The 134,239-nt window shown below is 48.7% G+C and overlaps 2 protein-coding genes and 1 long non-coding RNA gene across 8 annotated transcripts; 2 read left to right on the forward strand and 1 right to left on the reverse strand.

Moving 5' to 3' along the window:
- The first annotated feature begins 1,007 nt into the window (after positions 1-1,007).
- On the forward strand, positions 1,008-24,826 carry RPRD1A (regulation of nuclear pre-mRNA domain containing 1A). 4 transcript variants are annotated; one of them, XM_077303033.1, is made up of 7 exons: positions 1,018-1,295; positions 7,722-7,851; positions 9,172-9,278; positions 9,373-9,467; positions 10,015-10,141; positions 10,236-10,411; positions 11,465-11,566. In XM_077303033.1, exons 1-7 carry the CDS (start codon positions 1,145-1,147, stop codon positions 11,543-11,545), a joined length of 867 nt encoding a protein of 288 aa, XP_077159148.1. In that variant the 5' UTR covers positions 1,018-1,144; the 3' UTR covers positions 11,546-11,566. The 4 variants fall into 4 exon arrangements, with proteins under 4 accessions (XP_077159145.1, XP_077159148.1, XP_077159149.1 ...); XM_077303034.1 differs by having other exon boundaries at positions 1,021-1,295; positions 11,477-11,566; XM_077303031.1 differs by lacking the exon at positions 11,465-11,566 and adding an exon at positions 21,372-24,826 and having other exon boundaries at positions 1,026-1,295.
- A 407-nt stretch (positions 24,827-25,233) lies between these two features.
- On the reverse strand, positions 25,234-30,163 carry RMP24 (ribonuclease MRP subunit p24). 3 transcript variants are annotated; one of them, XM_077303621.1, is made up of 5 exons: positions 30,009-30,163; positions 28,803-28,825; positions 27,852-27,922; positions 26,897-27,063; positions 25,234-25,455 (listed from the first exon to the last, which is right to left on the reverse strand). In XM_077303621.1, exons 1-5 carry the CDS (start codon positions 30,083-30,085, stop codon positions 25,302-25,304), a joined length of 492 nt encoding a protein of 163 aa, XP_077159736.1. In that variant the 5' UTR covers positions 30,086-30,163; the 3' UTR covers positions 25,234-25,301. The 3 variants fall into 3 exon arrangements, with proteins under 3 accessions (XP_077159736.1, XP_077159734.1, XP_077159735.1); XM_077303619.1 differs by having other exon boundaries at positions 27,720-27,922; positions 30,009-30,159; XM_077303620.1 differs by lacking the exon at positions 30,009-30,163 and adding an exon at positions 28,935-28,983 and having other exon boundaries at positions 27,720-27,875.
- A 2,504-nt stretch (positions 30,164-32,667) lies between these two features.
- On the forward strand, positions 32,668-70,148 carry LOC143820683 (uncharacterized). Its single transcript, XR_013225461.1, has 4 exons — positions 32,668-32,868; positions 64,357-64,560; positions 65,912-66,036; positions 68,530-70,148. It is a non-coding gene; the product is annotated as an uncharacterized LOC143820683 (long non-coding RNA).
- The last annotated feature ends 64,091 nt before the right edge of the window (positions 70,149-134,239 follow it).

Here is a 134,239-nt window from a genome sequence, read left to right on the forward strand (position 1 = left end):
ATGGTTAGATGGACAGGGAACTGGCTAGAAAAACCACACCCAAAGAGGAGGGATGTGAGCAGTGGCTCAGTTCTGGGTTTGGTACTTTTCAACATTTTTATCAATGGATGGGGTGGAGGAGGGACTCGTTCAATGTGCAGATGACTCCAGACTGGGAGTAGCGGACCCCTCGGAAGGCAGAGTTCAGTGAGACCTGAACACGCAGGGCCAGTGGGCACAGGGCGCAACTCAAGAGGCCAAGGGCAGAGCTGGGCCTCCCGCCCGAGAGGCAGGCCTACGGGGCAGCGACCCCTTTCTGGGGGGCGGCGAGTGTGACGGGGGCCTTGGGGCGCTTGTGCCCCGTGTGAGGCGGCGGGAAGGAAGGCGGAGGCCCTCTTGGGCTGCCTCGGGGTCGCGCGAGGTCCCAGTCCCGCTGGGCTGGAGTCCGGGGCGCAGTTCTGCAGGCCTCCCTTGCAAAAGGACGAGGCCCAAACGGAGGGGCCGCCGAGGAGAGCGACTATTATTCTTTCCTTCCCTTTTATGCTCACAACCCCCCTGCGAGGTGGGCTCGGGGCGGGGTTTGGTGCCTCCGACTGGAGAGATGAGGCCCAGCGGCAAATCCCGTCCCCCCGGCTCCGGACACCGCCTCCAGGCCTTCAAGGGCGGGACAGGTGCATTCTCCAATCAGAGGCTGGAGGGAGGCCGCGTTCGTAAGCCGCTGCAGTCTAATTGGCCAAACGCGCGCGCGGGTCCTGGAGTGACAGGGAAACTCTCCAATAGGAGGCCGTCAGGTCCGTCGGCCGCTGCAGATCGATCGACCAAAAGGCTGAGCCTGCGCGGGATTGACATTCTCCTTGTCCAACCGAGGGCCACCGGGAGGTCGCGCGCCAAGGCCGCCGCGAGCCAATTGGACCAACAGACGTCGGCGTGACACTGAAGCTCTCCAATCGGAGGCCGGCAGCCGAGTCGACGCCTCAGCCGCACTGGTCCCCTCGAACCGGCGCGCGGCCTGCGGCGGAGTGGCACATCCCTTCTCCAATCGGCGGCGCCCGCGCCGTGACGCCCCCGCGCGAACCGGGGGGCGCGTCCGCGCAGGTGCGGCGCGTGAGTCCCCGCCCTCGGGCGCCGCCATTTTGTGCGGGCGGAGGCGGCCCTGCGTGGGGCCATGTCGGCCTTCTCGGAGGCGGCGCTGGAGCGGAAGCTGTCGGAGCTGAGCAACTCGCAGCAGAGCGTGCAGACCCTCAGCCTGTGGCTCATCCACCACCGCAAGCACTCGCCCCTCATCGTCGCCGTCTGGGAGCGCGAGCTGCGCAAAGGTCAGCCCCGCCCCCCCCCCTCCCGCGGGGCCACCCGGCCACGGCCCCGCCGAGAGCGCGGCCCAGAGGGCCCAAGGGCCCGCCCGGCCTCCCTGCACCGCCATCCCCGCGCACGGGGGCGCTCCAGAGGGCCATGGACCACGATTCCCATGAGCCCCTGCGGGGCCCCCTTTGGGCTAGTAACAGTCCTGATAGCTCAGTTCTCCCAGAGCTCTCTCCGCCCCCCTCCCCTCTGTCGCAGGGTGCCTATGGAGGGGAGGGCGATGGAGGTTCCTTTTCGCAGGCAGTGAACGGTGGGGCATGAAAATGGACTCTTTTCCTTTGCTGCAACGTGTGCCTCCTGGGACCTGGTGGGCCAGATGTTGTGAAACTGGGGACAACGTCCCTGACCCCCGACTTAATGCTGGGCGGTAGGAGGGGATCTGTGGCCTTGGATGGACGGCCTTGCTAATGGCAGCAGGGAAGCCGGCGGCGTTCGTCTCTTTCCTGAGACCGTTTGTGGGGAGGTGGGTGAAGCAGCAGCCTCGATCCCCCAAGCCCCCAAGGCAGAGGTCAGGCAGAACTGAGTGCAGGTTGCAGCTTACTCCTGAGCAATCGCACAAGGTTTCTGGCACAGTTTTCACGCTGCCTTGCAGGGACGTTCCAGCGGTAGTTGGAGCAGTCAGGGTTGGCCGGGCTGGGGTAGCTGTGGGTGGGAGATGGGATTGGATGGGAGGGCCTCTGGCTTCTGATAGAAGTTGCAGGTGGGTGAGCAAAACGAAAATCTCAAAAGCCAGCAGACCTTTTAGCAATACAAACATTATCACAAAATGTAGCAGTTAGACATATTGCATTAAGTGTTATTTCAAAATCCAAGGTACGATCTATGAGGCTACATTGAAAAAGCTGCTTGTTCAGTAAATATATATGCTCCATAGGGAGAAAAAGGGTAACTTTTCTACTTAAAATTGAAATTCACAGCTTGCTGCTCTTCCCTCCAAAACTTGTCGTGTTAGATATCATCTTGTTAGGTAGGTCAGAGGAATAAGCATCATTGCAGTTGCAATGAAAAACTCCTTTCTCGCCCTGTTAACAAGTCAGCATTGTGACCCACGCCCTGACCCCGATCGCCCATGCTAGCCCAGGGTCAGTGTGCAAAAGCAGTCAATGGCAAACAGCCTCTGAGCTGCCTGGATGGCCCAGGCCAGCAGGACCTCGTCCAGTCCCAGAAACTAAGCAGGGTCAGCCCTAGTTAGAACTCGGACCGGAGACCATCGAGGCATTCCAGGGTCTCGATACAGAAGCAAGCAGTGGCAAACCACCTGTGTTTGTCTCTTATCTTGAAAATGCCCTGAGTCAGCTGGGACCTGACAGCACCTTACACACATGTTATTACCCCTATGTTGCTGATGGGGCTGCAGCTGCTTGAGGACATGAGATCTGAGCAGAGGCCCCCTGCCACATGCCTCTGGCTAACCTCCTTTTCTCTTTTTGCCATAAGATGGGATGCAAACATGTTTTTTTCATTCTTGACCATGCTATGATATCCCACTGAAGCACATCTGTTTTAAACAGCTAAAAGGCACCTTGTATGGACCCAGATATTACGATGATGCACACTATATAACTCAGATCTGAGTTTAAAATAGGAAGAAATCCTGTTGTACTAAAGCTGGCCACTTGTATGTGGGTGGATAAGTGTGAGCATTTTGAAACTGAGCATCCAGCTCCTTTTTAGGCATCTGCTTGTACTTCCTTAAAGAGGGAAAAGCTAGGAATTAGATGAATGCTACTCAGGCCAAAGCTGGTGGGACATCTAGCTGTGTGGTAGGTAGAAATGTCAGAGGCTGTCCCACACATGAAGTAATAAGGTAAAGGTATCCCCTATATGCAAGCACCGGGTCATGTCTGACCCTTGAGGTGACACCCTCCAGCGTTTTCATGGCAGACTCGATATGGGGTGGTTTGCCAGTGCCTTCCCCAGTCATTATCGTTTTACCCCCCAGCAAGCAAGCTGGGTACTCATTTTACCGACCTCGGAAGGATGGAAGGCTGAGTCAACCTTGAGCCGACTGCTGGAATTGAACTCCCAGCCTCATGGGCAGAGCTTTCAGACTGCATGTCTGCTGCTTTACCACTCTGTGCCACAAGAGGCTCAGTATGAAGTAATAACACCTAACAGTATTTCTGAAGGAGGCTGATGCTGATTTGAAGTAAGGGTTGACAGATCACTGTTTGAATGCAGAAGAGGAAGCAGGTGGATTCCTAGTCTCTCCACAGGTAGAATCATAGAGTTGGAAGGTCTCAAAAAGCCATCTAGTCCAGGCCCCTACTTAATGCAAGATCAGGAAGGTCCTGTCCTGTTGCCTGGCACTGCTATCTCTACAGCATCCCTGAAGGGTGGTTGTGTCTCTCCAGCTAACTGAAGGATGGCATCCTGGACCCTTCACACCCAAATGAACTGGCGGGGGAGCAGAGGGAACTTGGAGGTTAAAGCAGGGCAATGGACAGCCAAAGTTAGTCTTAGCAAATCTTTGTTCTTTTCAATAAAGAGATTGTCCTACAAATGGAGTTTTCTTATTGAAAGCCGTCAGCTGGAATTCCATACATGATAGGAAGTATAAAAACATGAAAATGGTAAAACATCATCATGATTTGCCTGATGGTCTTAATTTAAGATATGAATATTAAGTTAAAGAGTTAAAGAGAAACTGATGAAGCACACCTGTCAGTGAAAGAGGATTGTGTGTTTATTTTTTAAACTGTGGCATGTGCATTAATGTAGATAGATTCAGGCTGGTGGCCGTGTTGGTCTGAAGCAGCAGAACAAATTTAGAGTCCAGAGGCACCTTGAAGACCTACAATGTTTTGGTCAAGGTACCTTGAATAAAACTTAATTGGTCTTAAGGTGCCCCTGGACTCTAAATTTGTATTAATGTAGATACTTAGGATGTTCAGGCAAGTTTCCTTTTACCTCTTCTGGGAAAAGATATAACAGTTTTCCGTTTTTCTTGACAGTATAATAAAGTTGCTTTTATTCATATCCATCTTGATTAATTACGTTTCCTGATTCCTGCTTTCATTCCATCATTTTTTGTGTAGCTTAATACAGGTTATAAAAACTGTTTCTGAGACTTGTGCTCTCATTCAATCTGAGGATGCTTCACCTTGGCTTGGGGTTGCGGAAGCAAGCTGGACCTTTTTTGCACATTTTAAAAATTGCATTGGGGGGGGAGGTTCATGAATCCCCACACATTGTTTTAAGCTGTTATCAAGATAAAATTGTAAGATTTCAGTGTGTTTACATGAGACATGCCTACATTGAACTTTTTCAATATATGCTTTGTGAACACCGTAAAAACAAACATGGTGTACAGTTGTTTTTACGAATGGCTTCAACCTGGAGACTGTGCGTGTTGAGCCTTATTGCATCTTCCCTGCTGTTTTCTGCATTTTGGAATGGGAATATTGGCTTCAGGGCTTGTTATCTCAAGTTGGTCTTTTGGGGGCTGAGAACTGGCAAGGCAAGCTGGTGAAAGAATTGCTCCAGCCCTCTATAGCAGGGGTAGTCATGGGAATTGTAGTCCATGAACATCTGGAGGACCACAGGTTGACTACCCCTGCTCTATAGAGCCCTACATCACTCCCTCAATTTTGCTGCAGGAGTGAATTAATAGCTATCTGTCCATGTTGTGAGGGGAAATGTGGATATCTTTTAAAGGCTTTCTAATTAAGGGAAAGTTTCTGGTAGGACACACACCAGGGGAGTGAACATTTGTGCTGTTCATGCTGGTTAAAAATATATGGTCAAATGTTACTATACTCATATTAATGTTACCTAGCTGCCTGGGATAAAGTTGAAAAGTTTCTTAATACATTTATAGAGGATAGCAAAGACATTTTATAAAATCTTTCGGCCTTTTAATTTGCTACATACCCAAGTGAAATAGGAGATTCCAGGTGAGCATTTAGTCAGGTGGCTTTCTTTGAGCCGTGAGTAATTGTTCCGTCACTGAAGACTTTCATCTTTTTAATCCTTAGTTTGATTTCCAAGTTGTCATTGTTATTGGCCCTCCAGAGGAGCTGGTTGGCCTGCGTGTAAGACTGGATACTGGGCTAAGTAGACCAGTGGTCTGATCCATCAGGGGTCTTCCTTTTGTGCAAATAACCCACTTCTAATTTATCTCCAGAGTAGTTTTCACGTGGGCAGCCGTTGGTCCGAAGCAAAATTGGAAACCAGTGACCCCTTTAAGACTACAAAAGTTTAATTCTGGGTATAAGCCTTTGTGTGCATGCACATGGAATGAGAGCTTGTACCCAGAATTAAACTGTGTCGGTCTAAAAGATGCCACTGCGCCCAAGCATTGCTGTTTTCAAAGTGTTCAGCTTAATATCGACTACGTACTTTGTTAATTGGATTGACAAGAAGGGAGGTCACAGTAGCAGTTGAATTAAATGTTGAAGCTGAAGTTTCTGAGGGGTGAGAAATCAGGCTAGTGGTCTAGGAGTGCCTTAATTTTATGATTTGTTTAAAAAATGCCTTTAAAATCAAGTACCTCTCTTTGATTTTTTTTAATTCACCGTTTTGAGAATATCTTAAAACGGAATGAGCAAAACCATATTTGGGGGGCAAAACTTAAGTGACTTATATCACAAATTTATATAAAAATGTTGTCCAGCTGTTTTGTTGAGGCTTGTATTAACATTTTGAGCTTCTCATCTTAAGGTAGCATTTTAGCTTTCATGATTTCAGTGAGGCGAGTAAAATGATGGCTAAATGCAGGGTGTTGGCGTCTTTTGATTTTACCTATTCTGAAAGTTGTGCTACTCGGTGTTAAACATTTCTGACGCTTTAAATTTGTTTTCAGTTACCTGATCACAATATTCTCAGCTGCATTGTAAATTTTCTAATTACCTTTCACTAACGTGGTACATATTTATCAGCTAAGCAGGACCTTTTCCTTAAGCTCAAAAGGCATAGTATGTTTTAATTTTGTTGTGACCATGCTTTGTCGAATGTGTTTAGTGCTCATTCATGTATTTTCCCTAAAAGTGTCTTTAAATTTTTGAGTTTTAGAGTTTCTACACGGTAGAAGGTTTTCCTTCTTACCTTGAGTTCCTTTTGTGACCTGTCATTCTTCTGACAAGATGCCTTAATAGGTTAATTTAACCTGATTTCCAGAATTATACTACTTTATAGAACAAGCTTTAAGGCATAGAACCTGCAGCTGATCTTTTGTCAGCCAGATCTAGATGAGTAGCTGCGTTAGTCTCCCTTTAGCAGCCGAATATAGCAAGAGCCCAGTAGTGACTTAAAGACTAACAAAAGTTGTGGTTGGCAGGGGCTCATGGTAATTGTAGTACATGGATGCCTTGGCTGCTGAGGGGCCTTGCTGCTATGGCCGACAGCACACTCCTCATGGGCTAGTGGCCCAGGGGCATCATGGAACACTCATTTTCCTGAGGACTTGTACATTGCTCACCTAAGGTTTCCTATCTCCCCCTCCAAATACCCAAAACAATAACAACAGCAATTCCAGACCAGGATGAAAACAATGTTAAAAATTCTGAGTTTGGGGAAGGATTCAGGGGGTATGGTCATGTAATTTTCATTGCACCTATATTTTTATTTTTAATGTCAGCAGCCTTGTGGACCCTGATCAGCTGTCCAAGCAGCATAAAAATGTTTTAAATAAAATTAATTATATGCTTTTATCAGGATACTATAATTATTCTTATTGGACCCTCAACAGTAGCATTGTGTATTTGGAAGTTGCTACACTGGGATAATCATAGACACATTTAAAACCATGGAATTAGAGTTACCTGACCCAGTGGGGGGGGGCTTGCTTATTGCTAAATATGCCTAGTTAAAGTGATGAAACTAAACTAAATGTGTTAAAACATTAATCAAATTATGACTCCAGCCTGTGTTTTTTCATGTTAAAAGTGCTGGTATTGTCCTAGCAGAAAGGGGGCTCAATTTCAGTGTGGTTTTAAGCATTGAGAAGGGGAAAAGAGCAAACAGGAGAGCACGAAGGAATGGTGGGGAGGTGCAATTACATCAAGAAAAAAATGGCTTGTAGTGCTGGTGTTGGAGTTCCTAATGCTTTGTGTTCAAATCCTGTAAAACTCCTGATTTCTTTGATGGTTGGTGCTGGGTGACAACTCTGTTTTCCCCATTACCAGGTATGGAATTGTAGAATTTAGCTTCTGCTCGTATCCTTGCCCTGCCATCCAGAGTTTTTGGGGGAATGTGGTTTACAGATTGGGGCGTAATTGAAGCTTAGTATGAAATCTTCCCTTTGCTTAATTCTTGTATGTCAGAGTAAAGCTCATACCTCAACTTAGTGGTGACGTTAATTGGGTAGCCTTAAAGTATTGGAAAAAGAAGAAAACAAAATTCAGCACCTCAAAGACTAAGTTTAACCACTTCTTCTCCTTTAGCAAAACCGAACAGAAAACTAACATTCTTGTACCTGGCCAATGATGTCATTCAGAACAGCAAAAGGAAAGGACCAGAATTTACAAAAGACTTTGCCCCGGTCATAGTGGAAGCTTTTAAGCACGTTTCCAGGTACAGTATGCTCTCTTCAGTATGTTGACATGCCTGCACTCACTAATTAAAATGTTGAAGTGCTGTGGAGATGGTGTGCAGATTGGAGCAGCAGTTGTGACAGTGAGCTGGATTTAGTTGTCTGGAGGCACAGCATCTGTGAAAAGTTACCAGCCTGTAATGAGCCATGTAGAAGAAAGATGCTGCCTCCAAATCAAAAGGATAATCTCATGTATTTAATATTAACATTGGAAACACCAAGCTATTCAGTTTTGTATTGCTGTGCATATCGCATATTAATTGGGGACAAAATGGATCACATTGAATTAATTTATTTATATGCTGCCGCTCTCAGACCAGCTGGCCCACAGTGGCAGTACAACGTATTATATGTATCTAATGCTGATGATGATTTTAAATAAATATTTTCATACTACATGTTTTGAGCAAGTAACACCTTCTTTAAAAAGATTTGATTCCAAAATAGATTTTCTTGCCCTGCGGTACTGGAAAAATGGGCAGGCATCTGAGTGTGAGTAGCAGGGACAGATGGACACAAGGGACTCATTTATTTAGATCAGGGGTAGTCAACCTGTGGTCCTCCAGATGTTCGTGGACTACAATTCCCATGAGCCCCTACCAGCAAACGCTGGCAGGAGCTCATGGGAATTGTGGTCCATGGACCATCTGGAGGACCACAGGTTGACTACCCCTGTTTTAGCTGTTTCCTTCTCCTGAAGACCTTTGTATCTCTGGAGGCCTAACTTTTAAAAGGATACGAATAAAACTGAGAGGATGCAGAGGAGAGTGACAAGAATGATCCGGGGCCAGGGGACCTAAACCTAGGGGGAAAGGCGGAGGGACTTGAGAATGTTCAGCTTGGACAAGAGAAGGTTGAGAGGGGATATTATTTCTCCCTTTATGTATTGGAAAGGTTGACACTTAGAGGAGGGCAGGGAAAACTTCCTGTGGGCAGCAGAGGAGCCGCAGTAGTGGGCTTAAATTATGTGTAGAACGATAGCAGCGAGGTATTTTATTGTGTTTTAACTATTTATGTTGTAAACCGCCCTGAGACCTATTGGGAGAAGGGCGGTCTAAAAATTAAATAATAATAATAATAATAATAGTATCAGGAAAAAGATTTCACAGTCCAAGTAGTTCAGCAGTAGAATCAGCTGCCTAAGGAGGAGAACTTTCTTTCTGAACTTTTAGGGAAGAGCCGTGGCTCGGTGGTAAAGCATCTGCTCAACATGCCGAAGCTTAAATCCAAAAAGCTCAGGTAGTAGAGGATGTGGAGGGTCTCTAGCTAAGAAGGTGAACTGGTTTTTGTTGCCCTCACAGTGAAACTGACGAAAGCTGCAAGAAGCACCTGGGCCGGGTGCTCTCCATCTGGGAAGAGAGATCCGTTTATGAAAACGATGTCCTGGAACAGCTCCGGCATGCTTTGTGTAAGGCAGTTTCCAATTTCTTCTGCAAACCATTTTTCATTGTTGTGGTTCACTCCTCTTTGACTGACGTTGAGCCCTCTGAACCCTCCTCTAGATGGTGAAAAAGCTCCAAGGAAACGCACATACGAACAGATAAAAGTAGAAGACAACAACTGCTCTGCTCAGGGTTCTCCGTGTGATCCTCCACAGGTAGAAATTGTCTGGAAAAGACCAATCAGAGCTGAAGTCTTGCTTTCAAGTGTGTTTGGGAAGAGTAATTTTGAAGAGTTCCTTTTCTACAAGGGCCGAGTTGTTGTTGTTTGGTGGGAAGTCGTGTCCGACCCATCGCGACCCCATGAGTACATGCACTTAATTAAAAGCCTGATCGGAGGGAAAGTACCCAACAGTAATTTTTTTGCTCTAGCATTGGCAGTAACAATAAGTGATAACAAAGTGACAATGTAGTTAGCCATCCTGACTAGCTTTCTCCTGAGCTGCCAGATGTATCACCTATATGTATGCTGTGTAGTTGGCAGCTCTTTAGGCCACAAGAGATTATTATGGAATATGTAGGCTTCTTAGGGAACAGAGGACTGCAGTCCTTCTGGGAATTGGCGAAAGTCTACTGCAGCGATATTTTATGTTGTTGGATGGAAAGTAGAGAAAAAAAGGTAACAAGTTGTGTGTTCTTGGCCATAGAACCCACTGCATCATATCTTGGTCGCTGATTGTTTTCTAAAGTAATATTCTTTTTTAGACCACAGATCTCATTAGAGCATTGCAAGAACTGGAAAATGCGGCCTCTGGGGATGCAGCCGTTCATCAGAGAATAGCTTCATTACCTGTAGAGGTCCAAGACGTGTCCTTGCTTGATAGAATAACAGGTAAGGGAAGTGGCAGGAATTCAAACCGCCGTAGTAGGATTGGACAAGATTATACTCGATTGGAATACATGAATGTTCGGTTGTTACTTTCCAGATAAGGAATCAGGAGAGCAGCTTTCAAAGATGGTGGACGACGCGTGCATGTTGCTGGCGGATTACAATGGCCGGCTGGCAGCTGAAATAGACGATAGGAGGCAGCTGACGCGGATGCTCTCCGATTTCCTCCGATGCCAAAAAGAAGTTCTCACTGAGAAAGAGCAAACCTTGGAAGTGCGTAACTTTATGGTAGTCCTGATCTCTGACTTTTCCTTACTAAAATGCTTTATGCTTACTTTCTATAGAAAGCATAGTAGATTTTCTTCCCTTCCCGTCTTTTCTCTTTTCACTAATAGTTCCCCCCCCCCCCGATTTTTAACTAGTGCGTGCCACCTACTGCTTAAGAACTTAACTTGCCCACACTTCTATAGAATACCAGTTATGGAGTTTCATTCTACCAAGTATGCTAGGCACATGTGCATTTAGCATCCTTTGACCATCCCACTTCAGTTTTTCTTTGAGCAGATTGACTGGATGAATTTTTATGCACCTGGTAGACAGCATGGGCTCAGTAGTTAAGTTGCATATCGTAGTAAAACAAGCATATTAAATTAGAGTTATTTCTTTTTCTTCCCCAGTAAGGGCATGATGATTTCAGTGAGCATTTCAGCACTCTTGAATGAAAGCTCCAAGCTTGGTTGAACATTTTGGGTGTGGCTATATAATGGAATTGCTTTCTGTGAAGAGCCTGGAATCCTGGGTAATCTGCATATAGAAATGCCCATAGCTTTCTTTGCTGCTTGACCCGTATCATTTTCAAGATCGGGGGAGGGGGGGGGGCTTGTGCTCATTCTGTCTCCAAGGGAGCAGAGTTAAAGAACTTTAGCCCTCTGGTGTTCTTGGTTGGGCCCCCGCTATTACCTACTGTCCAAATATCATGGTGTGACAAAACACTGAATTCAAGCATTTGAAAATTTTATCTGTTTAAAACTAGTATTGTGACCTGTTTGTCAACTAGGAACAACAATTTTGATTGAAACAGGAGAGAAATGTATAAGGGTTAAAAATAAGCTGATCCCTTTTCCCTTGATTTAATAGTTTAAAAGCAAATAAGGAGGTATATATTGTGCTGTTTTTTATCTTATACCTTAAGTTTATGGAGCTAATTTTATGTGGTAGGTCAACAACAACAAAATCATTGTTTTTCTTAAGGTTCCTCCCGGCTTCTCTGTGGGTGAGTAGCATCTTCATAGCTTTTGTAGTAGAATCTCTTTAACATCTATCTAGCTTTTATTTCAGGTGAGAAGCGTGGAGGATGGTTGTCGCCCAAGAAGGACAGTGCCTTCTCTTAGTCACGCATCCTGCTAAAAATAAAATTCGCAATCAAAATCTCGTTTTGTCTCGTGTTCTTGAGCACTGAAGAACTGCTCCATGATACTTCCTATGTCCATCAACCACCAGCCCCCCACAAACTGGATCTTCAAAGCTAACTACACATTTAGTTTTGAGTCACTTTGAAAAACCTCTGGCCACTTGAAGACTGATTTTTTAAATTCTGTTTAAACAACCCGTTTTCAGGCATCCTTAAGTATATTAACTGTGCAAAGTTTAAGTTATGCATTTCGAGATAATTAAGAGTCAGAATTTGAGTTCCCCTTGCTGGCTTGATGGTCTTTTTTCACCTGGTCAGTTGTGCTGATAACTGTGGGAAAAAAAACTATCAAGAAATGAGGGCTTATCTCTATGATCCAAAGGACAGGCTAACCAGAGAACATTCATTTTATTATCGATGGCTTGATTGAATTATATGACTGCCCAGAACCATGTAGCATTTTATATTACATGACTAGTGGCAAAGCCCGTTGTCTCCAATAATACAACAGGCGCTAGAGCTTGGCAGTGGGAAGAGGAAGGGGAGGAGTTGTCCAGTCTGTAAGGGCATGGGGTTGTCATGTGTGTGTGGTGGGAGGTTGTGGTGGCATGGTGGCAAATGAGGCCATGGGTGTGGAGATACGGGTGTCAAGAACCTGTGGTGTGGACTGTTCGTTGAGTGTGGGAGAGGACTGACCTTTGGGAATTTTGGCATAGTGGTTACAGATGAGCTTTCCAGAGCCATGTCCTCAGATATGTGAAGGGAAAATTAGACTGGAGACTCTTCTTAGGGGAAGATTACATAGCAACCAATTCCCCCCAGTTCTGCATCATTTCCCTTCTTGTGTGAATTAGGCCATATTCACTGAAATGCCCCTCTGCCCTAATACACATGGGGTAGTCACAGTACACAGGTGTCCACCCTGTTCCTTCTGTCTCCCATATTTACTGTTGGTAAAATATGTGCCCACATGCTTCTTTCATGGTTGCTCCTTAGAAGAACAGATTTTGTCTTGACCTTAGTAAGGTTTTTTATACTGTTAAGGTTATTTGCCAGGCCAAGGTTATTTGCCAGGCCAATAAGTCATTACAGTTACTATGTGTCTGCAGACATTTACTTGTTGTCTATTTACAGTTTCAGGCTGTAAATATTTATTTAGATCTTCCTGCACTTTCCAGACTCACAGGACTGATGCTGGTCTGCCTGTCTGCTCCCCAGAATACAAACAGTTGCTGATAAGGGCTGGCCATAGCCCATAGCCCAGGAGGGACACTCCTGCACCACTCCCTACCAACTGCAGGCAAAAATGGCTCCTTTGAAGGCTGGACTCTGAGGCATTGTACGATTTTGAAGTCCCACCTCCAAACCTCCAGGAATATTTCCAACCCAGGGGTAGCCAACCTACAGGTGTGGCCTGGAGAGCTCCTGGAATTACAGCTTACCTGCAGAGTATAAAGATCAGCTCCCCAGGCAAAAAGGGCTACTTTGGACAGGGTTGTGGTAGAGAAGAATCATTTAAGGCCTCCCACACAGGTTGTTGTTGAATTGAAAGACTTGAGGCCTACTGCACAGGGTTGTTGTGCAGATGAAACAGGAGACAAAAGAGCCAGTTTCCTCTGCAGAATAACGCTGTGCAGTGGCCTCAAATCTGCAGAGAGTTGCAAAGAAGAAAGACACATTGCTTGGCTGTGTCTAACCTCCGGGCAGAGCAGTGAGAAGGGGCTTTTCTGTGGCCTCCCTGTCAGGCAACTGTTTGGCAGAAGGGAAAATTCCCCCCCCCCTCAAAAAGAAGGCCCTCAGGCTCCCCTACATTATTCTTTGGAAACGCCTCCCTCTCCTCAGTCAGGGGCTGTCAGAGGCTCCTTCGCAGCAGGCCTGAAGGGAGGGGGGAGGGAGGGAGCGCACTCTCCAGCCTGTCAGGGTTCTGAGGCAATTTGCAGTTGGACATGACAGTTAGGACAGCCTTGGGGTGAAAAGGGCTGGTGCGGCCTGTCCAAGCCTCTGTTCTCATCCCCCTTGGCAGCCCTACTGACCTCCTCTCCCTGTGGTGGTCAAGAGCAGACTGGCAGCCAGACTGGGCTGGGTGAATGGAATTTCGGTCTGTCCTGGTGAGGGGCCAATAGGAAGGCACTTTGCGCACCTCCCCATTGGCTGCTTGGCCCTGGATGGACATTCGGAGGGCCCAATCAGGAGCTGCTTTGCGGCTCCTGATTGGGCCCTCTTGAGTTTTTATCCTGGACAGGGCCCGCCCTAACTCCTCCCCAGGTGGCCTTACCCTTTTATTTAATAGGAACGGTTAAAGATAGGAGCGGTTAAAGATGATGATAGATTTTAAAACCCGTTAAAGCACGATTAAAACAGTTAAAAGTTTAATAATCATTCCAGTCACAGTACCGATTACTACATAACTTGCCTTCTGCTTCACTTTTCCCGTTTTAGGGGGAGGGGGGCAGGGAAGTTCCTATAGACAGGGGCTCTTTCCTGATGTTATTTTGGTTGTTACCCAACTGGGGTAACAAGCTTGTAGGCAACACACAAGTGAGTTCTCAGAGGTTGTAACCTATCCTTTTGACCCTGCCCTATCAAAAGAAGTAACTTTTCTTTTACAGCATTGTGGTTGCAAATGGTTTATTTCATTTCATGGCACTTCTAAGGATATGCCTGGGTGTATCATGAGGAGGGGGAGGGGAAGACTTTGGTATGTGCTGTAGAGCAGGAGTAGTCAACCTGTGGTCCTCCAGATGTTCATGGACTACAATTCCCATGAGCCCCGGCCAGCATTTGCTGTAGAGGTCAACCCCACCCCCTTCAACTTTTGTCTGATAACTCATTTTCTTAGAACTCAGGGGGACCCTGTGAGAACTAAGCAAGCCCCCCCCCCGGGCTTAGTGTATCCTGTATCCACTTTCATTGCTTGTCACAAGTTTGGTGCAACTGAACTTGACAGGTGTGATGGACAGTTACAGCTCTCTGCTTGATCATACCCACTGAAAACGGAGCCAGTCTCTACCTGTGTAGTATCATGCTGGACTTTGGCACGACAGCTCCAAATTAATAGGGTATATTGCCATTCATCTGTAGGCATTAATTTAACATTGTCTGGAAACAAGTGTATTAATGTGAAATCTCATCAAAACCCAGTTTCTGTATGGTGGATAGGTCATGTACTTGCATATACTTGCATTCAAAAGTATTTTGTCTTGCAATGAATTTGGCCTGGAAGACGCTTCACTCAGTTTATTGTTTAATAGCCACAGAGCTGATAGATTAATGCATCATTAGATGTGGCACCTTTATTTTTGTCGAACATCAGGACCATTTCCACAAAAAAATATTTCCGGGATTTATAAGGGGCAACTTTAGGCATGACAAATCCCCCACCTTCTTGTCCACAGTATAGCAAGGTACTTGAGTTTGTTGCTGGAAGTCATAGCGTGGGATGAAATCAGGGAAGCGACCTTCACAGTGGGGACTGGGGACTGTCTCCTCAGCTGCAGACATGCATCTTCTAGGGAAAGGGCAGGACACTGGAATCAGTTTTGCAGATATCTGGGATCCTGTACTAGTCAACTTTTTCACCGTTTGATTTGAGTCCAGTAGCACCTTTGAGATTAACAAGATTTTCTGGGTGTAAATTTTTAAGAGAGTCAAAGCTCCCTTCCTCAGACTCCGATCTTAACAGTTGTACAGCTGCCCACTGAAACCATTTCCTTGGTAGATCCAGAGAGAAATTGGCTGCCCTTCCAGGCCGTAAGTTACAATGCTCAAGCGGAGCCTTTAGGAGGTCCTTGCTTCTGATTTTAATTTCCGGACCTCACTGCCCCTACAAGAGCAAGCTTGGTGTAATGGTTAGGAGTGTGGACTTCTAAAGTGGCGAGCAGGATTTGAGTCTCGGTTCCCCCACATGCAGCCAGCTGGGTGACCTTATGCTCGCCACAGCACTGAGAAAACTGCTCTGAACAGTAATATCAGGACTCTCAGCCTCACCCACCTCACAAGGTGTCGGTTGTGGGGAGAGCAAAGGGAAGGCGACTGGAAGCTGCTTTGAGACTCCTTCGGGTAGAGAAAAGCGGCATCTAAGAACCAACTCTTCTTCTTCAGTAATCTCAGGGCTCTCTCAGCCTCACCCACCCCACAGGGTGTCTGTTGTGGGGAGAGGAGAGGGAAGGCGACTGTAAGCCGCTTGGAGACTCCTTTGGGTGGATAAAAGTGGTGTCTAAGAGCGAACTCTTCCTTTTTTTCTCTTGGCTTTGCTACCTTGGCCATAGCCAGTGATCCAAATTCTCTTCATATTGTGGCTCCAAACAACTGACTGCTCTTTCCCCCTTTGGCAACTTGATTCTGAAGTTGGAGTAATACACACACTCTCTCAAATTAGAGCACGTTTCTTTAGAACTTGAGATGAGCTAAATTTTCCCACGTGGCTTGTTTATCTAAATATGCATTCTGTTTTTTATGCTGAACTTTTCAATGGCAGCTTCCCCCCCCCCCCCCCCGGCATTTCTGTGCAGGCAGCCCAGAGTCTGTTGCATGAACAGCTGGGTTCTACCAACAGTTCTACCAATTTATGCAAAATGGCTTTAAACTTCTTTTTAAATGGTTGTCAAGGAGAGCTGCAGAAGGGCCCCCACCGTACAGCCAACTTAGCTGGTCCTCTGTAGTTGTGAGACTCCAGTGAGTGTTGCCCAACCTCATGCAAGTTTGACTTCACAGCTGAATGGCCCAAGAGGTTATGTTTTTTGTTTTTTCTTTTGTAAAAACAGCTGCAATCCTTTTGTGTTTCTCTGGAGTTGCAGTTTACACAGCTTCACCTGTATGCCTAGCTTTACCTGTGCCACTATTTCCTTGGCCATTATGGCTTATCGTCCATCAGAGGTTTATCCAGTTGCCTTTCGTCATTCATTGCACAAGAAACAAGTTATACCTTCTCAAACTTTTTTGAGCCTATTACCTGTTCCCATCAACTCCTTCACGACCACCCATGAATTACTGCTAGCAGCAAACTACAAAAACATTGCTACATTAAGTTTCTCCAACATACCTGTATCACAGGTAGTCCCGTATTTTATGCCATTTATATACAGCTGCACTGCAACTTGCTGGACAGCAGTAATTCAACGTAGCCTTCAGCTGCCTTTTCCCAAAGACATAATTCATTGTCACTTGGGGCTCCCTTATTCCGACTATCAGCAGCGTCAGGGTCGCATAATGGATCTGGTGTTAGCACCTGCAGACAATCTTGTGGGCACAGTCACATGATGGCTCCCACGAAGCAGCTGCCGCAGGAGGTGGGGCCACCCCAAAAATGGCTTCTGAGCCACACCATGAGGATCCTTGGCCTGTGGTGGCAGGCTCCTCCTAAAGTCATCTTTTGAAAAGATCTGCACATTTTTAAAAATCAGAAGTCTTCCTGGGCAAAAGCCCCACAGCGGCCCAGCCTGCTTTCTAAAACTATTTGGCAGGGTTTTGTGATGTGTAGACTCTCAAATCAAAGGCTGATGTGTTGTTACGTCCATTCTTGAAAATCTCAGGCATTTTCGTAGAGGACAAAGGCTCATCATTTTGGATTAGTTCTGGTTTGAGTTTAAAAGGGGCAGAAGTGGCTGATATGAATCAAGGCCCGACCATCTCAGGCTTTAGAGGCTCAATGTGGACGTGTCTGGCCATAATATAAAAGTAGTATAAAATAGGTAGAAATAACATTCAGTATTCCTGATGCCCAACCATAGTTAACTCATGCCGTTTCTAGTAGATTGTATCAACTGCTGGAGCTCTTGACTTTTTGCTCCATGGCCCTTTTGAGGAAAAGTAAGCCACAACAGACCTTGACCCCTTCTCCACACATAGGGTTAGGGTTCCTCACCTGGCCATGGAGCTTCCAGGGAGGGAGGGAGGAGGAGACAATAGTGTTCTAATGTTATTTTTTCATCCTCCCCTGCCTTTTCTCAGTGTCTTGGTGTTTTGCTCTGCATTGAGGTCATGAACCAAGCAGAGGCCCCGACTTGGCTAGCTTGATCTCAGAAGCTAAGCGGAGTCAGCCCTGGTCCCCCCCTGCCTGATTCTTGTTTGTAGGGAGGCAGGAGTCCCTGATGCAGAATTGGTCTCAAAGCACGGCTTGTTCTTCAAGGCCCTGATCTAGATGCCCAGGCTGGCCCAGACTTGTCAGCCCTTGAAAGCTAAGCCAGGTTGGGCCTGGCCAGTATTTGGATGGAAGACTCCCAAGGAATACTGAGGTTGCTATGCAGAGGCAGGCAATGGGAAACCACCTCTGAAATATACCTTGGATGGGGTGCCATAAGTTAGCTACGACTTGATGGCCAAAAATTTAAAAACAAGGTTCTGCATGGGCCCTGTGGCTTAACAGGCCTGACTCTGCCATCTTGCTGGGCTTTCAAAGCATTTGTGTCACGTCCAGAGAGTCAGGTTACTGGGAGGGTTGCCAGTCTCCATGTGGTAGCTGGAGATCCCCTGGAATTAACTGCTCAGGTTAGAGAGGTCAGTTCTCCCAGAGAGAGTGTCTGCTTTAGAAGGGGACCCTAAAGCTGGGTTTCTCAACCCAGGTGTCGTGAAACTCTGGGGTTTCTTGTTGGCCCTGGAAGGGTTTCCTTAATGGGGGGAGTGAATTAATTTTGTTATATCTATTGAATGTATTAAATATTTATTGGGTGATATGATCATATATAGTCACATTAACCCCCCCCAAAAAAAAAACCCCTCTCAGAATGGCCCAGATTGGGCCTGGAGGGAGTGGGCAGGAGAGGGGCCCTGAGTGGGCGTGTCCATTGCTGCACTTCCCAGCCAGATTCTACACAGAGGTGACACTTCTGGGGTTTCTCAAGGCTTGAAGAATGTTTTAGGGGTTTCTCAATGGTAAAAAAGTTGAGGAAGGCTGCCGTAAAGCATTATAACCCCCTGAGGTCTTCCCCAAGCTCCGCCCTCCCCAGTCTGTGTTAAAAGTCATTAAAAGTCTCCAGGAATTCTTCAAACAAAACCTGGCAATCATCACTATGCGGACAGGCTAAGACTCCAGTCTTGGGGAGGCCGGATGTTGCAGGATAGGAGATTGTCCCTAAGGCCTTCAGCTGTGCCTCTGAAATGGAATTTGCCACCTTCGACTACCTCTAGGGGAAGGCACTGGCAAACCACCCCGTATTGAGTCTGCCATGAAAACGCTGGAGGGCGTCACCCCAAGGGTCAGACATGACCCGGTGCTTGCAAAGGGGATACCTTTACCTTTACTACCTCTAGGCCAGCCTTTCTCAACTTCTTAACTGTTGAGTAACCCCTGAAACATTCTCCAGGCTTTGAGAACCCCCAGAAGTGGTACAGTCGTGCAGAACGGGTTGGGAAGCAGAGCTGCGTTCACGCCCACCCAGGGATACCCCCTCCCCGCATCCAGGCTCAACCATTGGCCATTGGGCGGGGGGGGGTCAGGTCTACATGACTGTATATGGTCATGTCACCCAATAAATGATTACCAAATTTAAAATATATAGTCACCCAATAAATGATTACCAAATTTAAAAAATTAATTAACTCCCTCCCATTTGGGAAACCCATCCCAGGGTTTCGCAAAAGCCTGCTGTAGGCCCTGTTGACACCTGTGAGAACAGACCCCTGGCATCTCAGGCACGAGAACTCAGAGTGGGGAGGTCCTCTCGCCCTCACTGACATGTTTTCCCTTTCAAGCTTATTTGCCGCTATTTTAAGGCCATTTCCGTTGACCTTCCCTAGGATCTCACTCCTTTAGGGACCTCATGAGAATGCGATTTCATCATGTTACCCGTCCGATTATTTGACGATGTCACTTAGGACCAGCAAAGTCCACTGGAAGTGGGGTCTAGATCCTGCCAACCTGGTGGACTCCCGGGATCCTCTTTTTATAGCAACTGTGCGAATGAAATATGAATTCGCATCTGGTAGCAGAATTCCGTAGGAGACGACTTCCCCGGTGCTCCTCGGATCTAGGGAACGCAGGGGCTTCTGGTTTCTCTCCCGCTCCCAGGGTAGTGGAGGGGCTAAAACTGGTAGATTCTAATGTGGTGGACAGGGTTTGATTCCTTGGGCTGGTCCGTTTTCGTAAGAGCTGTTTTTGCAGAGCCGTTCTGTTGGAGCTGTCTCTGCCCCAAGCTGTAGGTTGTGGGGAGAGGAAGACAAAAAGGGTTTGTAAACTGCTTTGGGTAGGGGAAAACAGGATATAACCCCCCCCCCCCCCGTGCAAGGGGTGAAGAGCCATGCAGTTTTGGCAGGCTGCATTCAGGATAGGAAAGGGTGAGATCTCCTCTATCAGTGGAAGACTGTTTGCCGAAGAGGGTAGTGTGGTGACCTCCCCTTCTTCACTCCAGCTACCTGGCTCTGCAGCCCATGGGAGAGGCTAGGATTAAGTCACTTCTTCAAGAAGCTGCAGCTACATGAATAGAGGGCATTTTCTGGGCTACAAAGAGCATGGGGATGTGCTCTAGGTCCTGTGAGAGGAAGGCCTCGCCCCCTCCCCCTGCATTCTGCCTCTGCAGTCCTGGCAGTCACCCAACTGGACGATTGCGTGTCTGGGGTAGGAATGGTGACTCAGCGGAGACTGCCAAGGCAGTCTGGATCCAACCCATTTATCATTACATTTATAAGCCCCCCAAGATGACTGGCTCAAGGCGGGGTGGCTTATAAATGTAATGATAAGATAAATTTTAAAGTATTGTCCAAATTAGGGATTTGTCCACCACTGTCCACGTTGGGTTACATCCAGGTTAGATTACTGCAGACTATTCAACAGTGCTGGTACAGAAGACTGTATTCAAAAGTGTTCACCAGTTAAACGTGCGAGAACTAAACAGCTAACAGGTGTAAGTAGCTCATTTGTGTGTTCCCCTGGAGCTCGGTCCTCCTCGGGAGAAGTGCCCGCACCCTGGAGTTCCCTTATGTAGGCTTCTCTTGGCATCCAGCTGGTAGACTTTGGGGCATCAGGCAAAAGAACTTTACTTTTTCTCAAGTTTAGTAGCCCCCCCCCCCCCAGTTGGCTTAAATGTCCCCGTTGTGTTTTAATGATTCTAGCCTGGGAAATGTAAAGCATTCACTTGAGGGTACTTTCTAAGAGCAGCTATGTTGGCCTACAGTAGAACAGCCGGACTTGAGTCCTGGAATCATAGAGTCAGAACGGACCATACAGACCAGGGGTAGTCAAACTGCGGCCCTCCAGATGTCTATGGACTACAATTCCCAGGAGCCCCCTGCCAGCGAATGCTGGCAGGGGGCTCCTGGGATTTGTAGTCCATGGACATCTGGAGGGCCGCAGTTTGACTACCCCTGATACAGACCATCAGAGTCTAGCAGCACCTTCAAAACCAACCTCAGGTTTTGGGTCTAAGCTTTGGAGAGTCAGACTTACCAAGAGTCAAAGCTTGCTTGATCAGGGACCTGACAAGCCAGTGGCTATCCTTGACAGAATGAAAATAGAAACTGAACAGCCAAAGTATCTGAGGAGCTTCAGTGGGTCTCCAACATGTATGTGTGTTTGGGGACAGGGAAATCAGAACTGAGAGATGCCAAATAGGAAATAGGAAACTGGGCTGTAGGTGCTTCACTCCCCTTTTGGGGAAAAGGTAGAAACATACCCGGGGCAGGCAGAAAGGTGCTCCTGAATACCTGTTCACGTTTTGCAAACAGCTTATCAGGTGTGTGACTGCTGAGGCCACAATGAACCAGTTTGGTGCTTTCTCGCTTGTCTTGATGTCCATCTATCTTGAGGAAGGACCATTTCGCAGAACCAAGAAAAAACAGAGTGGTTGTGGCTGGACAGCAATAAAGGTGTCATTTCCGTTGGCCTTTCAGGAATACAAGCGCAAGCTCGCCAGAGTCTCTCAGGTACGGAAGGAACTCAAATCGCGCCTCCAGAGCCTTCCAGACCTCTCAAGGCTGCCCAACGTCACAGGAAGCCAAGTGCACCTTCCATTTGCCGGGGACGTATACAGCGACGATTGACGTTCAGACGTTCTGCTGGGAAGAAGAAGGGGTCAGGTTAACTGATGGATTGATATTATTTTTGTATGTTTGTTCAGAGTAGCCCTACGTGTTCTAATTTATATGACTTGTTAAATGTTGGTTGGTTGAAAATTTTACTGACAAGTGGTGAAACAGGTACCATGTTTATAAGAGGCAGCATCAGTGTATTATGTTAATGAAAAAGAAATTATTGTAATTATCTTTTGTACTCACTTGGCTTAGATGCCTCCCGTTAGGACGTGGATTCTTCTTTCCCTTTGCCTATGTCCTCCTTCTCAGACGCAGTTCCGGTGATATAATCGAAGTGTGCATGTTAAGAATTTGCAGTCCAGCTGCAAGAAAACAAAAATACGGACATGGATATTTCGCTTAGAAAAGATAACTCATGAAACGATGTCTGAAGCGTGGGTCATAGGCTTCCTTCCCTGGAAAAAAAATAGTTTACATCAAATGCTGTCATTAAAAATCTTTGAACATAAATATAAAATTGTATTAAAGACATTGAATGACCAAAAATGTCCATATTTAATTTTTAAAACATTGTGTTTTAGTGTTTTAATCTGATAATTATCTGTTTTCTACTCGAGAGGTGGGTTTTATATACTGAAAGGCCATCCCTCCCCTTGGCTTCTTTTCTGAAACAAGATTCTTAGCAGGGCAGCCTAATCTTGGAGGACCACCAGGCCTTTACACACAGCTGCCAGTAAAGGTATTTGAGGATGACAATTATGTAGGACATCTTGATTTGTTTTTAATTAACCACACTTAATCTGCAAATTTACAATGAAGTAAGTCCTATGGACCTCGGCATAATTTCTGAGCATACATGTTTAGGATTACACTGAGAAAACTTGCAAGTGCTTAAATTAGGGGGGCCCCACATGAAGAAGAAGAGTTGGTTCTTATACCCCCCTTTTCTCTACCCAAAGGAGTCTCAAAGCAGCTTCCAATTGCCTTCCCTTTCCTCTCCCCAAAACAGACACTCTGTGAGGGAAGTGAGGCTGAGAGAGCCCTAAGATTACTGAAGAAGAAGAAGAGTTGGTTCTTATATGCCGCATTTCTCTATCTGAAGAAGTCTCAAAGCGGCTTACAATCTCCTCTCCCCACAACATCACCCTGTGAGGGAAGTGAGACTGAGAGAGCCCCAATATTACTGAAGAAGAGTTGGTTCTTATATGCCGCTTTTCTCTACATGAAGGAGTCTCAAAGCAGTTCAAAGAGAGAGCCCTGATATTCCTGTTTGGTCAGAACAGCTTTATCAGTGCCGTGGTGAGCCCTAGGTCACCCAGCTGGCTGCATGTGGGGGAGCAGGGAATCAAACCCTGCTCGCCAGATTAGAAGTTGTGTTCCTAACCGTTATACCAAGCTGGCTCTACTATAGTCCCCAACTGATTTAGAAAGGGGGTGGGACCCCCTTCAACTTCCTTCTCCCCAAATTAGGGCAGAGACGTATTTTATCCGAAAAACAATCTTTTTACCACACTAAGCTTGCTGATTTGTAGTACAGTTGCTGTTTATGGATAAAGCAACAGTAGCTCCAAAACTTGGCTTCCTTTAGTTGCCGCTTCTTTGTAGCACCCACAATGGTTTATCCCTCTGAATAGCAACCCTGACCTTCCTAGGAGGTCTCTCATGCCAATGCCAGCCCAGGGGGAGACCCTGCTTAACTTCTGACAAAATCAGGCTCGCCTGGGCCAACCAGGTCAGGGTAGCTCAGTTAGCCTTGGATTCTAGCCACTATTATAGCTGCTTCCATTACTTCCTGTGTGCACTTTGCAATGTTCAGGAATGATCTTGCAGAGTTCATTGTTGCAAATCCAGTGAATTTCAGTGAGGTTATGTGCTTAAATTTCATCCAGTGAAAATCAATGATAGGTAAAGTTGCTTTACTTGCGTAAAAGTAAGACACTATCTAGAACAAGTTGTTTACTAATTGAAAATTCTACAAAAACATTATAGAATCATAGAATCAGAGTTGGAAGGGACTCATGGGTCATCTAGTCCAACCCCCCTGCACTACAACCCTATTGCTCATCTACTGTAACCTGCCATCCCTTGGAACCTTGACAGAATCAGCCTCTCCGTCAGATGGCTCTCCAGCCTGTTTGAAAATTTCAAAAGATGGAGAATCCACCACCTCCCGAGGAAGCCTGTTCCACTGAGAAACCACTCTGTCAGGAACTTCTTCCGGAGTTCCGGAATTTCTTTTGAATTAATTTCATCCCATTGGTTCTGATCCGTTGCTCCGGAGCAAGAGAGAACAACTCTGCTCCATCCTCTATATGGCACCCTTTTAAATACTTAAAGATGGTTATGAGATCCCCTCTCAGTCGTCTCCTCACCAGGCTAAACAGACCAAGCTCCCCCAACCTTTCCTTATACATCTTGGGTCTCTAGACTGGTCTCCAGACTCTTGCAACAGCCTGGATCCATGCAGTGCAGGTTACTATACTGCTTGGGGGTGGGAACTACAATTTTTTTGTCTGTGCTGACAAAGTGAAGACAAAACAAGGTATTCAATACCAAAACCTTGTTGCATATTTGGAAACTTTACAGCTCCATGGAAGCCGCTGTCCAGACTCTACAGTTCAACTCTCAGTGCCTCCCTTCAGAATACAGGTCCAAACAGAATGCTTTGGCATATTGCCCCCCCCCTAAAATTAGGACACAGTATTCTGTTATAAATGGGAAATGTACTTAAGCAACAGAGTAGCCACTCTGCTGCTGCAGAATTCATGCCCAATCTGAAATGTTGAGCAATTCAGATTCGGAGTACCTTTATTGCCATAAAGAAATCTCAAGTACATATTAGAATGCTTAGTAATCCCATTACTGAGTACTCCCAACTATTTTAATCAGCTCTTAATTAGTCAGTCTTATCTGGCTTACTGATAGGAAGTCTTGGGCTGGAGATCCTAGCTGGGATACAGAGATTACCTTTAGGTTCAAGCAGAGGTCTGCAATAGCCGAGTGGTGAATTTTGAAATTTCCTTTAATTTCAAAAGCTCTCTGATGGGGGGGAGGGGGGGAGATGGCACTGCTGCCTGAGATAAACTGCCAAAGGCCCTCAAGCTGCTTTTATAGTTACCTGACTACCAGCCCGTTTTCCTGTCATTCAATATGAATGCTCCTTGTAGCATGTGGTTGTGAAAACATCTTAGTCTTCTAACTTGTGCAGCAATTCTGCTGTTTTATGTAGAGCTATTTCATTACCAGAACTTGTAATTTCCATCCTCGTAAGAGCACGTTTTCATGCTGAAAATAATAAATGTTCAAAAAATTTACTGTTCTGTTTTGTCCCATCACACTTACTCCTCTCCCCCCCCCCCCCCACACCAATGTAACTTTGACCATTCTAGAGAGATTCCGTTAAAAATGCTGTCAATATTTTGAAGTGGCAGACTCCACTCTTGAAAAAACACAGTATGAACTCAAAGTCACTCTTCCTTGTGCCTATCAGCAATGGTTTCCTCGGCTCAGCTTGCACATACTAATTTGTCTTCACACAAACATGATTTTCACCTAGTCATGACTTCACTACCACAGAACTACAGACCCGCAGTGTTGCACACCAGGGCTCATGTTGCTGCTATTTGGCGTTCTTGAGATTTCCCCAGATAGTTACATGGCTATGACAGTAGTCCCACTGTGTGCATTTCTACCAATCCAGAATCCCACAAATATGGCGCCATTTCTGGGAACAAATTCAATCCCTTTATTTATTTATTTTTACAGCCTCAATGATGGTATGTGAAGATTTTAAAGTGAAGATAAGAAATTCTTGAGGTCCCCTTTATCATTCTTTTTATTCTCTTCAAGGCTAAGCAGTTTCTTCAGTCGAGTGAAGTTAGATTTGGCATTTCTGGGACTCATGGAGGAGAAATAAGAAGTTGATTGTCCAGGTGTAGAAGTTCTGAAATGGAAGATTATACACAATTTTAAGAACTGGAAATAACACTTCTAAATCTCTAATTAAGTGTGAAACAAATGCTTGCGTAGACAAATAGCCACATTAATTAAAAGGATCATATATTTCACAAGAAACGTTCATAAATACATACATGCATGCAAACGCGCATGCACACGCAAATTCCCGGGAACAGACAGCCTGGATGTGAAGCGGCCCTAAGGCTTTATTTGGACAGGACTTAGGCCTTCAGGAGCTCATTCTGTGTGTCCTTTAAGCCAGTGGTCCCCAACCTTTTTATCACTGGGGACCGGTCAACGCTTGACAATTTTACTGAGGCCCGGGGGGGGGGGGAGTCTTTTGCCAAGGGACGTCGCTGCTGCCTGAGCCCCTGCTCCATTTGCTTTCCTGCTTGTGCCCGACTTCCCGCCGCCCACTGGGGGGTGCTGCCAGCAGCAGCTGCTCAGTGCCACGTCAAGGGAGAGCCCCAGCCATGGCAGCTGCTGGAGAGCACCAAAGGTGGGCCAGCGGCAGAGTGGCAGGGCAGCCCCCGAGGCAGCAGCTGGAGAGGAGGACGAGGAGGCTCTGCGGCCCGGTACCGACTGATCCGCAGACCGGGGGTTGGGGACCACTGCTTTAAGAAGTCTTCCTTGGGGGAAAATGCGCCCACATCCACTATCAACCAATGGATGCATCATTGCGGCCTACAAGGCAAGGGGCGAGAAACCGTCCCAGGGGGTGATGGGTCATTCATTGAGGGGGTGGCGATCTCTGCTGCCTACAAAGCCTTTCCCTTTGGAGGTCATATGCAAGATAGCCATGTGGAAGTCGGTCCACTCTTTCATTAGGCATTATAGCAGGGGTAGTCAAACTGCGGCCCTCCAGATGTCCATGGACTACAATTCCCAGGAGCCCCCTGCCAGCGAACGCTGGCAGGGGGCTCCTGGGAATTGTAGTCCATGGACATCTGGAGGGCCGCAGTTTGACTACCCCTGCATTATAGGATAAAAAAGTTGGTTTCTGCCAGGGGAGGGGGGGGCGGAGCTTTGTAACACAGGCTCTACAGGGGGCTGCCCAGGTCTATCATTTAGAATCCCATGCCCATCCGGACACACTGCTTGTTTATGTCCCAGCCGTAAGACTGCCCTGCCAGGGGGCCACTGGAGAACAGAAAGATTATTTCACTTACAGGGAATCTTTCTTCCCAGTGGTCTGAAGGCAGGGCAGTCTAATTGTTCCCGCCCCTGGGGTCAGCGCTAGACAGAGGATGTGGCACAAGCCTAGAGTGTGGGAAGCCAATATTTTTTGCTTATGTCATTAAATTGAAAGGATCTCAAGTGCAGTAACTGGCCGGTTATTTATCTCTTTGTTGCATCTAATGTGGCAGTATTTTTTTTTAAGTTGGAGACCCCAAGCTATGCTGTCTCGATGAACAGGAAATATATACCTGGAACCTAGTGACAGTTTCTTTTTTTGAGATCCTAAATGACTGTCGCTGAAAGGCGTGGTTTTCTTCAAAAGCGTTGGAGTCTCAAAGGCTGAAGTTTTCATGCTCCAAGACCTACTTTTCCCATAGTGCCTGCTTGTCTTCTTGCACATTTTGCAAGTGATTAGCTACAGGGAGAAGGCAAAATAGCAGAGATTAAACTGGCCACTTTTTAAAATGTGTGGCTGCCACAATTCTGAGAAAGCACAATTCAAAAATGGCCCCTTCAAAAAATGCCTTTAGAAGAGACAGCAGATGAAGTCTCTTCGTCACATCAGTCATTGCACTGCTCCAGAAGGGGGGGGGGGAGCCAGGTTTATAAACACTACTAAAAAAACAAGCTGAATCCCACAGTTAGGAATAAATGACATAATAAACAACACTTGCATGGCCTTGCCCTCTGAACCCATTCAGTAGTTTCAAATTTTAACAGAGACTATAAATTACTGTTACATCTGAGCAAGCGAACAAGACTTCCCCTGAAAACGAAAACTGGAAACCATGGTTTCTTCATGGCTTAAGATCCTGAACTAACCTGGAGGTAATTTCCTCTGTTAGGAAGGAGGAAAAGTCACAGCATACGGGCTCATTCATATAATCAAAAATTCTGATTTGGTACTGCATCTAAACCACAATTATAAGCTTGGAGGAATAACACTAACTTTGCATGCTATGCATAATTTCCTTATTTTCTCATTAAAGTTTTGTGATACATGGTCCATTTCCAGCTTACAGCCCAGGTGCAAAGATGATCCAAGAAAGAGGAGGTACATATAATTCTTACCAGAATGTTTTTTGATTCTTTGTACCTCTTCAGCTGCTTAACTTGCTTGAAATTGAGTTTATATTTCTTAGTTTCTCGATGAAGTAATTTCTGTATCTGTGGCATTATTCTCATTTTGGGCTTTAGACGTACTCTGTGGTTATCAGGAAGAAGCAACTGGAAACAGAAAGGGCACACTTGGCCCTCATTGTTGACATTTTTGCCTGCAAATAATAAAAGTAACATTAGGAAGAAGCTCCTTTTCCCAATATATTTTACTGGTGAGCCCAGAGTTTCTCATCCTGAGGCTGGGAATTCATGAGGTTCTATCAACTTTTTCTTTCCTCTTGACTGCCAGATGTAGTAATTTGTTAGGAAACTTCCAATAACAGAACTTCACAAATCCAGTAAGAACCCAAGAATTTCACATCTAGAAGATGGACCCCACTGGTGATAAATCAAGATGGGTAGACATGTTAGTCTATCTGTAGCAGTACAAAACAGCAAGAATCCATAGCATCTTAAAGACTAACAAAGATTTCGGAGGGTACAAGCTTCTGTGAGCTACTGCTTACTTCTTGAAATACCAATGATCAAGATACCTTAAAGACTAACCAAATTTGTAGCAGGGCATGAGATCCCTGCCACAAATTTTGTTAGATTCAAATGGGTCGCCGTGTTGGTCTGAAGTAGCACAATAAAATCAGAGTCCAGTGGCACCTTTAAGACCAACAAAGATTTATTCAGGGCGTGAGCTATCGAGTGCAAGCACTCTCCCTCAGACTAAGAACTCCCTGTATGGAAGAGGAGGACAGTGTAGAGCAAGCAAAGCAGTGGCGACGACTCCATGGCCAGGTGAGCAACCGTTGGCGGCCAGCAAGACACCAACAGCTCCCAAGTAACACATTTTGTTAGACTTTATGGTACTCCAGGACTCTTTTACTGCTATAGATCCCTGTTCTGAGAACTTGCTGGCATCTGCTGCCAATCCAGGCAGTCCAGGATATCAGCGACCATAGAAAGGTAAGGATGAAAGAACCGGCATTTTAGCACTGAAGTGCAAGGCATGCAGCCCCTTTGCTAGAGGCTTCTTATATGACCCACCTTCTGTGTTGCTAAGTGTCCATCTGTAAGAAAGGGAAAGATAAAAGGGAGTATTACTTATACATGATTACCAGTTCCACTGGGCCTATGTTTTCAGTTTCACAGTCACATATCATCATCATTCTGTACTACCTTTTGAGTAATCCAAGCAAATTTTCTCAGGCATCATGAGAACATGAGGGCAATCCTGCTGGATCAGACCAACAATCCATCCCCTCTTAAGGCTACATGAGCTAACACCGTTTCTCTCATATTAATTTTGCATGATGGGGAATGGTCCCCGTATAGGCATGCAAAACAGGAGGCACAAGAATGGGAGTGCTGTTCGCAGTTTAATGAACATGCCATTCACTCTGCCAATGAAGCATAAACATTGACAGGATATTGCTGGAGAACACGCAAAGCAGATCTGGGTCTCGTCAATGCATTGATGGAAACTTCACGGTAACTGTAAGCTATAAACCAGGGGTAGTCAACCTGTGGTCCTCCAGATGTCCATGGACTACAATTCCCATGAGCCCCTGCCAGCGAATGCTGGCAGGGGCTCATGGGAATTGAAGTCCATGGACATCTGGAGGACCACAGGTTGACTACCCCTGCTATAAACTACTTTCCACGAAGGAAGAATAACCTGATATGGGCAATCTAATAATCCATGACACGTCTTCGGTCAACTGTCTCCACTGTCTCCCTTTTCTTCTTTCTCCCATGATTATTTTCTAGTCCAAAACTGCAAAGTCCTCTGATTAGCCTGTGTCCAAATCTCCCCCACTGATTAGTAGGACTGCCCGATCTGGGACTTTGGGGGTGGAACCGGGCAGGGGTGGGTCTCAGTGGAGCCTTTTGCTACGTTGTCCCCCTCCCAAGCAGCCATTTTCTCCAGGGGAGCGGATCTCTTTGGTCTGGAGATGGGCTATTGATCCCAGGGGGTCTCCAGGCCGCCCCTGGGGATTGGCACCCCTACTTCATTCGCCAGAATGGGCAGTCCGGGGTCTGGCAAAGGGGTGTCCGAAGCTACTTCTCACGGGAAGGGAGAACCGCTTGAGGGTGGGGAGCGGCAGAGGGGCACCAGTAAAGAACGCATCAACAAGGGGATTGTGCGGCATGGAGACCAGCCGGGAGATCTCCAGACCGCGCCGGGAGGCTGGCAACGGGATCGGCGGCCTCTCGCTCCTCCCCCCCCCAAGGAAAAGCGCGTGGCCTCACAGCAGCATCCGCGCCTGCGCAGGACAAGCGCCCGCCATCCGCCGCGCGGCCTCCTCCAGAAACCGCCGCCGACCCATCGCGCTCCCCGAGGGACAGGAAGCGGAAACACAGGCCGGGAGAACCTTTCCGGGTGGGGACAGCGGCCTCTGCGAGAAGGTTCCGCGGCCGGAGGGGCTGGGCCAATCGGCGCTGCTGGAGCCCTGCGGGGGCGGGCCTTTCGTCGACCACGGCCATTCATTGGTCCTAAGGCCCGCCGGGTTCCCTGGATCAAGATCGTTATTAGCCTCTTAATTATTATCGCGGCTGTTATTATTGAAGGGGGGAGGGAAACACCCACCAATGGCCGCGCTTCTGCTCTGTCGCTCCCCTCTTTGCAGAGCAGGAAGCAAATGGGTGGGGGAGAGGCGCCGCCTGAGTTTCTGGGGTGGCCAAGCTATGGCGCTCCGGAGGGCCATGGACTACAAGTCCCATGAGCCCCTGCCAGCTCGCCTCATGCTGGCAAGGGCTCATGGTACTTGTAGTCCATGGACCAGAGGTCCACAGCTTGGCCACCTCTGTGCAGAGCCTGTGGTCCGGCTGAGAAGAGCACAGAACAAACCTCGCGCTTCCCGAGCGGCCGTCCATCTGCAGCCAGCTGGGGGCCTGGGGCTACTCGCAGTCCCAGTAGAGCTGTCCTCACAACGCAGTTCTTCTAGAGCTCTCTCAGGCTCGCCTGCCTCCCGTGGTGCCTGTTGTGGGGAGGGGAAAGAGAAGGCGAGGGGAAGCCACTTGGAAACTCTTTTGGGTAGAGAAAAGCGGCATATGAGAACCAACTCTTCTTCTTCTTCTTCTTCTTCTTCTTCTTCTTCAGTAATCTCAGGGCTCTCTCAGCCTCCCCTCCCTCACAGGGTGACTGTTGTGGGGAGAGGAAAGGGAAGGCGATCATAAGCTGCTTTGAGACTGCTTTGCGTAGAGAAAAGCGGCATATGAGAACCAACTCTTCTTCTTCTTCACTAATCTCAGGGCTCTTTCAGCCTCACCTCCCTCACAGAGTGTCTGTTGGGGGGAGAGGAAAGGGAAGGTAAATGTAAGCCACTTGGAGACTCTTGGGTAGAGAAAAGCAGCATCTAAGTACCAACTTCCTCTTCTTCTGACTAACCAAAGAACAAGGAATCAGTTCTTGCATAGTGTTTCATGCCAAATGAACTGACTATGGATAACTGAATAGATGACATTTTCATAAGTTACCTACTACAAGCACTGCACCCCTGCACTGGCTCAAGAACTATGCATGACCTGACTAGCTGGGGGTCCCGACAGGAGACTTTGGGGGCTGAACGGGAGGTGAGCATGCAATTGGCCATGTGATCGGATTGCCATCAGAAGCATGCATGCGTTGCTTTAGAAAGCCCATGTGCTCTCTGCCTTTTGGCATCACTGCTTCTCCTACAGGGAGCTTATTCCTCAGCTAATGAATCAAAACATACTTTGGCTTCTTACCCTGGGTGTTGTCTTTAATTGGTGTGTTGGGGACACCAAGCTGACGAACCTGTTTGACTAAAACTTCAGTCAACATCACTATTAGTATCCTCCTCATAATGATTGTTCTTATTATCATTTTGATTCTTCTTCTCATAATTATTCTTATTGTGTTTTATCACACCCCTCATTCCTAGTATCACGATGCAGGCCCACAGCATCATCTTAGCCTGAGGTTAGGCCCATGGAAATGGACTGCGCTAGGACCAAGGCTGCTAGGGCCAGGGCTGCCGCTAATTATAGATGTGGCTTTCATGGTTTTAAAATCCTATTAATTTTTAACTTGTACCGCTGTGTTGTTTCAGGGTGTGCGCTGCCCTGAGCCAGCTTCCCGGAAGGACAGTATGGAAATCAAATTAATAATAAAGTTCTTATCCTCACCATTTTAACTATTATCGCTATTATTCTCCTCATCGTTGTCATTATTTTCCAGGCCATGCACACATTGGGCTGATTTCTTGATTGCTGTCTTCCTAGTTCCCTTCCTCCGCTCAACAGGTTGTGGGGGGTGATCAGGAGTGTTCCACGTCTTCTGACCTTTCAAGCTAGAGATGCTGCAGACTGAGCTGCTGGACTGTCCATGATCTGCTGGGCAAGACTCTACGGCAGGGGTAGTCAAACTGCGGCCCTCCAGATCTCCATGGACTACAATTCCCAGGAGCCCCCTGCCAGCAAATGCTGGCAGGGGCTCCTGGGAATTGTAGTCCATGGACATCTGGAGGGCCGCAGTTTGACTACCCCTACTCTATGGCATTAATCCCTCTCCTCCCCAAACTCTTCCCCCCCTCAGGTTCCACCATTCAATCTCCAGGAATTTCCACACCCAGAGTTGGCAAACTAAGGTCAATTTGATTAGCAAACTTCTCCTGCCACCTTCTTCCATTAAGCATTTTGCGCTTACTGTGGTTTGGCAGCAAGTTATATTCTCGAAATAAATCTAATGCAGGGGGAAAGCAGCAGTGGTGTCTGGGTGTGCTTAACCGGGACAGCAAGAGGAGAATAAGGTAGGCTAGACCTGCTGTTTAACATCTGCTGCCTGGGTGTGTGATCTAAGTGGCCAGTAGAGGGCAGTCAAGATGTGCTCCTTGCATGCATCTTAAGAATTTTGCCCTGATCATCTGTTTACCGAGAGAGAGAGAAATGAAAAAGAGGAGATGGGGGCATCGCTCCTTCAGTTTACTACTGGGGATCTATCTGTAAGGACTGCTAAGAAGAACAAAACCACCCGAGAAGAAAGGGCCCTTCTCTCTCCCAGCGGTGTCTGGTCACTTCATTAGGACTTACAGCGGGATGAGAGGATGGACCACGGGACGGAGCTGGCAGCCGGCGGCAGGTGACCCAGGTGAGAAGATCCGAGCCTCTCCTTGGAAGGGAGGAGGCCGGCAGGGCAGGGTGGAGGAAGTCCCATCTGTGGGTAACAGAATCAAAGAAGTGCTGACATTTTAGCAGCCCTGGCTGAAACGGTGCTCAGGCACTAAGGAACTTGCCAAGGGAGTAGACGGGTTGGCACCAGTTAGTCCCCAAGACAGCTCTTTGAAAAATGCTGAGATGCATCCATGTGCTCCCTTGGTTGTTGGAACAAGAAAGCAGAGATCAAGAGCCTGGTTTCATTTTCCAGCTCTTGTCAGGGTCGTCCCCCACCCCTTTCCCAAACTTTGCAATAAATGCATTGCCCTGGACCAAGGGAGAGATCCGCTCCTCCACTCTGAGACCGCTGAAGGTTAACTCTTTCTGTGCCAGGCGAGGAGGATGGGGGGGCATTCTGCTGGGGCAGGGGGGGAGACATCTCTTGTCCCCAGTGGGCATAGGCAGCCCCACTTGTGCATCATGGTTGGGGGCATTGTTACAGCCCTCCTGTGCCCCCACATGTCTAGTTTTATACACATTCAAACCCCAGATAGACAGTTCCAAACCCCAGACATCCACAGGGAAAAGCAGAGTTGTTAAGCTTTTATAGGTTTCCTTGCCCCCTAGTGTGACTTAATTTATCTCCCTTGGGAAATATCTGGAGATTTTGGGGGCAGAGCCTGCAGAGGGAGGGGTTTGGGGCAGGGAGGGGCCTCAGCAGAGTCCAAGGCCAGAGCATCCACCCTCCAAAGGAGCCATTTTCTCCAGGGGAACTGATCTCTGCCTTCTGGAGGCGGCTGAAATCCTGGGCAATCTCCAGCCACCACCTGCAGACTGGCAACCCCACATGTGTCTGAAGGACTGAAGGCCATTTCTGCTTCTTGCATGGGAATCAGCCGCTGATCTTGACTATTTTATCGAGCATTTGCATGATCCTTGTTTCAATGTCATAAGCATGTCTCGAACTCTTCACTTGCAGACTTTGTACAGCATGCAGTCTTTGCAGGAGAAAAGTTGCTGATCCTGCGAACACTGCCTGCTCCCCCAGCTCTGCTTTCAGGCAGCTCCTTGGTGGGACCTGTGGTTCACCCATTGCAGAGCGGGGGAGAGTCTTCTGGGCAGGGGCTTGTGTGGATGAGATCTGGCACTCGAGCAACCTGGGAGTCTTAGGGTGCATCAGCTGATGAATGGCATCTAGGGCCTGAGAGGTGATTGCACCACAAGGACTTTTCAGGTTAGGAAAAAGACAACTGAGGGGGCAGCATGTGAGAGGTTTTCCAAGTGATGCCTGGGGTGGAGAGAGCTGGCAGCAGGAAGCTTTTCTCCCTCGCCCCAAATACTAGAACTTGGGGGCATTCAAGGAAAGCGAGGGTTCAGGAGGGATGAAAGGAAATGTGTCTTGACACAGGAAGGAATCAAAATGTGGAATTTGCTGCCAGAGGATGTAGTGATGGCCACAGGAATAAACAGCTTGAAAAAGGAATTGGGAAGATTCCTGGAGAATAAATCTATTAATGGCTGCTGGCCGTGCTGATTGAGGGAGATGTTCAGAGGCATCAATTCTCTCAATCCCAGAGGCAGGAGGCAACATCAGGGGAAGGCCTTGGCCTCTCTGCCCCATTGTTGGTCCTCCAGGGCAGGGGTAATCAACCTGTGGTCCTCCAGATGTCCATGGACTACAATTCCCATGAGCCCCTGCCAGTGTTTGCTGGCAGGGGCTCATGGGAATTGTAGTCCATGAACCTCTGGAGGACCACAGGTTGACTACCCCTGCCCCAGGGGAACTGGCTGTGAGACAGGATGCTGGACTGGATGGCCGCTGCTCTGATTCTGCACTGGTCAGACCTAGTTTGGAGTGCTGTGCTCTTTTCTAGGAAACTTTAGAGCAGGTACAGAGGAGAGCAGTAAGGATGATGAGAGGTCGCAGGAATTGAGAGTGTCCAGCCTGGCGAAGAGGAGGCTGGGGGTGGGGAGGGTGTTGTGCCCTCTGGGGGCAAGGAAACATCTTACCTGGCATCTATAGGGTCTTGGGTTCACGAGGCCACTCACTGCTTCCTGCCCTGTTTCTGGGGAGCTTGCCACAGGATATAATAGTTGAGAGCCAGCTTGGTGCTCTGATTCAGAGCGGTGGCCTCTAATCTGGAGATCCAGGTTGAATTCCCAGCTCCTCCTCCACATGCAACCAGCTGGGTGACCTTGGGCCAGTAGCAGCTCTCTCAGAGCTCTCTCAGCCTCACTTCCCTCACAGGGTGTCATTATAAGCCGCTTTGTGGAGTACAAAAATCAACTCTCCTCTTCCTTCTCATCCTCCTTCTGGAGAGGTCAGCACAGTATGAGGAGAAACTTTGCACAATAAGGTCAGTTCAGTGGTGGGATTGGGTCCTCGTGGGATATTGTGGGTTCTCCATTCCTGGAGGTTTCTGAGCATAGGTGAGATGATTCTTTGCCCGGGGGTGCTTGTGGCCATCCTGCCTGGTGCTGAGGGTGGATTGGATGATCTTCCACCCTTTAAATTCTATGATTTGGTTCTCTGAAGAGGCCAAAAGTCGCAACAGTCGCATCGGCAAGTATATTCTCTATAAAACCTTTCAGGGAACCTCCCATCCAGAGGTGGGAAGGAAAGGAAGAGGCTGCCTGATTCCGCTGGGCAGCTGGAGGGGGGGGCTTGCGGAGGGTTCATTGCATGTTCCAGCAACCTGCCATGCGACTTCCAGCGTGGCAAAGAAGTGATGGAGGCAGATCAGGGGGCTTTGTGGTGATGCTCTGGGTTTGGGGCAAAATTCTCTGGTAGAATTTACATCTACCATACAGTTCTTGCTCAAAACCCAGAGTGCTGCCCCAACTTTCCCCTGCTGAAGTCCCAGGAGCCCATGTCTGGAATGCCGCAATTCCCCCCTTGCTTGGGGTGGGGGTAGACCCCCTCCTGTCAGCCAGCTGACTGGTGGTAGAAAGGGGAATTTTGGCATCTGCTGCGCCTATATACATGCCACATTGTTATGCGTCCCTTGCCAGTTATCAGTTGTTCCTGTTGCTGTTAAGAAAGAGTTGTCGGACAAGCATGGCTCTGTTTCAATATACTGTACAAGGACTAGCCGGGGCCAGCCCTACTTAGACGCCAGGATCTGAAGGGCAAGCTGTAGAATACTTCATTTCAAACTTTCAGGAAACTCTCTCCACTGCATCTTCAGACTGACTACAGAGTTCCTTTGCAATGCAGAGTGAGCAGGGGAGGCGGCGTGGCTCAGCAGTAGAGCCTCTGCTTGGCATGCAGAAGGTCCCAGGTTCAGTCCCCAGCATCCCCAGTTAAATGGATGCAGCAGCAGGTGATGGGAAAGACCTTTCCCTGAGACCCAGGAGGGGACAATACAGACTTTGATGGAACCACAGAAAAGAGCAAGGGTCCAGGAGCACCGTAAAGTCAAGCAAAATTTGCAGTAGAGCAGGGGTAGTCAACCTGTGGTTCTCCAGATGTTCATGGACTACAGTTCCCAAATGCTGGCAGGGGCTCATGGGAATTGTAGTCCATGAACATCTGGAGGACCACAGGTTGACTACCTCTGCAGTAAAGGATGAACATCCACTGCTCGCAAAGGCTCATTTCCTGCCGTTAAGTCTTGAAGGTGCTCCCGGGGTCTTGCTGTCTCCTCCTGCTACAGATAGGTTAACACAGTGACCCATCTTGATCGATCATGATGCTCCATGGGTCTGGTTCAGGAGAAGGGGTGGGAGGAGTCCATGTTGCACCTCGAAGCACACTCTGCACTCCACAAGGGCCGCCCCAGCAGCTCAATAGCATTTCTGGAACTTTCTCAACATGACTGACTTCCTCACGGAGAAATCTCCGACCAATTTTAGAAGAACCCCAAGGCGCTCTGGAGCATGGCATGAACACGTCACCACTGTGGGCAAGCCCCAGGTCAGAATGATAGGTTAGGCAGTGGAAGGCAACTCCTAGTCCCCCCTGTGTTCCCTTTTCCCTTGGGATAAGCTCCCGATGGAGTTCTGGGGAAGGAGGACTGTCCTGTGACCAGAAATGGAAGGGCAAACTCTTGTGCCATTCATTTTTCATGATTATTATTTCCTGAATCCATAATTTAAATCTCTGCTGTTGTTGTTTTTGGTTCAGTGCTGCTGACATTACTCTGCCGAAAGCATTGATGACTTTCAATGTCTGCTTTTCTTTTCCACGCACGCGATAGTTTATGCTTTTCGAAAACGAGAAACCCAGAATAAAACATTGCTCCTTTACAAAAGAAGCATAATGTCGCTCGGGCAGTTTCATCGCAAAAGCAATTTTGATCATCCTGGGAAACATTCCTCTCACCAGCCTGGGTGGGGTATGTAGCTCAAGCAGCAAAACCAGCTGCAAACAGCAAGGAAGAATGAGGGCAGGTTGCCAGCCTCCAGGAAAGGACTGCAGGTCTCCTGGCATTACACCTGATCTGCAGGTGACAGTTTCCCAGGAGGAGGAAATGCCTGCCCGGGGGGGGGGGTGGAGTATTGTCTGCAGCATTATTCTTGGGTTATTAGATATGTTGAACATGAGTCAGCAGTGTGACTCAATGGCTAAAAAGGCAAATGGGATTTTGAGCTGTATCAAACGGAGTATCGTGTCCAGATCACGGGAGGTGATGGTCCCGCTTTACTCTGCTCTGGTTCGGCCTCACTTGGAGTCCTGTGTTCAGTTTTGGGCACCCCGGTTGAAGAGGGATGTTGACAAACTGGAACGTGTCCAGAGAAGGGCAACAAAGATGGTGAGGGGTTTGGAGACCAAGACGTATGAAGAAAGGTAGAGGGAGCTTGGTCTGTTTAGCCTGGAGAGGAGACGACTGAGAGGGGATCTGATAACCATCTTCAAGTATTTAAAAGGGTGCCATATGGAGGATGGAGCAGAATTGTTCTCTCTTGCCCCAGAGGGACAGACCTGAACCCATGGGATGAAATTAATTCAAAAGAAATTCCTTCTATACATCCGGAAGAAGTTCCTGACAGTCAGAGCAGTTTCTCAGTGGAACAGGCTTCCTCGGGAGGTGGTGGGTTCTCCATCTTTAAAATTTTTTAAACAGAGGCTAGATAGCCATCTGATGGAGAGGCTGATTCTGTGAAGGCGGGGGGGGGGGCAGGTTACAGTAGATGAGCAATTGGGATGCGAGTGTCATGCATAGTGCAGGGGGTTGGACTAGATGACCCATGAGGTACCTTCCAACTCTATGATTTTATGATTTTATGTCCTCTCTTTTGGGTGTCCTTTTAAACTGATAAAGTATCTTCTTTTGGGTCCTGGAGGTTAGGAATATTCTTGGTTAGTAGCAATTCTCACAGATTAAATAGTCGGGGCTCTTTTAAATGAGATTTGTCATAGTGATGACTTGTTTGGAGTAGTCAGTTGGGAAATATATCCCTTTTTCTCTGCTTTTCCTTTCTTTCTTTTCTACCTTTTTTTGCTTTGCTTTTCAAAACAGGGTCACCCTACATTCTGCCCTCCGGAGGCCCCTCTCTTCCCCACCCTGGCTGCCCCCCAAAATCTTCAAGAATCTCCCACCCTAGAGCTGGTAGCCCTGAAAGCCCAGATAGGGGGGGGGGGGTTCTCCAGTGGGCGTTTGGGGCTTGATTGGAGGGGATACCGGGGAAGTTGCCACAGTGGATGATGGGTAACGGTTGCCTCCAAGGGAGGAAGGCAAGGAAAAGATCCCTGTGAAAATATTGCAAACTACTAAAAACCTTGATGCTGGATTCTTGCCTCCGGATCTGCTAAGCATCACATCAAGGATGAATTTGGATAGAATGTCATGGTTCTTAAAGCTCCTGTGGGAGGAGACTTGAAGATACTCGTACAATGAACCATTGACAGCCCTCTGAGGTCCTCAGGAGGCAGGGGCTCAAGTCAGGTGGGCCATGTCTTTCAGCCCAGGAGAGGCCAGGTCAGTGGCGAGGAGTCATGATGGACATCTGCTCCCTCCGGGGCCAGAGGCAGTGGGCCTCTTTGGACCTGTTGCTGGGGGCACAGTGGGCGGGAGGAGGATGCTGCAGTCCTCCTGATTGGAGGCTTCCTAGAGGCAGCTGGTTGGCTGTTGTGCGCCCAGAATGCTGGACTTGATGAGCCTTTGGCCTGATCCAGCAAGCCTCTTCTTATGTTCTTAAGGTATTCTGTTTCCCCAAGCAAAGCAAGCTCCAATGGCATGGGCCCAGGTATGAGGTGCCAGACGCCTTCTTCTGTCATGGAGGGCTAGAACAGGGGTAGTCAAACTGCGGCCCTCCAGATGTCCATGGACTACAATTCCCAGGAGCCCCTGCCAGCGAATGCTGGCAGGGGCTCCTGGGAATTGTAGTCCATGGACATCTGGAGGGCCGTAGTTTGACTACCCCTGGGCTAGAAGCAAACTGTGCCCCTGTGGGTCACTGGTCCCCTCGTCCTTATAGTGCCCCAAGAAGATGCTGGCGGGGCGTTATCCGAGAACTGATCCTGGTCCAGGGCAAGGGGGTGGGTTGCTCCATACACAACAGTTTGCGAGCAAAGGGCTGATGAAACTGCATTGTCTGAACCTGCACATCCCCTGGGCTGATTGGCCATTGGAGAGGTTGGGTTTGGCCCACTGTGTGATTAGGAAAGAAGGAGAGAAGCTGGAGCAGCTGGCTGAGAAGGACCCTCTGAAACGCTGTTCCATGAGAGGAGACATTAAGGGATTGCTAGTGAGCTGTCTCCCTGCACCTGGATGGCCAGCCTGATCTCCTCAGCTCTCAGAAGCTATGCAGGCTCAGCCCTGGTCAGTGCTTGGATGGGAGACCACCAAGGTTGCAAGGCAGAGGCAGGGCAGGCAAACCGCCTCTGAGCATCTCTTGCCTTGAAACCCCCATAAGTCATCTGCAACTGGACAGCACTTTCTATCACTGCATCTTAATAAGACGGTTGAGAAGTGTTGGGAAAGGCAATGTCCGGTCTACAAAGAAGAGAAGAAGGCCCTGCAGGGGGCAGCAAGGAGGCAACTAGACAGGAAAGCGCTTTCTCTCCTGTTGAGTGTTATTTCTTCTCTGCTTCCAGATTGCTCCTCTCTGAGCAAAGTTCCCCCTTCTTCTGGGAAGTGCCACACTCAGTTTCAACAATTCTCACAGCTAGAGATGTAGTTAGGAACATCTCTCTCTCTCCTCTTTCCTCTCAAGTATATTAGTTCCTAAAAAAACCTTTATCTATTCTTCAATCAGGTTATGCACCTTTGCTTTTTAATTACTCTACCAACAAAAATCTGGGCCCATTTCAGAACTGTAAGCTCCAGAATATCCTAGAGTTGTGGAGTCTCCTTCTTTTCCACCCCACTCCTGTTGCCCTGGCAATGTTGTTCTCCAGCATGCTAATGCAGGCAAGTGCTTACAGTCCCAATCTGATTGGAGGGAGGCTTCCAGGCATCTAATTAGCTGCAGACATCTGCCCACCTGGAAACAAAATAGAGTAGTGGGGGGAGGGGGGACACAAGTACAACAAAAGTAGAGCCCAAGTGTTTAAAATGCAAATTAGGAATTAAGGGGGAAAGCAGCTGGAGTCCCCGTTAATCTTCCATCTCCAGCGTTGTCAATTTGTCACTCTTTGCGAGCTCAACCCAAAAAGTGCCTCCCCAATAGCATAGATTCCAATCCTCCTGCAAAGGTCTCCATCAACACACCAAATGAAATTTGAGAGAAAGGGGGCTTTGCTGTCAGCCCTAACCTGGGTGGCCCAGGGCAGCCCAATCTCGGCAGGTCAGTTCTTGGACGCGAGACTCCCAGGGTTGCTATGGCGAGCCGCCTCTGTCCATCTCTTGGCTTGAAAATCCGATGCAGGGTTCCCAGTGGTGCTTTCAAGCAGTCAGTTTTATCTCCCCAGGAGTGAAACAGCTTAGCAGCTGCCTGGAGCCAGCTTGGAAGATGGTTAGAGTCAAGAACACCCTTCCGGAAAGATGCTAGGCAGCATCCGGCTGCTTCCTTGAAATGTATCTCAAATAATGCTCAGGTAGAGCTTTTAAAAATGCTTGCTCAAACTATGGAAATACACTATGCTAGAAAACAACAGAACAAAGTCTCAGTCCAATGGCACCTTAAGACCCACAAAGTTTTGTTCGGTATAAGATTTTGGGTGCATGCACATTTCTTCTGCACACAAAAGCTCACACCTTGAATAAAACTTCATTGGTCTTACAGGTGTCGCTGGATTCAAACTTGGTTCTGCTGCTTCAGACCATCTGCACCAGGCCTGGTGTGGAAAAGGTCTTGGTTTATAATAGTTTTCTCACTCAGAGGCTGTCAACTCTACCTCTCCAGGAGCCATCACAGACCACCACCCCGGCCAAGACTCCTTCTCCCCCCATGCAGCCCAAACACTGCATTAAAGAAGCCATCTGTTTTGCCCAGCTCCCTGAGGCCTCAGGACAGCCCAGAGCCCTGGAATTTTCTCCCCTTGTTCCCCCTTCTCAGTGGCCATGTGTCCAGGAGCTGTGTCAACAAACGTTTGTGTTCTGGGCCTATTGGTTGGTTCACGGTATTCTTTAATTTCTAGTTTTTATTATTCTGCAGTGCAAATTATTGTCACTGGCTACTTTAGACTGTCTTTGATTTTTCTTCTCTTCTGTATTATGTTGTCTTATTTGCATCCTTGTGGTGGCCATGGGGGTTCTTTTTTAGCTTTCCGGTGTATGCTGCTCCTTAGATTCGTAGATTCTTTTTCAGCTGTTGTTTTAGACTGGTATCCAGGTGGGTGTTTTTAGGTATTCTGAGTTTTAGGAAATGCATTTAAAGAAAAGGCAGTCAAGATCAAAGATGGTTAAATAAATAACTGCATACCATCCCTATCTGTTCTGTTCAGGGTACTGAGCTCAAACATTGATTTAATATGACATCTCAAAACAGGAACTGCACAGTCAGCCCTGTCAGCTTCTTGAAAAGTGATATCTTAAATATATTTTTGTGTGTGTATGATTTGCTGGTCTATGATCTGTACAATTAAATTCTATTATATTTTGTGTGTGTGCGTGTGGAATCTATCTAGTAGCTGTTATTGCAAACAAAGGCCTTTTATTTATTCCTTGGTGTTTTCCTTTGCTTTCATTGTACATTCACATTAGGTTTTCTTTTTTGTTCTGCTTTTCACCTTACTTTCATTGTGCACGTACGTCGGTCTTTCTTTTCTAATCTGCATGGATTTTCCTGGTCTGCAGTGCTCAGTTCACTTTCCGTTAATTGTTTCCCTGTGTTTTCTGAGAGTGATTTTCTGCTGGTTTTCCCTTTGCTTTACTCCCAGGGCAAAGGAAATTCCAAACCATAGTGAGCCCCTCAGATTGTTCCCTCCGCCCTTTTCCCAGCCCTCAGGGGCTATTTCTCCATTGCTCATACTGTGCCGTGTGTATTTCCGTACTGCAAGAAGAGATTCTTCAAGCTAGATTTGCTATATTTAGTGCAGGGGTAGTCAAACGGCGGCCCTCCAGATGTCCATGGACTACAATTCCCAGAAGCCCCTGCCAGCGAATGCTGGCAGGGGCTTCTGGGAATTGTAGTCCATGGACATCTGGAGGGCCGCCGTTTGACTACCCCTGGTTTTAACTATGGGTTTTATTGCAATTTTATCTTGTAAACCACTGTGAGCCTAAGGGAATGGCAGTATAAATAAATAAATAAACAAATAAACAAACAAATAAATAAATAAATAAATAAATAAATAAATAAATAAATAAATAAATATTTAAAAGAGGGTTGCCAGCTCTGGGTGAGGAAATATTTGGAGATTGGTAGGGAGGAGCCTGGGGAGGATGGGGTCTGGGGGAGGGAGGGGCCTCAGCATGGATGTGATGTCCTCAAGTCTACCTTCCAAAGGAGGCATTTTCTCCTTGAGGTCGCCATTGCCTGGAGATCAGCTGCAGTAGACGGGGGACACCTGGCCCCACCTGGTATTGGATATTTGTTGTGCTGGGTGCCGGGGAGGGGAGTGATGTTGTATTTGAAACTCCTTTAGAAATATCTTAGTTGTGGCACTAAACTCAAAGGTCCAGGCTCTCGAAGACAGTCACTTCCAAACTGCTCCATAGGGTGCCACACAAGAAAAGATTGCCCGTTGAATCTCTGCACGAGTCATTGTTCTGGATTCACTTCCTTGCAATTAGGAAGCTTGCCCAGGTGAGTGACTCATGCAGAAACCCAGAGGGTGGGGACTCAGTTTCCCTTTCTAGCAACAAAGAGTGAAATTGGCCTCCTGTTTTTGTCGGAAGCCATAGCAGCAGTTCCTGTGAAGCTGCTGAAAGAGGTCAGGGCCCTGCAGTTGGTCTCGTTAGAAAGCAGAAACACTACAACTGCCAGCAAAGGCCGATCCATTAAGAAGCAGGGACATTTCACCCCCCTGCTATGAGGTGTTGTCTCCCCCTCCCACCCCCAGATGCTGACACAACAGCCTGGCTTAAGGAACAGCTGGGAGGAGTGGACAGCAAGCCTGACTCTCTGTCTCTCTCGTGTGCGCCAAACTAGGAGCACGAAATACGCCGTTCCCTCAGAGGCTGTGCACAACCTCTGTGGAGCGGAGGCTTTGGGGTGAAGGCCTAGGGCAGCCAGGTCTCATTGGCTCTCCGAAGCCAAACAGGCTGCTTGTCCTGGGTAGAACTGGGGGGGGGGAGATCCCCCGGAAGCCCAGGGCTGTGGCACAGTGGTCGTTGGCCTAGGCTAGTCCAGTGGGGTCAGATCTCAGAGATTAAGCTGGGTCAGCAGGTGGGGAATAGGGTCGCCAACCTCCAGGTGTCACCTGGAAATCTCCCGCCATTACAACCGATCTCCAGATGACCAAGAAGATTATATCCACTGGGAGGCCCTCCCCCGGGCTTCACCTGCCCAAATCTCCAGGTATTTCCCACCCCAGAGCCATGAAGGAAGGGCAGAGTTGCTGGGCAGAGGCAGACCATGGGAAATCACCTCTGATCATCCCTGGCCTGAGGATCCTACAGGGCGGCTGTGAGGCAGCCTCAGTGGGACCAGCACTGCCCACCACAGCCTGGCCCGTTCCTTCAGGCAGGCTCCTTGCATCCCTCTCTCCAGCCTTCTGGTTTCCAACACACAAAAACCAGCCGAAATGATATTACTCTGCATATTAGTGTCTCGGAAGGGCTGAAGAATCAGGAGATTGCACACTGCCTGAAGAATGCCGCATTACAATCGTATCAAAAGCTCTCATCAAGAGCCAAGTCGAATAAATCTCACCGTTCAACGGCTGCAGAGCATTTTTGTGGAAAGTGAGAAACAATCATTCAGTTCCTGGCTCGTAAAATAGGTTGGAGGCGCTCAGCGCGGTGATGGGCTGTGGTGTGGGCTTTAAAAGATGGCCGTTCAACAACAGCGACCTCATTGAACACTGAACAGAGAAGGCGTGGAAGGGAGGGGGGCAACTGTGTGCAGTTCTGGAGGCCTCACTTCAAGAAGGACGTAGGTAAAATTGAAAGGGTACAGAGGAGAGCGACGAGGATGATCTGGGGCCAAGGGACCAAGCCCTATGGAGATAGGTTGAGGGACTTGGGAATGTTCAGCCTGGAGAAAGGGAGGTTGAGAGGGGACATGATAGCCCTCTTTAAGTATTTGAAAGGTTGTCACTTGGAGGAGGGCAGGATGCTGTTTCCATTGGCTGCAGAGGAGAGGACACGCAGTAATGGGTTTAAACTTCAAGTACAACGATATAGGCTAGATATCAGGAAAAAACATATTCACAGTCAGAGTAGTTCAGCAGTGGAATAGGCTGCCTAAGGAGGTGGTGAGCTCCCCCTCACTGGCAGTCTTCAAGCAAAGGTTGGATACACACCTTTCTTGGATGCTTTAGGATGCTTAGGGCTGATCCTGCGTTGAGCAGGGGGTTGGACTAGATGGCCTGTATGGCCCCTTCCAACTCTATGGGGCTTTTCGCACGCCTTCAAAATCGCACAATGGTTGCCAATTGAAAACGCTATTGATTTGCCATTATGCACAACGTCGTTGACAATCTGCCACACACCTGAAACCGATCCGCAAAAAGCGCTTCTACAAAGTCCCTCCCCCTGGCTCTCTCCTCTGATCTTCCGGCGAAGCGATCGCCATTTTTTTTTTCTCCGAGCGAGCGGGGATAAACGCACCAGCGAGCCTCTGTTTAGAGGCTTCCCCGGCTTCAGTCCCTCCCCAGAGTCACTAAGCACAAAAAACAGAGAAGCCCGTTTGCTGATGTATTTTCCCTTTATTTTTTACACTGTTTTCGGCCGAAAATCGGGCCCGTGAGGGGGGGGGGGTTTCACTCGGAGGGAGCGTGGCAACGATTCCAGCAAGTGGAAGCTGGCTAATCCATCCCAGAGTGGAATCTTGCGCATTTTACCAAGCCATTTTTCAACAGCAGAACTCGGTTTGAAAAGGAATAGGTCAGAAAATGCAATGGATGGGAACGTGTCCCTTGGAAATGACTAAATGCTTGACCGTCCAACAGAATGCCCACATAGCGCACAAGGCAGTACTTACATTTCAAAAGGTCATGAGAGCTATAAACTCATTCTACCAGAAAATAAATCTAAACCTCTCCCCAGGAAGCCTAAATAGTATGGGCACCATTCAATATGCAATCATTAATCCTCTAATCTCAGACTTCCCGCTCTTGGATTTAAAACAACGGAAATGAATGAAAGCAAAAAGTGCAGAATGAAAAAAGAGGGTGAGAAAAACTACAAGGTGACTCCCACAAAGAATAGCATATTTAACAACTGAGCACCAGAGAACATGAGCTCAATTTTTGTACCCTGCTTTTTTCTATCCAAAGGAGTCTCAAAGCAGCTTGTAATCGCCTCTCCAGACCCCCACAACAGACCCCCTGTGAAGTAGGTGAGGCTGAGAGAACTCTGAGAGAACTGAGACTGGCCAAGGTCATCCCAGCTGGCTGCAGGTGGAGGAACAGTGGAGGGTCCAACCCAGTTCTCCAGATTAGTCTGCTGCTTTTAACCACTACAACAAACTAGCTCTTGGAGGAGAAGTGAACTAAAATTACTCAAAGGGAGCATGTTATCCCAAAACTGAGCCACAAAATAAGAAACGGGACTGCACAGCCACTACTAGAAACCAGAGTCACTCCTGGCCTAAGAGAGGAATTTCTACACTGCAGGACATCTGGAGGGCCGCAGTTTGACTACCCCTGCTTTAAGCCCTTCACCATGCTGGATCACAAGACTGAGCGGGGAGCAGAGGGAGGAGGGTCAGCTTCCCGGAAGGACTCAGTGCAGGCGTGCATCCTAGCTCCCGTTGTATTCTTGGGTGCAGCAGCCTTGTCCCTAGTAAAACAAAACATGACAAAAATGAGGAAAGGTATCCCCAGAATAATATTTAGTGATGAATCACCTGCTTTGATATGTATTGCTGTTTTTTTTTCCTCTTCTCTTCCTCTTACCCACAAATTTCTGTGTGTCTTTGCACCAAGTTCATAAATGCTCATCTCTTTCTTTGGGTATGTTGTGTCAAAAAAAACAGAATTTGTTTCCCCAGTTTTGTTGGCAGCTCCAATTCTCTTCTGCAGAGACAGTCGCCTACTTTAATTTCGCCTGAAGTTACAGTAATTTAGCGAGAAGGAAATGTATTACGAAAGCTATTTCATCCCACTCTTACACGAGACATCCAAATGGATGGCATGTTATTATATTACCGCAGGTTTCTGTCAGTTATTCTGAGAACACAATTTCCCTCCCCCCCCTCCAACATGGAAGCAATATTCTGTGTTTTATACCAGAGGTGGGGGGAATTACAATGGAGCAACCATGTCGAGGGCTGCAGATTTAGCATCCTGCAGGTAAATATCAAACTAGAGGCAAAGCACGTTGCACCCAGGAATACAACAGGTGCTAGGATGCACCCCTGCTCTGTCCCTTTCCTGGGTGCTGGCCCTCCTCTGTCTGCTCCCTGCTCCAACTTGAGATCCAACATGGTGAAACAGTTAAAGAATACCAGAATTTAATTTTATCCCCCACTCCTCCTCCAGGTGCAGGAAGCTGGGTTGCCAACATCCCAGTAAGGTTCTTGGAACTCCACTGTGAACACCAGCAGCTGCCTTCTTCTGGATCTGACCCCCCACCCCACCCCACCCCACCCCCATCCCTTAGGGCCAGCACTGTGAGCTCAAGCTAGCTGTGGGTCTCCGACTGGGTTTATTCACATCATGGTCTGCTTGATCGGTTTAATTGGAGATGCTGGGGGTTGAACCTGGGACCTTCTCCATGCTGAGCAGAAGCCCCCTTTCCCAAGAAAGAAGGAACATGTCAGCAGAATAAAGGGATCTTAATTGATTATTTGTATGATTTCCAGACAAGCGTCTCGTTTGATTCCCTTGATTGGATCAGGTTGATGGTAACCTGAGAGGGCTGCCTGCTGCCCCCTGGCTGCTGACTGGGGAAGGGGAGGTATTCCAGGTCCACTAAATGTCCACTAGAAATGTCCAGTACTCTGGGAACAATAGGTGTCAGGCCTTCTTGGGTGTGGGGCATTTTTTGACCCTGCTCACAACAGCATCCTGGTTATAAGGGAGATTTCATGTGCGATGCACCCCACGGACACTCAGATGCCCTGGAAAAGTCATGTCACCGGTTTCCTTGCTGGCTTATGCATGCAGGTTCAAAAACTCAGTTTATATTCTGAGCTGAAAACACTCTTCTTAGTGAACGCGGACTTCAACTGTAGTGAGGGTGGCCAACCTCCAGCTGGAACCTGGAGACCTCCAGCTGTTACAATCGATCTCGAGATGGCCAAGCCCAGTTCCCCCGGCGGAAGTGCCCCCTTTGGAAGATGCACTCTCTGGCATTACTCCCCATTTTATTTTATTATTATTATTATTATTATTATTATTATTATTATTAGATTAGATTTATTTCCCGCCGCTCCCGAGCTGTCTCATAAAACCCCCGCCTTCTTCAGGCACCGCCCACAGAATTCCCAGGGGCTTCCCGGGCCAGAGCAGAAGGTCTCCAGGGTGGGCAGCAGCCATCCCGGAAAGTGTTTTGTAATCAAGAAGCCACAAACCTTCAGGGTGTGAGTCGTTTACGCAGCAGTGAAACACACTAATGTCTCCTTTGAAAATGGGGGAAGGCCTCCTTCACTGGCCAAGCTTCCTGTTCAGGATTGCACTCCCATTGGTGCTGAAGTAATTAAGCAGAGGAGAATTGATTAAGGGGCTTTTGCATTTCAAAACTGTTTGCGGGGAAATCAGCTGAATGTGAGCAAAAGATAAATGAGTAATCCTGCAACTCTGTTAATGTGCTAATATGCAGTTAGAACAGTTGTCAGGTTAAATACCAAATTAATTCAGAATGATTAAACAGTTTGTAGAACATACTCACGCTTGCTGATCTAGAAAACTATTAATATACTCAGAGAGGCCGGCATCACTATTCCAGAAACGTTACCAAGTTATATCCTCAGAAGGCTGAAGGTGCACGCCTGGGTCAGCATGTCCAGATGCCCCCAAGTGGACTCCAAAAACACCCTCCAATGGCTGTGTGGAATCAGCCTGTGGGCTGTCTCTGGACAGGGGCCATACCTGCCTCAGGGAACCCCCTCAGATCTGAGCAGCGACCGAGGTGAGTCAGAATTGGTGAGGAGCTTCCCCCAGGCTTTAGGTGGAACGCAAGGATCTGGATGAGAGTCGAGAACCCCAAAAAGGAGCTCATTGTGTAGAACTATAAAAAATATTTGAGGGTGTGGAATTAAGAAATCTCAGGCAGTCATAATGTTAAGTGCCCAGTACTCTACAACAGCAGTCCCCAACCCCTGGTCCAGGGACTGGTAGCGGTCCGTGGATCAGTACTGGGCCACTGCTCCTCTTCATCCTCTTTCCCGGCTGCTGCCTCGGGGGCTGCCCTGCCACTCTGCCGCCAGCTCACCTTTGGTGCTCTCCAGGGGCCGCTATGACTGGGGCTCCTCCTCGGCATGACCCTGTGCAGCTGCTGCTGGCAGCGCCCCCCAATGGGCAGCGAGAAGTCAGGGGCACCGGCGGGAAAGCAAGTGGAGCAGGGGCTCAGGCGGTGGCGGCGACATCCCTCGGCAAAAGACTACCTCCCCCCCGGGCCTCAGGAAAATTGTCAAGCATTGACCGGTCCCCGGTGATAAAAAGGTTGGGGACCACTGCTCTACAACCGGGTGCTCACCCAGTGGGCATAGCCCGGTGGGGCTCTTGTCCAGCAGGACTCTGATCGACCATTGGAGAAGGAAGGGCGAATTTTGTGTGTGGGTTTGCCTCTCACGGTTGCCCTGTTGTGGTTGCCCCCACCATTCTATACCAAAATGCCATAGATACCCACAGGCTCAAAAAGACTGGGGACAACACTAAAGAGCAAGTTATTCCAAGCACCTGCATGCTAAGCAAGGTATCGCGCTTAGTGAGAGAAGCCATCGTGAAGGAAGGTCAAGCCCAATGTGAGATGAGAGATCCTGATCCTGAAATGAGCCCAGCCCTGATCAGGTAGCAAGACGCTAACTAGTGCCAAAGGGGAAAAGCAGAGACATGAATCCTTACGGGCAGCAGGTGGCTTTACAGCTATGCCAAGATGTACTAGACTAGCAATCCCCAACCTGTGGGCCGTGGACCATGTGTGGTCCTTCGACTAATTGGAGGTGGGCTCCGAAGGACGCCTTCTCCCCCCCCCACACACACACTTTACTTCATCCCCCCCAGCCCTTTACAACACACTTCGGGTGTCATTGTCTCCCATCACTCCCAGATGGGACTATCTTGTTGCAGAGAAACAAGCTCAGGGTTCCCATTGATTTGTCATTGTCATGAGTTAAAATTTCCATGAAAATAAAATGTTCCTTATGTTCATTGTTGTGGCGTGTCTGTATCTTATTTTGAAGGGATGTTTAAACATGACCATAGCGATCAGAGAGCGTTAGGGCAGTGGTTGAGAGTAGAGGAGTAAACTACCCCCCCCCCCACCGGGCCTCAGTAAAGGCATTGAGTGGTCCCCGGTGAGTGGTCCCCAGCGTTGAGTGGTCCCCAGACTGTGTGTGTTAGATGTATGGGGACCCTGTGGCTTTATGAACTCCATGCTCAGGCCTATGCTCAGGCCTAGCCAGGGGAAGGCTCTGGCCTCCTTGACGGAGACTGCCTCTCTCCTGTCGGGCCTTTCTTTCCCCTTCCCCGGTGTGATTCCCTCCACTTCTCACAGTGTCACCAAACTAAAACAGTTGAGCCACTTCATCTCCTCGGGCACGGTCAGCCTGGCTTTGATCCGGAAATCAGGTATTTCTCGTTTTAGCAGATTATCTGTCCTACTCTCCTCCAGCCCTACGTTTCAAATGAATCCGCTTGCTCCCTTTGGATTCAGTTTGGATCCGGTCAACACATTGAGGAAGGGCTCTGTAGAAGTTATAGGGCAGACAGCAAAGCCTAAAGACAGACAAAGATGAGCCTCAAGTACACATCCCAATTGGCCAAGAAGGAGAAGGGCCCCCCAAACGATTCCAGAATAAGGTTCTAGGAGGGGTTTGGGCAGAGCAAAGAGATGAGGTGCACATTGCAAATGGAATGAGGTGCACATTGCACATGAGCCCCTGGTGGAAAGTGAAAGGGAGGCTTACCCGAATGTAAGAATAACCATGCTTAGATAGCACAAATATTCATCGTGACGGGTTCTGTTAAGAGCTGAGTCATTGCTAATTAATTACTGGAGGCCCTTGATTATCGCTCCAACGGCTAATGGTTGGGTGAGGACAAGGTCTATTCAGGATAGGATGATTAAACCAAGGGGTCTTACTTCCTCTGCTGGCTGTCTAGATTTTGTTACTGATGATCACAGATGGGTTGACTTGCTCAAATACAAATATTGTTGCCAGCCTTCAGGTGGGGGGTCTGAGGAGCTCCTGGAATGACAAATTAACTTCAGAATGCAGAGATCGGCTCCACTGGAGGAGATAGATGCTTCAGAAGGCGAACTGTGTGGCATTACATCCCCCGATGTCCATCCCCTCCCCAAGCACCAGTGTCCCCACGCTGTGCCCACAAATCTCCAGCAGTTTGCCAACCCAGCCTTGGTGACTGTAGGTGCGAAAGTATAGTGAGAAGCTGGTCCCACCACAAAGAAGGAGACATGGACACAATGGAGGGCAGCCTTGCACCTAAGGTTTCTGATTCTTGGAAGACACAAATTTGGCAAGAGATGGGGGGTGAGGCAGTGGGGTCAAATGGGTAGACACCCTGTGCCACGGGGAAGTCCTGGGAGGTAAAACTTCAGAGCCAATAGGAAACAGGCTACTCCTCCAGAGCACACAGATGTCCTGTGTGATTTCAACCAAGGCAGATAAGAGCTGCCACAGTCCACATGCGGACACGTTTTGTGATGGTACTAAGTTATTTCATCTTATGTATTTACTACCATTTCTGGAAAACAAGACATGTAGATGTTGAGACTGCAGCTCCCTCGCTCGACTGGTGCTTGATGACTTTGCAGAGGTGGGCTTTCCAGCCTCCAGTTGTGGCCCAAAGGTCTGCCAGAGTTACAGCTGATCTCCGGATGAGAGATCAGAAAAGGGCTGCTTTGCAAGGCAGACTTTATGGTGTTATGCAGCCCCTCCCCAAACCCTCAACCCCCCCCCCACCCATTCCACTTCCAAAATCTCTAGGAATTTCACAGCCGAGAGTTAGCAACTGTCTCTCGCATGGGAGTGAGTCCCAAATAAGTGAGATCTTCTGACTGCATGGCAGAGTATTCAAAAGTCAGTCAGAGCTGCAGCTGTCTCAAGAAAAGGAACCACAATTCAGAGCACTGAACTCAGACAGGCATTCATGTCCCTGCTTCCCCCCATGCAGGGGAAACCCTGCCCATCCCGCAGGGAAAATGGGGTGCCGGGCTGCAGTTCCGTTTGATTAAAAAATGAAATGACCCAACTGGATAGAATAATGCCTGCGGTTTGCTCTAAGTTTCCGAGCACGGTGGTGTCTTTTGCCAAACAGCATGGGCGCTATTGTTCAACCAAAGTTATCACCAAAGTCACTTTGGCAGGTGACCTTCGCCACATGGCCATGTACGAACTCTTTGTTTCTCTGTCTGTTTGCAGAGGAGAGGAGAAGGCACCAGCCAAGGGACTGTGATGAATAATATGTCAGCACCAGGGGCAAAAAAGCCATAGATCTGCCACAAATGCCTCCAAGGGCAAGAGCTGTAAGCTCACCTCCCACATCAGTCTTTCAAACTGCAGATCTTTACTGGAATACATTTAGAAAGGAAGTTTGTGTCTTTTGCTGTGCTTTAAACTAGTACTTGGGTAGAGACTGACTCAGAGACCCACAAGGTTACACAAGGAGGCCACTGTGGGATCTGAATGGGGCAGTCCGGGCCCATGAGCCTCTTGAGCTGGGCAAGTGATGGGGAAGCTGATCTGCTGGGAAGCTCGGGCGGGATCAAGCCGTGCTTCAGGAATGGGACTCTCTCTGGAGCAATTCTGTGCTTCTTCACCGAGTTCTGTCCCCAGCGGGTTTTTAAAAAGTGAAGGCTGAGAGGGGAACATTTCTCCCGGGGCTCCCCAAGGGCATCATGCCCACCGGCACCCTTTCTGGGGCCCGCCGAGTGTTTTGGGTGGGTGGGGCTGAGAAGGGCTTTTGCTCAGCATGGGGTTTTGAAGGGCTCTTGAAAATTCGATTGGTTGTACAGATTTGTTCAAAGGTTACTTTGGAAGCAGCGAAAGAATCTTTGCTGTGTGACTGGAGTCAGGTTATTGTTTAGTGGCTGGCTCTGCCCCTGGGCAGCCATTTTACGGCCGCTGTGCCCACGCTGCTGTGCCAGGATGCCGAAGGTGCCAGCAGGCTCAGAAAGGTTGGGGGCCTCTGATCTATCCAGACAGGGTGACCAGTGGGACCTGAGGATGCCCCATTTTACAGCTCATCCACAGATGGCAGAGGACAGTCCCCCCAGAGAACATGGATACTTTGGATGGTGCGGTCTGTGACGTTACGCCTCGCTGAGATCCTTCGCCTCCTCCTCACACCTTCCCCTCCTCAAAGTCCCAAATCTGCTACAGGATTCAGGGGGGGGAGGAGAGGAGACTGCAGTTAAGGTATTTTAGGTGGGTATCCATGTTCGTCTTCAGCTGAAGAGCAAGATTTGAGTCCAGCATCCAGCAAGATCTCATGGACGCCCATCTTACTCGTTGTTAAGCTGAGATTCTTAGCCAGAAGTCTCTGCAAAGACACAGCTCTCATTCGTGGCTTCTAAAAACTGTCCAAACCTGTTGGAGATAGGCTTCCCCCCTCCCATTTCCCACTGGAAGTCGATTGGACCCTTTCCATGTTCATGGTGACCGACTGCACAAAATCCAACACACAGGCTCCTTATCAGCGCAGTGGGACACCTTGGGCACACCTTGGCACAGACAGACCTCTCCGAACTCTTGTGATACCTCCGGCTACAACACAGGACATGGGAGCTTTTCCTAACCCTCGTGTCTTGTGTTGCAGCCAGAGGGGCACATCTTTTCAGCGGATGGAGGGGGAAACTTGGTACTGAGGGAGCCAAAAAGCCGAGCAGCTGTGATCAGAGTCAAGGATCCAGCAACAACTGCATTTCTTCTGGATCCAGAAGAATCCAGCTGTGATCAGAGTCAAGGATCCAGCAACAACTGCATTTCTTCTGGATCCAGAAGGGAGCCGGAGGAACCTCCAACAAAACAAGGAACCCAGCTGAGAAGTGGTACGGAGAAGATCAGGTAGCAAACATATTCGTTTCTGATCATGTTTTCTTTTATTGAGGAATAGATTTCTCCCCCCCCCCATGCAGGGGACTGGGCTTTTGGGAGATTCATTAGCTGATGACAATAAATACGACAGGGCTGCAAGTCCTTCTTTTACTGTTTAGCGTATACTTATGTTGTTTATCTTCATAATAAAAAAAAATAGAAAGGTAATATTGGGGAATGCAGCTTCCCTATTTGCTGTATCCATAAAGCTGCTCGTGCTGTTTGAAATGGAGTGGTGTGCACATATACTCTGCTGGACTCAAGCCCAAAACAAGACTGTGGGGGTTAGAAAGGAATCAAAGCTCCCTTCTTGAAATCTCTGACCCCCAAATCCTGTAGTGCGACTGAATCCAAGCTGAAGGGTTCCACTTCAAGATGGGTCATTGTGCCCAGTGGCACCTTTAACAAAAATTGTTGGGGGGAAAGAGCTTTCGGGAGCTTACCTCTTCAGATGCAATTGGGATGCGACAACACAGCTATCTTCGGAAACGTTTTGCAAGGGAAGGCTCCTGGTTCCTCCCTGTAAATAAAGCAGCTATAGAGACTGAGCATGTCCAGCCATGTGGAGATTTCACAGTGTGGGACTTTCCCACTTTCCCATCCTGCTGCCCCCCACCCCACCCCCAATCTTGTTTCTGGGTGGTCAGCAAACTCTTGGGAACAGCCCTGGGAGGCAAAGTGGGCTGCAGTGAGAAGGGGGAATCAGTGGAAATCTCTATCCCCTCTTCTGAAGGCTTTGGGATTGCTTGTTTGGCTAGGTAAGAACCTCAGAAGAGCCCTGCTGTGATCCATCTAGCCCTGCATCCTCTTTCACACAGGGGCCAACCAGCTCCTCTGGAGGGCATGTAACAGGAGAGGCCGAGGCCTTCCCCTGAGAAGACCCTCAGAAGAGCCCTTCTGGGTCAGACCATGGAAGGTCCATCCAGTCCAGCCTCCCGTCTCACACAGTCTCAGCTGGTTCCTCTGGAGGGCCAATAACAGGACAGAGAGGCTGAGACCTTCCCCTGAGAAGAACATCAAAGAGTCCTCCAGTGAAGGTCCATCTAGTCCAGTATCCAACCTCCACAGTGACAACCAGTTCCTCTGCAGGGCCAGCAGCAGAGCCCCACTTTCTTAGGGCCGCGCCAGTGCAGCCCAGACACCTCCCTTCCCACCCCAGCACTTGGATGCTGCAATCCTAACATCCATGCCATAAAAAAGTTGAGGGAAAGGAGGGGAGGAGAAAGGCTACAGCTCTGGTCCATGGGGGGAGGCTCCATGCGGGGCTACATGGATGAACCAGCCCTGGTGTTAAGGAGTGTGTCCCCAGGAATATATCACTTCCCCAATCAGGGCAGGAGTCCCCAACCTGTTTGAGCCTGTGGCCACCTCTACAATTCTGACACGGGGAGATGGCCGGAACCACAAAACGGTCATGAACGGCCAGAACCACACAACGGAAGCCCAAGTTCAGGAGACAAGAGGAATAAGTTTTAAAAATACCCTCGGAAAGAGGAGTGGGAGAGAGAATAAAGCCAATCCTGTGGAGTTAGCTGCCACCAAAACAGGGCTATTTAAATTGGCACAGCCAATATTTATGTATTTTTGGTGGGATTTATATTCCGCCGTATCTTTGGGAAATGGAGGCCTAGAGTCTCAGCTCAGTGGGGGTTGGGCAGAAAAGGATAGATGCTCCTTCTAGCCTCGACCATAAGCCTGGCAGAACAGCTCAGCCTTGCAAGCCCTTCAGAGCTGTGGAAGGTCCCGCAGGGCTCTGATGCCATCTGGCAGAGCATTCCACCAGGCCGGGGCCAGGGCTGAAAAGGCCCTGGCCCCGGTTGAGGCCGGTTTCATCCCCCTAGGGCGGGGACCCTTAACAGATCCCACTGGCCACACCCCTTTGCTAAACACATTTGATGGGCCCCAGGATGGGTGTCATGGTGTCTGGTTTGCAGAAAGGCACCACCTGGTTCAGGGAATGCTCCTCCCCATGTCCCCCTTCTTGTATTCCAGCGAAAAAACGCAGCTGCTGCCTCCACATCCCGCCGCAGTCTGCCTGGCCATGTGCTTCTCCCCGCTTGCTCGGCCTCTGTCGGCACAGCTCTAGAAGACCGGAACCTTGCTTTGCGCCGCACATCTGACTTGCCTTTATTAACAAGATCCCTCGTCTTTGAAGCAGCCGATTGCAGGGCAAAGAAACAGCACGCTGCGCTGAAGACGGCTTACTGTGTGGGAGGCTGAGATAAAATTAGATTTCTTCAGGCTTTGTTGGACAGTGTGCGAGGAAGCCGGGATCGAGGGTTTCATGTCGCGACTGCTCCAAATGGCCTCGTCTTATTATTCGGGCCGGGGTATTTTGCGCTTAAACGCCTCCCTCTCCTGGCCTTCGGTGATCCCCGTAAACAAGGTGGCCGGCTCCTCTATGGCAGGGGTAGTCAACCTGTGGTCCTCCAGATGTCCATGGACTACAATTCCCATGAGCCCCTGCCAGTGAACGCTGGCAGGGGCTCATAGGAATTGTAGTCCATGGACATCTGGAGGACCACAGGTTGACTACCTCTGCTCTCTGGTTTGTTTTCTCAAATAACGGGGAGTTTCCTTTCAAAGGGTGCTGGCAGGCGTCATCCAGGGCAGCTCCGGAGAGAGTCAGTGAGGGATCGGGAGAGATTATAGCCAGCTCAATTTCGTTCAGCGCTCAGCCAACCTTTCCGGAGATTTGCCTCCTGTCTTCTTTTCCTTCTTATTCCTGACTTGTGCTTCTCAGTCTGCGTGGACAAGCATGATAAATGCATCTCTATCCATGAAAGTTGTCAACCTGCAGGCAGTAGCCAAAATAAAGAAAGAGGGGTAGGACCCAGTGAAGGACCGGATGCAGGGCAAGGACAGACGCACGGGGATACCAATATGGCAAGTCAAATGTTCCAAAATGACTTTTAGGGAGTCTTCAAACTTCCATGCTTCTTTATTCTTTTATATGAATCCCAACGCGTTTCGCTCCTTGGCTTTATCAGGGGACTTCAATTTTCATATTTTGAAAAACAACTTCAGTATAGAGAAGCTAAACGCCCTTAGCTACGAATAGCAATTGTTGAAACTATCTTACTCTCTGTTAGGAGATTACTTTGCCATAGTGGTATCCCCGTGCCTCTGTCCTTGCCCTGAATCGGCAGGCAGTGGCTGGAGATCTCCAGGCAATGGAGATTAGTTCTCCGTGACGGAAGGGGCCTCTTTGGGTGGTGGGCATTAGGGCATTGGCCCCCATGGAAGTCCTTCCCTCCACAATGCCCACCCTCCTCAGCCTCGGCCTCCCAGATCTCCAGACCTGGCAGCCCTATTTTCTAGAGTTTGCACATAGGGAAAAAATATCATTTACCAAGCATCTACTGCTATGGGGCTTTGCAGGGCTTCTCTATGGGGCTTTGCAGGCCTCTCCCACAAGAGGCCTCGGTGTTGGAGAGGGGAAGCAGAGAGTCTGGCCTTCTTAGCAGGAAGCTCCATCGTATCTTGGCCAGTGGTGGTGGCAGAAACCCTAGCGAGAATGAGACAAGCTATCGATTAGAATTATTTTCTGGAAATTATTCCTTTCTTCAGGAATATTTATTTGCACCTGAAGATTGGAATTAGAGTCAATGCCTCTCCTCCCTTTAGGTGGAGGAGAAGCATTGCCTCTAAACAGCTCTGGTTGATCGCTATTTGAGCATCATTTTGAAAGGATTCATTTATCAGCTCAGTCGGCCCACCCACTCTGCCTCGGTCAGGCCGGGTGGAAAGATCATTTCTGGAACCCCCCCCCCCTCCAGGAAACCCTGCCTGTGGCCAATCTAGCCTCCTGCCTTTCCCAATTTCTGGGACCTGCTAAGAAGAGGTACTTTACCACCACCCCATCCCTCCCGTTTGTCAGCCAGGGGAATTAGGATTTAAATGAAGAGGAGCCAGGGCTTTCCCCCTCCCCTTCTTGTAGAGCAGGGTGTGTGTGTGTGTGTGTGTGTGTGTTTGTGTGTGTGTGTGAGTGGCTAAAGTGGTATTTCTGAAATCTGCCCAGCAAAGGGGAGAATTTCATTCCAGTCCATTTCCTTGCCTTGATGCAAAAAGTCATCCTCTCCTCTCAGCAGGGTCTCTTCTTTTGGTCACCGTCTCTCATGGCAGCAAAACTGGAAACAGGCACAGGGTCTGTGCTGCACAAGTGGCCCTGGGGTTGGGGTGAATGGCGGGTGTCAGCATCCCATCAACTTTGTCTTTAACTAATCTCAGGGTGATGACCCCCCCCCCTCTTTTCTTTTTCATATAAAAAAGTAAAAATCCAAGCGTCATCTTGTTCCGATGCTGGAACAATTCTGGAGCTGAGCAGCCAACCAGACTTTGCTGGTTCTGGAATAAAAGCCTCATTCCAGCACACCTGGTTTTCAGTACTATGAAATCAGAGCCCAATAGCATCTTTAAGACCAACACATTATTCAAGGTGGGAGCTTTCTTAAATCTTTGTTGGTCTTGAATAAATCTTTGTTGGTCTTAAAGCTGCTCCTGATTTTGTTGTGCTGCTTCAGACCAACACATACCGGTTTCCAGCACTGTTATAGTTGCTGGAACAAATCAGGAGCATTGTGGCTGCATTGCCTCTTCAGCTCCTTCTGTTAAGGGCAGCAGAGTTTACATGGCAACTCCGCTTGTTGAGTGTCCCCTAGTGCTAGGATGGTATATCCTACTGCGTGTCCATAAATAGAAATGATGTACCTAGATAGAGCTGTATGCCTATGGCTATGTGTGCTGCAGCCTGAAACACCTGCATGTGTCCTCTGCCACTCTATCATTTGCCACCTTAAGGTGCCCAGTGGGCCAGCCGTGGGGTGTGTTTTTGTCATGGAGGGTTCCCCTCGGTTCTGCCCTATTTTTATTCTGCAGTTTCTGTTCTGGCTTCGATTCTGCTTGGTTGGCCTCTGGGGGGAAAGAGCTCATAACGGATTTCATGCGAGCAAAAAGGAGACCTGCAATATCATCGTTTTCCCTAAGAGGGGGGGAGAGATATTTTATTTCTTTTTGATGGCTAGCCTATATCGTTGTACTTGAAGTTTAAATCCACTACTGTGTGTCCTCTCCTCTGCAGCCAACAGAAACAGCATCCTGCCCTCCTCCAAGTGACAACCTTTCAAATACTTAAAGAGGGCTCATAGCTCAGCTCCTCCCCAGATGGGAAGGGAAACTAGCCACCAACAGCTTAGGCCAGGGGTTGACAAACTGTGGCCCTCCAGATGTCCATGGGCTACAATTCGAATGCTGGCAGGGGCACATGGGAATTGTAGTCCATGGACATCTGGAGGGCCACAGTTTGTTCACCCCTGGCTTAGGAGTTCCCCGCTCTAGGGATGCCATGTGGAAGCTCTCTTGTCATCTGAAGCACTTTAAATTCTTCACACAGAGGTCCATCCTTTCAGACGTCGCTCCCTTGACAGATTGAGGTTGTTTCCTTTTTATGACTCATTAGCTTGAGGCCGGGAGGATCATCGGCAGCCCTGACTCCTTCACGGCTTTCTTTTATTGAGCGGAGTGACAGCAGGCGACCAGGTGGATGTTCATCGCCAGCATCCGACTGGCAAACTCCGACAGGCCCGGCTGGAGATATTTATATGGAAGAGAGGACAATAATTTTTAGATAGTGCTGCTGTCTGAGGAGAGTTATCTTCACCTTGGAAGAACATGAAGCGGCGGGAGATGGAGGGTTCCCTGCCTTTCCCCCCTCCTGAGTGCTTCAGAAGGAGCCGTGTCGGGGAGAGTGGGAGCTGCCTCCGCAGTAAGCAGCAGGCAAGCCGCAATAAATCCAACATCGACACTTGGAGGGAATCCAGGCAGTAGAAAATTGGGTGTTGGTCTCCGGATGGCAAAAACAAGTTAACATCAGCTTTCGAGAGGGGGAAACAGATGAATGCAGTTCAAGGCTATGTTTGCTGTGAACGGAGTGCCTCAGGCACTCCGAGGGGAATTGAGTCCGCAGGGGGAGGTTGTGTGGACAGAGTCAACCCCAGGTCAGTTAGAACAGGTTGATTTCACAGAGCCCATTTTGGCAAGCCGTGTGTGTGTGTGTGTGTGTGTGTGTGTGTGTGTGTGTGTGTGTGTGTGTGCGTGTGTGTGTGTATGCATTGATGGGAAATCATATTCTGATTTTGCTTAAGGAGAACGTACTGGCCTTTCAACATCACCTGACTTTGCTAAAGCCTCTAGATCTGCAAGAAGATGGAGCTCTTCCACCAGGCGTTTGGTCGAGGCTAGGGCTGGAATATTTTGGGGTGTGTGTCCCCCTCTCCTGATGTCTGCTTACTCAGACACTTTATCCTCCTTGTTGTACGGAGCCTGTGATGGGGAGACTGCAGAGCCAGAGTCTGCCACTAGAGGGTAGCACTGCTGCTATCTTGTAATTAGGGGGTGTTACCATTTTTATGGTTCTTGACTCTGGAATGAACTATATTTCTGATATTGACTGTAACCTGCCACAAGCCAGCTTGCCTAGGAGTGGCAGGAAATAAATCTAAAGACAAATGAATAATAAACAAGAAGTAGGAAGAGGGCCTGCCATTCTGCTGGCAGCTCTGCCAGTGAATGCAGACTGATGTTCCAGGTTCATACCGGCTATTCCACGGCCTATTTGTTTGTTCATTTGTTTGTTTGTTTTTGCAAATGGAGCTAACATTGGATAAGAAAGAACCCATGTTTTGCAGAATCCTTTAGTGAAATTTGACTTGTGAGCAATATTAATTAAAGCTCTAATATTTGAGGGGTTGTTCTTCATTTGTTACACTTAATTCCCTTTTAGTTTATCTTCTTAAGTAATTCAGATAAGGGCCCCATTGTTCTTGAAAGGCCTCTTCTGTTTTTCCATTAACTATCAGTGTCAGTTTGGCCATCTTTGCAAAGTCCGCTAGTTTGTTCAACCAGCCTTCTATCGAAGGTAATTCTTGCATTTTCCATTTCTTGGCCAGAACTAGTCTTGCTGCCGTCGTCACGTAGAAGAATAAACTTTGAGTTTGGGCTGGGAGGCACTGCGGAGGTATCCTTAGTAACATAGATTCAGCTTTCATGGGAAATCTAAGACCTCACATTTTCTGCACAATGGTGTGAATTTTTGCCCAAAACTTATAAACTTTTTCACATTTCCACCACATATGAAAAAAAGAACATAGTCACCACATTTCCAGCATTTGTTATCACAGTTTTTAGCAGTTTTAGCAATCATTTCTTAGTTCCTCTTGAAGTTCTCTGTTCATCCAAATAGGCTTCTTAGAGCTCCTGCAGTGTTTTCGTCTTTCTGGGATAGTCATTGATTGAGCATGCAATAGCTCTTGTTTGAGTAGCGCCCACCCTTCAGGTCTTCTGTCTGCTTCAGAAGAACATGCTGCTAAGGCACAATCAACTTGTGGAAACCCCTCCCATGGGGCACTCTACTCAAGGGACAAGCAGAGGTGGTTTGTCAACACTTCCCTCTATGTAGCACCCCCAGATTTCTGTGGTGGTCGCCATCCAGTTGTCAGAATCACAGAGACCACCAAAGGCCATCCAATCCAGCCCCCACCTTCTTGAGGACTTCAATATCGCACACTCCTGACAGGTGTTCATCCAATCTCCTCCAGAAAACTTCCAATGAAGGAGTTTCTACTGTCCTCTGAGGCAACATAGGATCATAGAGTTGGAAGAGACATCCAGGGTCATCATCCAGCCCCCTGACAGCCCTTCAGGGACTTGAAGACGGCTATCACTGTCACCTCTCCAGGCTAAACAGACCAAGTTCCTCCAACCTTTCTTCGTATGTCTTGGTCTCCAAACCCCTCACCATCTTTGTTGCCCTCCTCTGGACATGCTCCAGTTTTTCTACATCCCTCTTCAACTGGGGTGCCTGAAACTGAACACAATACTCCAAGTGAGGCTGAACCAGAGCAGAGTAAAGCGGTACCATCAACTCCTGTGATCTGGACACGATACTCCGTTTGCCCCAAATCCATTTTGCCTTTTTAGCCACTGAGTCACACTGCTGACTCATGTTCAATGTATGGTCTACAAAGACCCCTAGATTCTTTTCGCACATGCTACTGTCAAGACAAGTCTCCCCTGTCCTATAAGGATGCATTTGATCTTTCCTACCTAAAAGCAGAACTTTACATTTCTCACTATTGAAGTTCCTTTTATCCATTTGAACCCAGTTTTCCAGCCTGTCCAGATCATCCTGTATCCTGATTCTGTATCCATATCCCATCTACAAGTAGCTCTCCCTGCCAGAAAATGCTTTCTCATATTTAAGTGGATCCTCCTTTCCCCTAATTTGACTCCGTTGCTAACTAGATACTAACTAGGGCTAATCCGGCTTCACAAGATCTGGTGAGACTGGAATGACCGCGGCCACTCAGGTCATACAGTTACTTGAATATGGCTTTGGTCTGATCTCTCCTTCTCTATCAAGAAATGTCGTTTGTTATCTATAACTTTTCACCTACAACGAAATGGTTTACAGAGTACCTTTCAGACGTGCTGAGAAATTATGTGTTGACTAAGATTCTAGGTCACAGTGACTTCACATCCTTGATGGAACAATTCCTAAGACAAGTAGTTATCAGGCGTGGAGAGATTATGTTTTGTTTCTATAAGTGTAAAGTGAGACGTGACCCTGTGCCATGTCGGGGGCTCTAGGGCTGGCCTGGAGACTGGCGTGGCTTTATGGCATCCAACCAGGCAGCTGAGCCAGCCCGATAAGGCAGAGCTGAGGCAGATGCATTAAACCCTCTGTAGCCCTCCGTGCTTTTCACAGGCACGCTGGACACTTAGCCCCCCTGTGACATTTTCCTTTTGATGCAGCTAAAATAAAAACTCCCAGATCGTTTTTCTAGTCTGGCAGATCATTGGGTGATGTCGCGGTCGGCAGAGGGATGCAATTAAGCCGCGGGGCCATCCGCACAACTAATCCACAGACCGGGGCATTGCCAGTAAGTAGCAGCTGTCTTCCGGCAGCCCCCATAGGGTTTCAAGGCACAGGATATTCTGCGGTGGTTGACCATTGCTGGCCTCTGCAAGGCAACTCTGGACATTCTTGGGGGTCTCCAGTCTAAGGACTGCCTTGGTCATCCCTGCTTAGCTTCTATGTTCTGGTGACCTCAGGCTAAGATAGACTATTCATGCAATTGATGTCAATATAAAGGTATCCGCTGTGCCAGCACCAGGTCATGTCTGACCCTTGGGGTGACGCCCTCCAGCGTTTTCATGGCAGACTCAATACGGGGTGGTTTGCCAGTGCCTTCCCCAGTCATTACCGTTTACCCCCCCCCCCCCCCAGCAAGCTGGGTACTCATTTTACCGACCTCGGAAGGATGGAAGGCTGAGTCAACCTTGAGCCAGATGCTGGGATCGAACTCCCAGCCTCATGGGCAAAGCTTTCAGACAGCTGCCTTACCACTCTGCGCCACAAGAGGCTCTTGATGTCAATATAACCCCATACAAATATCACTCCCAATTATCTGCTTATGCAAGCAATCTGGATGCTTCCAGATCATTCACAAGAATACGACCACAGGGGATATGGAAGGGATTTTTATTTTAAAGTACATTTTTCTAACAAGAACAGTGGCATTCAGATGACAATGCATAAAGTTCTCTCGCTTCCTGTGCTTGCGATGAAATCGGCATTTCCCAAGTAAGGGAGGATTGTTTCGGAGGGCTCCAGTTGTGGATCTCATTATAAGCCAGATCTTGAGGTTTTATCCACTCCTGGGGTATATCATTAAAGCCATTCTTACAGTTGTGGGATTCCAGATGTTATAGCTATTTAGCGGCTGAGTAGTCAAATTGTCATCCTTCCCCTAGACTAGGGAGTAGTTCTAATCCATTGTGGAGGTGCCTCTTGAGAGCAGCGCTCCTCTTCCTGAGCCCGGTGGGCCTGGTGTGCAGCGAGATCAATGGATGGTGCGCCTTTGCTCATTACGGAGGAAACCCAGGGGATGGCAAACAAAGGGCCTCTGCAAGGGATTGGTGGCGGCATCAGGTTCCTTTGCAGCAGCACATTTCTGTTTCTGTAGGGATTTGCATTTATTCCACCTTCACTTCGTCCTGCGTGATTTTTAGCCTCAAGAACCTCCAGGTGAGCCTAACATTGTTGTTGTCGAATTACAAATGCTCCCCGGACCATAGAGATCAGTTCCCCTGGAAAAACTGGCTGGGGGCTGGACTATAGGACATAAGAGAAGCCATGCTGGATCAGGCCAATGGCCCATCCATTCCAACACTCTGTACCACACAGTGGCCAAAACCCAGGCGACATCAGGGGGTCGACCAGCAGGGCTAGAAATCCAGAAGCCCTCCCATGGTGGCCCCCCAAGTAACAGAACATCACCATACCTATCTGAGGCCCCTCCCCTCCACAACACCTTCTGTCCCCAGGGTCCACGCTCTAAACTCAAGGAATTTCCCAAGCCACAGCTGGCCTTAGGAACCAAAGAACCTCAGTAGCTGGGCCTGAGTCTTAGTGTGGTAAGCAGGGTTGCACAGTGGGAGCTCAGGCCTCTGAGGGGTGGTCCCTCCAACTGGCACGCACTACAAAACCCCTTGGCTAGCCCTGGCCGGTTACAAGCACTAGCCCAACTCATGAAGGACTTATCAAAAGGCATCCTATGAAACGGAGCATTTGTCCGAAATGGGGAAGAGTCCGTATTACAGTTCTGCACAACGTTGATTGCTGATGTTCTGCAGTTTTTAAATTTTACAATATTTTAGTTATCAACGATTTTTTTATGTACCTTTTATGTACCTTGATGTTCTGCAGTTAGCTCCATGCCCTGCAGCAACCATTTTGTAACTAGCTCCACGGCAGCAGCCATTCTGTGGTCAGAAATCCGGATGTGCTCGCAGGATCAGAAGGGCTGGGCATCCTGCAAGAGGCAGTGACGGGGATCGTGGCTCCCCGGTAGAGGAAGATCGCTACCAGCTTGTGCCAGACCTATTCACAGATGAACTCTGTAGATGAATGGTATGGCAATTAATCTGATTTGTTTCATGTCCTTTTGTCTGACTGCCAAGGAACCTATCTAGGAATTTAAAAAAAACAAATGACACATTTTTCAGTTGGGCAAAAGAGCCGTCTGAAGAGGAGGGATCTTAATGATGTTGCCTTATTTCATAGCGGCCTTTTTGAACAGGCAGAATCCGATGCATTTCTCACCTCTTGCCTGGTCCTTTTAACGGGAGAGGCCAGGGACTAACGTGAGACTGTTTGCTCTGCCGCTGGGCCATGGGCCCTTGCTCAGTCATCCAAATGGAGCCAAATATATTGGTCTTGCCCTGATTGGAAAAGAGAAGAAGAAGAGTTGGTTCTTATATGCCGCTTTTCCCTACCCGAAGGAGTCTCAAAGCGGCTTACAGTCGCCTTCCCATTCCTCTCCCCACAACAGACACCCTGTGGGGTGGGTGAGGCTGAGAGAGCCCTGATATCACTGCCCGGTCAGAAGAGCTTTCTCAGTGCCATGGGGAGCCCAAGATCACCCAGCTGGCTGCATGTGGGGGAGCGCAGAATCGAACCCGGCTCGCCAGATTAGAAGTCCGGACTCCTAACCACTACACCAAACTGAAAAGTGCAGAGTGTGTTACTACTCACACACACACACACACACACACACACTCACACACTCACAAAACACAGGAAGCCTGCCTGATTTACCAGAGTGCCGGATTCCTTATGAAATATAAAGCAGATAAAATGGAGAGAGAAGTCACAAAGGGAGAAAATGAATTAATTCTTCACAATGTACCTCGAAAGATAAAACGGATTGAATGACCAGTGAAAACCTGCACTATTTAATCTGGCAGACGAGTTCCCTGCAGTGTTTTGGGGTATATTTTTTAAAGTTCAGACTAATTGAAGCAACTGCTTAACATTCGCTGCTCAAATTAAATTAGATCTAATCTGCATTCCATGTGTGTGATGAAGGCAAGCAGGCAAAAACTGCGGGGAGAAAGAAGCACACCACCCAACACCCGACAAATGCTGCTAATGCTGCTAAGAGGGGAGATAATTTGTTTTTCATGCGCAATTTTCCCTCAATAAAGCTTTAATCAAACTGAAGCCTTGCATAGTGAAAAGAAATCGCATAATGTTTTATCTCGAAAGGACTCGATAAAACTGAAAACAAATTAACATTAAAAAAAAAAAAACCTTCATGTGTTTATTCCTTGGCAATAAGGAGACCTGGCTTTTCAAAGACGAATAAGTTTTGGTAAATGAAAGTTTGCGTGTGCTTGTTTGTGGTAGGGGAGGTTAAGGCACTTTTGATTCATGGCAGCTCTGTCCATTAATTACCCCTGAAACATCATATCTGTAACAGCCTTGCTCAGGTCTTGCAGACGGAAAGCGGAAGATTCCTCGACTGAATCAGTCCATCTCCCAGGTTCTCCCTCCTCATGCCAAGTAGGATCCAAGGCAAGAGAGGCTTTGCTGACGTGGAACAAGGTTAGCTGGATCTCATCAGACCTCAGATGCTAAGCAGGGTCACACCTTGATTAGGGCTTGGAGGGGAGACTGCCAGGGAAGTCCCCTTGGCATGACACAGAGTCCTCTGAACAGTCCTTGTCTAGCACCCCTGCAGCTGCCTTTTCCAACCTTTTGACCATGGAAGAGTCCCGGGAATCATTTTTCAGGCTTCGAAGAGCCCTGGAAGTGATGTCAACTGGCCACGCCCCCGGAAGTGATGTTGCCACCTGTGTGAACAGGCAGGATCGAGGAGGTCTGAGAGAGGGAGAGACAGGAGGCGATTTGAGGTGGGGGTAGGCATGCTTTTCTACCCAAAATAATTTTCTTCTCCCACCCCAAGTTTTTCTTTCCTGAGCTTTAAGGTAGAATCATAGAATCATAGAATCATAGAGTTGGAAGGGGCCATACAGGCCATCTAGTCCAACCCCCTGCTCAACGCAGGATTAGCCCTAAGCATCCTAAAGCATCCAAGAAAAGTGTGTATCCAACCTTTGCTTGAAGACTGCCAGTGAGGGGGGGCTCACCACCTCCTTAGGCAGCCTATTCCACTGCTGAACTACTCTGACTGTGAAATTTTTTTTTCCTGATATCTAGCCTATATCGTTGTACTTGAAGTTTAAACCCATTACTGCGTGTCCTCTCCCATGATTGTGTTTCCCCCCTGCCACCAAAGCAGAGTTCATTAGGCTTTCTCTGTGGTTTCATCCATGACACTTTGACTCCCAGAACATTCACATTTCCGATGGAGTCAGATGGGTGGGTAGCTGGGTTGGTCTGAAGCAGTCGAACCAAGTTTGAGTCCAGGAGCATCTTTAAGGCCCACAAAGCTTAACTCTGGGGATCAGCTTTCCTTTCCTGTGCATGCACCCTGAAGATGAGACCCAGAATTAGCCTTTGTTGGTCCTTCCGGGTGCCGCTGGACTCAAACTTCGTTCGATTGCTTCGGACCAACCCAGCCACCCACCTGAAACTCAGTGTTTGCAACCCAGTGTGCAGTGAGGACTCACAGGTAGGCCTTCTCAGCCAAGGTTTCCTGAAACTCTGGGGTTGCTTGACAGCACTGAAGGGGCTTTCTGAATGGGTGGGAGTTCATTTTTAAATGTATTTTTAAAATTTGTTAAACATTTATTGAGTGAAACAACCATATATGATCATGTCAACCCAACCACCACCCCCCGAAAATGGCCACTGATGGGCCTGGAGGGGGTGGGTGGGGAGGGGTCCCAGGTGGGCACGCACACAGCTCTACTTCCCAACCGGATTCTGCCTGATCAGGCCACTTTGGGGGTTTCTAAAAGTCTAAGGCAGGGGTAGTCAAACTGCGGCCCTCCAGATGTCCATGGACTACAATTCCCAGCTGGCAGGGGCTCCTGGGAATTGTAGTCCATGGACATCTGGAGGGCCGCAGTTTGACTACCCCTGGTCTAAGGAATGTGCCAGAGATTCCTCAATGGCCAAAACGTTGAGAAAGGCTACTCTAGACCAGTCCTCAGGAACGACAGTCTTCAGCTCTCCAAGACACTTTCTCTGCAAAGCTGAAGGACTTGGGGAGCGTGGCTTCTCCATCTTCCCTCATCCGTGTGCATTAATATCTTTAAAAATCTTCATCAGGAAAGACGTGTTGACGCATCCACGAGTGCTCTGTTGTGGTTGCTTTGCCAAGTGTCCAGTTCACAATCGCTGAATGGCTGCACAGTTGGAAGGTTCATTTGCCACACAGAAAAGACTTCTCCGCGAGCCAAATGAACGGGCTCTCAACGTTTAATTCAAGAGGGAGAATCTCCTTTATTGTGCTTAAATGCCACCATGGCCACTTCCTGCATATTGCAATGCAAAGTGAACGGCGGCATTTAGCTAAAAGTGGCAGGCTGCACTTAGCTTGGCCGCGTCTTCACTAAAGCACTGTGGGGGGGGGGGGGACACTTCAGAATGGGAAAGTAATCAAACAGGAGAGAGTCGACTCGTCCCCCGGTTCCCAAGAGGGCTCTCCTGCAGAGAACTGCTTTGTAGAGCTGCATGCCACCCAGTGGCTGCATTTCCAACTCCTTTTTGAAAAGATAATTTTATTGACCGTCCCTTTTTAAAAAAAAGAAGACAAATTAAAGAAAAACTTTTCAAAAGGAAAGGAAAAAAGGGGGGAGACAAAGGTGCCTCTTCACCTCCTGTAGGACCTCCTGTGAAGTATCCTGTCAATGCTGCTTATGTTGCCAATCTCCAGGTTGGGCCTGAAGTTTTCCTGGGACTACGAATGCTCTCCAGACAACCGAGGGCCACTTCCCCCGGGGGACGTGGCAGCTTTGGAGGGTGGGCTCAATGACATTGTGTGACTGCTGACTTCCCCCCTCAAGGCTTCATTTCCAAAACTCCAGGAATTTTCCCAGCCTGGAGCAGGCAACGCTCACATTGCTGCTTATCGAGGGGGTGCTCTGGCAAGATCTAGCTGTGTTTGAGATTTGTGTCTGTTTTCCACAGGTCATCCTTTGGGCAACCAGCACCATCTCAACCCTGCTAGGCTGTGCCCTTGAAGGAGACTGAGGAGGGCCTGGAAGGGACTGAGCATCACCAATTCCCTGCCAGCAGTGGACATGACGCCGTATGTTCTAGTCACAAGCTGCCAGCTTGTGGGAAGCTTTCTGTGGGGTTTTCAAGGCAAGAGACGAATAAAGGTGGTTGGCCATTGCTTGCCTCAGCAGAGCCCCCTTGGTCTTTGTTACGGCCTCCTATCCAAGTAGTAACTGGGGCTGACCTAGTTCAGCTTGTGGGATGTGATGAGATCAGGCTAGCCTCGGCTACCTAGCCGACTCTGTCCAGCCAGTTCTTCAGGACCTAGGAGAGCTCCCGCAGACAGCAGTCATCTTTCCCCTAATAAAAGCCAGTTTGCGGGCCGGAAGACGCACTCCTTAAAACTGGAGGCAACTGGCCCTGAGTGGGGGACTGTCCCACCAATAGGAAAAAGGCAGGCCAAGGGATCTGCCCACCAACTGCTGACCAATCCAGACTGCCTTTTTCCTGTGAATGGCTGTGCCACTCTCCCTGGGTGATCTGCCTTTGCAGGGCTGCCCAGGTGAGGCTGCATACCAGCCCCTGAAGTCAGCCTTGCAGGTAGCCCCCTTGCTGGACCATGGGCAGCCTGGTCCCTCAGCAGAACTCCTACCATGCCGCGGCCACACCTCCTCCAGCAGGGACAACAGCACAGGGACCCACCTTGTTCTCCACCACCCTCAGACAGGCCAATCACAGCTTTTGTCACTTTCTTTTGCCATCAGTCTGTGCTTGTGTGTGTATGTGCATGTCTGCATGCACACAAAGGTGAGCATGTCCCTCCTGCTTCGTACTTTCACAGCAAGGTGCTTACCGCTGTCAGAGAAAGGGGCCTTTCTTTCCCCCCCTCCCATTCTAAGCTTCCAGAATTCTTCTCCCTTCTTCCTAAGGTTCAGCTCACTCTCCCCTCCAAGCTCTGATGACCCCAGAGATTGCAGATTTATGGTTTCATAATATCAGGAATTAGGCTGGCGTGGCCCAAGACCTCACTTGGACCTTGAATTTCACTGGAGCAACATCTGCTGATCTTGAGAACTCTCCATGGTGCTGAAAGAACTGAACCTCATCAGCTGTCCCTGCCATCACAGACATGGATCCTGCTATTTGTTGCAAATTGTCTCCTGCTACAGGATGGAGATCATCTCACATCTGCTCAGCCTGCCAAGCAGAAGCCAAGCTTTTCCTGGAAAATGTTTTCTAATATACCAAACGAGCTCAGAACAAAGTGAAGTGCAGATTCCCAAGCCAGGATTTCTTACCATGAGATTTCACATTGACCATCCCGTTGCTCTGTTTTTCTGCCATATGTGGATTGTAGTTGGTGGAGAGTGCATCAAGTCACAGCTGATTTATGGTGACCCCCCCCCAAAGGATTTGGAAGGCAAGATATAAACAGGGCTGGTTTGCCACTGCCTGCACTGAGCAGCAGCCCTGGACCTCCTTGATGGTCTCCCACCCAAGTACGAACTTGGGGAGAATATGCAAGCTATGCACTACCATTTTATGCATGCTTGAATCAATTGGACTCAACTCTTTAACTAAACCTGCGCTCAGGCCTGTGTCGGGGACCCGCTTGCTAACTGAAAAAACAGGGTGCCCCTTTGAAGAAAACGTCACGCCAGGCCTGGTGAACGATACAACAGGAACAAGCTTTATTTCAGCAACGTGGAGTCCGCTGGTATGGAGTAAGAGCTTCCACCGAACTCCAGGTGGAAACTCCCTTTTATACAAAACCCACCTCCTTAGGCTGTATTGCCCCACCCAGTACTTGCGGAGGGAACATGCTGATACAATCATGACTCATGCACATATGCGAGGTTTTCCGGGGTTCCTGATGGCCCATTTTCCTGGAACAAAGGGCCATCTCCGGGCCCTTGTCAAAAGGTGGAGGGGGACATTGAGGTTCTTTAGCGGCCATTGCCACCTCAACGATCGGGTGGGGCGCCCAGCTGCCGGCTTGCCTATGATCACCATGCCCTACCTCCGTGATCGCGGGCGCCTCTGATGGCGGGGTTCGGTCCGGTTCCCAAGCCACCAAGGACCGAACCACGACATTCTGCCCCCCCAAAGGTCCATTCTCCAACCCCCCGGGACGGCCAGGATACCGCTTGTGGAAACGTTCAGTGAGTCGGGGCGCAAGGACGTCCGCTGCCCAGACCCATTCCCGGTCCCCCAAAGCGAAGTCCTTCCATTCCACGAGGTACTGCAACTTCCCCCTGTGGAGTCTAGAGTCCAGGATATCCGCCACCTCGTGGTGCTCCCCCCCCGGCAGGACCTCGGGCGCTGGCGGGGAAAACACGGGGTGCCAAACGTCACCGTCCGGAGTTTTTTTTAGAAGGCTCACGTGAAAGACGGGATGGATGTGCCGGAGGTTCTTGGGGAGCTTGAGCTTGACCGAAACTTCGTTGATCGGGGCCAAGACCTCGAAAGGCCCCAAAAACCGAGGGCCTAGCTTCTTGCTGGGCAAATTCAACCGTAGGTTCCGGGTGGAAAGGTAAACTCGATCCCCCGGTCGGATCTCCTCAGCTGGTCGTCTCTTCCGGTCGGCGTCCTCTTTCTGCGCTGCCTTGACTTTGTGGAGCTGCTCCTGCAGCGACTTCCAGCAGCTCCCGGCACGCTTCCCCCACTCGCGAAGGTCGGCCGATTCCCGGGCGGGGACCTCTCCAAGCTCCGGGAAGTGTCTCAGGTCTGTCCCGTAGACGACGGCAAAAGGCGACATCTCCGTGCTGCTGTGGTCTGCGTTGTTGTACGCGAACTCGGCCAGGGGGAGCAGGGGCACCCAGGTGTCTTGATGATAGGAACCGAAACACCGCAAGTACTGCTCCAGTACTTGATTAACCCGCTCGGTCTGCCCGTCCGTCTGGGGGTGGTAAGCGGAGCTCAGCCCTTGCTCGATGTCTAACAGGCGCAGGAAAGCTTGCCAGAACCGGGACACGAATTGTGAGCCCCGATCGGAAATCACCTTGTCCGGCAGCCCGTGCAGTCGGAACACGTGATCCAGGAACATCCGAGCCAACTGTGAAGCACTGGGGACACTGGCGCAAGGAATGAAATGGGCCTGTTTGGAAAATAGATCTACCACCACCCAGATCACCGTTTTCCCCTTGCTGGGAGGCAAGTCTGTTATAAAGTCCATGGAGATCACTGACCACGGCCGGGTCGGGACCTCGAGCGGGTGCAGCAGACCTTTCGGCTTGCCAACCCCCGGCTTGCAGGTCAGGCAGACAGGACAACCACTGACGTAAGCTTTTGTGTCCCGCCGCAGACTGGGCCACCAAAACCGCCGCCGGGCCAACTTCCAGGATTTTACGAAACCGAAGTGCCCGGCGGTCTTAGCATCGTGGCAGAGGCTGAGGGCTTCCCGTCGTAGCCCTTCCGGGACGTAGACAGCCTCCCCCCTCCGCCAGAGACCGGAGTCCAAAATCAAAGAGTCCCGGAGCTCAGCCAGCTCCTCGTCTGTCCCGTAGGCTGCCACTAGGCGGTCTCGGAGCGGGGCGGTCGCCGGGTCGGGCTCCCATTCCTCCCTGGCCCGACGCCTAGTGACGACCCCCCGTCCCAGCTGCTCCTCACCAAACACGGACCTGGTGCAGGGAGCGTACCCCTCCCCATAATGCGGCAGACGGGAGAGGGCGTCCGCGAGGAAATTCTCTTTGCCGGGGATGTGACCAAGCTTGAAATTGTACCGCGAAAAGAACTCCGCCCACCTCATCTGCTTGGCGTTCAGGGATCGCGGTTGCCGGAGCGCCTCCAGATTCTTGTGATCTGTCCAGACCTCGAACGGCTCCTCTGTTTCCTCCAGCCAATGCCGCCATTCGGTGAGGGCGAACTTAATCGCAAACGCCTCCTTCTCCCAGGTAGACCAGTTCCGCTCCGTTTCGGCGAATTTTCGTGAGAGGTAGGCCGCCGGCCTCAGCTGTCCCGCCTTGTCTCGCTGCAGGAGAACCGCCCCGGCTGCTGCGTCGCTGGCGTCGACTTGTACCACCATCGGCTGGGTTGGGTCGACGTGCAGTAGCGTGGGCTCAGACGCGAAAGCTTGCTTGAGGGCCAGGAACGCTGCCTCCGATTTCTCATTCCAGCCGAGCGCTGCGCTGGGCCGCGTGGCGCGAGGACCTCTCCCCTTGGTACCTAGCAAGTCCGTGAGGGGAGCCACTACGGAGGAGTATCTGGGGATGAAGCCTCTAAAAAAGTTAGCAAACCCCAGGAAGCTTTGTAGCTGTTTCCGGGTGCGGGGCCTTTCCCAGGCCAGCACCGCCTGCACCTTCTCGGGGTCCATAGCTATGCCCTGGGCTGAGATGCGGTAGCCCAAATAGTCCAGGGAGGGACGGTGGAATTCGCACTTAGCCAGCTTCACGTATAGGTGGTTTGCCAGCAGGCGCTTTAACACCTCCCTCACCAGGGTCACGTGCTCTTGGGGATCTTGGCTGTAGATCAGGACGTCATCCAAATAAACAACCACCCCCTGAAACAGAAGGTCCTGCAACACCTCATTAATTAGACTCATGAAAACCCCAGGTGCCCCGCTTAAACCGAACGGCATCACTTTAAATTCGAATTGTCCCAATTGACAGTTAAACGCTGTTTTCCACTCATCCCCCTCCCGGATGCGTACCCGGTAGTACGCCTCCCTTAGGTCCAGCTTAGTGAACAGAGTCCCTTTGCCCAGCCGGGCCAGCAAATCCGGGATCAGCGGGAGGGGGTAAGCGTTCCCCGCTGCGATGGCGTTGAGGCCCCGGTAGTCCTGGCACAGCCGTCGGGACCCATCCTTTTTCCGGACGAACAAGACTGGAGCTCCCATGGGACTGGAAGCGGGCCGGATGAAACCTCGGGCCAGATTTTTACCCAAAAACTCCCGGAGGTCCTTGAGCTCACCCTCACTCATCTTGTAGATGCGCCCTTTGGGTAGTACCGCCCCCTCTGGGATGTTGATAGCGCAGTCCGTGCGGCGGTGTGGGGGTAGCTCGTCCGCTTCCCGCTCGCTGAAAACGGCTGCGAGGTCTCGGTACTCTGGTGGGACCTCGGGCTCTGGTATCTCCTGCTGCGCTGCCGCCGCTCCCCTGGGACGCGCCGCCGTCCTCTTGTGGCTGGAATTCTCGTGGGGGACCCGATGCCGTGCACCCACCGTCAAGTCGAACTTCAGGGTCCCCGCCCGCCAGTCCACCACGGGGTTGTGTTCCTTCAGCCAATCCAGGCCCAACACCGCCCGATATCCCGCTACGGGGACCTGGATCAGCCACCGCAGCTCTTGGTGGTCCCCTATGTGGATGGCGATAGGACCCACCTCCTCCCCGAAAGGTCCCCCCTGAATCGGGCTGCCGTCCATCTGGACGAAAACCAGGGGAACCTTCCGAATGCGCTTCGGTAGCCCCAAAGCCCGGGCTATCTGGGGGTGGACCATGCTGTGGTCGCATCCAGAGTCCAAAAGAGCCTCCCCCACCCAACTTAGTCCGTTCTCCGGGTTCCGGAGCTCTAAAATTACCACGTTCGGAGGTCGCGCCTCATGCTGTAGGGGTTTTCCCTCGCACCGCGGGACCTGCTGCCCGGCGCCGTCTACAGCAGGTCCTGGCCGTTTCCCGTCGCCTGGGCGCTTCCCGGTTCGTTGCGGAGGTCCTCCGCCCGGCGTGCCTGCTGGGGGCGTGTCGCACCTCCCCCCTGGGAGAGCCCGCGGTCCTCCCCCCCTTGCCGTTGGCACGCTGCTGCGAAATGTCCTGACCCCCCGCATTTCAGGCACAGACCTTCCCGGCGTCTCCTTTCCCGCTCGGGGTTCGGGGGTCGTTTGGGGCGAGAGTTGTCGGGGCCCGGTCTCGGCACCTCGGCTGACCCGCCTTTGGCCTCCCGGGGGGGTGTGGCGGCCCAACCCAGGCTGGCTTCCAGCTTGGCGACCACAAAACACCACCCCTCCAGTGTAGACAGATCTTCTTCCGTCCCCTTGATCACGGCCCATTCCCTGAGCTTCGGGTTAAGGCCCTCCCGGAAGTACTCGATTTGGGTCTCCTCGTTCCAGGAGAACACCTTGCCTGCTTCCCTCCGGAAAATGTCTATATAGTCCATAACCCCCCTAGTACCCTGTCGAAGTCCCTTGATCCGACTCTTTGCCTTGTCCTCAGCCTGGGGGTCCTGGAATCGTCGGCGGAGCGCGACCACGAAGTCCTGCAGGTCCCGAGTTGCCGGGTCGCCGCGCTCGGCCAACCCTAGGTACCACTGACCCGCCTTGCCCTGGAGACACGAGGCCACCCCCCAGACCAAGTCCTCGGAGTCCTCATACCGGTCTCCATACCTCCGGGCATGCGTCAGCGCGTGGAGGAGGAACTGCGGGAGGTCGTCCGGCGTCCCATCGAAACGCGCCTTAAGCTCTGGGGGGGAACGTTTTGGAGAGTAGTCCGACCCCCTCCGGATCCGGGATTCTCGGCGTCCGCCGTCTCGTCCTGCTCCGCTCCACTGGCTACCAACTTGCCCAACGACGCCGTGCCGCTCCCTGCCTTGCACGTCGCTCCTGCGTTGGTCCGGCTCTCGCCGCCCCGTCGGCTCACCCGCTCCCCCGAGATCCTCTGCTGTCTCGCCTCTCCGCTGGCCGTCTCGCCTACTCGGGACTGAAAACTGCTCCGGGTCGGGGTCCGGGGCCCGCTCACCAGTGCCGGGCTCGTCCTCGTCGCTGGAGACGTCCTCACTCGACGCGATCCCCTCCGCCGTTGTATTACCAGTCCCTCCGGGCCCGGCCCGAGCTTGCTCACGGGCTTCAGCTGCCTGCAAGCGCCTGGCCAAGTCCGCCATGGCCCGCCGCAGGTCCTCTAGGGATTCCTCAGGTCCTACCGGGCGAAGCGCCTGCCTCAGCTGGGTGTCCCAGGTTGGGGCCAACCCCCCAGACCTCGGCGCGCTCCCCGCCGTGCTTGGGAACCCCATGGCCCAGCGCCTTCCCTTGGCCGCCGCTGCCGAGGTTCTCGGGGTCCCGGACAGCTGCTCCTGGCCCCCCGATTTTCGGAGGAAATCTCCCGGGGACATTAAACTCATGTTCCCGGGGTTCGTGGGGGTCGAGACCGCCCCGTTGCTTGAAAACGCCATCTCTGGATCCGTCCCGATAAGCGCTCGGATGCGATGCCGACCCTGGAGTTCGGTGGGAAGCTCTTACGATGTCGGGGACCCGCTTGCTAACTGAAAAAACAGGGTGCCCCTTTGAAGAAAACGTCACGCCAGGCCTGGTGAACGATACAACAGGAACAAGCTTTATTTCAGCAACGTGGAGTCCGCTGGTATGGAGTAAGAGCTTCCACCGAACTCCAGGTGGAAACTCCCTTTTATACAAAACCCACCTCCTTAGGCTGTATTGCCCCACCCAGTACTTGCGGAGGGAACATGCTGATACAATCATGACTCATGCACATATGCGAGGTTTTCCGGGGTTCCTGATGGCCCATTTTCCTGGAACAAAGGGCCATCTCCGGGCCCTTGTCAAAAGGTGGAGGGGGACATTGAGGTTCTTTAGCGGCCATTGCCACCTCAACGATCGGGTGGGGCGCCCAGCTGCCGGCTTGCCTATGATCACCATGCCCTACCTCCGTGATCGCGGGCGCCTCTGATGGCGGGGTTCGGTCCGGTTCCCAAGCCACCAAGGACCGAACCACGACAGCCTGTGGTGTCAGGTGGGCCATTGTTCTAGGTGGGCCTCTGCACAATACTTGCAAGCACTTCATTTTATGCAAACTTTGTTCTTTCCAATTTTGGCAATAAAGTGAGGGTTGGAATTGAGCTAACAGGCTTTAACATAATGCCCGGCTGACATTTTCAGAGGGCCACAGTGGCTTTCTTCGTAAGGCTTCCTCCAGGCCCATTAAAGCCTCTCAAAAGCACCTTCAGAATTTTGAAGTCAGCGATTCTCTCCTGGTTCTGCTGAAGATGTCAAAGCAGCAGGTATCCCCAAACTGGATTTTTACATACCTCCCCCCCCACAAGCTTTTGAAGAAGATCAATGGAATATGAAAAAGATAACCCATTAAATCACAAAGTGTTTATCTTTTCTGCGTTTGAATCATAGCAATCAGGCAGCACAAACACCTATAACTTTAATGAGCAGAATATTGTTCCTGGCAAAGGAGGAGAGAGAGAGAGAGACAAAGACAGAGTGGATTTAGTACTAAATAAAATGCATTTTATTGAGCTCTCTGACATTTGGCTGATAATCAAGCTTTTATTACTGCAGATAAATTGCAAAGTTCCCTTCATATTGGAGACTGCATTTAATAGAATACCTGCAATTTCACTGTGTTTCACGGTTCCAGGCAGCCATGCTTGTTAAAGAGAACGAGGATTTTAGAAAGCATCACATAGCTGGGCTATAGGCTAACAGTGATTTTCTCCTTGAGTACCTTGTTAATATGTTATGTGCTAAGGTTAACCACAGTATGATTCGTGAAGTTAGCTTTGTATAGAATCATAGAGTTGGATGGGACCTCCAGGGTCATCTAGTCCAACCCCCTGCACAATGAAGGAAACTCACATCTACCTGCCCTCCCACACTGACTCCAATTCCATGCCCAGATGATGCCCCCCCCCAACCCAGGCTCGTCTGGCCTGGAGGAAATTCACCTCCCTACCCCAAAGTGGCGATGGGCATTTCTGTGGGCATGCAGGAAAGGGCCATAAGAGCCAAGCACGGACACAGCCCCTTCTGCTGGCCACTCACCATCTGCTACCATCACAGACTCAGCATTTCTGTGGGGTGGCTATCCAGCCTTTGCTTAAAAGCTTCCAAGGAAGGAGACCCATTCACCTGGAGAAAATGGCTACCTGGGAAGTGAACCCTATGGCATTATCCCCCACCCAAGCCCCTTTCCAACCCCCAACTCCCTCGGTCTCCACCTCCTCCATCTCCACATCTTTCCCAAGCAGGAGCCAGCAGCCCCAAGACTAACACAGGGATACTGAATTTTCCAACGTGTTACACTTGAAACCATTTGTTCCCTCTCTTCAGTTCTGCCAGCGGCATGTTGAAAAGCACATTTTTAGTGTGCGCTCTGATGAACATTGTTTATTTTGAAGCAGAAAGCCATCACTTTTGGATCCACATTCTAGCCAACTTCAGTTTTGCATTTAAATTACAGATGTGGGAAGTGCAGCTCCCCTACCACTTAAATTGCTGCTTGGTGGAGAATGACTCTCAAGTGCAAGAAATAATTTTTAGAGTTGCCAAATAATGAACTGCATGAACAACACTCTGAACAAAGTATTGAATGAATGAGTAGTGAAATCAACGGGTATTGAACCAATAAATGGGGGCATCTGCCGCCGTGAACTGAACAAAAAAGCACACCCCCCCCAACCCTCTGCTACATTCAAACAGTGTGAATAGTCAAAATTAATTCTGACTCGAGAAATCTGTTAACTGCACTATTTCTTGTCCGCCTAGAATAGACTGGATTTCAACAGTACACTTCATCCCCCGCCCCCCAGACCATTCAATAAAATGTCTCTCATCTGAATCTTTACTCCCAGCTCTGTAAATAAAGTGTGTAGCTTTTACACGTCTCCTACGCTGGGCAGCATCTCCTGGCCATCAGAAATTCTGACTCAGTTCAGGGTTCAGTTTGGGGGCCACCCCAACCTGAACTAGAATTTTTAGGTTGGTGCCCCTCCCTAGAAGCAAACTCAATTTCACCGAAATGCCTGCGTCTGGGATTGGCCAAACCAGGAAACTTACAGCTATCCTGTGCTAAAGGTGCCATTTGCCTGCTATGGATTGGCAACCCCCTTGTCAGAATCACGTGATTGCCGCCATGGTCTTCGAGGACCAAAGTGTAACCATGTTTGACTTTGTATAATCAGCTTGTGATGTAGGATCTGCTTTGGCCTTCTGTAAACTGTATTCCTGAGATGCTTTGTTCTTCTTTGCAACGTTTCCAGACAGTCTGATCTTGGCAAGCGGCTGTAGCCAGTGGAACCAAGGTCAGGGAGGTTTGGGTTATCGACTTGGCTGTTTTCCCGGACGGCACCTGGGCTTGGGGGGGGGGACCCCTCTCTGGGAGTGAGAACATCTTTGGACCAGAAACTTTGGGGTAAAGTGCTGTATTTTGAAAGTGCAAGCCAGTTTCGGCTTGAACGTCTAAGGCAGGGGTAGTCAAACTGCGGCCCTCCAGATGTCCATGGACTACAATTCCCAGGAGCCCCCTGCCAGCATTCGGTGGACATCTGGACATGGACATCTGGAGGGCCGCAGTGACTACCCCTGGTCTAAGGTATCCATCTGCTTGGAAACGCTTTCTTTCAAAGAACTAGTTGCTTCCAGTCTGTCAGCCTGACAACCCTGCTGCTTCTCCCCATCCCCTGTCCTCACTCAGGGGGAAACAGGGGAAGTGACATCACGCAATGCAACAATGTCACTTCTGTATGAAGATCCACTTCTGTATGAAGATCCACTTCACCAAGGGACTCTCTAGCAACTCCCCCAATCTCTATGGATTAAGGACATTTCTAGAATGTCATGACCCAGTGATATCACTTCCCCCTTTCCTGCTGCAAAATAACTCTTGAAGGACTCTCCCGCGTCACCTGGCCCCCTAAGCTCCAAGGCTGATGTAGCCCCTGGAAGCAGGCTGCAGCAACTGACCAGCCTGATGTTATGGTTGACAACCTCCAGGTAGGACCAGGAGATCTCCCAGGATTCCTACAGATCTCCAGACGAAAGAGATCAGTTCCCCTGGAGCAAATGGCTGCTCTGGAGGCTGGACTCTTGGTCATTATACCCCACTGAGGTCCCTCCCCACTCAAACTCCCCGCTGCGCAGGCTCCACCTGCATAAAACTCCCAACAGGAGCTGGGAACCCTCCTGCCTGGGTTTTCTCCCATTCGACTCCCTGGGACTGCAGACAAGGAACGAAGAGCTGAAGGATCTCCTTCAAAGCATCGTTTATCTTCCTTGCCTTCTTTAAACAGCTTATTACGTGATAAGTGGCAGGATCACTCACTTGACAGCAAACCTTATAATGACTCTCTTCTTCATTGCCGGGATGTGCGCTCGGCGGCCTTAGCCAGCTGAAGACCAACTGAAGCATGCCGAAAACGCAATTCTGCCTTGTAATGCACCAGCAGACAAGAAGATGGATTTGGCTCTGCCTGAACTGGGGCATTCTTTATTTATTTTACAGAGAAAACAGGAATGGGGGAGGGGGGAGGGAGTGGAAAGCTTTTACCAAGGAGCTGCAGATCCGGAAAAGCATGCCAGGACCCTCCAGGTGGGGCATGGAGACCACCAGTTGTTACAGCGGATCTCCAGACTGAAATTATCAGGTCCCCTGGAGAAAATACTGTCAGAGGCTGTCACATTGCCCTGCAAAGGAGACCTAGATTTGAGTCCAGTATCGCCTGAGAGCCAAGCAAGATTATGAGGGGTAAGAGCCCCTTTCTGAGAAAACCAAAGCATCCTTGGGTAGGTATCTGTGCTGAGCAGCAGCAGAAGAGGTAGATTTGAGCCTATTCATCCTTTACAGACCCAGAAGGTGTTCAGGGTCTGAGCTTTAGAGAGTTAAAGCTCCTTTCCTCAGATGCCTGGATAAAATGGCTGCTTAGGAGGGTGGACTCTGGCATGACACCCTGACAAGGTCCCTTCTCTCTGCAGGTTCTACCCCCAAATCTCCAGGTATTTCCCAGCCCCAAGCTCCCTGCAGCTTGCTTTTGAATAAAGAAAAATATGAATTGAACTATAAGGGTTCACTTGGAAAAATGAGGTTTTCTGGTTTACCAATTACTCTTGTAATCTTACAAGCCAAGACCGGGCGGGGGGGGGGGGAATTGCCCCTTTGGTAAAGTGACCAGATTGTCCCACTTTTGGAGGGACATCTGGGGGCGCCTGGCAAATTGTACTTATGTTAAAATGTAAAAAATATATAATACTATTTTTACGTTCTATGCATTCTATGAAAAATTTTGTTGCTCCATATAGACCAAATTTTTAATCAAGAACCCCCCCCCTCCCCGGTCAATGGTGTCGCACTTTATCAATGTTAAAATCTGGTCACCTTACCCTTTGGAAAAACAGCCAGACACCACCAGGCAACAACCTACAGCTGAAAATTTGATAGTGTGGAAGGTGTTCGTCCTCTCAACGCCCCCCCCACCAGACCCAGACCCACTCTCTATGCAGCAAATGTTTCTCCAGCCTTCATTTGTTCTCTTGCTCTCCACCCACTCCATGCTAGAGCAACGAACACAGAACATTGCAGGTGAAAGCTGGAAGCATATATAGATTGCTACTCACATGGGAAAGAACACTCCCAAACCCTCCTGAAGACGTATCAGCTTTTCTGCCATAAGACATGCACACAAAAAAGCAAACTACACCTCCCACAAACTGCCAAGCCTGCCAAAGCCAAAAAGACCCATAAGAGCTTGAGCACTCATGAGGGTGTGGCTTCATGAAAGCCAAACTGCCCCATTTATGCCTTTTTGAAGTTTGTTTTGTAGTCCTTGCCCACCTCTCATCTCAAGGGTTATCTGAGATGCTGTGTATGTTGCATGTTCCTGTCCTGGAAATAAAGCTTCAGATTATTTTGCTTAAGTTCTGAGTTTGCCTGATTTTCTGGGGACATGACACCATGTCTGGCATCTTGCCATGCCATATTTGGTAAGGTGTACGTGTGGACAGCATGTTCTGGAGAGAGTTTACAGTCAGGATTGCTTTGCCTCACCATTTATTGGGTTGACATGCATTTGGTCATCTCTAGTAAAGATCTCAATTTTCTTTCAGCAGTGCCATTCTGCTCAGATGTAAAGCTCACTTGACTTCCTGTGCAGGATGCCTACCTTTCCTGAGGTGGTTACCATGTGACATAATATAAACTCACCACCATTGTCCATCTGCAGCATTTGAGGCTTTCTTCCAAATTGATTAGAAACCATAGCACCATATCACTTGAGGAATTTGTGAACTTTACTCTTTTCCCTCAGCAGACAGGCAACTGAATACCTTGAGAAATCATCCAGGAAGATTAAATGATATTTTATTTTCACCATTTGGTATTACATGTACTGGTCCAAGGATATCACTATGGATCAATTCTAATGATTTCCTGGTTCTGGGTGGAAATCAGCCTCTCGCTCCTTTGGCTCTTTTGCACATTTGCTTATATCATTGATGTCACATGGCTTTACCTTAATGCTTTTGGCAACGTCCTAGTTCTGAAGATCTAGGATTACCTTTGGATTATGGTGTCGGAGGCATCTGTGCCACAGTTCCCCAATCAAAACACAAATAAATTTGGGATTTTTTTTTTGAGCTAGGTGATATATTTCAGTGGGTGTTGCAATTCAGCTTGGGAGAAACTGAAAAAAAAAAAACCCTGAATCTGCATTGATTTGAGGTGGGGAATTGGATAAAATGAATTGGATCATACACCTGTACTTTGAACGGACTAACTTCAAAAAGGTTAACTTGCTACAGCTCCAAGTTCCAGTAAGGGAGAGAACTGAGATCTTATATAATAGGAAATAGAAGGCAAGCAATGGCAAAGAGGCTCAACATATAACTGGGGGGTGGATGTTGAGTGTATCCCAGTGACAGAATCTGGCCTTTCCTCCAGTGCCCTGTTTCTAGCTACAACAGTCCCTGGGCACATATAGCAGCAAATTGGCAGCTTGGCAGGGGGGCAGACTTTAGAGCAGTGATTCTCAACTTGGGTGTCAGGACCCCTTTGGGGGTTGAACGACCCTTTCACAGGGGTTGTGGTAGGGTGAGCAGCTTGGCTGGGGGAGCTGCCACGGTTGCTAGTCCTCCTGCAGGTGCCCGCGCTCAGCCGCCAGATGCTCCAGCAGCGTCTCCAGCATGGCGCAGTCTCCTGCCAGGTGCTCCAGGTGGTGGCACGAGATCAGCATGGTGGGACAAGAGGCAGAACTGAACTGAGAAACCCCAGGGGAAAAAAACAATTTATATACAATCATGAACAGTGGATCTTCATGCCATTGGTCAGTTTTGGTTTAATTTCTCTGAAAGAACCTTTCCATGATTTTATGGTTGAGGGTCACCACAACGTGAGGAACTGTAGGAAGGTTGGGAACCCCTGCTCTAGAGGATGGTTGGGAGGGGGGGGGTTTAACTGTATGTGGAATCTTTGTCCAGGGATTCCATTGGGGCTCTCAGCAGCCCGGGGCCCCATATGCTCCAGCCTTGCCAGTGTGCCAACCTGATCCTCATGCGAAGGGGGCCACAGAAGGGGGACATTGGATCAGCTGCAGAACTGACTAGTTCAGGCATGGAATTTAGCTTGGCTTAGATTTTCTTCTGAAACCTCAAGGCTTTTTTGAGGCCATTTTCAGTCTTGTGTGATCAAGACTTCTGAAGTAATGAAGACTGACTGTACAGACTGGCACCTCCTTATTAAACTAACATGAAAGCAATGCATTTAAATAAAATATATAATGGAAAAAAGGAGGACAACCAAGAGCTGAGAAAATACAATTCTGCTGCGTAATGCCTGAACAGACAAGAAGATGGATTTGCCTCAGCCAAGAGTGGGCAGGCATTATTTAATTGCTCTGCTCTGGAAAATCAGCTCTCCCACACCCCTTTGGTGTGACAAAGTGATGTGAACAAACTCCTGGAATCACATTCCAGCTCCAAAAGGGAATTTGAAGATGGGGAGGAGAGAATATTTCCAGGGCCAAACGGCACACTAGAAATCACATGCATTTACCACAGGGACTGCAAGCCACGCTGTGATTGCAAGTCTTTGAGGGCAACTCCATTGAGAAGTGCCTCGGGGGCTTGATTCTAATTGGTATCATGAACCATATTTTGCAAAGCAAAACAAGAGGGTGTGTTTCCTGACTGACTACTTCAAACAAGCAATCATGATGCCAAATAATCTCATTTCAAATACCCTTCCTGTTTAAGCTGTGAGGATTGCTACTAACTAGGAACGTTCATAACCCTCCTACCCCAAAAGAGGACATTCTCATCAGCTTTTTAAAAGAGTTCCAAGTGTCTTCAAGGTGCACGTGTGTGCATAAAGGGCATTTTCATGCCCTGGCACCACCCTGGCTAAGGAAAATGGTGGGGGTGGGAGGAGTCTTTCCTCACATGCCATCACCCCAATCCAAATCCGTCCCTTGTGGAACTTCTCAATATTTGTCTTCATGGCTGTTCATCTTCATGGTGAATTCCTGTCATTTATTTAGAAGAAGAAGAAGAAGAAGAAGAAGAAGAGTTGGTTCTTATATGCCGCTTTTCTCTACCCAAAGAAGGCTCAATGCAGTTTACAGTCGCCTTCCCATTCCTCTCCCCACAACAGACACCCTGTGGGGTGGGTGAGGCTGAGAGAGCCCTGATATCACTGCCCGGTCAGGACAGTTTTATCAGTGCCGTGGTGAGCCCAGAGTCACCCAGCTGGCTGCATGTGGAGGGGGAGCAGGGAATCAAACCCGCCTTGCCAGATTAGAAGTCTGCGCTCCTAACCACAACACCAAACTGGCTCTCAGGAGGAAGAAGAAGAAGAGGAAGAAGAAGAGTTGGTTCTTATGTGCCGCTTTTCTCTACCCGAAGGAGGCTCAAAGCGGCTTACAGTCGCCTTCCCCACAACAGACACCCTGTGAGGTGGGTGAGTCTGAGAGAGCCCTGATATCACTGCCCGGTCAGAACAGTTTTATCAGTGCCGTGGCGAGCCTAAGGTCACCCAGCTGGCTGCATGTGGGGAGTGCAAAATTGAACCCGGCATGCCAGATTAGAAGCCCGCCCTCCTAACCACTACACCAAACTGGCCCACAAAGAAAAAAATATATTATGACAAACTAAGTATGTCAAACTCTGCAATGGGTTTGGGACCTTCTATATAACTTTTGCTTTTAACAAAGATGCTTGAATTGTAAGCCACCTTGAACCAAGAGGAAAGGCAGGATAGAAATGTTCTTAGAAGCAGTTTCTAAATAAGCAGTTTCTAAAGTGAGGAGTCTAGCCCTAATGCAAACTGGTGTTTTAATAAATAATAATTTAATAATTGATAAATATGTATTAAATAAACATTTATTAAAATTGGTGTTTTAGTAAATAAACAAAGAACTGTGGAGAAACAGGCAATATTTTCTCCGGCAAAAGTATTAATAGTGACATAGTGTTTGTACACCGAATTATTCAAACTGCCCAGCAGTTCATTCTCAACTGGGTGCTCCTTATGTTGGCATACTCAGTCCCCATCGTGACCTTCTGCATGCTTCTTTGGTTTGTTTTCTGTGTGCCAGTGAACTACTCTTTCAGTGGCAATAAATAATCCCACACATTGGGAATCCCTTGCACAGTCTCCTAGTAAGGCATTATTCACGTGGCTGAAGATCCATCAAACAAAGAGAATCATTCTCATGCAGAGTTGCTGAACCCAGGCTGGGAAATTCCTTGGGAAGGCGGACTTTGGGATGGGGAAGAAACACCCAGCTTCAGCAATTAGGATGTCCTTCATTTGATCTCCATGATTAGGAGACTGAGAGTAGTTCTGGGACAATGCCAGGCCTCACCTGGATGCCTGCAACCTCAGTATCAGAGGAAGAACAGTCTGGCATCCTACTTGTCCACTCATTAGTTTTACTTCTGGTTACCATACGTTGTTTTTTAATCCCTACCCTGGTAAACCAGGCTTCAGCCCCTGACCCACCACGAACCACCTGGTGTCCTATCCCAACACACACTCAGTCCACACATCTTTAATCGCTCCTGCGGAGTGGATTAAATAAAAGAGTAAGGGCCCTGAGGGCGGGCCCTGTCCGGGGTGAGGAAGGGTGCCCATTAGCCCCTTCCCTTGGACGGACAAGCGGAAGGCCTAATCAGGATTGGGCACTCCACTTGTCCGTCCAGCCCCAAACCCCCAATCAACAGCCGCATGCAGCGTGGCTGCTGATTGGCTGTTTGGCCCAGCAACCACCAACTGGGAGGCGCGAAGTGCCTCCCAACCCGCCCCACCCTCCACAAGGCTAAACCTTCCCCCCATGGCAGCCATTCCTCTGCTGGCTGCCAAGAGGGCAGGTTGCCCCACGGGAGCCTTCCCAGCCGTCGCAGGGGGGGGAGCTTCGTCGCAGGGGGGGGAGCCTTCCCAGGGTTTGGGGAGTGCGGTCGCCGCCTCCCACAGCTGGCGCTCACACTCCCCAGCCCCTGGGAACGCTTTTTTCCATGGGGGGGAGGCTAAAAGCCTTCCATGCACAGGGGGGGGCATAGAGGCCCCCCGGCCCTGATTGGTCGCTAGCGCCCGCTGTATTTAAAGTACAGCAGGCTTAATTTCTAGTTGTTAGATATTGTGCTGTTGTAATTATTCACCTTCCACAAAGGAAAACCCAGGAGGTGGATGATTTCAACACTACAAAGCCAGTATCCAGCCTGACCCCTCACCAGCATCTGACCCACTGCTCCTCTCCCCAGGTTCTTCTAAAATCATATATAAACAGTTCTGTGTGAACCGGCTCATCACAGTTTCTCATTAAAATTGGTGGTGGAATATGCCATCAAGTTATGGCCAACTTATGACAACTATACAACTATACAGAGGTGGCCTCCCTTGACATTCTTAGTGGTCTTCCATCCAAGCACCGACCAGGGCCAGCCCAACTTATATAAATATATATAATTTCTGGAAAACAGCTTCTGAGATCCGACAAGATCAAGCTAGCCTTGGCCATCCAGGTCAGGACCTCTCCAAAACGAATGAGATTAAAACATACACCACTCTCTTGACAGATCATCATAACCCATTTTATGAATGACTTCCAGCCCGCCTGATTCCTGATGTGGTCATCTGAACTGGCCACTGCAGCAGGAACCTTAACGTTCAAGCCACAGGTGTTGATTTAGAGTCATACACCTCCATGTAAATGTAAGCAAATGAACGAACTTTGAAAATTGCCACAATTAATGCTGACTGCAGCTGTTTAAAAAACAACAGAGAGGCTGAATGTGTGACTAAATTTAAAATAGCTTTAAGGCTACTTCTCATTCCCCCACCCGCTCCTTCCCCTGCCAACCCTGCTTGCTCCATTTATCGGCCTCAAAAGCCGTCTTGGAGCCTTGCAAGGGTGCCATATTTTAGAGTTACAGCTCTTAAATACCAGCTGGTTCCTCTCAGTTAAGTGTTTTCTCTAGAAGAGTAGATTACACACCCCAGGGAAGGAAGACTTAAATACATTGTTCAGCAGGTAAAATACTCTGGGGCTGTCTGTCGTGTCATTAAGACCAATATGAGAAATCAGCAGGACCCAGTTCGTCACCCTGCTGATTGCCTCAATTACGCCTGCTCCTGCCGCATCCCACTTGATAGCAAAACCCTGTGTTTTCTCGTTCCATTTGTTTCCTCCTGATGATGTCCTCCATCAAGTGGCAGCTACTCATACAGCGCTCGGTGTAGTCTATAGTGCAGGTTCATGCCTAATTGACATGGAAACCAAGGCTGTAAGCTAAGAAAAGAAATGCAGCAAATAATGAAGAGGCATCCAGAGTGGCATCACTTGTAAAGCTTGGCATTCACCCTTATGGCACATTATCTAACCACTGGAATCATCCCTTATCTGTGATGCGCAAGCATGTGCATGGAGACAGCCCAATCTGATCATGCCACACTGTAGGCAGGTGGGCTTGGAGTTCAGTGCACATGGGAGGAGCGTCGCAGGAGGCCGAACAGGCTTATTCAAACACACACACAAACCACCGAACCGAGACAGTTTGCAAACAGAAGTTATTTAGGGGAGATGTATCAAAAGCTGTAAATGTAATACTGTTGCTCCTTATACTGATCCAGATCTCACCTGATCTTGGAAGCTCAGCAGGGTCGTCCCTGGCTACCTTTTGGATGGGAGACCACCAAGGAAGTCCAGGGACAATATGAAGAGGCCGTCAAAGAACATTCTCTCTCGTATGAACTGTTAAATTTTGTCCAAATGTTAAATTTCATGCATCTTCTAGCAATTTTGGTTATTTGGCAGAAACATTTGTATTTTGTATTTATTAATAAGGTTTTTTGAGAAAAAGAAAGACACTAAATTTGTCATGGCTAATCTGTACCTGCTTACACAGTAATTTCTCTGCTGTTTTATCTTTGTTATCCAACTCCTGTGGCTCTTTTCATTCTTTGATTTCCCAATGCAGGGCCGACATCTCTGAGTCGCACCCGTAGACAATGAAGATTTGTGATAAGGGGTATGTTACGGTTGGTTTTCAGATGGGATTACAGATCGTCATGGAGAACAAATCCATCGAAGGCGACTCACCCTGCTGAATAAATTGGATTGCTTTTGTGAGTGTGTGTGAGGATGCAGGGGTGTCCTCCTCACATGGCGCCTGGGAATTGTACAGAAGTTGGGGGGGGACAAAAACTGAATATTTTCCAAACTGAAGAGCCAGTTTGGTGCAGTGGTTAGGAGTGCGGACTTCTGATCTGGCGAGCTGGGTTCGATTCTGCATTTCCCCACATGCAGCCAGATGGGTGACCTTGGGCTCACCACAACACTGATAAAGCTGTTCTGATTGAGCAGTAATATCAGGGCTCTCTCCGCCTCACCCGCCTCACAGGGTGTCTGTTGAAGGGAGAGGAAGGGAAGGCAATTGGAAGCCGCTCTGAGACTCCTTCGGGTAGAGAAAAGCGGCAGATAAGAGCCAACTCTTCTTCTTCTTCTTCTTCTTCTTCTTCTCCTTCTTCTTTTTGGGGATGTTGATGTGATGCCCCTTTTCCACGCACGGAGAGCACCTACCACCTTATCCAACGTCCCACTCCAGAAACTATGTAGGGCAGGAGATTGAGGTTGAGACCGGGGACTGCCCTCTGCCGACAGACAAACGGAAATCCTACCCAATACGTCAACTACTACGTCCCACTGTCTAAATAAATAAAATGGTCTTTTAACATCAGGCCTGGGCATAATAGCCTCACCCTAAACCAGTGTCAGGTGGGCTTACGGATAAATCGTCTGAAAGGGGATCTGGACAAAAGGCCTCCAGATACTCCCACCATAAGTGGACTTGAAGACTGGCAGGCCATAGCTTGAGAAAGGCATCACACCACACCACAGTTCTTTCATTGCCCAAACCTTGCCCATAATTGCCTCCAAATGGTGCAGGAAGAGGAATCAGACCAAAATGCTCACAAGAAGGCTGCTTTTATTGAACCCACAAGCAGAATAAGTTGCAATCCTGCCTGTCTTCTGCAACGCTTGTAATCCTGTGTGTTTTGCAGATCACTAACCTTAAGCTGTTTGTCCAAGATTTTTGAAGCAGAGGCATTAAGGAGCCATTGGCCATAAGAAAAAGCAGGTATTAATGAGGACTTGGACTCACTAAGGGAGCGTTGGGGAATTTACAGGCTCTTATGTGCACTAAATCTTGAAAAGTATGGCTTTGATTCCGTCCAGGAGGGTGATTAGAAACTGGAACGAAAATTAGTGGCTTACAAAGCAAGGGCTGAAGTACGGCGATCAGCAGCTAACTGCTTCCACCCGGACACACAAAGCAGCCCGCGGGCCCAATCCACCAAGAAGCTCTCCTGGAATTAACAAGCTCTGTCTGTTTCCGTCAGGCTTCCACAAAACTTCCCAGAGGTTGGTGTGCCAGACCCACACGCCAATGGCTTTGTGTTTCTTAGCTGCATGTCAGAATCCATTTTCAAATGGAGAAGACATGAACGCATGAATCTGCCTTGTCCTGGCCCTCACTCTTGCCCCCTCAGCCTCAGGCTGGCAGTGGGTCTCCGGCGTCTCAAGTGGAGGTCCTGCCCGATTCTCTTAACTGGGGGATCAACCTGGAACTTTCTGCATGCCTAGCAGGTGTTCTACCATGGAGGAATGACCCTCCCTTCAAAAACAACTATAACAAATCCACTTAGTAAATCGAAAGGAGTCTGCTAAATTTGTTTTGCTGACAGGCAGAAATTAATTCTGCCTCAACTCTGCTCCTCAGCCCATATTTCATTGCACGCATGACAGGGTTGCTAATACTTATTTTCAAAAGAACTGGAGATCTAGGGGTGCAGCTTGTGGAGCGCTGTGACCTCACAGGATATAATGCTGTGGAATCCGCCCTCTAAAATAGCCATTTTATTCAGGGGAAGTGATCTGTTTCCCCTGGAGATCAGTTGCAATTTCCAAGGATCTCCAGACCCCATCTGGAGGTTGGAAACCATATGAAACCTTATGAACCAGTCATAAAAGACTGTGGTCTAACTGAAAATGGTGTGTCTTAAAAAACAAACATTAACTGTGTGAGGAAACAAACATCAAGCTGCCTTCCACGTTGGGTATCAAAAGCTTTTCTGTTCAAACCCGATTAAAGAAATGTCACACTCTTCGGATGACTGCCCTGAGGGGGGTGATAAGGAGCAGTTCCCTCAGACCCAAAGCTAGCCCCCCAGCCCCCCCCCCCAGGTGGCAGAGAGACTGGAGAAAGTGTTGCCCTTTAGAGGCAATTGCCCTGCTCACCTCCCGTGAAGGGGACTCCCCCTCCTTTCCTCAGCTCCAGTTTGCACAGCGAATAGGGGTGGGGGTAGGCAAACTGTTCTTGTCTCCAGATCTCCCAATTTCTGTCCCACAGCCTGTTATTCGGGGTGGAGCCTGGGGGTGGTTTGGGGAAGGGGAGGCTATAATGCCACAGAACTCATGGATCTAAGCAGCCATTTTCTCCAGGGCTCTCCATGGTCTGGAGATCATTTGACATTCTGAGCCATCTCCAGGCCCCAGCGAGTGATAATGCCCTCTCTGTGAAGCTGCCATTTTCTCCCAGGGAACTGACCTCTGTAGTATGGACATCAGTCTGAATTGCAGGAGAACACCTGGCCCCACCTGAAATTTGGCAGCCATAAAGGTGAGGTTTCTCACAGCTTCGTGGACAGCCTTTTAGTACCCAGATTCCTTAGGATCCCCTTCCCTGCAGCTCTTTTGTGTTCAGACCCAAGCAAGGTTCCTGCGCTAACATTTCCTGCCCTGCCATGTCCTAAGCCCCGTCTCCCGCTTTGAATGTAAACATCTCTGCTCTCCCGCAGTGTTTACGGCCTTCCATTTCAGTGGTGGTGGGAGGTCGTTATCTTGTGACAATGTTCTGCTCGACTGACATCCCCTCTTCATTATGTCTTCATTAAAGCAAAATTAGAAAGCAGCTGGGGATGTTAATCCAGTTGGATTGCTCATTTGGCTGAATGTCCCCATCTTCCTTCATTCTTTCTTTTTAAGAAAAGGAATGTTGACTGAAAGCCTCATAGGGTGGATTTTATTTGTAAAGCCAGGAAAACCTGTTAGGCAACTGATCCACACAGTTTCTGAGAAGTTAAGCCCTTGCATAGCTGGCTTTTGGTCTTCCTATTTAATTCACTGGGGATGATGGAGTTAACATTTAAAGGGCAGGTGCTACTTTGGAGTGCAATTCTAGCTCACCTCCTCCTGGTGCTCATTAAGTAGCTGAGGCCTTCCTTTTCTTTGAAAGATAGATTTAAGTGGGCGGCCATGTTGGTCTGAAGTAGCACAACAAAATCAGAGTCCAGAGACCAACAAATATTTATTCAAGGTGTGAGCTTGAGTCTGATGAAGAGTGCTTGCACTCAGAAGCTCCCACCTTAAATAAATCTTCGTTGGTCTTAAAGGTGCTCCTGGGCTCTCATTTTCCTTTAAAGCTTTTCCCTGGGATATTGCTCTTCACACCTTTCCCCAAACCCAGTGGCCCAGGGAAGCTATCGTAAATGGGTATAAAATAAAATGCTGCTGTTCTTACTGACTAAATCTGAGGCTGCTTGGCAGAATCTCCTCTGCCCTCAACAGTGTCCCCCCAAACGCCTCGTGGTTTTAGTCACACTTCTTTAAAAATGCTAATTGAAAGCACCCATCGCTCTTAAGGATTATTTTTACTGCCTGTGAGAACCAAACCTACCTGCCCCCACAGGAGACCACCCCCTGCGCTGCTGCATGAGTCAGAGAGTCCACTCCGTAGGTAAATGTCTGTCTCGTAGTGGTAGGTTATGAACCAATGCCGTTTCCTCTGATCTGCGTTCGGGCTGAGCGGCCTGCTTTGCACCAAAGTTCTTTTAATTCTGTCTCATTCCTTCCCATGTAACTCTACGTAATGGGAACAAACGACATAGCCAGAGCATGCAAGAAAGGCGTCTTTTGTCTGACAATTCACTTTGTATTTGAGTGGGCTCTCTGTGCTTATTTCCTGCAAATAGATTATGGGGTAGTGACTAGAGGTGTGCATGATGGAGCTCCCAAGCCAGAAACAGGCACAAACATCACTGTTTCCGGTCATTGCTTGGGGTTCCCAGAGCAGCATTCGGAGTCCAGGATTGCCGCTGAAACGAATAAACAAACTACTCTCCTACAAAATGGGTGTTTTTTCAGGTTTGGGGGCTGATGCAACCCATCCGAGGCTAGAATTCTGTCTTGGTGCTCTGGGTGAAGGGAGGGGGCAGGCAGGCAGTTTTCCAGGCATGTGTCAGCCATGGTTTATGGTAGGAACTATAGTTCCCGGCAGGCACGAAGGCAGTTGTGCAGAGCGAGTCGATCAGCCAGACTGGAGGAGGGTCACCAGAAGAGGCTAGGGCAAGTCCTACTGGGACCAGATCCATTACAGTGAGTGGCACCCAAGGGCTCACCCATCCAGGTGCCCCACCCAATCAATGACAGCTTGCCAGGCATGTCCTTGAGACTGTCATGGGATGAGTCCATTTGGCCGGAGAAGTGGAGAAAAGAATGCGCATAGTGACCCACCTGGAAGGAGAAAAGTGGGAAGAAACTGGGGAATCAAAAGAGATCTACCCCGGCGAAGGTGTCCGTGCCTGATACCACCGAGAAAGCCCGGCGCCGCAAAAAGGGCTTGTGTCTGGGTTGTGCAGGCCAGGGCCATTTCTTCGCTAACTGCCCGTCCAAGAGTCCCAAAATGCCTGGTGCAGGGCCAGAGACCCCCATCAGTAAGCCCACCGGGAAGAAGATGGTGAAGGTGCTCCTGACTCCTTTGCTGGAACCCTTGGATTATACTTCCTCCTTAAGTGCCACCGATGATGACAACAAAACATTGGGGGCATCGGGAAACGAGGAAGACCTGCCATGAGACACACCCCCCCCTGGCAGGTCACAGGCAAGGGCAAGCACTCGGTAAGTCCCATTCCCCTACTTCTCCTCCCAGTGACTTTGACCGTTCTGGAAACGGGGAGGAAAGTCCAGGTCCAGGGCATTTTGGACTGTGATTGCACCCAGACTATTATTAACCCATCATTGGTGTAAGCCCTGGGTGTTGGGGGAGAGCCACTCAAGAAAGTATTAAGATTCACCCAGATGGATGGGCATGTTTCTGAATGTAATCAACGAAGTCATGCATGATCTATTGTATAAAGGAGCCCTGGTTTATTTGGATGATATTTTATTATATTCAGAAACTATGGAAGAACATGTGGCTCTAATAAGGGAGGTACTCTGGCGCTTGAGAGCCAACCAGTTGTATGTCAAGTTATCAAAGTGTGAATTTCACAAGCAAAGTGTAGACTTTCTGGGCTATCGTGTTTCAGCCAGAGGAATACAAATGAACACCAGCAAAGTAAAAGGCTTGTTGGCTTGGGAGCCCCTAGGGCCCGCAGACAGTTGCAAAGTTTCCTGGGGTTCGCCAACTTTTATAGAACATTAATCCCCAATTTTGCCACAATTGCCCTGGCATTAGGGAGGGGGCAGAAGGCAACAAAACCGAATGCTGGGGAATGCGCCTTTGGCTTGGTCAAAAGGCTGTCAGCTGGCTTTTGAAGACTCTTGCGAGTCCCTTGGACTGCAAGGTGAACAAACTGGTCAGTCCTAGAAGAGATCAGCCCAGACTGCTCCATAGAAGGCCAGATCCTGAAGATGAAACCCAAATACTTTGGCCACCTCATGAGAAGGAAGGACTCCCTGGAGAAGAGCCTAATGCTGGGAGCGATTGAGGGCAAAAGAAGAAGGGGACGACAGAGAATGAGGTGGCTGGATGGAGTCACTGAAGCAGTCGGTGCAAACTTAAATGGACTCCGGGGAATGGTAGAGGACAGGAAGGCCTGGAGGATCATTGTCCATGGGGTCGCGATGGGTCGGACACGACTTCGCACCTAACAACAACAACAATTAATCCAGAAGTGTTGTTGCTAGTCTGTGAGTCCTGACAGCCCCTTTCCAACTAGGGTTGCCAGTTCAATTCTTGGAGATTTGGGGGTGGAGCCAGGGGAGGGTGAGGAGAGGTCTCAACAGGGTAGAACACCATAGAATCCAGCGTCTAGAGCAGCCGTTTTCTCTGGAGGAACGGATCCTTGGCATCATCCGAAGATCAGCTGTCATACTAGGAGATCTTCCGACTCCATCCCCAGGCCTGTAGCCAGAAATCTTTTTCTTGGAGGGGCAATAAGGGGACTGATCCACCTGGTGAGGGCTGGAGACCTCGCCAGCATCTGGGCATGCAGCAAAGAAACTAGGCCCCTGGACGCTCGAGGACCTTCTTCCAGCATGGCGCATCAGGCTTTGCCTCAGCCTTGGCCTGCTTGGTCCACCCACTGGCCAACACCACCCATGAGAAGATGGAATGGTAGCCAGTCTTGCACCCCACACTGCTCCTTTCATGGCTCCATCACCGCCACTTCTGCACCCCCACACCCCTTACCCGCTCCACCCCCATTGCCGCCCCAGGTGCACTCTTGGCAAGCCCAGGGGCCTCCCCACTGCCTTGCTAGGCCCTGTCTCAATGGAGATTGCCCTGGCCCTGCGTTCCAAGTCCTCAGAGGGCTAGCTCGAAATGTTTGGGTCCCCCAATGCTGGAGAGGCAGACTACACACAAGGAGTTGTGCTGCTTTAAACCGGTTTCAAAGAATGGCTCTCTTCTTTGATTTGTTAACAGGCTCTTCAAGGTCAACTTGCGATATCAAAGCAAAACTTCTGTGCGAGGAGGTGGAGCTTGTGTCGCCTAGATAGCAGGACCCAGTTGTAATATCAAAGACATTTGCAGATCGCTTGTCATGAAATGTGGGTCGCCAGTCACATATCAAAGCTGTGCTTACGTCTCCCGCACTTGGCCTGCTCTCCCGGAGAATCTTGAGCCACACTGATAGAAAGCATTAGGATAAGTAGGTGAGACAAATAGCATTATGTCTTCCTCTGGCCAAGTTTCACGTCAAAACCGTGACTAGAAAATCACTTGAACATTTCTATTTGCGGCCATTTTCTCTTTGTGTGACTTGGGAGTTGCACACTCCTCTGAGCAGCAAAGAGGAAAAAGGCAAGAACAGTCAGGCCCAGGCTCTGCTCAGTGCTAGATGGGTCAAGGGTCACTAGGCCCCGCCTGGCCACCGGTGCGGGATAGGGGGTAGTGTTGCAGGCCCCAGGTTGGGAAACTCCTGAGGATTTGGGGCTGGAGCCTGGGGAGGGCAGGAGCCACATACAGTTGGGGACAGGGCCTCAGAGTCCACCCTCCAAAGCAGGGGTAGTCAAACTACGGCTCTCCAGATGTCCATGGACTACAATTCCCAGGAGCCCCTGCCAGCGAATGCTGGCAGGGGCTCCTGGGAATTGTAGTCCATGGACATCTGGAGGGCCGCAGTTTGACTACCCCTGCTCCAAAGCATCCACTGTCTCCATGGGAACTGATCTCTGTAACATAGAGATGAACTGGAATTCTGAGGGATCCCCTGGTCCCCCCTGGAGGCTGTTCTTCCTGAAGAAATGAATAACTGGATAAAGGGAACAAATTACTGCCAAGAAATCTGTTACCCCCCAACTCTTGGACAGAGATTCCCATCTAAATGATCTACAACAAACCTTTTTGGAACTAAAGTACCCAGCCAGTGAGGTCAAGGAACAGATTAACAAACAAAACCAGAAGGATACCAAGACAAAACCTGTTAGAAGACAGACCCAAAAGAGAAAACAACAGAACACCACTAGTGGTGACATACAGCTCTTAGCTCAAGACAGTCCAACGCATTATCAGTGACTTACAACCCTACTGGATACTGACAGTTCTCCTTCCCAAGCACTGGGGGGTAAACCTTTTCTTTCGCACAGACAGCCCCCCAATCTCAAACAACGCCTCACCCACAACAATGTAGCATCGAATGGGGACATGGACACGGGTACTAGAGCTTGCAACAAACCCAGATGCGAACTTTGCTGCCATAAACACTCCACTGCCACAATCACTGGACCTAACGACGTCACCTGTACCATCAAAGGCTTACACACCTGCTCATCTTCAAACTTGGCATATGCCATCAAGTGCCAACAATGCCCCTCTGTTCTCTACATCGGGCAAGCAGGTCAAACCCTCTGCCAAAGAATTCATGGGCACCAGTCTGACATCAGAAGCCACAAGACTGAAAAACCTGTGGGGGAACACTTCAACCTTCCAGGACAGTCAATAAGGGACCTGAAAGTAGTTGTTTTATTACAAAGAAACTTCAAGAACAGGCTAGAAAGACTGCAGAAATGCAAGTTATTACAACACTCAATACTTTGACATACCCGGGACTCAACAAGGACAAAGATTTTTTTATCTCACTATGCATGCTAACCTTATGTAACCCCATTCCTCACAATTTATTTTAATTGGGATTATGTGACTGTTAGTAATATGTAATGTAATTTTGAATTCTACTTTCTGGTCTCAGGACAAGATAGCTGCCAGCTTAGCTTCTACTTGTAAGAAAGTTTCACACTGGTATGGAGACAGATGGGGCCGACAGTAAATAGTAGGGTGTGAGCCATGGATCACTGGCTTTGACAGTTTTATTTCTGATATGTCCTTGTGAACTACAAATGGGTTCAAGGGGTTTGATTGGCTGGTTTGGCAGGGAGTTATCATGTGGCTGTGGATGCTGTGACACAGTTTACTAATGTAACAAGATTAACTTTTGCTTATGTATTCCTACTGTTATGATGGTCCGTTCTTAGTCTGACGAAGAGTGCTTGCACTCGAAAGCTCAAATCTTTGTTGGTCTTAAAGGTGCTTCTGGACTCTGATTTTATTGTGCGACTTCAGACCAACACGGCTACTCATTTGAGTCTCATTGCAACGTGTGTGTGTGTGTGTGTGTGTGTGTGTGTTTTAAACCTGTGCTTAAAGGGAAAGGGGCTTTTTGGAAGCATAACAACCGTCCATTGGCTGTTCGTTTGATTGACGGCCAGGGGTGGGACCCACAGGAAAAAATTGCTTCCTTTCTAGCGATTCCTGTGAGACCGGAAACCTGTGGGGAACTAATGAAACACTACTGGATTTCACTACAAATGAAGGTATGCGGAACGCCGAGATTCCACTATTTAAAATAGCATTTCCACTTTGTGAAACCAATTGGCAACATTGGTCCTTGTGCGGAATGGGCCTCAGTGTCTGCCACGGTGTCCTCATTCCAGGCACAGCAGCAGACGACTACAATTCATAATTTCATTACCTACAAAGTGTAGGGCAGCTGCCTGGCAATTTCCCTCCTGGAATTCACATAACAATAGTGACTCCCATGCATGCAAAGGTCATGTAGATATTAGTTTAATATTTATGAGCTCAGAAGGAAGAGTCTTCTGGAGAATCAAAGGTCAACGTGAGCCTCTAAGCCTGAACTCACTTTGCTCCCACAAGCTAATGTAACCATGAACCTCTGTGAATTATCTCCGAGGGAGGAAGGTAGCCATGAATTGCCCTTGAGCATTAAACCTCTTGCCCCAGCCCCTTGGGTTTGGCAGTCCTCTTTATCCACAGAATGCCACCTGATGGCTATTCAGTTCTTCTGAAATGAGAAGGGCTTTTGAGAGGCTCTGATGTGAAACTTCAGCAACACTTTGTCACTGAGAGCTTACTCTTCTGTACAAAAGGCAGCTGATGATCATTATTCATATCATTATTCGTACCAAAGCTGTTGCCCAGAATGAAACTTTGTTGGACTCAAACTTTGCCCTATCATTATTCTAAGTCAGACTTTTTTAACTTTTTAACTGTAGAGGTACTGCTTAAATGTTTTTTCAGACTCTGAGGTATCAGGAAGTGATGTCAGCTGGCCATGCTTCCTTGTTACACCCCTCCCCCAAGGAATTCTGTTTTTTTTGGGGGGGGACTACATCTGGGCACAGAATTGGGGTCACTGTGGGTGGGCAGGTCATTGTGAGTTTCCTACATTGTACAAGGGGTTGGACTAGATGACCCTTAATTTTGATTCTCTAATGCTGTCTTTACTCTGTACACTGAAATATGCCAAGCATTTGAACCCAGACCCAGAGACTAGTCCCCTTTTTCTGTGTCTGAGTTTCCACTGTCTCTTGGTCCTGAGGTCTTTCTTTTCCAAAGTTGTAATATGGGGTGGTAAGAAGGTAAGTGAAACTGCTCAGGTAGGACAAAAGGTTACACTTTTAACTAAACTCTCTTCAGCAGAGCCAACAAAGGGGATGAGCTGTGTGGAATGCAAGGAAGTCACCATGGCAAAGAGAAATATGATTTCATAAATGCTGTTGTTGAAAGCATAGAAACTGTATTACTAAAATAATTTCTATCTTGACCTTCAAAGAATTCAGCAGCCATAAACAGGAAATGCTAGTCAATAAGTGAGTGTCATTAAGAGATCCCCATAAAAGAAGATAAATGGACCCCACCTATCTATGAATCAAAACAGGAGAGGCTGCAATGCAGAAAAGTGACAATAAATGGCTTTGCTCTTAGTCAGTATGCAAGGCACAGAGTTGTATTTACTTAAAAAAATATTTAGATGCCTATCTTTCTCCAGAGGAGAATGTCTCTTCCCAGGACTCTGTTAAAGGTGACAGGAGGTGTGAAAGCAGCTGAGTATTATTCACACAACTAAAATACCATCATCTGTGATGGCAGAAGATTTAAGTAGGTTGGAGCAGGGAAGCGATATGCATGGCAGGCAGGCAGGCAGCAAGACCAGTACAATAAATAAATGCTGTGATATCAAAGTAAGAGGTGAAATGTTGAACTCATTAAAAACTAAGAATCATGAAATCATGAGTAAACAGTAGCTTGTATAAAAGTTGTAAACGAATAACTTTTATAAGAAATGCACAAAGATTTATTTCCCTGTGAAATTTTTGCACATCTTAATGGCAGCAGCACAGAATTTGGCAGTACATAGGGTGGCTTGGCAGTTCTCGTCACTTAAAGATTTCTGTACCTTTTCTCTTGCTGTCAAACTCAAGTCTCTCTCTAAGGTAAACTGTATTCTTTTATCTTGTAGCATGTTATATATGGGGCAGTGGAGTAAAAAGTGCTCCCTCGTTTCTACCTAATTTCTGAGTGTTGTATCCTGAGTCCCTCCAGAAAAATAGAGCTGCAGAGGGACAGAGCATTTTGAAAGTATATAGTTATTAGAAACCTTTTTGGATGAGGCACAGATCCAGACTCATAGCAATTTGAAGGTTAAAAGAGAGAATCTTTACTGCATGATTATTTACAGAAAATGCATCATATTCATCTGCTTTGATCTCCTTACTGAAGCAGAGTACAAAAGCTTAGGAGGTAGTTACAAGAGAAACACATTGCAAGCCTCTATGGCCAGCTTTGCAAGCCTCTATGGCCAGCTTTGCATATGGAGAGAGCTGAGCAGCTAATGGTTGTTCCTTTCTTCAGAACAAACACACAGGGCCATTCTGCACCAGGATCTATGTAGCAAATTGGTTGCAGAACGAAAAAATGCCATTTTAAATAGTGGAACTCGTCGTTATGCATACCTGCCTTTGTAGTGGAATCCAGTGGCGTTTCTATAGTTTCCCACAGGTTTCCGGTCTTGGCAAAAATTGCTAGCCAGGAAGCGATATTGCCGAGATTTGTCCCGCCCCTGGCCGTCAAGCAGCCAATGGGCGGCCGTTATCATGCTCCCCAAAAGCCCCTTTCCCTTTAAGGAAGGTTTAAAAAAAAACACGTTGCAATGAATCTGCGTTGATTCGTTACAATGGAGAGACCCATCTAGCTAGCAGGTAGTGCTTGAGCTGCCATTTCATCATTGCCACGCTCCCCCTGAGTGAAAAAAAAATAACCCCACTCCCCGCACGGGCGCGATTTTCAGCCGAAAATAGAGTGAAAAATAAAGGGAAAATAAACCAGCAAACGGGGCTGTGTGTTGCTTGGTGCTTGGTGACTTCAAACAGCTCTGGGACTGCATCCAGGGAAGCCTCGCTGGGTAAACGAAGGCTCGCCGGTGCTTTGATCTCCGCTCGCTCCGAGAAAAAAAATGGCGATCGCTTCACCGGAAGATCAGAGGAGAGGGCTAGGGGGAGGGACTTTGCAGAAACCGCAACAATGGTAACGCACAGAACTTTCCCGCTAGTGTTGCAGATTGGTTGCAAGAGTGTAGCCCTTTCCGGAGGGTGAATTCACCTTTTGGGATTTCCCTGAAAGCGCTACAATGAAGCGCTTTTTGCGGATCGGTTTCAGGAGTGTTGCAGATTGTCAACGACGTTGTCCATAACAGCAAAACAGTAGCGATTTCAATTTGCAACCATTGTGCAATTTTGAACGAGTGCGGAATGGCCCACACTGATCTCCTTGCTGAGGAAGCAGGAAGTAGGTGGAAGCCCACCTTAAATGAAGGAATCCCTGAGATATGTGCTCAGGATTTTTCCATTGCAACCTCACCTATGAGCACACAGGTACAGCTCAGCTGCTTAAACAGCTTAATAACAGCCCTTCAAGGCTGACTTTGCCAAATGACTTGCTGATTGCAATTCCAACAATTCTCCTTTTCAAGCAGCAAATCATTTGGACTCAGGACAGCACCTTTTAATCAATTTATCTAGTGTTAAGCCACTGGCCTTCGCATCTTACAATGAATGAGCTAAAACAACAGCACCTGAAAAACAGAAACTAGTAATAACGTTCAACAACAGAGCAGCTTTCCTTCAAATATCCTTCCTTCGGCATTGCTATGAGGTGGAAATCCATAGACTGCTTGCCTGCAACGCAACCCCATTTAATAAAATGACAGAGACCTTTGAGCAAGTCTGTACTGCGAGCTAATGCCACTTTCAAATGCTGCAAACGTACCAAACAGTCATATACTGACCAAGTTAGAAATGGTGCGTTTTATGTTGTTAAAATACTAGAATAAGTTTAGGTTTGAAATTGAATAGGAACTTGAATAGAAAAGTGAGTTTTGCATTTATTCCAGTTTTCCCAAACATGTTTCTTTTTATTACTGTGTGGGTAAGGTAACCAGATCGGCCCACTTTTGGAGGGACCTCTGGGGGCACCTGGCAAATTGTACTTATGTTGCAAGTAAAAGATATATATTACAATACTATTTTTGCGTTCTATGCATTCTATGCAACTTTTTGTTGCTCCATATAGATCAAAATTTTAATCAATCAATCAAATACCTTTATTGGCATAATCATAATCATAATAAAACATTTATACAAAAGACAAGGTGGTTCAGATCCCAGGTCCCTTGGAGAAAATCCCATGAAGGAATTTTGCAAGGCCTTCAGTTATTTGAGGATTATGATCCGATAAGAGAAAGTGTACTATTTTTGCAGGACTGTGAGTCTTGCTTGCCCCCACAAGAGGAAATATGTGCCGTTCTCTGAGATGGTTGTGTTGCTCACAAAAGAGGAGAGCGTGTTCCACTGACTCAGGTTTCTTTGCAGGACATGGGCAGAGTCTGTTTTTGGATTTTAGCGTACCGACCTTTAGTCACCGCTGTTGGTAGGAGGTTCAGCCTTGCTTCTTGACTTTTTAATCAAGACACCCCCCCCCCCGGTCAATGGTGTCCCGCTTTACCAATGTTCAAATCTGGTCACCTTAGGCAAGGGGCGGGGGGACTCCTCTCTTTGCTTGAGGGAATGGCATTCCTTTGTTAACTGCAAAGGTACCCAATATTTGGAGATGCAATGGAATGTTGGGTTATATACCCCAAAAACGCTGCACTGTTTTTTGTTTTTGTTTTATTGCGTCAGTGCTCTGAAGCCAAGGTCCTCAGTCTTTTGAGCCTGTGGTCATTGTGGCATTCCATAAGATTGGGTGAGTGCAGCCACAAAATGGCTGCCACAGGAAGTGGTACCAGCCACAAAATGGTTGCCCTAACCTATCTTCAGTCACCCATTGCTACTGTAGCGGCAGCTGCTGACAAAGCAATGTTTTCAAAGAATCTGCATAGCTGGTAAAACCTCCAATCAGATGCCTTGCTGAGCAAAAGCCTTGGTGTCGTGGTTAGGAATGCGGACTTCTAATCTGGCATGCCGGGTTCGATTCTGCACTCCCCCCACATGCAGGCAGCTGGGTGATCTTGGGCTCGCCACGGCACTAATAAAACTGTTCTGACCAAGCAGTGATATCAGGGCTCTCTCAGCCTCACCCACCTCACAGGGTGTCTGTTGTGGGGAGAGGAATGGGCAGGCGAATGTAAGCCGCTTTGAGCCTCCTTCGGGTAGAGAAAAGCGGCATATAAGAACCAACTCTTCTTCAGTAATCTCAGGGCTCTCTCAGCCTCACCCACCTCACAGGGTGTCTGTTGTGGGGAGAGGAAAGGGAAGGCGATTGTAAGCCGCTTTGAGCCTCCTTCGGGTAGGGAAAAGCAGCATATAAGAACAAACTCTTCTTCTTCTTCTTCTTCTTCTTCTTCATCTTCTTCTTCAAAAGCCCCAACTGGTCCTGCCCACTTCCTAGAATCATTTGACAGTCACTAGAAAATGTGGCAGCAACTGCCCTGCTCTTTGTGTGTGTGTGTGTGTGTGTGTAAACCCTTGTGAATGCTCTCCTCAGTCGGCTTTGTCACTGAGAAAGAAATACTGTGAATTACAGGAGTAAACATAATTCACCGCCCATGGAAGGCCAGCACATTGCTATAGTACTGGCACAATAGCCCACGGAAGGATGGTGTGGGACAATCAGCCAGGGAAGTTATTTATTGGTCTCCCATCCACAGCTTCCTTCTCACTTGAGCAACAGTTTATCATGGAGCCGAATAAGAATTTCTGAGCAGCTCTGCACCACGGCCCAGGATCTGCTGACGAACCGGCAAGGAGGGCATTTATCAGGGTGAAAGGTACAGCAAGTATCTGCTGCAATACGTGACAAGCACACGCAGTTTCCCCCTCCCCACAAGAAAAGGGACCGCTGGTTTTCAAGCACGTTGGTACATTCAATTACAGCCGGACAGCACGGGCAAAGGCTGTCTTGGGAAGATTAATTAAGCCTTTCCGGCAGATGGGGTAGAATTAGGATAACACTCTGCTGATTAAAATGGAGCTATTGTACTGCTTAATTTGGGCAACGAGGATCAGGTATAAAACAGCGGCAATGACCAGACTTATTGCTGTCAGGTTTACAGCTCCCAGCACCAAGATAGGAACAATCTCAGAGATGTTATCAGCAGGGTCAGTTTATGCATGGAGCACATGTGGCCCATGCTACAGGCCCTGCATTTCTAGGGGCCCCACACAGCACCTTCCTCCCTCTTTCCTATGCACACAACCAGCAAATTACTGCTACCTACAGAGCAGCTCGAAGCCAGGATTTTGGATCAGGTTGTTTGGCAGCTGCCAGTCTGAAATATTGGAAGAGAAGAGAGAGATTTTTAATACCCCTGCTTCATTGATTTCCAATACAAGTACTTCTTTCTTTCACTCCAGGTGCCTAAACCACCCTAGTAGGCATTTCTGAGCAAGGAGATAGCACACGGAGAGAAGAATTATCCCCCTTCTTCTCCAGTGCTGTGAAACCAACCCATATCGAAACTCTTCGCAGCTCTCGTTTTTTGGTAGCTCATTTGAATATCTATAGTTCTAAACAATAAAATGGAAAAGGGGTCACCGACTAGGACAGCTTGGCAGTGATATAACTCCAGCAGGGCAGTTCCTCTTCCAGGTAGCCAGAACAGTGCTGAGAAGGTCCTGCTGTTCTCCTTTTCCATCAATGAAACCGTCTCTGGATGGAGCAGTGTGATGCCCAGACTGAAATGAAATCCCAAGAATATATATCATACTCACACCAGTTGATGAGGGGCCATGGCTCAGGGGCAGAACATCTGCTTGGCACACAGAAGGTCCTGGCACCCCTCAACAAAAGGATGGGATCCTAGAGATTCACTGCCAGCCTGAGTAGAATATTTGGAACATGATGGATCAAGGTTCTTCTTATTAAGGCAGCTCCCTGTGTCCATGCATGTCCAAAACTAGTTGGAAACAGTGGGAGCTTAAATTTTAGACTCAAAACATATTATATATATGCTAGAACAAAAGCCCGTTGTAGCTGATACAACGGGCACTAGCAAGGGGGGAGGGGGAAATAGCAAAGAGAGAGGGAGGTAGAAAGAAAGAGAGTGATTAAGATAGAGAGAGCATGGCAGTGGGAAGAGGAAGGGGAGGGGTTGTCCAGTCTGTAAGGGCATGAGGTTGAATGTGTGTGTTGGAGGGGGGTGTTGTGGTGGCATGGTAACAAATGAGGGTGTGGGTGTGGAGAGATGGGTGTCAAGAACCTGTGGTTTGGAAGGTTAGTTGAGTGTGGGAGAGGACTGACCTTTGGGAATTTTGGCGTAGTGGTTACAGATGAGCTTTCCAGTCGTGTCTTCAGATATGTGAAGGGGAAATCAGACTGGAGACTCTTCTTAGGGGGAGATTACATGGCAACCAATTCCTCCCAGTTCTGCATTCAACCTCATTTCCCTTCTTGTGTGAATTAGGCCACAGACACCAAAATGCCCCCCTGCCCTAATCAACATGGGGCAGTCACAGTACACAGGTGTCCACTCTGCTTCTTCTGACTCCATTTTTTTTACTGTTGCTATAATGTCATGTGCCCACATGTTTCTTTCACAGTTGCCCCTTAGAAGAAGAAGAGCTGGGTTTTTGTACCCTGCTGCTTATTACCAAAAGGAGTCTCAAAGCAGTTTACAAACACCTTTTCCCTTCATCTCCACACAATAGACAAGCTGTGAGGGATGTGGGGCTGTGAGAGGTCTGAGAGAACTGGGAATGGTCTGCAGTAAGCCAGCAGGCTTCAGGAGTCTCAAAGCAGTTTCCAATAGCCTTCCCTTTTTCTCCCCATAACTGACACTCTGTGAGTAAGGTGGAGCTAAGAGAACTCTGTGAGAACTGGGGATGGTCCACAGTCTCCCATCAGGCCTCAGGTGTCTCTAAGCAGTTTAAAATTGCCTTCCCTTCCTCTCCACATAGCTGACTCCTCATGAGGGAGGTGGGGTAGAGAGAGCTCTGAGAGAACTGGGAGTGGTCTGCAGTCACCCAGCAGGATTCAGGTGTCTCTAAGGAGTTTAAAATTGCCTTCCCTTCTTCTCCCCATAACAGACACCCGGCAAGGGAGGTCAGGCTGAGAGCTCTCAGAGACTGGGAATGGTCCACAGTCACACAGAAGGCCTCAGTTGTCTCTAAACAGTTTAAAATCACTTTCCCTTCCTCTCCCCATAATAGGCACCCTGTGAGGGAGGTGGTCCTGAGAGATCTGAGAGAACCAGGAATATCCCACAGTCACACAACAGGCTTCCAGTGTCTCTAAGCGGTTTAAAATCACCTTTTCTTCCTTTCCCCATAATAGGAGGGAGGTGGTCCTGAGAGCTCTGAGAGAACCGGGAATATCCCACAGTCACTCAGCAGGCCTTAGGTGTCTCTAAGCAGTTTAAAATCACTTTTTCTTCCTCTCCCCATAACAGACACCCTGTGAGGGAGGTGAGGCTGAGAGCTCTGAGAAAACTGGGAATGGCCCACAGTTACCCAGCAGGCTTCAGGTGTCTCTAAGCAGTTTAAAATCACCTTCCCTTCCTCTCCCCTTAATAGGCACCCTGTGAGGGAGACTGCTAAGGAGAGCGGCAAGTGTAGGGGCTGCGCTGGCCATGCCCTGATTGGCCCGTATTCAGCTTGGACACCCTGGACGCTCCTCCCACAGGGCCGTTTCACAAATATATATAGGAACCACTGATAAGGATAGCAGGTTGGTAGCATCTTCCATTCCCTGAAACATGCAGAGAAGTGCAGACCAAAGATTGTCCGAGTAAACTTTATGAAGCAACCCCATTAGGCCTTAGACATTTCCCTTGCTATTAACCTTTTTGGGTTCCAAGAGATTATCCAGCTCAGAAGTTGCAGAGATTCCTGTTCAGCAGCACTCTTGGTGACTTCTCCGAAGGGCATGGTTTTCTCATTACAGAGCTATTTTTCAAGTCCACAGTTTAGGATAAGAGATGGGTTTTTCATTATGACTAATGCCTGACTCCTGCCCTGCGTTTTTCTGTAGGTTTGCTAGCATTTTGTGCATCCAGAAAGCTTATTTTCACATTATCCCAATCACTCTGGATATCCACATTTGGACCATTAAGAACAATTTCTAGAAGCAGTTCTTCTGAGCCAACCTCATCTTCCCCTTTGTTTACGTTGAGTCTTATTGGCGTCAGAACAATACTTTTCCCCTCAGAATAGCTTTGTAGGTGTACCTGATAGCTTTTCAAAGAAAAGGAAAAAGTGGCTAATTTAGGAGATTAATTCACAGTTGCCATCTGAAAACTGCTGATGCAAATGGTTCATTTGATTGTGGGGTCTAGCTTTGCGAAGCTGAATTGGAGTGGATGGGACCACTGGGTTTGGAAAGACAGAAAACATTGCAGAGAATGGTGGGGTGTCAGCCAACAAAAGTAGGGGGGGGGAAACCAGGGTCCCAATCGGCCAGACTCGCTAGAAACAAGGTGACGCCTCAGGTACTTGCTGCGAACCAGACCTGGGATATGATGATAGGCATAAGCCACTTCCGTCACCTTCTTCCAAGTCCCCAGTCCCAAGGGAACTTCTGGTGGCTCAAAACCACCTTGATTAATGGGTGGGCTGGAAAGCTGAACTGGCTAAACCCTCCAAACCACCACTTTCTCCTGGGAAACTGATCCCCGTCGTCTGCAGATGCGCTGGGATTCCAGGGTGGCTGGCACCTCTACCTGGAAGTGACATCCGTGTGTCACTGGAGGATGTCAGGCATGCTCTATGGTGAAACTCTGTGGGGAACTGCCAGCTCCTCTCTGGAGGAGCAGGCACAAGCAGAACATGAGTGACTCGGGCAGGAAAAGCCCAAACTTCACTTCTGTAAAATCTACGGAACTGGATTCTGTTGCTGCCAAGCTGGAGCATGGGGGAGAATGGGAATGATCAGCCACGAAAGGAGAAAGGAGAGGGAAGGACAGGACGTTGTTTGCCCGAGTGCCGACTTTCATGCTCCACAGAGCAGCTCTCTCCTTCAGGCAGGAATGGCCTTACCTCCTTTTCATCTCTTATTCTTTTAATGTCGTGTTTCTGAAATGGCCTGAAGTGTAATAATCTCAGAGAGGAAAAGGAATCATAATTTGAAGGACCGCGTCCCGCTTCAGCAGAAGAGAGGTTAGAATCTCAGCATAATGTTTGCTGACTCAGTAGAATACTCTCATATCGTTTTCTTGTCTTACATTAAGGGCATGCTAAAACCTGGCCACAGGAAAGGACGGAGGAAACGGGGGGTTTTCATTGGGGGGGGTGGAGAAGCTTACCCTTCAGACCAGTTTTGAGGAGTTTTCTGAGATGCATGTTAATGAGTGGATATTCCGCTCAAGTTCGCTTAGAAAGCAGAGATTTGCAAAGATATTTGATTCAATTCAGAATGGTTTCGACCCACTTCAGCTTGCCAGTGATCTGTCAAAGGACTGGAGTGCTAATAGAGGCTGTCCTCCCCCCCCCCCCCACTTGAAGGAATCAGGGGCTGGAGATGGCTCCACATCACAGCCATGTCCTTCCCAGGGACCAGATGCAGCCAGACAAGCTTTTAGAGCTGTCCCAAAGCAAATGCCGCTGGCAGCCACTCAGCTCGCTAAGTAAATAGTGACTGGGAATCTGAGCACAACTCACGACTGCCTCTTTCATCTGAACGCAGGTGTGAACATTCTGGGATTTGGAGATTTCTTCCAGAGGGAGGAGCAAGAAAGGAAACAACCCTAGTGGCACAAAGGGATTAAAAATGGCTCCCACTAAAATGCTGAAGAAGAAGCAGAAGCAGAAGCAGAAGCAGAAGCAGAAGCAGAAGCAGAAGCAGAAGCAGAAGAAGAAGAAGAAGAGTTGGTTCTTATATGCTGCTTTTCCCTACCCGAAGGAGGCTCAAAGCAGCTTCCAGTCGCCTTCCCTTTCCTCTCCCCACAACAGACACCCTGTGGGGTGGGTGAGGCTCAGAGAGCCCTGATGTTCCTGCTAGGTCAGAACAGCTTTATCAGTGCCATGGTGAGCCCAAGATCAGCCAGATGGCTGCATGTGGGGAAGGAGCAGGGAATCAAACCTGGCATGCCAGATTAGAAGTCTGTACTCCTAACCATTACACCAAACTGGCTCTCTGAGAAAAATCCATGCTTGGAGAGGGGGAATGGGGGCAGTGAAAATGTAAAGATGACCCATAACAACATCAGGAGCTGGGTTTGGGGCCAATCCAGCCATTCAGATACTACCAGGAAGCATCAAGGCTAGATGTAAAACCCACAGCCTTCCCTCATTCTTTCTGTTCCTTTATCAGAAAACAAGTACAGAAAAAATGCTGTCCTGGGCTGAATCTGCACTTACTTTGTTTATTCCATTGTGGATCCTGCTAAATCCAGATTGATTTGAACTCGGATCTTCTTCTCCCCCCCCCCCGCCTCCCCATTGAAACAGAAAAGTGTTCTGCACATGGTTAGGGAAGCTCAGAAGGGGAGGGGGGAGCCAAGCACAGCAGGAGACTCTTTCTTTCTTTTCTTGAACAAGGGGGGGGGGGGGGAGAATCGGAGACAGCAGAGGAGAGAGAATAAGTCCAAGAAGCAAATCTCTACTGAGAGAAGTTTAGGCTTCTAAAGCTTCTGCTGAGAAAAGTTAGGGTATCCCCTTTAAGGCAAGTTAGGGCTTCCCCTTTAAGCCTGGAAACCAGGAACTGACTCCCTGGCCAATCAGGGCTTCTCTACCACAGAGTTCAGCCCCAAATTCAAAACAGGCAGAGCTCCACATGCTTTCTTATGCTTTCTCATTCCGATTCTTCAAATATTGAGGGCTATATCCACTCTAGGATACTGTGGGATAAACCTAGGGTCACTCCGGAAGAATCATGCCTGTTGCAGAGGGAAAATTTAAATCAGACAAAATCAAAATGGAAATTGTATTCAGTGGAGATGGCAGGGACTGAATCGACCTGGGATTGGAATAAAAGCTCCCTGAAGATTCAGCCCTGGTGTCCTTGATTTTTATCTATTTATCCAGGAATCCCACAGGGGACAACTGTAAGCTCTGTCCATGGCAGAGCTTACTAAAAGTCAATATAGAAATTTGGGGAGGAGGGGAAGGCTAACTGTGCAATTATGGCTTGGTTGCATATCTCAGAGAATAATTCCTGACATTAATATTTGTTTTTCCTACCCTTCACCTGCGTTCACTATGGCTAACAAACGGTGCCTAAATTATTTCCTTGTTCAAGACTGGTTGAGTCATTTGAATGAATCACGCCAAACTGAAAAAAAGAAATGTATTGAATGTAAAAAGAAAATGATAATCTTTTGGCTCTTGGAAATACTGCGTTATTTAATTAAATTGTTACTGAACAATTTTCCAGTGTCCACAAAGGAGGAAACAATTTCCTGTTAATAAAGATTTTCAGAGGAATTGCGAAGAAGGTTTTCAAGCTGGGATTACTTGTTTTTCGGTGATGTTCTAATAGGGTTTTTTTCCCTCCTCTTAATCACATTAGAAATGGCTTGTGATCGAGGGCGCTTTTAACTTTTTGAGAGACTTATTATCACAAAAGCCCTTTGTGCTTTCCACCACCACATTTATTCTCTCTCTGCCCAAGGGGGGAAAATTGTTTAGGCAACAACTGTAAGAACAGTAGCAACGATAGTAAAAGGCTACTTGAATTGCCCATCAACTAAACATGACATAAAAATCCAAACATGCATAAAATTCTCCAAAAGACATTTGATCCACCACCGGGGGATTAGTCCCGCAACCAGAGGAGCGCTGGCCCGGGGCTTAGTCGCTGTGCAGAAAAGGTATATGACAGGCAGCATCTCTGTCCCTGCCCTGTAAGAGCCAAGCAGAAGTTTAGTTTCTTGCCCTAAGGGAATGGAAATTCAGGTGCTGGAGGAGGCCACAAAGAGACATTGTAGCAGGAGAGAAGGGGGACAGGTCAACAGAGACATACATGAAATTTAGTATTTTATAAAAAGTGAAACAGATGATGACAAAACAGGAGTAAAAAACAAAATTATCCCAAGGGGATTTACAGTGTGCATGTTCAGACTCTTGACTTGCAGCAAGCTGCGGAAGATGGCAACCCCTGAGGTGCACTGGCCATAAATGTGGTTCTTTTAAGGATTCCCCTCTCATTTTCTACCAGTAACAGTATTTGCATGATGCCATTCTGTAATAGCCTCCGCTGCTCTCCCAGCTGTCACCTTTAATACTGTCAGAGTTTGGTGACGTTTTTGAATGAAAACCCTTTATGAAATCAAACAACATTATGACTCGGTTTGCTGGCATTCACAGGGGGAAAGATTGATTGTTTGGCAAAGCAGAACAACTCCTGTTTCGGGAAAAATGTGTGCAGAGGGAGTAGAGAGTCCCTCAGATTTTCCATGGGTGGGAAATCAAGTCTTCTCACTTATTTGTTTCCTTTAGCGTATCCCTCACAAAGGACATTTTAAATTCATAGCAAGGCAACCTGAGAAGCTGGTCTGTCTGAAAAAGCCAGGCAGGTTCCCCAAAGAGATGCTAGGAGAATAAGAATGAACAAAAATCTAGCAACGCCCCCTCCCAGCCTTTCCCTTTGACTCTTGTCCGTTTTTACTTGCCACGTAGATGAGCGAAGCAGATTGGGGGCCAGAATCCGTGCCCCTTCTCTTGTTTTGAGCATTCGAGGGTGACCCTTGGTTTCCTTGCATGTGCAATTGCGTTTGAGGTGACATCCGTTTTATTAACTTTGGCCACACTGTGACTGCATCTGAGTAATAGTATTTGGGCCCCCGGGTGCCATGTCCATGACAGGCCATCAAGTTGCAATTTACAGCAGTGGGCTTTGGCAGAACTTTCAGAGAAGGTGGGTCTCTTTGTATTGGGGGGGGGAGGAGGAGAGATTGACTGTCGTTGATGGAAGGCACCCGGTGATGATTCATGAGCACCTTTTGGCGTGGGGGGGACCCTTCAAAGCAATTCCCACTTTTATAGACACGCTGACAGGCCACCCAGATGGCTTTTACATTTCTGGAACTTGGCTTTTTGCGTTTGCAGCCATTTGGTTTCAGCACTCTGTGATCCAAAGTCCAAATGTTGGTACAGAGAGCCCAGTGGCCGTCCAGGACAGCTGTGGAAGGAACCAGCTGTATAGTCTAATGTGGAAAGGGACACTTGAGCAGGTGGTCTCCCCCCCATGGAATTCGGTACTGTGGGGCCAATTCCACATGGGAGGGCAGAGCTAATCCCTGCTTACACATGATGCAGCTGCTGGGCCGGCCCTCTGCCATGCCTGGCACACTTTCTTTAGGCCTCGACTGCCCCACTTTAAGGGAACTTTCGGCATTCCCTTAGCCCAGGGGTAGTCAAACTGCGGCCCTCCAGATGTCCGTGGACTACAATTCCCAGGAGCCCCTGCCAGCGAATGCTGGCAGGGGCTCCCGGGAATTGTAGTCCACGGACATCTGGAGGGCCGCAGTTTGACTACCCCTGCCTTAGCCACTCCAGGCCCCTGTGGATGTGGAAGAGGCAAGGACAGGAAAGCCCCAGTCAGGCCTCTGCTTGCCATGCTGCGGGTCTGACCCAAACTGGCCCCTCGCCTCATTCCCGAAGGGCAACATGTCCTTCTGGCAGCCACAAGGACACTGAAAAGGCTTGCCTGGCCCTGAGCTGGGTTGTTATCCAGACGCATAATCACACTGCGATTGGCCGTACGCATAAATGTAAGATCTTAATAAACAAACCAACCAACAAATGCTCCGCATAAAGACCTACCTTGGAAGTGAAAACGTTAAATGCTGTTGAAAAGTAAATAATTTTTGTGTGCTGTCTCGTCCAATGCCTGCTGCAGAAAATAAGACATTTCAGCTATAATGGGGGCCATCACTGTAATTCACTGTAATTCCCCCAATCTAATAATAACAGTCACCGCCATATTGATTGAACGTCCCCACTTAAGGCAGTGTGGCCTTTGGAGATTACAGCTTCATTTCTTTATCCGTCAACATGTAATTTCTGGCGCTGTTCCCCCAGCTTCTGTCTCCCCCCAGCCCCACCACTCCAGCTCCCCCCCCCCGCCATTTCCTTGCTTCTTATTTATCAGAGAGCCAGTCTGGCCAAAGCTAATACAGGATGACGAGCAACCAGCAGGTCAGCTGGGGAAGTGATCACAGGGAGGAAACTTCAAAAGCACCAGAAGACGGCTGATCTGCTTATCTGGACCCTCTCCCCGCGCTCCCCCCCCCCCCCCGGTACAGACACCGAGCTAGGAGTCTTCTTCAAAGACTGTCTTGGTAAGCCCAGCAGTGCTTGGAATACCTTAAGAAAAATACTGCTTGCTCCCATATAAGAGAAATTGAGGGAACAGCAAGGTTGTCAACCTCCAGGTGGGAACAGGAGATCTTCTGAAATTATATCTGATCTCCAGACTACAGAGATCTAGGGTTGCCGACTCCCCCCCCCCCCGGTGGAGGTGTGGGTCCCCACTAGGGTTGGGTGCTTCGGCATCCGAAGTGGCCGTTCGCTTCCGACGTAGCCAGTGCCGCGCCGCAGGGGGGGGAGGGAGGCAGGAGCTCCTGGATGTGTGTGCCCAATGGCACTCTGACGCCCGTGCCTCCCTCCCCCTCCCTGGCTACATCAGGAGCAAACAGCCGCTTCAGGCGCCCAAGCGCCCAACCCTATCCACCACTGTCCTGCTCTCTATCACCAATCTTGGTTAGCCCAGCAGTGCTTGGAATACCTTAAGAAAAATATTGCTTGCTCCCATATAAGAGAGCAAGCTGATCAGTGGGGAGGCTTACAAGGAGAACAAGGAAGGCCAGGCTATGTCACCAGTGCTGCACAGGAGGTGACATCATCATAGGCAGCAACATCCAGGCAACATTCTGGTATTTGTGCAAAAACTCGATGGTAGAAGCCATTTTTACCATAGAGTTTTTACCCAAATGCCATAGCCAGCCCCCTAGGTTGCTAGGGATGTGATGATGTCATTTCCAGTGCATGCTGGAAGTGATGTCACCATGCACTAACTGAGGCCTGGCAGCCCTGAGTCAGTTTACAGCTCATGAGTTTGGGATTCCCAGACCATGTATAATCTTCTGTTCTGCCCTAGTTACAACTGACTCTCCAGAAGAGTCCTTCTAATTAGCCAAGTTCACTGTGGAAAACTCTCACTCCAGATGAAAGACTCTCCTCTTGAGTTTTTCAAGCTCAGACAGCAACCAAGGCACACTTCTGGAAGAAGAATGATCCTCCTTTCTGCCCACTTTGGCTGCAGGCATGTCTCTGAAATAACTGCTCTGCCCAGATGGTTTTCTAGTGGACGGGATTCGACTACAGTATAATTGAAAACATAAATTATAATTACAGGCTGGTTGTTCTTCATTCTGCTGCGATTTTTTTCTGGGGGTGAAGGTGCCAAATATTGTTCTGCTGCTTGCGTAGACTCCGTCATACCCTTTGCAAAAATGAAGGAAAAAGAAATGCAAACACAATTCAGAGGGGGTTGCCACCTTCAGGGCATGCAGGTACTTATTCTGCATCATCGTCACTCCCCGTAAATATTTCTAGTCCGCCCTTGCTCTGAGGAGCTCAGGGCAGCCTAGGTGGCTTGGTCGTCCTTCATGTTATCCTCCAGATCATAGGCTTGGGCTAGCAGCTTGGCTTGTCATTTCTTTATAATAAGGTGACCAGATTGTCCCACTTTTGGACGGACATCTGGGGGCACCTGGCAAATTGTACTTATGTTGAAATTTTAAAAATATATATATATTACAATACTATTTTTGCATTCTATGCATTCTATGAAACTTTTTGTTGCTCCATGTAGACCAAATTTTTAATCAAGAACCACCACCCCTCTGGACAATGGTGTCCCGCTTTACCAATGTTAAAATCTGGTCCCGTTACGTTATAAGGTGATCTTTCCACTATGCCTGTCCTTCAGTGGAAATGCGTCTGCTTAAAAAAAAAATAACAATCTTAGAAATTGGGGGAATTGACAGCTCAGGCCAGGAATGGGCACTGTTAAAGCTTTAGACCAGGGGTAGTCAAACTGCGGCCCTCCAGATGTCCATGGACTACAATTCCCAGGAGCCCCTGCCAGCATTCGCTGGCAGCTGCCTGCCCTTCTCCTCTGGCCAGGGCAAGCAGAAAAGAAGGAATACTTGATGGTGATATATCATCCTCAACTGATAGCTAACCATCCAGTAGGGCCTACTCAGCAGCTCCTAAATCTGTGGATTGGGCCCATGCTGACTAGAAACAGAGCTTGGCGAACTTTGGGGGACTCTCTAGAAAAGGTCTAAAGAACACATTGGGAGATAATTAAATGCCCCCCCCAAAAAAACACAAAAGTGCAGCTAATGTTCAGCAGGCACATTGCCAGCCTCTTTGTGGCAAACCTCTGGGAGCTACTCCAGACCCACCTGGGGTGGAAGAGCCAAGAGCCCCCTGCCCACCCCCCCCCCGTAACTTTGCTTAGCTGGGAGCTGCCCACTGACACTCAAGGGGAAAGAAGGAAAGTTGGTTCTTAGATGCCGCTTTTCTCTACCGGAAGGAGTCTCAAAGCTGTTTACATTCTCCTTCCCTTCTTCTCCCCACCACAGACACCCTGTGAGATAGGAGGGGCTGGGAGAGCTCTGACAGAACTGCCCTGTGAGAACAGCTCTAACATGACTGTGAGTAGCCTGAGGTCACCCAGCTGTGGAGGACGGGGGAAGCAGGGGGGCACAGAAGATACAGAAAAGGCCACCCAATCGTCGAGACGTGGAACATTCCTGCATTAAGGACATTCCGTCTCCTGCTGTTTGGTTTGCTGACCGAGTGCCACTTGCAAATATTACCATGATACAGAGATAACGAACACAAGTATTTTTCCACCTATTTGTTGGAGTTTGTCCAGATTCTAGTCTCCGCTTATGAATGAACATGGCTGTCTAAGTTGGTGTGAGATCTGTGACATCTAGGGCTGTGTGCTCTTTGTTGTTGTTGTTAGGTGCGAAGTCGTGACCGACCAACCGCGACCCCATGGACAATGATCCTCCAGGCCTTCCTGTCCTCTACCATTCCCCGGAGTCCATTCAAGTTTGCACAGACTACTTCAGTGACACCATCCAGCCACCTCATTCTCTGTTGTCCCCTTCTTCTTTTGCCCTCGATCGCTCCCAGCATTAGGCTCTTCTCCAGGGAGTCCTTCCTTCTCATGAGGTGGCCAAAGTATTTGAGTTTCATCTTCAGGATCTGGCCTTCTAAAGAGCAGTCAGGGCTGATCTCCTCTAGGACTGACCGGTTTGTTCGCCTTGCAGTCCAAGGGACTCGCAAGAGTCTTCTCCAGCACCAGAGTTCAAAATCCTCGATTCTTTGACGCTCGGCCTTCTTTATGGTCCAGCTTTCGCAGCCATACATTGCAACTGGGAAGACCATAGCCTTGACTAAACGCACTTTTGTTGGCAGGGTGATGTCTCTGCTTTTTAGGATGCTGTCTAGATTTGCCATAGCTTTCCTCCCTAGGAGCAAGCGTCTTTTAATTTCTTTGCTGCAGTCCCCATCTGCAGTGATCTTGGAGCCCATGAAAATAGAATCTGTCACTATCTCCATTTCTTCCCCATCTATTTGCCAGGAATTGAGAGGGCCGGATGCCATGATCTTCGTTTTCTTGACGTTGAGTTTCAAGCCAACTTTTGCACTCTCCTCCTTCACCCGCATCAACAGGCTCTTTAGTTCCTCTTCACTTTCTGCCATTAGAGTGGTATCATCTGCATATCCGAGGTTGTTGATATTTCTCCCTGTGTGCTCTAGCTTGGGAAATTCATAGAGATTTGGGGATGGGGCCAGCTGGAGAAGGTGGAATTTGGGAGGGGGAGGCGGCTTAGTGTGGGGAGCGTCCCCCATTCAAAGCAGCCACTTCCTCAGAGGACTTGATTTCTGTTGCAGCTCTGGGAGATCTCCAGCCACCACCTGGTAGTTGGCAACCCCAGTGGCCTCCCTAAACTTTACAGAAAACGTCTTTTGTTCAGCAGGCACATTGCCAGCCTCAGGAAGATGTAAAATTTAGTCTGCCAGCGAGAAAACCAAGAGGAAGACAGAGTTGGAAGGCAAAGGGAAATGAAAAGAGTGTCTGAAAATAGAAAGCCATTAGGCTGACATCGGGGCTGGAAAAGTCTTCCTGGGTCACCCCGTGACCTCTCTCTGGGCATCAGCTCTTGGCTGCCTTCAAAGTGCAATCTAAGTCAGCTGCTGCAGATGACAGATTGCCCTCACAGCGGGAGAGAGAGAGGGAGAGAGAGAGAGAGAAGCATTCTGATTGTTTGTCTTGGGGGATCTCTGATCCATACAGATGCGTGTCCCGTAAGTATCTTCTCTCTCCAGACAAGACCGCGAACGGATGACTTCCTAAGCGAGAGAGCCAGAGGTTGATAAAAGGAGGGACTCCACTCCCAGAGCAAGGGCAGAGGTTTTCCAATGGACTGAGTCCCTACAAGAGACCCTTGTTTCTGGTTCTGGGCTGCTTTGAGACACTGGGGCTGTTTCAGACCAGGACAAAAATGAACAAAAGCAAATGGTGTGAAAGAGATCAGGAAAAAGGGAGAGAGGGAGAGGAGGAGTGAAATGGCCTGCATGCCGTCCCAGCAGAGAAGAATGGGAATAAGGAGGCAGAAGCTGAGTTAGTCTGGGCCCTCCTGGGGAGAAATTGTTATTTATTTCATTTATTTTTAAATATATATAACCCAACCCCTGCGTTGAACCTGGACTCATGGCAGGAAAAAAATATATATGTTGTAATGCAATTAATCACATTTAAAACATGTGACATTTATAAAGATCTAAAAAACTAATATCCAGATGTCGAAGGCAAGTACCTGAGGCCTTTGGGTAGGGGATGAGGTTAAGTGTTCTTTGGGGATTGTAAGGAAAAGCCAGTCTTGCAGGTAGGCTGGCCCCAACCTTTTCAGGGTCTTAAAGGTTAAGAACAGCACCTTGAATCTCCAATCTGGAGCAGATGCAGCTAAGCAAGAACCAGTATGATGTGTGCTTTTCACTGAGTTTCCCCACCCCAGGACTTTTGCGGCCACATTTTGAACCACTTTTTAAAACCAGAGTTAATTAAACTAAATTATTTATAACCTGTTTTTTCACACAAAAGGGGTCCAAAGTGGCTCACGTCATTGACATTCTCCTCTCCTCCCTTTTATCCTTGCGACAGCCCTTTGAGGTACGTTAGAAAGTGTGTGACTCACCTGAGGTCACCCAACAAGGTTTTTTGGCAGAGTGGGAATTCGAACCTGGGTCTCCCAGATCCTAATCCATACCACTCCACCATGCTGGTTCTCAGAGTTAAGTGCTAGCCAAAGTGCCATCTTCACAAGCCCAGCACAGACGTGAGGCTGATTTGACATGGTACCTCTCTTGTAAGACATCTCTCCCAAACACACACGGAGCACTAGGGGTGCCAGCCTCCAGGTGGGGCCTGGGGATCCCCCAGAATTACAGCTCATCTCCAGGCAACAAAGATGAGTTCCCCTGGAGAGAATGGATGTTTTGGAGTTTCCCAACCTAGCCCCCGATGGCCAGGGGAGACTTGGCAGCACTGGAGTACACACAAACACACATGATAATTGTTCAAGTCTCACGAAACCCTGCATCTGGCAAGAAATAAGTCAACATTGTGAATCAGGAAGCTGTCAATACAAAATTCAGTACACCCCGCCCTGCTAAACTGAGCAGGGAAGGGGAAACTGCGGGTCTTACAAGGCCTCTTCTGCCATTTGAAACTCCCTCTTTGCATCCCCCCCCCTTTTGAACAAAAAGAGACCTTGCCCATTCGTATTTATCAGTAAATTCACCTTTAAAAATAATTGTAAACAGCCCCCTTTGGAAAGCCAACTAGAGTGCAAAGTTCAGGACGAAGAACAAGAAAATTATATCAAGGGGTAAGAACAAATATTCGGAAGAAATTCTGAAGCCGGACATAAAAATGTTCCAACAACTGAATTCTTTCATTTTGCCACATCCCATTTGCTGCCCCTACGGCTACGATGAAAATTTCCTCCTCTTGACTGCTTATTACAGGTGTTTGATCCAAATCTACTGCCGAGTGAAGCACTTTATTTTTTGTTTTCCTAAACTGTGAGCAAATGTAGACAGACTTGGAAGACCCCATTCATTAGCTGGTAATTGCGAAATGTCTAAGCAAATACCACAACTGCAGCTCTGGCCATTAATTATTTGCTATTTGCAGTTAAGCCCCTTCCTCGACCGAATGCCCAAAGCATTTAATCATGAGAAAAATTAATAGTAAATAATAGATATAGATGTAGCTGCCTGAAAACTCTCGTTTCCTGAACAACGTGCTCTGGCTGAGATGCCCTGGCAAACCACTTGCCTACATGCTTCCTGGCAGCCAAGCAGCCTGACGGCAGTCTGGTTTGGATGCAGTTGTGGTTCTCCTGGGCCATTTTGTACCCAGATGGACACACGACTTTAGGATGCTTAGGGCTGATCCTGTGTTGAGCAGGGGGTTGGACTAGATGGCCTGTATGGCCCCTTCCCACTCTATGATTCTATGATTCTAGGATGCTTAGGGCTGATCCTGTGTTGAGCAGGGGGTTGGACTAGATGGCCTGTATGGCCCCTTCCCACTCTATGATTCTATGATTCTAGGATGCTTAGGGCTGATCCTGTGTTGAGCAGGGGGTTGGACTAGATGGCCTGTATGGCCCCTTCCCACTCTATGATTCTAGGATTCTAGGATGCTTAGGGCTGATCCTGCGTTGAGCAGGGGGTTGGACTAGATGGCCTGTATGGCCCCTTCCAACTCTATGATTCTAGGATTCTAGGATTCTATGACGAGGGGGGGGGGGGCCTTGGCTTGCATCCGGAGTTTGCAATGGGGGGGGGGCACATGGAGACGCTTGGATAGCTCCTCTTCCAAGTACTTCAGGCCCACCCCTCATGTCACCATGGGCTTTGGGAATCAGGCCCCCTTTGCATTAGGGTTGCCAACCTGCAGGCAGAGCTCCCTTGGAAGTGGATGGATGGATGAAGCTGCCTCCTACTGAATCAGCCCATTGGTCCACCCAGGTCAGTCTTGTCTCCCCAGACTGGCAGCAGCTCTCCAGGGTCTTTGGCTAAGTTTTTTAAACATCACCTGCTGCCTGGCCCCATAACTGGAGATGCTGCTGGGGACTGAACCTGTGAACTTCTGCATGGCAAGCAGAGGCTTTGCCACGGAGCCACAGCCCCTCCCCCTTAAGCCCAGTTCTAGCTCACTTCTTTCTGATCTTCCTCTTTGGAGTGTCTCATTGACTCCCTCATGAACATACGCGAAGTTGCTGCCTCCTACTGAATGAGCCCATCGGTCCACCCGGGTCAGTCTTGTCTCCTCAGACTGGGAGCAGCTCTCCACAGTCTCAAGCAGAGATCTTCCACCTCACCTGCCACCTGGTCCTTTTAAGTAGAGGGGATGGGGATTGAACCTGGGACCTCCTGCAGGCCAAGCAGAGGCTCCAACTCTCAGCCCTTCCTCAAATGACAGCTGATCTCCAGACTAAGAAAATCAGCTCCCCTGAGGAAAAGGGTTGCTTTGGAGGGTGAGGTCTATGGGACCTGCTGAGGCCCCTCCCTCCCCCACACCCTGCCCTCCTCGTGTTGCACCAACAAAATCTACAAAATGTTCCAACCCTAAGCTGGCAGCTCTGTATTAGAAGACCTGTTTTTTTAATACCCCGCTTTTCACTACCCAAAGGAGTCCCCAAGCAGCTCACAATCACAAGAAGAGAAACCCTGTGAGGTAGGTGGGCTTGAGACAGCCCTGACAGAACTGCTCTGTGAATACAGCCCTAAGAGAACTGTAGCTGCCTCAAGGTCACCTAGCTGGCTGCACGTAGAGGAGGAGTGGGGAATCATACCCAGTTCACCAGGTTAGAGTCTGCTGCTCCTAACCCACAGGGCGAGGTTCCTCCTGACCATGCCCAGAAGGTGATGTTGCAGTGGGGGTGGGGTGCGACACTATTTGTTGGGACTCTGTGCCCGTCTCTTAGGGCTGTTCCGCACTGGGCTGGCAGCTCTACCACAGAGCTGCCGGTTATTGGAGGAAGGACCGTGTGAGGCCAGATCTGCTCCTGGCACAGCTAGGCCTCTTCAGTGCTGGCTTTTGCACCACAGAAGCTGCTCAGGTCGGCTCTCTCCAGGGACCTGTTAATCGACCTCCCAAGGGTGATGTAAGGATAAAATGGGACAAGCCTCTGATTCTGCCCTGAGCTTTGGGGGGAAAGACGGGGTCTGAATGAAAGAAATCAATTCATTTCTCTCGTGGAGAATTCTCTGGGCTAAGAATGCAAAAACTGGAGCCTCCGAGGCACTTAGTTCTGAAGAGGCCTACTCAATTCAGCAGGATTCTTTGGAGAGAAATGCCCTCGAGGTGGCAGGTGAACCTGTTTTAGTTGGCTGCTGCTCATATCTGCCCCTTACCCATTTGCAAGCCCCAGACTGCCGAGGGCGAGGCAGAAGATTCTCAGCAGAGCTTGTAAATGAGGAGCTTTTCCCAAGGAAGCTTTTCCCAAGAAAAGACCCAGGAGTTCAGCCAGGCCGGCTACTCTTTCCCCCCGCTGAACAACGCCAGTCTCAGCAGGGGCAGCCACTCACACATTACTTCCCCATAAATGGGCCCACTCTTGACATTAGCGCACTAACATGCTGTTTCCACTAGGCTCACAAACAAGGCATTTTGAACATTTATGGACATGTTCTCCAAACAAACCATGCTCCATTTTGGGATTAACTTGGGGTAGCTTAATGGTTTGGGGAAAAGATGAAGCTATTAAGCCTGGGGGGTGGGGATGGAGTGGGAACCTGATGCAAGGAACTGAGTCACACTTAGATTCTATGTGGGAACATCATGGCTGTGAGGAGGGGGGATTGCCTACTTCAAGCTGAGGGCCTTGGAGATAATCAGGCACCAGTTGGAAGGGAGAGGAAGGTGTAAACGGCACTGAGCTTTTATTCCAATCCCAGGTCGATGCAGTCCCTGCCGTCTACACAGAATGCGATTTCCGTTTTGATTTTGGGCGATTTAAATTTTCCTTCTGCAGCAAGAAGGACTGATCCGGAGTTATTTATTGTACGATGGCTTAGAGTGCTTTTAACCCTCAATATTTCAAGATTCGGATTACCTCTGTGGTAGAGATGCTCTGATTGGCCAAAGGTGGCCATGTGACAAGCTTGCCTTAAAGGAGAAGCCCCTAATTTCTCTCAACTTCTGTCGGTCTTGGATTTTTTCTCCCTCCTCTGCCTTCTTCGATCCTCTCTCCCCCCCATCCAAGAAAAGAAAGAGGCTCCCTGCTTGGCTCCGCCCCCTCAAGAAAAGAAAGAAAGAGGCGTGGCTCTCCCCCCCCCATTTCTGAACTACCTTAACCACATGCAGAACACTTTCCTGTTTCAATGGGGAGGAGGGGAAGAGGAAGAAACAAGTTCAAATCAATCTGAATTCAACAGGATTGACAATGGAATAAACAAAGTAAGTGCAGACTCTGCCGAAGAAAGGAAGAAAGGAGGAAAGGGGAATACTCAGAAATCATTTTTTGATGTGGGATTGAACAGGATGTATCTCAGGGCTGGGCCATGCACAAGCAGGAATACTTGGGCCATCCCTAGTCGGGCATTCCCAGACATTGCTCCCACCCCCACACCACATACGGTTGTGCGCGTCTCAAGCAGCCGTTCCAGGCCAAAGCAGTCAGCGTGGTGGGGGGGAGGCCTGGGTGCCAGTGCGCCAGTTGGTGCATACATGCAGGTACCAAGTTGTGCGCTGGCAACCGCGCCTCCTTCCCCCCTCCCCCCGCAGTGCTGGCTGCTTCAGCCTGGAATGGTCTGCTTTGGATGCCACCATGCATAACCCTACCGCACAAGTGTCACTTCCATCATCTACCCTCACTATCTTTCCTGGCTTTGAAAAAAAAAACATGTCAGATTGCGTTACAACGCAATTCCAATATACCGAAATAGCAACCCCACCCACCACATTTGGCCAGCACCTTTCCTTCTTTCTCTTTTTTTAGCATTCTACTTCATAGTTGGCTTTAGTCTGAGCATGTGTGTGTGTGTGGGGGGGGGGGGTGTAGCGTGATAAAACAGTCCCCCTTTTTGTATCCCTTGTTTGTGCTGCTATGGTTTTGCGTTAATACATGATTTAAAAAAATGATTCCAGACTTGGGGGGAGGGAGCTGAAATGCGACAAAAATGGCACTGGAAGATGATTGGGAGTTTCCACCACATGACAATGATTGGCAAGTTAAAAAAAACAGTGGAACATTTTTACTCCCTGTACCTGTGCTGTCATGTGGGGACACAAATCTGGGGGTACGTTGGGGGAGGTGGGGCAAAAAACCAGAGGACAGCACGACATAATGGTTGGGTGAGTTCTCTGTGCAGAAACAGCCTCACTGAAGAAACAACTTGGGAGGGAGGGAGGGAGAGGGAGAGAGAGAGAGTCCTAACTGTTCTCTGCTTCCACTGTTTTTGTTGTGGAGGCAAGCAGGCAGGAAGTGGACTCAAAGGAGCAGGAAGTCTCAAAAGGATGTTGGAGGTGATCATTTGAAAAATAGTAGGAAGCTCCTATTCTAACTATGCTAAATACCCTGCAGGATCTCCCGTATATGCTCCTGAGTCATGACAGATTTTGCATATTCCAACACAGGGGTAGTCAAACTGCAGCCCTCCAGATGTCCGTGGACTACAATTCCCAGGAGCCCCTGCCAGCATTCGCTGGCAGGGGCTCCTGGGAACTGTAGTCCATGGACATCTGGAGGGCCGCAGTTTGACTACCCCTGTTCCAACGAAACAGACATGGCCAAGGGCAAGAAGTACCATGCACCACACCCTAAATGTAAATGCTTTGGTCGGTTTTGGTGTCTTTCCTACAGTTTTCACAGACTGAGCCACCACCGAAACTTGGGAGTCTAAGAGTCTCATGTCATTATTCGTTTAGCCAGTCTGGGGCTTTGAGGCATTTTATTATCACAGTTGCTCCTAGCAGAGCAACTTTCAGCTCTGGCAATGCAGGGATTTATGGCTCTCTTGGCGATTCACAGGAGCGGAAATTGTTGGGGTTCTCAGTGGTAGAAAAGCACGCAGTTCATCAGCGACTGGCTGCCTTGACTGATGGATGTCTCATTTCCATGACAAAATTGTACTGCGCCAAAATGAAGGAACAGCATCAATCTCTCCAGGTTGACGGCCAGAATAAGGAACGGCCCCTGAGTGGCTGGAATCCTAAGACTTCATCTCTCCTGGATGCCAGCATCCGAGTTGCACGGGAACACAGACCTTTCAGGGGCCATTTCCACAGGTCATCTAGAGGTGCTTCACTGCTGTAAAAGAACTCTTAACAACCTCTTAATCTGCAAGTGGAGACTAGAAAGCAGAATTTCAAATGTAAAATTGGAACACATTTTTCGTATTCTTTTTGACCTCAAAACTGCATTTGGAATCATTGCAAATTGTTGATGTGTTTCAGCTGATTTTGGCATATTTGAGCCCAATATGAAATCAAATAGCCTGCCACTTTATGTGAGGGGGAACTATTCAGTTTGCTTTTTGTGTACAAGGGTCCTGATTCAAGCCCCAGCCTTCCTGCTCTCAGGTGTTACTGGCCGAGGCAGACCTCTCTCTTCCACAGGCCTTGACGGCGGCTACCTGGCGGCTACCTGCTAGAGCAGAGCAAAATGGCGGCTGGCAGCCGAAATGGCGGCTGGCAGCCGAAGGCAGGCCAGGTTGGGGGGTGGACGGGTTGGGAGGCGGGCTAACAAGAGGAGGGCCCAATCAGCTGGCACTTCGTAACAGCCGATTGAGCCCTCCGCTTGTCAGTGTGGGGGCAGGGGGCCAATTGTTGCCCCCCCCCATCCTGGACCAAGCCCTCCCACACAGCCCTTAGCCTTTTGTTTATACTGCTCCCATGGAGCGGTGTAAAGATATGTCCAGAAGAACTCTCAAAGCGGCTTACAATCTCCTTCCCTTCCTCTCCCCACAACAGACACCCTGTGGGGTGGGTGAGGCTGAGAGAGCCCTGATATTCCTGCTCGGTCAGAACAGTTTTATCAGTGCCGTGGCGAGCCCAAGGTCATCCAACTGGCTGCATGCGGGGGAGTGGGGAATCCATCGTGGCTCACTTCCTAACCACTGAACCACTCTGGCTTTCACATTGAGAGCATCATACTGTCTCACATAGGCAACCTGCTCAAACTACTTAACATGGACGGCTTATCCCTTACTACAGTTTAACCACTCACTTTCACAACCAAAGGGCTTAAGGAAAGGCATGAGGCCCATTCTTCTGTTGTATACTTAGGAGTCTTTTTTTTTTTTTTTAATCTGCATGAGAGCCCAGGATTTCCGGATTCATGTTATTCACTTGGCACAATCTCATGCTTGCATTGTGTAGGTGTCCCAATCAGACATTCCCCCTCACTGGCTTTGATGTTATTGTGCGTGTTCTGGCAGATAAATAGTCCCCACATTATTTCCCTCTTCTCCACGAAATTTCTTTGAAGTGTCTATTGTAATGCCATTTGGCATTCCCTTCACCTTATGAAGAGAGAAATCGAGCGATCCAGCTGCCGCGTGCAGCAGAGAGCATAATGAATGGGGCTTTATGAATTAATGCAATCACAATCAGAAGCCTCCAACTACTTCAAGACACCTCCAGACTGCCAACTTGACAGAAGTTTGAGGGTTCTCTTGTGAGACGGGAGTCCAGGAGCACCGGAGGGACCAACAAGCATTGGGGAGTCAACTCTCCCTTCATCTAAGCCAGGGGTAGTCAAACTGCGGCCCTCCAGATGTCCATGGACTACAATTCCCAGGAGCCCCTGCCAGCGAACGCTGGCAGGGGCTCCTGGGAATTGTAGTCCATGGACATCTGGAGGGCCGCAGTTTGACTACCCCTGGTCTAAGCCAGGGGTAGTCTAAGCTTTGTCACTCAAAGGCTCATTTCCTCCCCCCTCCATACTGGGTGTGTTTCAAGGATGCCTCTGGACTCCAGTACAGACCACGGCTGCCCTCTGGAACAAGCTCTCTCAACTGGGGTTTCCTGAAAGCCTGTGCTTTCTCAACAGCCCTGGAAGGGTTTTGCTGATTGGTGGGAGCTGATTTTTTTTTAAACAAAATCATGTGATTTGACTATATATGGTTATGTTGACCTCCCCCCAAAATGGCCAATGATGGGCCTTGCGGGAGTGGGACCCTGGCCATAAAGATCCTTGCTGACCGAGGCTTGTCCCTGCATGGGAGGTGGTGATGGAGGGGTGGATGGGCATGGGGGTGGGGGCGACGGAGCACGCCGTCATATCCCGTGGGAATGCCTGGGTGATGTCACTTCTGGGGGTGTGGCCGGAAGGCGTGGCCTGCTGCCATAACTTCTTGAAGCCTGAAGAATGTTTCAGGGGTTCCTTAACATTAGAAAGTTGAGAAAGCCTGCTCTAAAACAATCTTCACTGTTTAAAAACACTCAGATGTTATGGTGAGTTGATAACATCCCTCGTGACTGTATTATAAAATAATATTTATAAAATAAATATAATAAATATCCCAGCCTGGCCTATAACCTGTTGTCCTAGCTTTTATCAACTTTTTAACCCCAGAAGTGTCAGTAGTGTGCAGAATATATTCATGTAACCTGAGTCGTGTTTAACAATTGCAAAAAATATTTCAAAAAATTAATTAACTCCCACCCATTCAGGAAACCCTTCCAGGGCTGTCAAGAAACGCCCGGGTTTCTCCAAACCCTGCTGACAAAGCCTGTCCAAAATAGTCAAGATACAAGTGGAATGGTCATTGCAACACTGCTTCTACCCTTCCCCCATTTTTGCTTCCCCAGAAGTAATGAGCCCAGGCAGGGCTTGGAGGCCAGGGACAGGAGGTGCCCCCCCCACACACACACACCCTAAGGCAAATGGCACCCCTAAGCAAGGAACCAAAGACCCTGACCCCAATCCTCAGGCATCTCCTGAGCTGCTAGGACATCCAGCTCTGGTTTGGGAGCTATCTGGAGATTTGGGGGAAGGAGGGAGGGAGGGAACAGCAGGGCATATTGCCTAGGAGTCTGTTCTCTCAAGCAGCCATTTTCTCTGGAAGAACTGATCTCAGTCATCTGGAGATCAATTGTAATAGCGGGAGAACGCCAGGCTAATCATCCCATGTTCTGCCAGGGGCTGTGAGGAGCTGCTCCTCTGGGGCATCAGCACTCTCCCAAATTGGGTAGTCCCAAGAAACTGCTCAGGCAGCTTGTGCAGGAGATGCAGCTCCACAAACAAGGGTTAACTCTAGCTTGAAAATTTGCACCTAGACGTTTTCAAGCCAAGAGGAACCCAAGGGCAGTTCCAAGCTGGCATGGGAATTTGAGCCCAATATGTAAATTCTAGAATACCATTTTTACAAAGGACACAGTTTGCAGCATTGTGTCCCAAAATGGCCCTATGAAGCCCAGAGCTATTTCAGATGAACTGGGCTCTATGTATGTGTTTGTGTGTTTATGAGAGAGAGAGAGAGAGAGAGAGAGAGAGAGAGAGAGAGAGAGAGAGAGAGAGAGAGAGAGAGAGAGAGCACGAACGAACACACGCGTGTGTGCACAAGGGAATTTTGACTGCCAGGAAAAAAATATATCTGTACCAATTTGAAATTGGAAGAGAGCAGCAACATTTTGTGCTTACTGAGCCACTCCAAATGATTGAAGCCCTGAGCCAGGGAAAAGGCATCAGGAGCCAAATCCTGCCGCGTGCCCAGGCCAGCAGGAGGCAAACAGGATCAGCCGTGCTCCGCATTGTGGTACTTTATCAGCAGAAAGCCAGGCACCAGGGCTGGCCAAGGGGAGAGTCCTGCTAATAGCCCCAATGGTGGAGCAAAGGATACATTTCCTTTCATAGCGACATCCCGTTTGAGGTCAAAGCTGGCCTTTGCAGAAAAGGAAAGGATTAAAAAAAAACTAAAGCAGCTACTTGACAGTATATTACATCCCTTATGTCAAGAATGTGTAAAGGATTGCAGTTTTCAGAACTTACATCCCAAAGAAATTCTGGGGGGAAATTGACCCCTATAATAATAATAAAACAATAATTCCATAAATTTTCATTAAGTGGCTGGGGCGGCTGAATAACATCTTTAAAAAAATTTGGTCTTCCTATCTGACCCAATCTACATCTGTGTGGTTCTATTCTAAACCCCCTTCCCCCTGTTAAGGATGCGGTGCTGGGGGAGGGATATTCTTTTTGTTGTTGTTGTTGTTATTATTATTATTATTGTTGTTGTTGTTTTGTTTATATCCCTCCTCCCCCCGAAGTCTTGAGGCGGCTCACATAAAAACCCCTCCCTTAAAATCCATAACTATCACATAAAATTACAATAACCAATTGCGAAGTTGTGTCCGACCCATCGCGACCCCAGGGACAATGATCCTCCAGGCCTTCCTGTCCTCTACCATTCCTTGAATTCCACTTAAGTTCGCACCGACTGCTTCAGTGACTCCATCCAGCCACCTAATTCTCAGTGGTCCCCTTCTTCTTTTGCCCTCGATCGCTCCCAGCATTAGGCTCTTCTCCAGGGAGTCCTTCCTTCTCATGAGGTGGCCAAAGTATTTGAGTTTCATCTTCAGGATCTGGCCTTCTAAGGAGCAGGCAGGGCTGATCTCCTCTAGGACTGACCGGTTTGTTCGCCTTGCAGTCCAAGGGACTCGCAAGAGTCTTCTCCAGCACCAGAGTTCAAAAGCCTCAAAAGCCTCAATACTGTAATTTGCCCTGTGCTTCTGGGGAAGGGTAGAATACAGATGCAAACAGAAAACACTGACAAGAGGGCCATTTAAAAGTAGGATTGTAGCATGCTTGTGGATCCTTTATTAATCTCTGCAATCTTTTTAGAGTTGAGAAAATCCTGAAACCTTCTTCAGACTTCAAGAAACGCCAGAAATGCCCCAATCAGGCACAATATGGTTGGGAAGCACAGCTGTGTACGTGTCCATCTGAGGTTCCCCCCCCCCCCACTTCCCATCCCTTTCAGGCCCATCGGGGGGGGGGTCAACATGTCCATATTTAAAATTTAAAAAGTATATTAAAAGTTTACTCCTGCCCAATTGGAGAAACCCTTTCAGGGCCATCAACACATGCCAGGGATTCACAAACCCCTGGTTGAGAAAGCCTGATCCAGAGGAACTGGCTGGCCCTGTGTGAAGCCCATTGTAACAAGAAAAGATTTTTCAGTTATGTGAGGAACAAACGTAAAGGAGGCAATAGGCCCACTGTTGGGCGCAGATGGACAAACTCTAACGGAGGATGCAGAGAAAGCAGAAAGGCTTAGTGCCTATTTTACATATTTTTTTCCACAGGTCAAAGGGTTTAGACACATCTAGAGATGGCCATAGCCAAAGGATAGTGTCTGGGTGGCAGGTTAACATGGACAGAGAGGTTGTCGAGAGGCATTTAGCTGCACTGGATGAGTTCAAATCCCCTAGGCCAGATGAAATGCACCCGAGAGTGCTCAAAGAACTTTCTGGAGAACTTGCAGAACCCTTGTCCATCATCTTCAGGACCTTTTTAAGGACTGGAGATGCCCCAGAGGAGAAGAGAGCAAACATTATTCCAATCTTCAAAAAAGGGAGGAAGGATGACCTGGGAAACTACAGACCAGTGAGTCTGACCTCTGTTGTGGGGAAGATAATGGAGCAGATATTAAAGGGAGCGATCTGCAAACATCTGGAGGACAATTTGGTGATCCAAGGAAGTCTGCATGGATTTGTCTCCAACAGGTCCTGTCAGACCAACCTGGTTTCCTTTCTTGACCAAGTAACAGGTTTGCTGGATCGTGGAAATTCGGTTTATGTTGCTTACTTGGATTTTAGTAAAGCTTTTGATAAGGCTTAAGGTTTTGGTTATCACCTTTAAGGCCATACGCGGTCTGGGCCCAGTTTACCTGAGGGACCGCCTCTCCACCTACACTCCTCAGAGAGCCCTGCGCTCTACCACCTCCAACCTCCTGGTGGTCCCTGGCCCCAAGGGAGCCCGCTTGACCTCAACCAGGGCCAGAGCTTTCTCCATTCTGGCCCCCACCTGGTGGAACAGAACCCAAACAGTTCCACAGGGCCTGCAAAAGGGAGCTCCTCCACCAGGCATTTGGTTGAGGTTGACCTGGACCATCACTTCCAATTGGCCATCAGCCCCCCCCCACCTCCTATTATGACCGTTGACCGGTCCACGGTGATAAAAAGGTTGGTGACCACTGGGTTAGAGAACCGCACTCAAAGAGTTGTTGTCAATGGTGTTTCATCAGACTGGAGAGAGGTGAGTAGCGGGGTACCTCAGGGCTCAGTGCTCGGCCCGGTACTTTTTAACATATTTATTAATGATCTAGATGAGGGGGTGGAGGGACTACTCATCAAGTTTGCAGATGACAAGATGCAGTTTAATAAAGATAAGTGTAAAGTTCTGCATCTGGGTCAGAAAAATGAAAAGCATGCCTACTGGATGGGGGATACGCTTCTAGGTAACACTGTGTGTGAACGAGACCTTGGGGTACTTGTGGATTGTAAGCTAAACATGAGCAGGCAGTGTGATGCAGCGGTAAAAAAGGTGAATGCCATTTTGGGCTGTATCAACAGAGGCATCACATCAAAATGTCATAGTCCCAGTATATACGGCACTGGTCAGACACCTGGAGTACTGTGTGCAGTTCTGGAGGCCTCACTTCAAGAAGGACGTAGATAAAATTGAAAGGGTACAGAGGAGAGCAATGAGGATGATCTGGGGCCAAGGGACCAAGCCCTATGAAGATAGGTTGAGGGACTTGGGAATGTTCAGCCTGGAGAAAAGGAGGTTGAGAGGGGACATGATAGCCCTCTTTAAGTATTTGAAAGGTTGTCACAGAGGAGGGCAGGATGCTGTTTCTGTTGGCTGCAGAGGAGAGGACACACAGTAATGGGTTTAAACTTCAAGTACAACGATATAGGGTAGATATAAGGGGAAAAAATTTCACAGTCAGAGTAGTTCAGCAGTGGAATAGGCTGTCTAAGGAGGTGGTGAGCTCCCCCTCACTGGCAGTCTTCAAGCAAAGGTTGGCTACACACTTTTCTTGGATGCTTTAGGATGCTTTGGGCTGATCTTGCGTTGAGCAGGGGGTTGGACTAGATGGCCTGTATGGCCCCTTCCAACTCTAGGATTCTGTGAGACGGGAGGCTGGACTGGATTGGCCCTCCCTGGTCTGACCTAGCAGAGCCCTTCTAAAGCTCTTATCTAGTGAAGGCCTTGGCCTCTCTGCCCTGTGGCTGGCTCTGCAGAGGAACTGGCTGGCCCTTATGTGAGACAGGAGGCTGGATGGACCCTCCCTTGACTGACCCAGCAGGGCTCTTCTAAGACTCTTATCTAGCAAAGGCCTTGGCTTCTCTGGCCTGTTCTTGCCCCTCCAGAGGAACTGGCTTGCCCCTGTGTGAGACTGGAGGCTGGACTGGGTGGTGGTTTGAACCAGCAGGGCTCTTCTCAGTGGAAGGCCTCGGCCTCTCTGTCCAGTTGCTGGCCCTGCAGAGGAACTGGCTGGCCCTTGTGTGAGACGAGAGGCTGGATTAGATGGGCCCTCCCTGGTCTGACCCCACAGGGCTCTTCTGGGGTCCTTATTAGGGGAAGGCCTCGGCCTCTCTGCCCTGCGGCTGATCCTGCAGAGGAACTGCCTGGCCCCTGTGTGACACGGCATTCTGGACTGGATGGACCCCTGGTCTGATCCAGCAGGGCTCTTCTGGTGTTCTTAGGAAGGCCTCAGCCTCTCTGCCCTGTTGTTGCCCTTCGAGAGGTACTGGTTGGCCCCTGTGTGAGATGGGAGGCTGGACTAGATGGACCCCTGGTCTGATCCAGCAGGGCTCCCCAGATGTCCTTATGAAGGCCTCACCCTCACTGCCCTGTGGCTGGCCCTGCAGTGGAACTTGCTGTCTCCTGAAATCTCACTGAATACGGATATTACCTGGATTCCATTTTGACAGAAGACCTACAGAATAAAGAGATAAGGAAAACTACAAAAATAGGACACTTTTCTTTCTTTTATGAATATATTTATTGTATCACCATTGGATAGGTCTGTTTTTCTCTGTTTGGTTTAATTTTTAGACCGTCCTTCTTATACTCTTGTATGCTCTCTGAAACACCCTTTGGGCAGCCCATGATTCCCGTAATGCTCTCCCCCAAGTCCAGCAGCCCTGCTCAGGTCTTGCAGATGGAGGTCCTTGGCTCCCCAGATCAAGTCAGTCCATTTCACGTTGGGACTATTCACTATTATCCGAAATGTAAAAATAAATACAAAGTGGGAAGAAACAAAACTCAAGGGTAAACCCCCTAAGGAGCCAGTTTGGTGTCGTGGTTAGGAGTGCGGACTTCTGATCTGGCATGCCAGGTTCGATTCTGCACTCCCCCACATGCAGCCAGCTGGGTGACCTTGGGCTCGCCACGGCACTGATAAAATTGTTCTGACCGGGCAGTGATATCAGGGCTCTCTCAGCCTCACCCACTTCACAGGGTGTCTGTTGTGGGGAGAGGAATGGGAAGGCGACTGTAAGCCGCTTTGAGCCTCCTTCGGGTAGGGAAAAGCGGAATATAAGAACCAACTCTTCTTCTTCTTCTTCTTCTTCTTTTTCTTCTTCTTCTTCTTCTTCTACTGCCTCCTAGTGACTGGATGGCATGAAGTCTGCCCAGGAGAAAAATGAGATCAGAACTCTTCGGACCCAGGAAATTGTCTCCTCTTTATAATATTGGCCACAATCCGATTCCGTCAATGTGATGGGTGCCTTTGGCATGCCACCACATTATTTTTGGAATCTGCTGGTGTGGAGTGAAACTATATTGCAAAACAGTAGGAGGAAAAGTGAGGCTAGGAAACTCAGCACAAATGAGAAATGGGGCTTTCCATCCACAGAGGACTTTGAAGGAAAAGATGGGTTTTCATCAAAGGTGTAGAATCAGGGCCATCTAGTGGCTACTTTGAGCAGTACAGGAGTGGAGGCAGAGACATTTAGCTTATAGCTTTTGGCTTCTAAGAAGCTGTAAACACCAAGAAAGAGCTGAAATAAAGCACTGACATTGCAAAGAGATTAAAATAACTGTAATTTTTTTTTAGTCTCAAGAATTTGGGGGAAGGGGAAACATGGAATTGGCGCTATTAACTGGAAGAACGTTCTAATTCATCCTTCCTCTTCTGAAGACGAACCGATTTTGCAGTGTGCAGAGAGGTAGCTCACTTTGAAGGATTTGAGAATGCTGGTTAAGGGGCTGCTTTATTAATCTGCTGGTCTCTCTCCTCACCCCACCCCCACGGGGGCTGTCATGATGCAGCCAACTAATGACAAGAGACGTCCAGAGGTGGTGGGCCCTGGCCTGGCCCTGCATAGGAACCGAGGGCTTCTTGGCGGCTTCTCCTCCAAGCACTGGCCAGGGCTTAGCTTCCACGACTGGATGAGAAGAGACTTCCCTGGGCGGGGTCAGCTTTTTCAGACCAACTGTTTCGGCCAGGTTTCTGTCAAACATATTTTGCTCCACAAGGAAATTCTGTAGAGTAGCAGCCTTGTTATTTATAGACCGGGCATCACACAGTACCCAGATTGGGGAACGGCTCTTTTTCCTGTCCCCCCACCCTCATCTTTTGGGATGGGACAAAGGTTAGAAGGGGTGCAAGCATTTGTATTATTTAATCATCTCAGTGCCATTCAGGAAAGAGCAGTGTTATTTATTTACTAGCAAGAAAGCCCATTGCAACCAGGAATGCAATGTGTGCTAAGACCCAGAGGACACTGAGAGGTGCAGATCTGTGTGTGTGTGTGTCTCTCTCTCCCTCTCGCTGTGTGTCTCTTGGTGTGCCTCACAGCAGGAAGCATAGCAGATAATTAGGGCTGGTTTGCAGGAGGGGAGCAGGGCTGGTGTGCACTTTGGCGAAGCTCTTTCTGTCTCTCTCGCCCTCCATCGTAGCAGGGGTGGCTCTCTCTGTGTCTCTCTCTGTGTGGCAGCAGGAGCCACAGCAGGTAATTAGGGTTCCTTCTTAAGAGGGAAGCAGGGCTGGTCAGTAGCTTGGGGCAGGTCTCTCTGTATCTCTCTCTGCCTCCCTTGCAGCAGCAGGAGCGATAGGAGGGAATGAGGACTTGTGTTCGATCTGGCAGGGCTCTGTGTGTGTCTCTATGTCTCTGGCGTGGCTGACAGGAACATGGCTAGCATCCAGGGAGGGAGGACGGGAGCTGTAGGGGCCAGGCCAATCAGAGTGCAGCCAGCAACGCTGGCTATTCTAATAGAGGAATTATGGATAAAGATTTTATACTTAGATTTATCCTTATTGGAAGGACAAGAGCAGATTCAGAAAGATGGGTCTTCTAAACCTGTTGACAAACCACAAGAATGACTTGGCTCTCCCTGTGGATCAGAACCAATGACTATTTCTGATGGCTGAGTTTGGTTTCATGAAGAAATCTCCCCAGTAAAATAAAACATTTAAGAACTCTGATATTTATTTTCTGCGCTCTATGGCTTCGTGCCCTTCCCTGAACCACACGCTCCTCAGGCTCCACTCCCAAAATATCCACGCAATCCTCTAGCCAGAGCTGGCATCCTCAGATTAGTCATTCTGACGCGTACCCAAGAGTGCCTTCATTGGGAAGTAATGTGGTGTGGATAAACAATAGCTGCATTTGGAGACACAGAATTTTAAAGGACTGCTTTAGCAGGGAGTAGAAAAAGCCCTGCAGACGAATAATGATCCGAAAGTTAAGTTCTGACATCCAATTCACCCCTCCCAGTTTGTACAACAAACAGAATACAAGACCCGCTGGCCGGTTAGCTGCAAAAAGTGTGAGGCAGTGTCTCCGGGTTGTTTTTTTAAAATAAAAAATGCATTTTATGCCCCATTTACATTTTCATTATTGATGGCATTTTTCAATAATCCCTCCTGCCAGGAACAAACTGGACGGAGTCTCAGTTTTCCCATCTTTGCTCACGGCTCAGAAAATAGCAAAAAGACAGGATTTATTCTGCTCTGATGAGAAGATGGGTAGATTTGATTTATTATTTTCTAAAATACCAAGTATTTACTAGGAATGTTGCTCCTCTGGGAAAACATAATTTCGTTTCTAATTTTGATTTTTTTCTCAGCACCGTTTGCAGAGGTGGAAAACGGAAACGAGCCAAGATGGCCTCATGTCGTGGCTAAAAGCCATAATCCACCAGGTCCCGAGTTCAAAACTAGCCTCTTCCAAGATCTCTCTGGGTGGCTGCCCCATCTCTCATCTAAAAATGACTCAAAGAGCCCACCTCCCACAGCCGTTGCAAGAATGACAACAGGTGTGAAACGCTTTGATTCCTAACTGCAATAAATTAAGGATGAGTATTGTCGGGAATATGGATTACAGGGGAGTCCTAAATCAGGAATGCCAACCCGCTCCCCCTGCCCCCGCCTTGGTGGGAAGCAGGGATCAACCGGCCGGTGGGGGGAAGGGATTGCCACAAAAACAACGAGGAATCCCGACATTTCA

Source organism: Paroedura picta, chromosome 11, assembly GCF_049243985.1.
Source record: "Paroedura picta isolate Pp20150507F chromosome 11, Ppicta_v3.0, whole genome shotgun sequence".
NCBI lineage: Eukaryota > Metazoa > Chordata > Lepidosauria > Squamata > Gekkonidae > Paroedura > Paroedura picta.

Coding starts and splice junctions, on each gene's coding strand:
- RMP24 (XM_077303619.1), bottom strand. CDS start 30,085: ATGGGTCGGCGGCGGTTTCTGGAGGAGGCCGCGCGGCGGATGGCGGGC. Junction 28,826..30,008: donor GCGCAGGCGCGGATGCTGCT/GTGAGGCCACGC, acceptor CCTTTCTTACAG/ATGGACACTTAGCAACACAG. Junction 25,456..26,896: donor AAACTGTCACTAGGTTCCAG/GTATATATTTCC, acceptor CTTCCATTTCAG/AACTTCTACACCTGGACAAT.
- RPRD1A (XM_077303030.1), top strand. CDS start 1,145: ATGTCGGCCTTCTCGGAGGCGGCGCTGGAGCGGAAGCTGTCGGAGCTG. Junction 9,468..10,014: donor CTCCGTGTGATCCTCCACAG/GTAGAAATTGTC, acceptor ATTCTTTTTTAG/ACCACAGATCTCATTAGAGC. Junction 10,142..10,235: donor CTTGCTTGATAGAATAACAG/GTAAGGGAAGTG, acceptor GTTACTTTCCAG/ATAAGGAATCAGGAGAGCAG.